This window comes from Peromyscus eremicus, chromosome 23 (genome assembly GCF_949786415.1).
Source record: "Peromyscus eremicus chromosome 23, PerEre_H2_v1, whole genome shotgun sequence".
Lineage (NCBI taxonomy): Eukaryota > Metazoa > Chordata > Mammalia > Rodentia > Cricetidae > Peromyscus > Peromyscus eremicus.
In genome coordinates this window covers 36393751-36526777 of record NC_081438.1, presented here as the reverse complement: position 1 = coordinate 36526777, position 133027 = coordinate 36393751, and the positions used below count along the sequence as shown (strand labels likewise).

At 45.7% G+C, this 133027-nt stretch overlaps 1 protein-coding gene and 1 long non-coding RNA gene across 3 annotated transcripts; one reads left to right on the top strand and one right to left on the bottom strand.

Annotated features, from left to right (window-relative positions):
- Positions 1 to 17109: 17109 nt before the first annotated feature.
- On the bottom strand, positions 17110 to 111777 carry Wasf3 (WASP family member 3). Its single transcript, XM_059249412.1, has 10 exons — positions 111708 to 111777; positions 68746 to 68833; positions 50315 to 50457; positions 38875 to 39009; positions 37000 to 37153; positions 35028 to 35145; positions 28472 to 28647; positions 23646 to 23912; positions 22073 to 22437; positions 17110 to 20373 (listed from the first exon to the last, which is right to left on the bottom strand). Exons 3-10 carry the CDS (start codon positions 50445 to 50447, stop codon positions 20216 to 20218), a joined length of 1506 nt encoding a protein of 501 aa, XP_059105395.1. The 5' UTR covers positions 50448 to 50457; positions 68746 to 68833; positions 111708 to 111777; the 3' UTR covers positions 17110 to 20215.
- Positions 111778 to 127644: 15867 nt separating this feature from the next.
- On the top strand, positions 127645 to 131916 carry LOC131898233 (uncharacterized). 2 transcript variants are annotated; one of them, XR_009375880.1, is made up of 3 exons: positions 127645 to 128754; positions 130584 to 130697; positions 131335 to 131916. It is a non-coding gene; the product is annotated as an uncharacterized LOC131898233 (long non-coding RNA). The 2 variants fall into 2 exon arrangements; XR_009375879.1 differs by having other exon boundaries at positions 130584 to 131916.
- The last annotated feature ends 1111 nt before the right edge of the window (positions 131917 to 133027 follow it).

Below are 133027 nucleotides of genomic sequence, written 5' to 3'. Positions count from 1 at the left end.
TAGAAGCTTCCAGGATGGGGTGTGTTTCCTCAAGATGAATTTGCAGGACACACAAGACCTTCAAATACCAGAGGAATCTCCAGTACCTCCTACCACAAAAGGATGTCATACTGTTTGGCCTTCATCTTTTCTTCCAGGTCAAGGATTCTGGAGCATTCCCTGGTGTAACCCATCACTGAAACAACCTCCTAGCTTACCAAGCACCTACATAAGGTCTCCTCATCTTCAAAGACATTGAATTCTTCAACTCCTGGTATACCAGCTTGATAGGAGAACTTGGACTTGGACAAATAGACCTGAGGAGTCTGTGTGGAGACTCACATAGTTCAGCAGCTGGTTCAGGCTGACCAGGTCTGCAGACTGACAAAAATCCTAAGAACATTTTTTTCCCTTGAACAATCCTAGAGAGAAACATGGTGTTGGAAAGAACATTTTGGAGGAAAGTAGAGTTAGAAGCCTTGTCTGTCTTCAGCAGACAGTAGTGGTCCCCATCACTGGAAGAGTTGGGCAGAACCCTGTGGTGGTATTTTACTTGTACTGAAATGTGATTTTAATTGTATGTTAATAAATAAAGTTGCCTGGGGGTCAGAGTTATAGAGCCATAGCAAGTGCGTGGCGGTGGTGGCGCACGCCTTTAAGGACCTGGAGGGCGGTACATACAGGCAATGACAAGGCAGTCACGTGTTTAGTTTACAACCAATGAGAAGGCAGAACATCTAGACTATATAAAGACATACACACAGAAAGAGGCCCCTTTTTTCGGAGAGCTCTCTTGGCTGAAGCAGGATAGCTGAAGCAGGAAGGGTAAGGCTCTTAGTTCTGACCTCTTGGCTTTCTTCTCTGAATCGGCTCTGTGTTTCTTATTTAATAAGACGGTTGGTTACATCTACAGAACACTATCTAAGCACACAACAAACAGCAGATGCACTAGCCAGGCTTCTGGAACACTTGGTTCCATAGCCACCATTTCCATAAACATATCCTCTTGAGGTGACGGACCTCCATGTTGCTCTCACAGAAGCTAGTCTCTTTCTAGAGTTTCTGTTGTCCCTGACTGATCCTGAGGTGGGAATTCAGAAGTTGCTGCCCTGAAGAGCCCACAACCTAAGAACAAAAAGAGATTAACCATTATTGGAGGCAGCCAAGAGTTTCCAGAATGGGATGAGTTTCTCCAAGATGGCCTTGCTGGCCACACAAGGCCTGTTCATGTCAGATAATCTCAGTGCCCTCTCCCTTTAAGAGGACATCCCAACAACTGGTGCTCAGCTCTGGTTCCAGGCCAAGGCATCTGGATGATTCCCTGTTACATCCCGTCACCAAAACCACCTCCTCCCTTCCCAGACACCTACCCCAGGCCTCCTCACCCTTTTTGAACTCCTGCTCCTCCAGCACTGATAGGAGCTCCTTGGCTTGGAGAGTGACATCTTTGGAACATACATTGAGCCATACATATTCCACTAGCATCTTGACAACAGCAAGATCTGGAGACTGACAGAAGTCCTGGGGTTGTTTTGACGTCCATATTGATAGGAAGGATAACAAGGCACTGCAGGGAGAAACAGGCTGGTGGGAAGTAGAGTCAGAAGCCTGGCCTGGCTTCACCAGCACAGCAGTGGTCCCTTAGATGAGGAAATGGCTGCCCAGCCTATGTGCTGCTGAGTATGGTGGTCAGGACTGTAGAGCTGTATGGAGAGGGCTTGAGACACTTTCTGTCCCTTGGAGGACAGACTGGGTAGACTGCACTGTGCTATGGTGGGGATGGATTCCCCTAGGACTCTTTAATTTCTATTCTTCCCTCTGCTCCTCAGAACCAAGGAGACCATTGGAAACCTCTGATTTTCTTCACTTGCACATGAAGTTTGTGGTACAATCATACTTTTCCTATGATGCCAGAGCACAATCATATTTGTCCTATGAGAGCATACAGTCTTGGAGAAAAGCAGAGCCATCCTCAAATCAAACCAGGAGGCCTGAGGGCCTGAACTTGTGTGTAGCCACTCAGTGTTCATCATCAGTTCCAGCACCTCCCAGGTGGTAGCAAACTTTGAGTAGATGGCCAGAAAATGGTAGATGGCCAGAAAATGGTAGATGGAGGTGTTTTCATGGTTCTGAACAGTAATCGCCATACGGTTCCTCTGTCAGTTATCCCAAGAACAGAGGGACTGGTAATGACTCAGTCCTCAACCCTAGCCACCCAAACATCCCACTGTGCAGATGGGCTCTTACGTCCCTCTTCACCCAGAGTCCAACTCACATCTCTATTTGTTGATTCTCCACATAACCATGCTGCATGGATCCATACCTGTGGCATTTCATGATGGTATCACCACTAAGAACATGTGTCCCCAACCCACCAAGAGATCTACAGGGAACTACTTGGATCTGGTGGAGGAATAGATGCCAGGAAGGGAGGAGGGTGCTCAGGGCTCCTTGCACTGTTCTGACTTCCATGCTGAAGGCCTGGGAATGAGCCTCTGGTCACAGCTCTTCAAGGATCTTCATGCAATGGGTGGAGCCTACGCTCCTCCTTGCTAGGATTCTTGGTTGGTATGGAGTTTCTTGAGTGGCCCCAGGGACACTTATCTGGCTCCATTAATCCCATCAAACCTAGATAGTGTCTAGAACTTTTCTACAGTGGGGGAAAGGCTCTGCTCAAGGCATAAGAAAGGACAGTGATTGACACTTCTTGGGAAAAGCGAATGTCACAATCTAGAGCTATCTCCTCCACCCCCATCTCTGGCCATGTCACTTTGAAGGTCCAGGCTCAGGACCAATGATGCCAGGGTACAATCATATGTGTGCTGTGAGAGCATACAGTCCCAGAGAAGAGCAGAGTCCTCCTCAAACCAAACCAGGAGGCTTGAGAGCCTGCAAGTCCAGCATCTCCCAGGTGGTCACAAACAGAGTAGATAGCCAACACGATATATATAATGTTTCCATCCTTAATGGCTGTTGGTACATGGTTAATCAGATCTTTCAGGTAGTTTGAGCTCTTGGGATTGAATATTGTGTAGTTATCCAGACCTTGTTATCCTGAGGGAAGACCAAGGAAGGAAGAAGGGTTTAAATGTGAAATCTCAGAGACAATAACAACCCAATACCACATACTGAAGTGAAAAGTGGGCATAAAGGATGTTCCTCAGTGTTCTCACAGGAACGCAGACCCAGTCAGGAACTGCAGAGGATCAGGGGGACCAGAAAGTTTTCCTGCCACAGGCTGACCTGTGTTACCTCGTTTTCCCTGTGGGAAAATGGACAGAGGTGTCGATGAATACAGCGTACCACACGTTGGAAAAGGCCAGGGCACTTAATTTTTTGGTGGCCTAAGCCACTGGAACTCTTCAAACAGGAGAACATCTTGCTTCCAGCGAAGTGGGTCAGTTGAGGCTGCTGCTGACATCTGGTTACCTGGTAACCAGGAGTCTGAGTTCCATCTGTAATAATGCTAAGAACGTGAGGTCACTTCCTGGGAGTCTCCAGCCTGTGCTTCCTCCACATAGGCTTTCTCTAGGGCTGACTAGGACAGCTGACTTCTCTCCTTCTGCCTTTCCATGTGAACAGTGGGACACAGTGGTGTCCATAGGCCCATGCTTCACACTGACCTGGGAAGCCTGGCTTCAGCCAGACCCTCAGCTTTGAGAAGGCAGAAGAGGTTTCCAAACCATTACCTCTATACCACATGCATCCCAGGAAAACATAATTTTCTCTTAGGGTCTTCCCACTGTCCCAACCTGCTCCCTGTAGATCATTCTAGCGTCAATTTCCTAGTATGTCATCATGTGTATATGATCACAGATTCCCTATACCAGCAAACCCCATACCACTGTCACCAGAGGTAAAGGCACAAATAGGGACATGTGCCCATGTCCTCACACCCACACTCACAAGGGCACACAGAGGACCCACTTACAAGTGCCTAGGAACATGTCAGTATAGAAAGGGCCATGCTTAGGTGGCCTTAGGGATATTTAGGATGAGGTTAGTGTCAGGGTATCAGACAGTAACAAACTGTATGCGTTCGTGTTTAATCATGCCTTTCACTTGGAGGACCAGGCTGGGCTCCTCTCCTTCTATGCATGCTAGTGTTTATTCCCTTTGGGCTTCCACAGGCAACGGTGTGCCTCTTCTGCATCTCCAGAGATTGCAGTCTGGGTTCTGGTTTGGGGTGTCAACACCTCTCACAACATTCCTTACCCCAAGGGAAAAGTACACACTAACTTTAAGACTTTGGTAAAAGTTTCCATATCTTCATTCTTGGATGACCAGTTTGAAATTATTCTTTTAAATATTATCTTATTATTTTACAAGTATGAATGCATGTGTTTCTATGCAGTGTGTATGTGCAGTGCCCATGGAAGCCAGAAGAGGGTGTTGGCTCCCTTGAACTGGGGTTATGGATGGTTGTGAGCTGCTGTGTCAGTGCTGGGAATTGAACCTGGTTCTCTACAAGAGCAGCCAGTGCTCTTAACCACTGAGCCATCTCTCCAGCACATTTTTGTTCTCTTTGTGGTCACAGAGTGGCCCCTTGTAGAAACCATGATCAGCGTTCAGTGTGACCAGCTGGGTTATTCTGTACAACTTGGTGGTGAGTGTCATTCACGTCTGTCCTATTAATTAAACTATTGTACCAAGAATATTAGCAACCTCAGTTGATGGCCACGCTTATTTTGGCTACAGCTGTGCAATTATGGAGACAGGTCAGGGGGGATGGGGGGATGGGTAGAGCTGTATTCCAGGACGCAGACGGGCTGCCCAACAGCTGGGTTCTCCAGGGTCTGAAGCCTTGATGATTCAGCTCTGCCAAGGGATGTTCTGCTGGCTGCCAGCTGGGACAGCTGGGGTCTGGTTCCCAGAGCATGGCGGTGGTGACCCAGCAGAAGGCCTCTCAGAGCCTGGTCTTAGAAGTCAGTCTCTCTAGAAAGAGAGAGAAATAAAGAATAATTTTTTGAATTGGTTTTTTTGTTTGTTTTTATTTATATTTTTATTAAGAAAAATTTTTCATTCATTTTACACACCAATCAAAGATCTCATTTTTCCCTCCTCCTGCCTCCCAAGCCTCCCCTTCCCAACCCACCCCCCATTCCCACCCACAAGAAGACAAAGCCTCCTATGGGGAGGCACATCCAGTAGAGGCAAGTCCAAGCCCTTCCCCCTGTCTCAAAGCTGCAAAAGGTGTCCCATCATAGGTAGTGGGCTCCAAAAGTCCCCTCATGCACCAGGGATGGATTATGATTCTACCACCAGGGGTTCCCCCAAGCAAATCAAGCTACACAATTGTTTCACCATTCAGAGGGCCTAGTCCAGTCCCATGCAGGCTCCACAGTCATTGATCCAACTTTCATGAGTTCTCACTAGTTTGGTTTGGTCATCTTTGCAGGTTTCCTCATCATGATCCTGATGCACTTGCTCATAGAATCCCTCCCCTCTCTTTCTGACTGGACTCCTGGAGCTCTGTCGCATGTTTGGCTGTGGTGATCTCCATGAGTATACTGGGGATGCAGGTTGGGCAATGGAAGGTAGGGATTGGGGATGAGAACATAAGGGAATGGGATGGTCGAGCTGGAATAAGGATGGAGTGGGAAAGCAATGAGAGAGATACCATGATAGAGGGAGATATCACGGGGGGGGGGGTAGGTAGAGAGAAACCCGATGCTAGGGAAGTTGCCAGGAATCCCCAAGGATGACCCCAGCTTGGACTACTAGAAATAGTGGAGAGGGTGCCTGAACTGAGCTGGCTTGCCCCAGTGATCAGACCGGTGAACACCCTAACTGTCATCACACAGCTTTTCTCCAATGAGATAAAGATTAATGGACATAAAGTTGAGTGCCTGTTAGCCTTTCCCCATGGATATTATTCTTCATCATCTGGCCACTAGAGGACAGTGGTTCTCCATGGAAACACAAGGAGGCCCTCCCTGACCTGTTTGATGGAATCTCAGGGACATTTCAAATAGGAATGGGAATGGGGTAGCTCCTGAGGTGAACTCAATAAACAGGATTGGGCAGAGCTTCACTCCTAACATGGATGTCCTTGACAGGCTGTTGAGATGAAATCAGAGGTTGTAGATTTCCATTGATTTGATTCTCTGCAGAGCAGGTGCCCGTGTCTGTGTGAAAGGTGCCCCCCCTCCTGCAGAAGCATTGGCCACATCAGGACTGACAGTTGCTTTTCTGGGGCTCAGAGGGTGGTGGGGTAATTGGTGGAAGTTCTTCAAAGGCAGATTTCCAGACAGCTTTACCTTTACCTCGGAATGATGAGACTTGTCCCATGTTCAAGGAGAACCAAGCCCTTATGTATGCTGGGTGGCCCTGCATGACAGCCCTGCCCCAGTCTGTGTTCACATGGAGACAACGTTCACTTAAAAAAGGGTGGGTCTGAGACTTCAGCCCCGATCATGATCTGATCGCTCCTCTTTTGTCCAGGTATCCAGGGGAGCCTGGTGTGCATCTCAGGAGTAATGTTGGGAGCTTCTCGGCCCAGGACTTCACCAGTCAGACCCACAACTTGTCTTGTCTCCTGACACCTCAACTTCTCAAAATTCTGTTCCTGTTTCCCAGACATCCACCTGGTAGCTATTCATAGGATAACATACAGGCCAGGATGCTCGGGGGGCAGGGGGATTGGGGAGATGTTGTCAGAGCCTGGATCTTGGGACCTTTAAAAACCTCTATAGGCCTGGCAGACAACTTTAAGAGCAGAGAAATCCTAGGCATGGTGGTGCATGCCTTTTCCCTCAGCATTCTTAGGCAGTGGCAGGTTGATGTCTGTGAGTTTAAAGGCCAGCCTGGCCTATCTACGTGGTGAGTTCCCAGACAACATGAAAGAGAGACCCTATTTCAAAACCAAACCAAAACAAGTAAACAAACAAAAAAAGTGCAAAGAAAGGAGATTTAGTTCAAATAGCCACATTGGGAATAGAAACAAATAAATAATGGGGTCCAGTGACATATTTAGGTCCATATTTAGGGTCCTGACATGAGAGTTAGTTTTAAATGTGAAGCAAGAAGGATGCAAAACTAAGCAGTCCTGATGAAGGTGTGGTCGTGCCCACCACTGAACCATGACTCCCTCTGTCCCAGTGTCTCCTGCAGAGTGATCTGATACGAGACCAGAACTCTCTGAATCTTTTGGGGAGCCACGTTTTTCCTCAGTCCAGCACCAGGCTTCAGTCTTTTCCCTTTGCCTGCATGAAATTCCTGGAGAGATTCCAATTATTTCTGGGGTGCATTAATCAATCTCCTTGTATCCAATCAGGGAGGCACAGTGTCTCTTTGGAGTACCTTCCCTGTTTCCAGGACAGTTACATTGCCTCAGTGTCCCTTTATAGTACTGAATTTTGAGGTGAAAAGGTCTATATCCAAAACAAATAACAGAAACAGACCCCAAGCAGGAACACTTAAGGCCGTGCAGGCACCCACGTACAAGGATCACTTCTCCACACTCCCTTGATCTTAGCTGTTCATGAGAGGACTGGCACTAGTGACTACATTTTTGTTGTTGTTGTTGTTGTTTTTTGGGAGGGCTTGTAAAGACAGGGTTCTTTGTGTAGCCCTGGCTGTCCTGGAACTCACTCTGTAGACTAGCCTAGCCTAGAACTTACAGAGGTCTGTCTGCCTCTGCCTCCTGAGCGCCGGGATTAAAGGCATGCGCCATCACTGCCTGGCTGGCAGCCAGTGGTTTTAACCACTAAGACATCTCTCAAGCCCCTGAGAGCAAACACTTAAAGAAAACTGTAGATGCCTCCTTAGGTGTCCAGTACCCTTCAATTGTTTTAAAGGCACTGCTTGGAATGCACACTACTAGAGCATTTTCAGTTACTTCTGTTTACAGATTCATGATACAATTGGAACACTTACACTGCTAGTGCTGGTGACAGGCAGAAACATGTGATAGCACACTACTTGTTCTATCCAGGTGAGTAGATACAGAGAGGACAACATGAATGGTAGGTTTTCTCTCTGAATGGCACTGCTGAGGAATAGCAGACATGTCCAAAGAACTTCACTGGCTACTTTGTATGTTGGAAGTCCAGGTATAATGCAGACTTTTACATATTTGTAAAATAGCCCTTACTAGTTTCTTGGCATATATTAAGCTTACACAAAAAACCCTATAAGCTTGTGCAAAATATATAAAGTTCAGATACAGAGCTGCCCCAACCATTGACATAGGGTATTAAAGCAGTTGCTTACAAACTGTTCATTTCAATATGTCCACAATGGATCCTTAAATAAAACTTGATAATTCCTAAATAGCCAGAAGCCTGACAAAATCAATGATTAACAAAACAATTGGTTTTTATGTTTTATTTATTTACTCATTTATTTGTGTGTGTGTGTGTGTGTGTGTGTGTGTGAAGAGAGAGAGAGAGAGAGAGAGAGAGAGAGAGAGAGAGAGAGAGAGAGAGAGAGATGCATGCAATCCTGTGGATGTGGGTGTGTGCACATGATGTGGGTGTGTGCACATGTGTGCATGTATGGGCCAGAGGTCAGCCTCAGGTATTATTCCTCAGGTGTTATTTTTGGGACAAGATCCCTCACTGACCTGGGATTGCCTAAAGTTGGCCTTGCTGGCTAGTGAGCCCCAGGGATCCATTCATCTTTCCTTCATATCCACCAACAAGTCCAGCTTTTGTATGTTTTCATGTGGGCTCTGGGAATCAAACTCAGGTCCTCATGTTTGAATGGTATTTTACCAACAGAGCTATAAACCAGAAATTCTTGATATATACTGTGAATGAATGACCTCAGAATGAAAACCATATGTATACTTCCTCTGACAGCCAATAAACTGATGAACTTCAACAATTGCAGGGAGGTTGGGATGGTGCAAGCCCAGAGCCAAATTACCTTAGGGCATCTATAGCCCATTCCATACCCATTTATTACCCAACATTTTCGTGACCATTGGTTAACTCATTGGAATAGACAAACAGAGCACTACTTTCCTCCAATCAAAATCTGAGGATGTCCTTAGCATCTGAGGCCTATAGAAGCCCCACTTTGCTTTAACTCACCCCCCTAATGTTGCCACCAATGTATGTGACAGTTGCCCTGATTTATGACTCTCTTTGTTCTGTTACTGTAAAAACACCATGAAGCAGCCATCACATAGGAACATGGAATTTGGGGGAAACTTAAATCTGTGTTACTGAGCCACAGTCGCTCATATTTGCTGTCAGCAATCCTTATCAAATTAGATATTGAAATATCCAATCTTGCAATATTTACCACAAAATGTGAAAGGAGCAGTATCAGCACAAGACACCCCAAGACCAAGTTCTCACCACAAAGGAGATTTCTTTGCCCCAGAGGGACAAAGGGCGGGGAAAGTGAGACAAAGACAGGGCACAGAGGATGAGGGAGAGGGGGCAGGGAATAGGGAGACGGGGAGGGAATAGGGAGAGGGGCAGGAAATAGGGAAAGAGGGCAGGGGATAGGGAGAGGAGGCAGGGAATAGGGAGAGGGGGAGAGAATAGGGAGAGGGGCAGGAAATAGGGAGAGGGGGAGGAGTATTTGTCCTGCAGGGACAGAGGACTGCCTCTGATAGAGAGGAGACAGACTGGCCCATAGGCAAACGGCAGTTTATAAGGGTAAAAGGGAAACCCTGTGTTAGGATGAGGTGTTTGATTTTGATTGAGCATGTTAATTAGGGCAGCCGAAGGGGGTTTTGATATCTGGACCCTGGTAGTCAGCCTCAGGAGGAGGAAGCAGCCAAATAAAGGAACAGACCTTGGTGGCTAGCATTAGGAATGTAAGCTAACAGTTTTTAGCAAGGCAGAGGGAATGGGGGAAAGGCAAGACCTGCCTGAGCCATGTTCACCATGCTTGGGCCTACTAGAGCCCTTCAAAATGTATTTTCCATTAGCAATCATTCTAAAAGAAAATGTGCCCATCTCAACATGGACAGAATACATGTATATTTCATAAGGACCAAAGCCTAGAAATCATGTAAAACTATCTCTACAGAGAGGCCAATTCTAAATTAATCTTTTGAATTTATTATGTAAGTTTGTTTGTCAAAACAAATGTTTAGAAAATTTCTTAGCATTTAATAAGAGTAAAGTTAACAATTTAATCACCATTTAAATTAAAGATACTAATCATCTCTCCAGGACAGCCCATAAGAAGATAACTTTCACAGCCTCAGTTTCCAGAACTAACATTTGAGAGCACCAAACCCAAAGCATTGCAGGAAGGAAGCTTGACATTCCTCTGTTAAGCAGTTAACATTTTAGTCAGGCTTGCTGGAGGAGTCTCATATAACCAGTTTTCCTGCCGTCTTGAATTCTAAGGAAGTGATTTCAACTCTTCTGTCTTAGCTGAACATCTTTTCAGAGGAAAAAAGGGAAAGAAAAAAAAACTAGATGAAAACAACAGTTTTATATACTAAATATGTAATCTAAAGTCATTCCCACATACCCACATTCATCAGAGACACACCTCAGAGTGAGGCAGAGGCAGGAGGATCTCCATGAGTTTGAAGCCAGACAGACATGGTGAGATGCTGTCTAAAATACAAAAACAAAAAATGCACATTCACAGGCTTCAACAATAGTAATCTCAGTGCACAGCAAATTCAGAAAAGAAACGTGAAACTGTAAGGGCCGGAGGTGTCCCACTAAGTAGTTATCAGGTTCCCAGGGGAGGATTTTTTTGTGTTTGGTTTTTTGTTTTTGTTTCTCTTTTCTTTTCTTTTCTTTCTTTTTTTTCAAGACAGGGTTTCTCTGTGTAGTTTTGGATCCTGTCCTGGATCTCGCTCTGTAGCCCAGGCTGGCCTCGAACTCACAGAGATCCACCAGGCTCTGCCTCCCGAGTGCTGGGATTAAAGGCGTGCGCCACCACCGGTGAGGATTCGTTTTTCCCCATGCTGTTTCACAGACATCAGACTACTCAGCTAGAACTGTCCCTAGACAGTAGCAAGATAGTACAGAAGATACTGCAATGGCTAAAATATCTCAATTCGGGTCACCAGGACACACTTGTTTCTGTCTAAAGTGGTTCAACAGAATCCCAAGGACTCCACAGAGCAGGGAGACAAAGGAAGCTGAGGCTTCTAGATTTTTCTTTGGGAGTATTAACATGAGCTTTTCATTTTCTTTGAAATGATGTGTGCACGTGCGTGTGCGCGCGCATGTGTGTATGTGTGTGTGTGTGTGTGTGTGTGTAACCATGTGCGCATGAATGCAGGTGTGGAAGGAGGCCGTTGCAAGCTTCGAGTACTGGGAACCAAATTCAAATCCTCTGCAAGAGTAGTGTGCACACTTAACCACTGAATTTAAAATAAAAACAAAAAACATTTGAAAAGACAAGATATGCATAATTATACCGTTCTGATCAACTGGCTGTCCCCTTAATCATGTCTTGATTCTGGTTCTCCAACATGGTCACCATTGCACGAGATCATAAACTAAGTTTAAGAGATGATCATCCTGCTCCAGGGCACAATTCTTCCTGCAGGGTAATTGCCCTCCTCTGGGATGTTACCTTTTATTCTAAGGACTGAAAAGGTGGCTGACTTGTCTATGTGTTTTCAGACATGATCTATGTAAGCTTGCTCTCTGTTGTGATAAGCACCATGACCAAAAGCCACCTAGGGAGAAGATGGTTTATGTGGATTATATTTTCGGGTTACAACCTTGAGGGAAGTGAGGGCAGACTTGGGCTGGAACCTGAAGGCAGGAACTGAAGCAGACACCATGGGAAAAAAAAGCTGTTTCCTGACTTGCTCCCAGGTGTAGAGAGTCGTGCACGGCTGTGCCTCAAAGATGGCGCAGCATCTGGCTTCTGCCTTCCCGATGGCAGATGCTCCTTATTTGGCTAAGGCTAGGATCTGGCTTGCCTCTGCACACCTGGACCTAATCTGGCTTGCTTGCATATGTCTGACCCTAGCAGCATTGTCCACGTGGCACCACAGGGTTGATTGCCCAGTGGCTATAAAGGGCGTGGGCTGACTTTCCCAGGGGAGTGACTGTGAGAGTGACTGTGAGAGTGAGTGAGAGGGTGACTGTGAGTGAGAATGAGAGAGAGAATGAGAGAGAGAATGAGAGAGAGAATGGGAGAGTGAGAGTGAGAGTGAGAGTGAGAGAGAAGAAGAAGAAAATGACTTTCCCCGGGGTCAGAAGATTGTTCAAAGTTCCTGAATAAACTGCTTGGAGAAGAGCCTGGGGTTGCGTCTTCCTTGCTGGTCGAGGCGGACGCAACACCCAGGCTCAGGGTGAGCTACATTTTTTTTTTAAATGCCGAATGCTGTTTATTGAAGGAGGGAAGAGGTCTTAAATACAGGCTTACAGCACAATGGGAGAATCCCCGGAGGGCAGAAGTTCACTACCGATGTTTTACAATCTTGCATCTAAGCTGTTAACGCGCATTATGCAGGATACACAGACAGGAACTTCCCTTAAGCATTCAGGAGGGTGTAACCCGCCAGTGAATTAGCATAGGGAGGATATCAAGGTCAAGGTCAGCAAGCAAGGCAACAGTTACCCAAAACGGGGGCAAGGGCCCTACAGGTCCCCCTTTTACTAAAAAATGAGCTTCTGACTTAGGTTATGTGGGAAGTCAGCAGGTCACCTTACCCGTAATGGAGATGCCTGCCCAGGCCACACAGGCGCTCTGTCTTAGGTTGGTGGAGCTACATTTTTATACAGCCCAGGCCCATCAGCCTAGGGATAATGCCTCCCATTGTGTTACATGGCCAGTGCTGTGAGCAACAAGGTAGACACACGGTTAGTATAACAAAAGCTGTATTTTATTATGCTAAGGGTCATCACACAAGGTTCACACTCTAAGTTCGTAACTCTGATCCTAAGTCTGTCTCCCCAAGACTGCTCACCTGTGTGTTGTATCTTAGCTGAAGAAGGTCAGGTCCAGTCTCTAACACAACTCTCTGATTCGAGGGTCCAGATCCTGCTGGATAGATCAAGCTGGCATCTCTCCAGATGTGCAGAGCTGAGCATTGCTCTTGGTCTCTGCCTCTATACTGTCCAATGGGTGTCATGTGGTTCTAGGACTGTCTGGTTATTTTGAGTGAGTGATGTCACTAAGTCTTGGTTATCAGGTGCAGCCTTGGGTGTAGTGGGGTTCCTAAGATATTTTTACATGTCTAAAAGGCATCTTTTTTTCTATGCTAATTATAGCCAGCCTACAAAAATAAGTTTTATTTATATTTTATGTGTCTGGGAGTTTTGCCTGAGTGTATGTACGTGTATCATGTGTATGTAGTGTCCTCAGGGGCCAGAAGAGGGAGCTGAATCTTCTGGATCTGGAGTTACAGATGGATGAGCCACCATATAGGTGCTGGGAACTGAACACAGGTCCTTTGGAAGAGTAGCCAGTGCTCTAACCACTAAGCCACATGTTCAGCTTCCAGATTCCTGTATTTTCTTGAACTTGCCTACCTGTTGATATTTCCACCAATGTATTTGAAGTGTACCTTCATTTGTAGCTTTCCTTGTTCTGTTACCACATGGAGAGGTGCAATATGATCACTCATACTTGGCTCCAGAATAAACTCGCTTATGCTCTTTGAGGTGAGAGTTGTGTGTTTCAATAGTCTGACAGCAAAAGGGAGGGTGTCTTAATTATGGTTTTTATTTCTATGAAGAGACACCATGACCATGGCAACTCTTATAAAGGAAAACATTTATTTTGGGTGGTTTGAATACAGTTTCAGAGGTTCAGTCCATTATCATCATGGCAGTGTGCAGGCAGACATGGTGCTGGAGTAGTAGCTGCGAGTCCTACATCTTGCAGGCAACAAGAAGTTGACTGAGACACTGGGTAGTATCCTGATCATAGGAAACCCCAAAGCCTGCCCCCACAGTGGTACACTCCTCCAACAAAGCCACACTTCCCAATAGTGCCACTCCCTATGGGATTATGAGGGCCAATTACATTCAAACTACCACATTCCACTTCTTGGCCCCCATAAGCTTGTAACAATATCATAATGCAAAATTCATTTAGTCCAACTTCAAAAGTCCCCATAGTCTATCACATTCTCAACATTTAAAAAGTCCAAAGTTCAAAGTCTCTTCTGAGATTCATGCAATCTCTTAACTGTAATCCCCTATAAGATAAAAATAAAAAACCAGATCACATACTTTTAACATATAATGGCACAGAATATACATTACCATCCCAAAACATAGGGAAGGGAGCATAGTGAGGAAATACTGGCCCAAAACAAGACCAAAAACCAGCTGGGCAAATGCCAAACTCTGCATCTCTATGTCTCATGTCAAATTGCTCTTTAGATCTCCAACTCTGTCCAGCTTTGTTGACTGCAATACACTTCTTTCTCTTGGGTTGGTTCCACCCCCTGCTGCTCTCCTCAGCAGGTATCCCATGACTTTGGCATCTCTAACACCTTGGGTTCTCCAAGGCAATCCAGGCTTCAACTTCACAGCTTCACACAATGGCCTCTCTAGGCCTCCATTCAGGGACACCCCTGACACATGCCTGGCCTCAGTGGCTTTCTTTGAGAACTGAGGCAAATTCCATAACCTGTTTCTTCTATCCTTAACTCTAAAGCCAGAACTATGTGTCTGAAGCTGCCAAATTCTGCTGATTATTGGGGCTGGAACATGGCTCCCTAATTCAATTATATCTTCACCAGTGTTCTGTCCTTCATTGCCTAAGTTTGGCTGTCCTAAAACTTGCTCTGTAGACCAGGTTGGTCTCAAACTCAGAGTTCTGCCAGCCTCTGGCTTCCCAGTGCTGAGATTCAAGTACGCCCCACCACACCCAGCTCTAAGTTTTTCTTTTGTTCTTTTTCACAAGTTGGAAACTTAGCTGGGTGGGATCTTGCCCTGAGGTCACCACTCCCTTTATTCCATTTCTTAATCTCTTTATCTCCTTGAACAAAGGACTTATTTAGCTCCATTCCACTTCCAGGTGTTCTTTTTCTCTTCAAAATTTACATTTTGTAATTTACCCTGCTCAGCTTGCTCCTTTTCATTATAAATCTTTATAAGCATGAACACTAGTTACCACAGGACAGAGTCTATACTAGGCTGTTTTAAGATTTCCTTTGCCAATGGAATTAATCCAAAACTCTTCACTTTAGCCTCAGGCAGATTCTTCAGACAAGGGCAAAATGCAGCCATTTTCTTCACCAAAATATCAACAAGAATGATCTCTGGCAACAAATTAAAATTCTCCTCTGAAACCTTGAGTGAGCACCCGGCAGTTAAAATAATGCTTAGCACCACTGTCTTCCATGCTCCTACTAGTATGGCCCATTAAGCGTGCTTAAAGCATTCCATTGCTTTCCTAACCCAAAGTGCCAAAGCCCAAATTCCTCCAAACAAAAGCATTGTCAGGTCTATCACAACAATACCCCTGGTACCATGACCACCGCAACTCTTATAAAGGAAAACATTTAATTGGGACTGGCTTACAGTTCAGAAGTTTGGTACATTATCATCATGACTAGGGGCATGGTAGCATGCAGGCAGAAGTAGACTGAGACACTGGGAGGTATCCTGAGCACAGGAAACCTCAAAGCCTACCCCCACAGTGGCATACTTCTTCCAACGAGGCCATACCCACCTACTCCAACAATGCCACACCTCCTAATAGTGCCACTCCCTATGAGATTATGGGGTCCAATTACATTCAAACTACTACAGAGGGTGACAGGTACCTTATTTAATCAGGACTATCACAGATGGGACCAGGCCCAGTGATCTTATAACCCAAACACCTTGTTTTTTTTCCCCTGCCTTTGTAGGGAGGAAAGCAGGATGTTTTCACAGCATAGCTATCACAGGATGACTCCTCCATGGGAAACATTTTTATTAATCAAGGCAGACAGACAGATGTCTGTCTACTGGTGTGCCATGTTTGCCCCAATGCCTGTGACCCAGAATGAAGCTTGGGGGAGGGGAAATCAAGCTGTGCAAGCAACAGCTCTAGAGACTCAACCATTGGCTAGAAGCACACGTGTGGGAGCAGACTGGCCCCGGGATCTGGCCTGCAAGCTGCTATGAAAAGACTCAGAATGGTCACTCACTTTGTAAGACAGACATCTTTGGGAGGTATTTGGGTCCGCAGACTCACACCTTCATTGTGGCAGCACATCTCGGAGGCTCCAGGTAGCCCCAGCCCAGTGACAAATGTCTTGAGCTACCAGTAGCATCCCCCTGTGTGGCCTGAGCAGCAAGTTCACAAGAGCAGGTCTGAGCAGAAGGCCTGGTTTAGAATCTCGGTTCTGTCCCCAGGCGGTGGGCTAGCTTCTGGGCTCTGCCCTGGAAGATGGTGGAGTCTCTACTGAAATCCTGCTTCCAGTGAAAGCCCATGGGAAAATCACAGCAGATGCCTGGGGCAGCACCCACAATCAAAGACTAAACATGCCATGTCTTTAGAGACAGTTTACATTTACTTTCTGTTTACAAAGAAGGTGGGAAGCCCAGCCTCTCATTTCATCGATTACCAAGAAGCTGCTCGCTCTCCAGGAGCCTGGGCACAGGACAGAGGCTTCTGGGTAGGTCAAGCACTACTCCAGGCTCTGCAAAGTCCCAGGCGTCCTGTGTGAAGACTCACAGTGGAGGCACACAGGGCACTCTTGGTGCTCAAAAGCAGCCATCCAAGAAGGCACACATTCAGTTTCTCACAACTACCTACCCAGCCTACGCTTTATTTCCACTGTTTCACAAATGAAATGCTACCCCCAGCTTGCATCTGTATCCAGCCAAGTCACACTGAACAACGTGGCTTTACTCTAGTTTCCTTGGGGGAAAGAGGGCAAGCATCCTCCTGAGAAGATGTAAGTAGTAAAAATACCTCACATGCTATGAGTGCCACAGATTATTCATGATTATTTTGGAGACTCAATGCAGCTAAGACCCTCACCGTCCTGGTCTCTTTCCCCAGTGATCATGTTGTCACCATTTCTGAAGAGACATCTACCCACACACGAGTGCTTCCCCATGGCCTTCGCAGAATTCACATTGAACCTGTGGTCACAAGGAAATTTAATGTAGTTTTTGGTGGGAATCTTCCGCTGTTTCCTGAGGATAATGTCAACTAAAGATATTGTATGTGCTCAGCTTCTCTCCCTGAGGAGTTGAACACATAGTGTTGTCGTAAATAAGCAGATCCAGGTAGACTTACACGTGTAATTTTATTTAGATGTTACTTGTGATCTATAGTAAGATATACAAACAGATTAAAAATTGTTCGACATTTTTTAATACCACTTTAGATTCAATTCACAACTGCATTGATAATACTGCAAGATAACAGATACTCTCCTGCATAAAACAAAAAAACTCCTTGCTAGTCTTGCTGATACACTCTTTGCAGTCTTTAAGGGATTCAAATGTATCACACATTTCTGCTTAAAATATTACAAAGCTTTCATAACCCTTCCCATCCTGTGCTCATAACAATTTTGATGTGTTAAAAATGTACGAGGATGAAAACATCCATCTTCTAACTGCATCTTGGTGAATAAAATCTAAGTACCGAAGCTCATGGTTTGTGCACTCATTCCCTTCAGCAGTGCAGTGACGTGCAGACTCAGGCATCTTCCATCCACCACTCAGCCATGCATCCATCCATCTACCACCCATCCATACCTCCAACCATTCATGCATCATCTACAATTGATTCCTCTATCTACCACCCACTCATCCACCCACTCACCAATCCACCCGCCCACCTATCCATCCATTCACTCATCCACTTACCCATCCACTGATCCATCCATCCACCCACCTATCATCCGTCTACCTACCTACCTACCCATCCATCCATCTGCCCACTCGCTCCCCACCCACACCTCCATCTATCCATTCGCCTGAGTCTATATAATGAGAAAAAATATGTCAGATACTCAGCTGAAATACATAGAGAAGACTAAAGCTGGGGACAATTTTAAACAGCCTTAAAATCTGTAGCTGTAATCTAAGCATGAAACTTATAGAAATTAAATATGCTATGAAATTCTGTTCTCCATTTGTTTTAGTAGATATTTTTAAAAAATGAAAATCAAAAATTTAAACTTTTACTTTTTTCTCTTTTGTAAGGTATTGTATTTAGAAGCATTTTGGATTTAAATTTTAGACTAAATCAAATTTGCTGAAAAGATACTCTAAAAATGATCTAAATTGGATTTAGTCATTTTCCATTCTTTTAAAGCTTACATAATACATTGGGCAAAAGCTTCTCACTAGCTATAAAAACAAACTAAAACTCACTGGTTGATGAAACTACAGGACAACCAACAACTGATAAGCTCATGAATATTTATGAATAAAGTGCCACTAACATCACTATGATATGGTATCAGTAAAAGAAATCCTGGCAATGGCTGGTAGCTTTACATATTTCCTCCACCCTGAGAGCATAAGGACCCTACCAAATGAAGGAGTGCAGCCAACGTGAGTTCTGGAGTTCCACAGGGCACACGGACACAGGAGGAACAACAGAGACAAACTGCTGCCAACATAACAAAAGACTCAAAATGTCCCAGTCGTGAGGATAATGTCAACACGGTAGGTCTCAGTGCCAGAAAAACAGAAATGAGAACGAAACAGAAAAGCTTCTTAAAATCACCACTATGATCGTGAGTCACAGCAACGGCCACGTCTGCACAGGCTCCAGGCTGATCACTCAAGTGCATGCCAGTCCACCCGGCAGCACTGGGACGCACGCCAAAGCAGGGCATAAGGGGGGCTGCAGATGGGTTTCAGTGTCAGATTCCATGTGACTAGAACCTACTACTGGCAGGGGTTAAAGGACAGCTTCCCAAGTGGACAGGTGTCCACTCACACAGAGGGTGACATGGGCAGCTGGGTGATGTCCCCAAACTCGTGAGCAGAAATCACTTGTTACTACCTCACTGACATTCCACATCGACTGACACAACTCCACCCCAGATCTAGATTCTTCTTTTCATCAAAAGTGAGCCATACTATTGGCTGTGGTCCATTTGAAGTGTGCACCTAGAGCCCAGCATGTGTGTGAGGTCCTATGTAACCAAGCATGGGGACACCCAGTGACTTATTTAAATGAGCGGCTGTCCTTCCAGAACGGCAAAGGAGACACTGTCCTCCTGGAGTTAAGCCCCTGCCTAGGCCAGGGACCAGCGAGCAGAGGGGAAGTCAGGGTTCTTCTCTGCCATGGCAACTGGCTGGATCCAGTTTATCTTGTGAGGTACTTTTTAAAATTAAAATGTGCCAACAACATGAGAGAAGAGTACTGTGCTTCAGGTGAAGGCCCTGTTTGAGAGACTGAGTGTGAATCCAGCCACAGCACCGTGGGTTGTGAACAGCTGGCGGCATTTCTCAGCTAAACCCAAGCTCCTAAGATTCTGAGCAAGTGGGGTGAGGTGCTGAATTATGCTCTCTCCATGGTGAACAGAGGAGCAGGGATCCCAGGAAGTGAAATGTGTAGGTCTCATCTGCACTGGGTGGAGGAGGAGGGGACCAGATGCTTTGTCATGTAAGCTCTGCAGACTCCGGGCGGCTTGCGCCTGGCCTGGCTAACTGGTGTCCACACTATCAGGGCTGGCCACTACAGTGAGCTCCATTTGCAACACTGTACAAAAGTCACTAGTGGGCCCTTTCCACGTGAGTACCCAGAGGGGCCCCTGCTTACAAAGGGAGCCCTCTGCTGTGGTGCAAAGGTAGCAAAAAGCAACAGAGCAGACAAGGAAAGCAGAGCAGCCCACTCCCTCGAAGGCCACCAGGCCAAGAGTCCAAATGGAGAAACGTCTCATTCTGACTTGTTAAACCTCTCCCTCCAGAACCAAGTCCATCTGGAAACCACCCTGCGAAGGAAAGAAACGGTAAAGCAGTATCGCCTACTGGTTGGAAGACATCACTGTGACACACAGCCATTCATCCTGCAAAGACCTGACACTGGGCAGCGCCACGGACACACGGCAAGTCTGCCGAATCAGGATGGACAAGAGTGAGACTCTCATGGCCGAGAGGGAAGTGAGATGCTATTTCAGGACTATGCACTAGTTACAGCGTGTCTCCTGGTGTGCAGCACGGAGTGCTGTGTTTAGTGGCACTTAAGTATTACACAGTAAATACTCAACAGATCCAGAAGGATGTGCAGAAGCAATAGCACACTGTTAATACAAAAGTTACTAAAGCTACAGGGTAATACCACTATGTGGGTGCAGAGATCACACGCGCTCCTAACACACTTCCATACGGTGCCCTGGCTGTCCACCTGCCGCCCGGCCCTGTGCGATTCAGTCCGACCAGTCATTCTCGTCAAACTCAGAGTCATCGTCTGAGTCGCTGTACTCCACAGCGATGCGTCTGGACAAGATTGTGGCCACGTCATTCCCGACGGGCTCCCGCTTGGCTTCCTGCTCACGCTGCTCCTGCACCTTTTTCAACTGGATTCCTGAAAACACAGTGGGGAGAGAATCAGTCTCTTTGCTCGTTTCCAGTGAAACCAAACAGGTTTCTACTGAGCTTACAAATACAAGGTGGTGGCCATCTGCAGGTGGAAAGAATGTGTGCGCTAAGTCTGCTGCAGGGACGGACACAAAACACAACCTTCTGCACAGCTGTGTTGTAACACAATATGCAGGGGACTTGACTTGGACCACTTTAAACCTTTCTCTTTGACAGAATTTCAGATTTATTAGCTAGCTATGAAACCAGGAGAAAAATATTCCCATATTATTTGCCCTGACAATGTTGGAGCAAGCTTTCCCAATCTGTCACACACAAACATATAGACAGAGACAGAGACAGAGACAGACAGACAGACAGACACACACACACACACACACACACACACACACACACACAGCACTTTTCTCTGGACTGTTCAGGAGTTACATGGGACATAGATGGTCCTATATTACTAAAATACTTCACATGTTCTTTCCTGAAGGAAACTTGAAAACCAGAAGTTACCATAGATAAACCCTGCTACTACTTCCCCTATAAATATTATTCAAATGCCACCACTAAGCCAATCTACTGGGGCATTTTCCCTGACTCAGGATCCAACCATCCTGACTCATTTGCTCCCATTTCTGGTAAACCTTAACCTGAACAGTGCTTTGATTTCTATATTTACAAGCTTTGCATCTGCAGAGAACGGAGATGGTCTTTTGGAACATGGCAGTCTCTGGTTACGGACTCACTAGACTGGCCACGGGTGTATAAAAGCACATCTAATACTCTCTTCCTATGACTGGAAAGCTGACCTCCCTTAAGGGATTCTGGCTTTCAGACTTCACCTCTTGACAAACTGAAGTCTATCAATGATGTTCAAGGGACTTGAGGAATCTCTGAGTGGCAGAGGTGGGTGTGTGTGTGTGTGTGTGTGTGTGTGTGTGTGTGTGTGTGTGTGTGTACTGGCCTGATTCAATGAGCTCAGGCAGAGGCAGCTGCATCTATGTCAAGGATGTTGCAGACCAGCAACTGTTCTCAGTTCTTTTCAGCGGAGACAAACAAACTCTAATCAGGAGGCACATGGTTCCCTAAGGCTCAAGAAGCTCTCTGAATACTCCACAGCCTACTGCTGCCCTGGCCACCCTGGGCTTAAAGGATGAACGATACCGCACACAGGTCTTCCTGGGAGGCTCTGGGGCAGTCAAACAGGCCAGGGGCCAGGCTCCCTCTACTGAGTGTACATGATGCACATGACGCCTCTCCTGTGTTGGGCCGGTGCTGAGGGCAGGACTTTTGCTGGCACAATCTGGATGCTACTGAATAAATGCTGGAAGCCACTGGCTCGGCCCATCAAGCTTCTCTGACCAGTCCAGAGTAAGCTTAGCTTTGTTTAAAATGAAACCATTGCTGGCTGCTTACTTTCTTCCATTTTATTCTTGTGGTACAAAGTGGAGAAAGGTCCTATTACTTAATCTATCATGTGATGTCTAATTTCTGGTTTCTTGTCAAGTACACCTTTCCTGAATTTTTAACTTTTTATTATAATGTGTTTCCACGCTACCTGTAAAAGAATCCCAACTTATTAACAAAGTAACAAATGACAGAATGTACAGTTATCTTTTGAGGCAGTGCAGCTGACTGAACCCAAGCTGTGTCTTCCAAAAGGGAGACTGTGACATGAGGTGTGCACTCACCCATCCGGATGGCAGCCAGGAGGTCACTTCTTGCATCACTTATGGGTGGCTGTGCAGGTTCCGGGCGCTTTCCCTCAGCCACGGGTGGACCATGCAGTGGAGAGGATGAAAGAGAAGAGGGACCAGGAGGGCCAGGTGGAGGAGGTGGGGGGCCTGGAGGCGGAGGTGCTGTGGCCAGGAGCCCAGTGGAGGGCTGGTGAGAAGGGGCAGGGTACGTGGAACCAGCAGAGGCAGGGAATGGGGGGTGCGCGGGGATCTGGAGAGGGCTGACGAAGGCAGTTTGTGCTGAAGGAATCATGGGGGGAGGGGGAGGGGGTGGTGGTCCTGAGGGGTTGTAGTATTCAATTATCTGTGCTGGAAGCATCCTAAGGAACAATAAAGTACAGTCACTCAAGTGACCAGGGAGGGTCACATCTTCCTCGTTCTAATAGAGCTTATAGAGAGGATCCTTTTGGACACAGTGCATGCTACCACCAGCTGGAGAGAGTCACTGCAGGGTACATGTGTCCACTCTGAGAGTCAGTTTCTTCCAGTCTTACATGATTCATCATGACAATGAAGAACCCACTGAAATGACCTAACACGACCATTTGAAGAGCGTGGTGACTTCTGTGGATGGCTAGGGTACATACATGGCAGAAAAAGGCTAGTGCCCTTTCCATCCTGGGTTCTCAAAGATGCTGTGTAGCTGCTTACCTCATCTCATGAGGCCTCTGAGACTGAGGAGACAGGGGGTTGGAAGGATGCTGCCTCCTCTGACCCTGTCCAGTGAGAATCCTCAGCATTAAGAGCCCAGCAGCATGTCAAACACCCCAAGAGATGGGGCAATGGTTTTCAAAACCAAAGGCTCTCCATGCATCTGAGATAGCAGCCTTAAAACACATTCTAGTAATTCCAGCTTAGCCAAGGCCTAAGGATAGGGGACACCCAGACCCATGTGATCTCCTCTTTCAGGCCGTGGGTACAATTAGAAAGCAAGGCTGGCACTTGGATGGAGAAGACACATTGTTATATTCAACTTTCATGGGTACAGACACTAGGGAGCATTTTAAAGACCAAGTCTGAAAAAGCTAAAGACAACCTAAAAAAATAAAGGGGAGGGGCGCAAATGAACTCACGCACGGTCAGGAAGAGTCTGTACACAGTGGAGGCATTCAACAGATCAGAAAACAAGAGGGTGTAGGGCATGATGCTCCAGGAGCCCAGAGGCCGAGAAAGGGGTTACAGGATGCATGGTGAGGAGTGATGCTACATGTTTTCGAGGTCCATGACCAGCACTCCCTCAGAAACAGGAGGGTGTGGACAGGTTCACCAGTAAGCATTTTACCCTTAGTGACGCCTTGGCTTGGAGTCAGTATGTGAGCAGGGGACCAGGGGAGCACACACACACGCTGTTCACCTGAGATGTGGCTACAAAAGGAAATGGCCAGAGGCAGGCTTCGCCACTATTTTATTTGGTACAGACTCTGTCAACACCGACACTCTGCCCATTCATTCATGTCTATATTCTATGGGATAAAATTCTGCCAAGACACAAATTCAAGAGCAATGACAAACAGGATTAGCAACTTACCCATAGTCGGCTGGAGCCACGGATGTAGAAGTCTGGGACCCCTCTGGGGCCTGGGGAGGAGGTGGCGGCGGTGGCTGCTGAGGTCTGTTCAGGGCCATGTGCCTTGCCGAGGCAGATGAGGGTCGGAACTCATGCTCAGCGCCTTGGTTTGCGGTGCCATGCAGTGGCGCGTCACCCGCTGTGCAGGACGGTGTCACGGGCTGTGGCTGCAGAGAGTGGCTGGGAGTAGCAGGGTAAGAGTAATCGGTGATGTCGGATGTGTGAGACCTGATTTCGGAGGGAAGGGGGTGAGAAAAATTGAAGTTTTAAAAATGTCCCCTAAGAGGTAGGTGCATATATATCTACGAATAACAACATTGTCAGTAGACAAGGATGAGACATTTATTTCTTTTATGATCAGCTAGGTCCAGCCCCAAGAGAGCTTCCAAGCACAGCACAATTATTTCAGCAGCAAGCCCCAGTGTTACATGGATTCAGATTTGAAGCTTTGATAAGTCAGACCAGTAAGTGGGGACCAGCGGAGCCTCATTTCCACAGCATTCCATGTATTCCTTTATGAAGACAATACTATATGTCAAACCCCATTTCTTTGAGAAACAATATCTCAGATTGACAGAGAACTTTCAGAGGCAATAAAATTTGGCAGCATATAATTAGACGGCAGGCGAACTGGATACACGTTAACGGCAAGAAGAGAAAGTAGGGTCCAGAGTGCAATAGTGAGCGGCACTTGTCTTAAATGGCAGAAATATATTAAACCCAAGGAAGGAGAAGCAGCACTGACAGGTCTCCTGGGCTGTGAGCGTGACGCCACAACAGAGCTCTAAAAGGAAAGGAGACCTTGAGTTAGTTAGTGAGCAGTTTGGAAGGGGCTGACAACAGGCATCCTGCACAGCCTGGCAGGAGGGTAAGCTGGCATGTGTAGCAGCCACAAGCATGTTAATAGGAGGCACACGCTCTCGCCTGAGTTACAGGACAGTGAGTAGGGCTACACAGCCTTTCATGACGCTGAAGCAGGGCTCGACCTCGGGCTGGGGATCCAAGACAGCAAACCGACGCACCCTCTGGGACTGCTGTCCTCCTCCGCGCTCCCTGCCTGATCCAGCCTCCTTGCGTCACTCATGAATTCAATGCCCATTTTCCTCCTCTCCCACTCTTCTCGTCTCGTTCTGACTTTTCTCACATATACTTGTTGGTTCCTGTTAGGGTTCAGCTTGTGTTTCTCTCTCTGAAGGGAGACAGGTAAACACACACTGGGGATGTAGAGGGAGCAGGATGGAGACACAAACCCACGTCTGTCTCTGGGACCTCTGTGAGTAGCTTTCCCTGACCAGAGCACAGACCAAGTCAGAAGAATCTATCCTCCTCGCTGTCTCCTAACTACAGCATGAGAATTAATAGCTTATTTCTCTCCCCTGTGTGTGAGCTGTGGTCTAGATGATGGTGTGCTTGTGAAGATGTCTGGTCCACTCTTCCAACCACTAGCAAATGAGTTTAATATTTTAGGGGCAGAGGCTATCTGTCCTGTACTCAGGTTCAGTGCATTTCAAAAGTATAAACAGATCTAAAACTATGGGGTCGGTGATAACATTCACACTCTGCTAAGTAACTAGGTCACTGACATGTCACTTTCTAAAGGAAACAGTCACCCAGCACAGCGTGGAGTGTCTCCAGTGAGACACAGGCCAGGACACAGCATGTTCTGTGGTACAAATGAGAATGCCATTCTTGGAAAACAGATTTGAGAAACAGCAAGAAGGAGCCAAGACAAAGGAGGTGACCAGATAGAGACTGAGGTGCCACACAGTTGATTTCCACAGGACTGGACTCTGAGGTAGGTGAGAACAGGAAGGTGAGAACAGGAGAAGCAGGGGGTGATCAGGGAAGTGCGAAGGGCCAGGTTACAGGGGGCTGCCAGCACCCTGGGGGAGGGGGCGCTCAGAGGACACCGGCTGAGTGGACAGGCAGAAGTTGCCATGAGGCACTCCACCGATGTGGTGATGAGGGGGTGTGATCCTGGGGCTGTGATCTGCAATGGTCAGTCTCCGTGTGTTGCAGCAGAGAGAACTGGCGGGTTAAGATAAAGAGGCAGGAAGGAGGCTGTTCACCTAGTGGGAGAATCCCATCAATCCCCAGGGTTTGCAGAGGCAGGTAGGCAGAGCCACAGCACTGAAGCATGGCTCAGAACTAGTTGGTAGAAACTAAGGCAGGCTGCATGTGGAGATGTACTGATTTCTGACTACAGAGAACATTCCATCAACTGCGCATCCGAAACTCACAGCTGGAGACAAGCCATGCCTAGCATCTGTAAGGAGAGGGCAGAACTTGAGTTTAGTTCACCTGGACTGCGTGAGCTAAAACACTTTATATATACAACTGCTTTGTACACACACCATGAAACTGGAAATTAAACTTTCCTTGGTATCTTTAATATACATGTGAGAGAAGGAGGCTGCACCACTAAAAACCATGCTTTTACCAAACAATATTTAAAAATACGATATTTTTAAGATGTCAAAGAGCTAGGTGTGGCGGCACACGCCTTTAATCCCAGTACTTGGGAGGCAGAGACAGATGGATCTCTGTGAGTTTGAAGTTTACATCTGGAATTCCAGGGCACCCAGGGCTACATAGTGAGATCCTGTGTCAAAAAACAAACAAACAAACAAACATACTCCCTTAAAAAAAAAACAATAAAAAAAGTCAAAGTCAAAGGGAAATGTACGGCATGATTCCAATTTTGTAAAGATAAAAATCCCACACATAGGCACAGAAAAAGACTAAAGACAGATACCGTAAAATGCAAATGGTGTCTCTGGATGATGTCATGATGAGTATTTAATTTTAATTTCTTTCTGTAATATCCAGATTATAAGTATGTTTTGTTTCATAATAAGAAAAAGTTAGGGCTGGAGTGGTAGATGGCTCAGTAGTTAAATATACTTGCTGCTCTTGCAGAGGACCCACGTTTGATTTCCACACTCACATAGCCATTAAAAACCATCTGTAACACCAATTCTAGGGGATCTGACACCCTCTTCTGGCCTCTGCAGGAACTGCACTCACACACCCAATGTCATGTACAAATACATACAAATAACTGAAAAGAAAATAAACATTTTCTTAAAAAGAGAAAAGGCTGCAGTTTTAATAAAACAAGACAAACTTTCCAAACTAATTCAAGGAGTTCTGTCTAAGACCAATGATGAACTGTGATCTGTTTAATGGTAGGTTAGTTATGTATGCCAAGAGTAAGTCATGGGAAAGAGTATGAGAAAAAAACAAGTTTTGACGAAGTGATCCACCTAGCTCTGGTTTTGTAAGCTGAGAGGAATGAAACCTTATCTAGGCCATGTGAGCACACAAGCAAAGTGTCAAATGATTCCAGTGGCCGTCAGCATCATGCCAGGCGTGGAACAAGCTCATCTCAGAGGGTAGGATGAGAAGCATTCCACTGAGGGGTTAAAAAAAATCCGAAGGTTTTCCATCTGCACATGTCTAAATTAGCACACATATGGAGCGAACATGGGTATGTACTTTGTGTGACAAAATTTAAATTCCAACTAAGCTTTTGTCAAAACAACAAATGGACACCAGTGGGGACACTTGGGTCCCTGTATCTCTCACCTTAGTTAGGAGCAGAGCTGTAATATCAATAACCGGCAATAAAATTCAATTGTGAGGCTAGAACCCAGAGCTCCCAGAGTTCTCTGAATGCTTAAGGTAGCAGGTGTATAGAAAGATTACCTGGGGTGTGCCTTTTCAGAGCTCATAGGCCTGGGCAGGAAGCAATCAAACACCCTGCAATCCCTAAACTTGTCTCCTAGCAAACACCCACCTATTCCTTGGGTAGGCGGAGACTGCTCTCAACTCTGAGGTTTAAAAGGTGAAAAGAAGAAAGAACCAGAAGTACGAGGTGTATACTTGATTTCTTGCTATTTTTGACATTTTCTTGGATAAATTCTTGGCGTTTTGTTTGTTTGTTATTATTTTAAAGATAGTCTCATGTATCCCAGAATGGCCTCAAGTATGTAGCCCAGGATGACCCTGATTTTCTGATATTCTGCTCCACCTCTGAGCATTAGGATCAGAGGCATGTGCCACCACGCTGGACTTATGAAACGTCAGGCTTCACACCCAGGCTTCACACATGCCAGGCGACCACTCTTCCAACTGAGCTGTACGTCCAGCTTGAATTCTAACTTGTAAATGCTGAGGACTGGAAGTCCACACAAATGGATCATGATGATTCAATAAAACAGAGCAAGACATTAAATCAAAGTGAAAACAGGCTGGTCAGGCACCCGGTAAGTCTCCTTGTGACCTCATGACTTCACTGCTTGCACCTGCAAGAAATATTCTTACTCAGGTCTGTCAACTTTGAAAAGAAAACTCGGCAGGAAGTCCTCCTGAAATGAGAGCATGGAAGATGAGTTATGTGGAGTGAGACATCAGGCCCCTGTTGTCTGTGTCTTCTTCAAACCAAGGTCTCCCTGGGTTACTGCACCACCCATGATCATAGTTACATGACAAGGAGCGAAGGAAATTCAACATTCACATTCAAGCAGTAAGGGACAACTAAGCAAAATTAGAGTCACTGACAGTCACCCAAGTTCAGGATCCACATTAAAACTCCACCTTCCAGATTAACCCCAGAGCAAACTTCAATTGAAAAGCATGCAAAGTACCCAACCTCAAACAGCACTGCCGTAAAGCAGTATTTTGAAAACAAAATACAGATGTCATTTTTAAGGACACAGTGGGGCACAGAAAAACCCAAAGTACCAGGGCTCAGACATGGGGAGGGGTCCATGACACGCACACACCTAGTATCTGGGGACAGAGATCCCTCGGAGGATGCTCCGTGGTGCACACTCTGAGACAACCTGTTGTCGGGCCTAAGCTCCTTGTCATACGCCATCATACTCCACTCCTGGCGCCTGTTCCTGGCTTTTCTAACCTTTTTCACCTCACGGGTGGTGCCATCTACACGTTTTTGCTCCTGATGTCCAGGAAAAGAAAGCAAGCATGCCAAGACAGAAGGGAAGGAAAAGAGCCGGTTAGATGCAGTGAAACGCACAGAAAACAAGCCTGGTGCACACAGAGGCATTCCCATCCTGCTCATACCCGACTGCAAGGAAACGCTAACACAGCAAATGCCTCGGGCTCACCAGGTCCATCAGAATAAAGTGGATCTCTAAAGAAACAAAAGGCTCTCACCCCCACCACAGCACTTACCTCCGCCTTCGGGACAGGACTCTTGCTTGCTAGGGTTATGGCCTGTTTAACACGCTCACACCTAGATCTGCATTGCCCATGTGAAGCATCTGGTAAATCCATTCATAAAAATCATTTCTCTCATTGACACACTTTGAATGTGTGTGTGCGTGCGTGCATATCCACACATACACACACACACATACACACACACACACACACACACACACACACACAGAGCTAGAAACTTACCTGTTCATACACAAAGCCATTCTTACACCAGTCCTGTTTGTCATAAGGCACATTCAATGCTCAATGTGGTCCCATGCAAGCCCCTCCTCCAAGGTGAGACCCTCTTTGTGCATCTACACATCTGTCCCTTTTCTTACACAAGCATTTACAATCTTTCTTAACAAAGGTTGTGTCTCCCCCCCCCCACTCTCCCTTATGGACCTCATCACACTGTTTTACCGTTACAGGAAACATACTCTCATTGAATGCTGGCTGAATGATCAAAGCCACACACCATGCCTCAAGCACAGGCATGTCCCAGGGAACATGCTCAGGATTCAGGCACTGTTGACACAGATGGCAACACACACACACACACACACACACACACACACACACACACACACACACACACAGAGTTTCTATCCTAATGGAGCTCATACTCCAGAAGGGGAAGTCTGAAAGTCTGAAAGCTGACATAAACAAGCATCTCTATAGAATGTGGTAAAATACCAATGTATCTATATTTTAAAATGTGATATATTTTATAAACAACTCTATATTAGACATGCATATTATATATTCATACATTTCATATATTTAAATATGTACATGTGTATATACGTATACCAAGTGTCATCGTCTGCAACTTAGGACAGTAAGAAGGCGGTGGACAGACTGGATTGTTTTCAGAGTGTTTAGAAGCTCTGGAACTAAGACATAAAATGCACACAAGATATAGAATGGCAGGTGAGGATATGAACAGACGTGATGCAGATGAGATGGGACACTCAGCAAACTAACAATACTGGAGGCTGGCGAGGTCCGCTAGCGGTATAAACTAAGTCTTCAGCCTTTCAAGGGACCATCCAAACCCTGCCTTGCTTTCTCCTCATTGACAGCAATTCAACTTCTAGGAATTTATCCTAAAAACTACCTCTACTGCTATAGGAATCCAACTGTGGTGCTTTAGGAGTGCAATTTACAATCAACATCCATTCATCAACATGGTAATGCGTAGGAAGTTTATGGAGCATTTGTACTTCAGAACACTGTATGCTATTCAGAAGAAAGCCCACATCTCTAATAATTTCTGTGTGCACAATCCTGTCTGGTATGATTTTACATACATAAAATGCTGCACCGTATGTGTAATGCCTTTACACACGGCCTAACAGTCTGAAAAGATGTTCACAAGACTGCTGTGCCACGCTAGGACCTCACAGAGAGAGTGTGCCTTTGTTACCCTCAAAGCCACTTGGTTGTGCTAGAGCTAGGACATATTGTTTGTGTACTTTTCAAACCCAAAAGAAAAATGAGGGAAGGGAATTTCAATGGGAAGCCAATCTGCATGCTAATTAAGAGCCACAGTGTGAAAGGCATGTAACAACTATCACCCTTCCTGCTCGAGAGGCACGCGTGGACATATTCAGGGAATAAGTGTGTTATTTCTTCACAATGGTTCATCCCTCAGTTCTATCCAGTAACATGTATACAAGATAGAGACACACACACCAGGCCATCATTGCTAAATATTAAAGGTAATAAATCCTAGCTCAACTACATCAACCTGCGTTGATGCATCCCCAGACTATGCAACACAGTTTCCTGCCCTAGGGTGCACCTCCACACTTCTTCCAAGGAAACCCCTGGACTCGTGAAGCCCATCCATCGCACCAGCGTCTGTCCTTACTGACCCCTACCTCATGCATGCTCTAATTCTGCTAACCCAGAATTCTGTTAATCCAGCAAAACTGTCAGTTATCATTGAAGAAGAAACACTTCCATGATAAAGAATATAAACAAAAGGAATCCATGATGGATGGAAGCAGCCCTAGAGCTGGGAAGTGCCCACGTCTTGAAAATACAAGAGATTGGAAATACAAACTTAACAATGTGCCTCAGAGACTTAGAAAAATAAGAACAAGAAAAACCCCATCAGCAAGTGAACAGAAATAACAGACATCAGAGGAGAAAGAAATGAAATTTAAAAAAAAAATCAATGAAAGGGTCAGTTATTTGAAAAGATAAATAAGATCGACGCTGAGTCAAACCAACAGAAAGAATCCAAACAAAGACCGAAATGAACAGAATTAGAGATGAAAAGGGAAATTCAGGAACAGACAACACAAAATTCAGAAGCTCACTGGGCCGTAACTGAAGAACTGCTTTAGAGTAAGCTTGCAAACATGAAAGAAATGGGTGCGTTTCTAGGTGCCTATGACATACCAAAATTGAGCAAAGAAGATAAAAACTACTTAAACCTCTAAAAAAAAGCAATGTTGAAGCGGTAATAAAAAAGAAAAAAAAAATCTCTTAAAAAGCCCAGGTGCCTGCTGGAGTCATTGCTGACTTCTGTGAGGCAGTCACAGAGCTAACGGGGATGCTTCTCATGCTGTTTCCTAGACTAGAAAGGGAGAAATCCCACCAAATGTTCCGTACAGAGCCAGCACCACCCAGATACAAAAACAGGATTAAGATAAAATAGCAACAAAAAGGAGAATTAGAGGCCAATTCCGTTATCAGAGACACAAACATTTTCAGTGAAATGCTTGCAAATGGAACATCAAAAAGATCATTCACCACGATCAAATTGGTTTCATTCTGGAGGTGTGGGGATGGTTCAACATCTGCACACTGAGGAGTAAGACCCCATGTAACACATGAAAAAATGCTCTCCCCCAGGCCCGCAAGGATATGCAAATTCACAGAGTACAGGAAGGAGCCTTGCAAGTACCTTCTTAGGAAACATAGCCACACCCAGCATGTCTCAGCACTCACTAAGAAAAGCACTTCCTGTGAGGACCGAGAGAGAAGGGACCCGGAAACACTTTCTGGGCACGGATGGAAATTAATCCCACATCTAGGGAAGCAATATAGAGGTCCCCTAAAACCCAAACCTGACCAGCTCTCCCACTGCGGGGATTTGCTCAAAAGACTCTAAGTCAACTTATTGAAGAGTTGGTTCCTCCCCAAGCTTTACTGCATTGTTGCTCACAACAGCTAATTGTTGCCTGCCAACAGAGGAGTGGAGAAAAACCATGTCAGACACACGCACAATGAACTGAATTCAGCTCCAAAGAAGGAGGGAAAATGGATCAACGGGAACTTCTGATACTAAGTGAATGAAGTCTGAATCCAAAAGACAAATATCACGTATTCCCTCATTTATGGACCCTAGATTTTATTTATTTTTTCTCTTTTATTAAACATAGATTCTTTTACATACATACATTTACACACACACACACACACACACACACACACACACACACACACACTATCCTTATGAAACCAGTATGAATACAATGAATATAGGCCAGCAACAACAAAAAGAATTTTTTTGAAGAGGTTATTGGCCAGGAAAGTAAATACTGAGGACTGGAGAGATGGATCAGTGGTTAGGAACATGGGCTGCTCTTCCAGAGGACCTAGATTCCATTCCCAGCACCCACATGGTGACTCACAACCATCTGTAACTCGAGTTTCAGGGAATCTGACGCCCTCTTCTGGCCTCTGCAGGCACCAGGCACTCAAGTGATATACAATATATATACAAGGCAAAACATCTATCCATATTAAACAAATAAACAAACAGATAAATACATAAAACTTTCGGAAGGGGAATCCTCTCCTGAAAAGGATTCTAAGAAGGGAGGGCCTTTTGGAAGGGCGGGAAGTGTCCATGGAAGGCACTCTTAAAAGTCCTGGGTTTTGCCCTTTACAATGAAAGGCATGGTGTGTTAGAGAAAAACGCCTTTCAATATATTTCTTTCTTCCATGACTTCTTTGCTTGAATTCTTTGTGAAACTCAGCAGTTCCTCCCAGATTCCCCAGTTACATCTGTGTACAGTATGGATGTAAGAAGAGAGTGTAATTGAACCCACATCTTAGAAACCCTGTCCCAGAATCTGGGCCCTCTTCCTCTCTATCCCCTCTGTCTCCTCTCTATCCCCTGACTCCTCTCTATCCCCTCTGACTCCTCTCTATCCCCTCTGACTCCTCTCTATCCCCTGTCTCCTCTCTATCCCCTCTGTCTCCTCTCTACCCCCTCTGCCTCCTCTCTTCTCTTCCTTCTTTTGTCGCTACTGAGAAGTGGAGCCAAGACCTACACATACGATCAGGTGCTCCGTTGCTGAGCTACACCTGGCCCGTTCTGAAATCCTATGTCCAAACCTCATGTTCTTATTCATCTTCAACTCTCACTCCAATTAGGCCAATACATTTAAGTGCCTCAAACCTCAAGACTATCCCACAGAGTGCTAGTGTTCCAATGTGGCCTAGTATTTGTTTGTTTTTTCAAGACAGGCTTTCTCTGTGTAGCCCTGGCTGTCCTGGAACGAGCTCTGTAGACCAGGCTAGCCTCGAACTCACAGAGACTTGCCTTCTTCTGCCTCCCGAGTGCTGGGATTAAAGCTTGTGCCACCACCGCCCACAATATTATATTATTGTTGTTTGTTCTTGTGTTTCTGGTTTGTGTTTGGTGCTTTTTCTTTTGCGACAACGTCTCACTATGTAGCCCTGGTTGGCCCAGAATCTGTTAGGTAGACCAGGCTGGTCTTGAACTTATAGAGATCTGCCTGCTTCTGCCCCCTCATGTTGGGATTAAAAGCATGGCCTGGGGGGTTAATTTCTGAATACAGTTTATATATAAAAATCACTCCTCTCAATGGGGTAGATCTAACCTCTCGGCCCCAAGGGGTAAGTTTCAAAGTGGAAGCTCCTGAACCTGAATGAGTCACCTTGTCCTTCCCAGACGGTATGCAGGGCAGCTGTTTCTGACATGCCGACTTGTATTCCTCTTGCTTTCTACCTCCGCCCTCCTCAAAGGGAGGATCATTTCTAGGAAACACCTCTGAAAGCACAGACCACTCATGCTTCCCAGTCTCTCGCCAACACCTCACCAAGTTCTCAGTCACAGTGAGGTGGCACCCCAGCAGCCTAAGTGTGAGGAAGAGAAAGCACCCCAGTGTCTGAGAGGAACTCTGACTGCTCTCTGAAACTGAGGGAGCAGAGGAACAGGAGCTATGAAACACGTCAGACACCAAACTGAAGACTTCTTTTGTTAAAGGCACACAAATGCTGTAGAACAAACCCTGTCGTATTGACTTAAACATAGCCTTGCTGTTTTCAAGTATCAGGACTCACAGTTCATGCGTTTCCATTCGTTTGGCTATTTGTCCCTGTGCTTTATCCAACCTTGGTCTCAACAATTCTCCCTCACATAAACCCTCCTCTTTCTTGATAATTGGACTCCCGGAGCTCCACCCGGGGCCTAGCCGTGGATCTCTGCATCCAGATCCCTCAGTCATTGGATGGGGTTTCTAGCATGACAATTAGGGTGTTTGGCAATGGCTGAGGGGCCCCCAACTGGCCCCAACTGGATCAGGACCTCTGAGTGGGTGAGACAGTTGATTGGCTTGATCTGTTTGGGAGGCATCCAGGCAGTGGGACTGGGTCCTGTGCTCAGTGCATGAGTTGGCTGTTTGAAACCTGGGGCTTATGCAGGGTCGCTTGGCTCGGCTTGGGAGGAGGGGACTGGACCTGCCTGGACTGAGTCTACCAGGTTGATCTCAGTCCTCGGGGGAGGCTTTGCCCTGGAGGAGGTGGGAATGGGGGGTGGGCTGGGGGGAAGGAGAAGGGGAGGGGGGCGGGAAGGGGGAGAACAAGGGAATCCATGGCTGATATGTAGAACTGAATTGTATTGTAAAATAAAATTAAAAAAAAGAGTAAAACTATAAAAAAAAAAAATAAAGTGTCAGGACTGTCATGTGAGAAGAGGGTACCCCGAGAAGACCTGAGCCCTAGAGGTAACACCTCAACTCCCTGAGCAGAGGGCCCGTGTGCACACTGATGAGTGCACACTGATGAGTGCACACTGATGAGTGCACACTGATGAGTGCACACTGATGAGTGCACCCCCGAGGCACGCACCTTCTGGCGTCGTTTCTCCTTCCTCTTGTCTTCTGTGTCCTGCAGCATCTTTTCTTTCCAGAGGTCAAAGAAGTAAGAGGGATCCGTGTAGAACTTCAGCCCGTCCTTCTTATCATCTCTGTGGACCAATGCATTCCAAGTCAGGGCGAGAAAGATCATTAGTGTAGTGGCCTTCGTTGGGAGGCTGACATCAAATTTAACTCTTTGGATCCTAACACTACAAGAGGAATCCTGACCACCTTATGTATTACATGCTAAACTTCCCTATTTGGAAAAACATGGAAACATACACAAAAGCAAATAACTCTACAATCTTAAAAACTTGAGAGCTAACTAGGTGTAAATTTTCTGTGAAAATTCCCCCCAACTCACAAATATCCAGTTTCAATAGCTCATGTATTTAAGGAACTATTTGGTTTATTCCAACAGTAAGCTACATATAGAGGCAGCTGGATGCTCAGTGTGTACTAACCTCTCCTGGTAACTTAAATATAGTTATATTAAAACTAGTAAGTGCTCTGTCCCCTTTGGTCAGTTCAGGTTTATTCAGCACCATATGGGAAAGAAGGCAAAGTGCTTGTGGTATGTGGACTTGTGATATATGTGACAGAAACACAATGCATTTTCAAGAAACTTCATTCCCTGTGGCTATGTTAGTTTCAAGTACTGCTATGATTACTATAGTCTAAATAATATTTCAAGTCATTATGTAGATTACCCCCTTATCATGTAACCAGTAATAATGTAGCCACTACGAATTCAAGGTTGTAATAGGAATCAACAGCACTACTCAGGGGCTAGGATATGGCTCAGCAGCTAAAAGCTCCAACTTCTCTTCCAGAGGACCTGAGCTCAGATCTCAGCACCCATGTCAGGTGGCCCACAACTGCCTGTAACTCCCCCTTCCTCTTCCAGCCTCTGAGGGCGCTGCACTCTTGGGCCCGTACACACAGACAGATACATAATCAAAAATAAAACGTTTTAAATGTGTGTGCTCTAAATTCTAGGAAAGCACACTTGTCCCACTGAAGCCGAGGCATGCTGCCTATCTCCTGTCAGTTTCCAGAGTGCATGTCCATTTGTCTGAGAGAATCTCTCTGTCCAGCAGAAAGAAAAGGTGACAATCCTAATTACCCCATCATGGAGGCTTGCTCCAAACCAGACCAAGAGCCTGGGCTCTTCTGAGGAGGGCCAAATGGCCCGGCAGTAGGAATGTCAGGATGGCAACCACAGACAAAGAACACACAGGCTTCTCCATGACTATCAGACACTCGGCTCCCACTGCCGTGCCCAGCAGGCGCTGGTGAGGTGAGAGCCACAGAGGGAGGAAAGATGGGCAGAGGGGCAAGGCCCACCACGGAGGACGAGGGGGCAGTAAGAATGAGAAAGGAAGATCCAAAGGCGAAGATAGGAGGTGTGAGAAGAAAGCCCCACAGTGACGGAGGGGCACCCAGGGCCTCACAGAGCACGTGCAGGCAGCCTCTTCCTGTGAATGCTGCTTTTCTATCCTTTCTCTTGGAGTCTGTCCCCCGACATGCCCAACCACCACAGCAACAACAGAACGGCAGATGTCTGTGCGGTGCTGAAGGGCTGGGATGAGGATTTTACCATGGTATAAATGAACCGTGCCGTCTCTCTCCAGCTCACTGTGAACATAAGGAATGGCGTACCCACACCTGGGATGCAGCACAAAGTGCCACTTCTGCTGAAGACAGCCATGTCTGAGTGCGAAAGCCAGAACTCACACTTCCCCTGGTATGCATCTTCTAATTACGAACTCCAGCAGTTCTGTAGCAACGGCTCATTTCATTGGGTACGATGCCGCTGCCGTTAACTGTTTTCAAAATGTTCTTTTGCCACCCACAGAGCCCTCAAAGGTGGTCCCACCCAGCACACCAGCACATTTTGCCTCTGCCCAGGCATCTATCCACCTCCACTGTAGAGGCTGTGGGGAAGCGTGAGGGAGCCGTACCTGTACGGTGTGAGAATGTTCAGAGGTGGAGGCTTGTCACTCTGGTTGTAAATGTCAGCCACAGGGTTGGGAATGCTGTTTTTGGAAACCACCTGCTGGTCCTGGATGGTAGAGCTTTTGAATGCTTTCTTCATGTTGATATCCTGTAGTGAGACTATGGAGAGAAAAATCCCCCAGGCTGAGTTACACAAAAGGATTTTCTGTTTAGAAGTAAGAGCCATCGTTTGACTCAGAATCATAAACATCTCCCAGAATGGCCCAATATTGGCTTTTTAAAAGAGATTTATTGTATGTGTATGTGCCTGAGTGGTGTGCAGTGCCAGCAGAGGCCAGAAGAGGGCACTGGATCCCCCGGAACTTGAATTATAGGCAGTTGTGAGCCATCCAATGTGGTTTGCTGGGAACTGATTCTGGGTCCTCTGCAAGAGCATCAAGGGCTCTTAACCACTGAGTCGTTGCTCTGGCTCCTGAAATGATGGTGTTTGTTGCTCCTTTAAAACCTTTCCTTCCTCTAAAAGACAAGTTTTCTCTATGACGTGAGGTCAATTACAGTTCTGCTGTCTTTTGTAATAACAGAAATATGTCACTGGACCAGGGAATCATTTGTTGCTGTTTAAGTAGGCACCTCTCAGTCACCACACGGTAAACAGCTGAGTACAGCAGGCATGTGCACAGATCTGGGTATCTTAGGAGAAATCATTAGTCCCAGTTTCGGTGAAATGCCTGCACAGAACATACACAAATGGGAGCATCTCTCACATTGATGGAGAGAGAGACCACGAAGCTTTTCCACCTATGACCCACACAATAAGTACCCTGATCTAGGAAACAAAGTTGAGCTAAGTAAGCACTCAGCTGATTGGGTAAGTGAGCCGTCTTGCGGTTTGTTTTTTTTTCCCACAACTTTTACATTGTTTTTAACTCATCTGACCATGGCAACTCTTTTAGGTGTCCAGGCTGGCCCCATCTGCCCTCCCACTGGATCATCATAACTGTAATTCACGTATGCTGTGTGACATCACCAATAAAGTGACAGCCCAGAGAAGGGACCTAGATTCCTCAGCTTTTAGGAAAAGGTCTCTGCAATACTAATATTGCCAGTGCAAACAATATAGTAAAACTGTGCCTGGGAAAGGAGTTTAAAGATAGGACCTATTCCCTGAAACTCCGTATCATTTAACCTGTTCATCTTCTCCAGTGTAGAGTTTATCATAAGCATTTGATTCTAAGAACCAATAACAATACACAAGAAAGACTATCTAAAACTCATCTGGGACACACATTTACAAAGTCAATGTAATTAAGAAAAAGAAACTGAGGCCCGAGAGATGGCACTTAGTGCTTTTGCAGGGGACCTGAGTTTAGTTCTTAGGGTCCACACTGGGTGGTTCACAACTCCCTGTAACTCCAGCTCCAGGGCTTTCAATGCCCTCTTCTCCACAGGTACCTGCACTCACCCCCCACACAGACACACAGAAAGTCACATAATTTTAAAAATAAAATAAATCTTTAAAAGATACTACCAATTCCTTACCTGAACAGACCAAATAGCTATTAAAGTTTTATTTTTAATCTGTAAATAAAACTTCAAAACTCAATTAAAATGAGACTGTCCTAAGATTATTTATTACTATTGAATTCAAATGTAACATCTGCAACTTTTAAAACAAGAGCATGACATATGAAGTAGATGAGACGGGACTCTAATTTTTTAAAGTCACTAATTAAGCCACTGTTCTGGGGCATTCCCTTCCCATTCTTCCAGGAAGAGACAAGATAAACGGCAGCGTGCTGCCCAAAGGGAGAAAGCAGAGCTCACATGGAAGTAGTTAATTACTACTGTCCTGTTGACATCTGCTTCACGCAATTACCTACCCTCCTCCACTGTGGAGTCCAGCTGGGTGACTTTGACAGCAAGGCGATCAATTCTGTCTTGAAGAGAATTTGCTCTGATGTAGAAGTTGTTAGCCTCATTAAACAACTCACCAAATATGTCCTCTGCATGTTTGCCTGGAGAAGAGAAGGGAGAAGGACACCTGCTGAGGAACTGCAATGCAGGCTCACTGTCGCCGCCACACAGGGCTTGTCCAAACGAGTGTCACAGCAAGGGTCACGGTCCAAGGCCTTCACAACAGTAAAAGATTCCAGACAGCACAGCATCCTCCTGCGGCCTGAGCTGTCACGTAAGCTAAGCTGTCACTCAAGTTGTTACCACTAAACAAAACTTCTTTAAAGGAAAAAACTAAGTTCTCATTTTGCACAAAACAGAAATCTTACCTCAGGAATGAAGCTCTCCTTTTATTGCTCAATGAAATTCAAGAGATTACCTCGGCCGTTAAGTGTAGAAGGTCATCAAATGAGTGACACTGATTATCTTGCACTGTGCTTGATGTCTTCTAATGCCATTATCTTCTCCGAACACTTGGAAATGCAGTACTGAGTCTCGCACACTCTAAAATCGGCATCTAAGATTGCGGTTTAAAACTTCCAGCCAGGCTCATCCCACTTTCTTATGGATGCTAGACATAGTGTAGACAGGGTCCTGCTATGTAGCCCAGGCTGGCCATATCCCCTTGACTCAGCCTCCCTGGGGCTGAGATTATTAGCATTTGACACCATGGCTGGGTCCCTCCTGTTCTTAAAATCTATTTAACATTTCTGGAAAGACGTACTTCCTCGCCTTGAATCTCCAAATCCCATCACTATTCTTTATTCATTCTACAAATGTTTAGTGAATGAGCACTCAGTGCATCTAAGAAATTAACATCTCTGACAGAAGCAACTAGCACTTATGCTGGTTTTCATTTTCTATTGAGTCTTTGCCCTACTGACAAAAGAGAATCTGAACACTTCAGGGAGACGGGCTGACTGATCCAAGAACACTGCGGTGGTTTGAAAGAGAAATGCTCTTCACAGACTCATGTTTGAGAACACTTGGTTCCCAGTTAGTGGCACTGTGTGTGTGTGTGTGTGTGTGTGTGTGTGTGTGTGTGTGTAACTGTAGGAGGTGGAGCCTTGCTGGAGGAAGTGTGTTCCTAGGAATGGGCTTTTAGTTTTTGGTCTCACCTACTTTCAGTTCACTCTCTCTGCTTCCTGCATGTGGATGAAGATGTGATCTCTCAGCTTCTTACTCTAAATAACCGCCACCATGCCTCCTCTGATATTATGGACTCTCCCTTGGGAAATGTAAGCCAAAATAAACTCTTCCTTCTACACAATGATTTTGGTCATGGTATTTTCATCACAACAACAGAAAAGTAACTAATACAAACAATCACATTGTAGAAGGCATCTGCAGCTAACCAATCAGGGCTGGTTTTGGTGCTCGTGGACAAATCCATGAGAACAGGAACTGTGCCTGTGTGCCACTGTAATTCCAGCAACAGAGCTGCACCTTTCCATCATTCATTCAGCAAGTGAATGAGTGAGCGCAGCACACAGACAAGAGTTACTGTTTTCATTCTCTAGGTGATTAAACTGAGAACACAAATGGTAATCTCTAAGTGACAGATCACTGACCTTGTAAGTGGCAGAAACACATGAGACAAAAATTTGCCTTCTGTTAGTTTCAGCTTCTATCATCTACCTCGTTGAAACTTCTTGGCCACATACAACACTGTGAAAGATCCTCACAGTATGCAGCACAGAATCACACACAATCCAGTCACTTCACTTGAGCACGGCCCAGAAAATCAGCTGCCTGTCAAATAAAATTTTAATGAACTGGAGAGATGGCTTGTTCATTAAGAGCACTTTCTGAGCCAAGCGGTGGTGGTGGTGGTGCCACACGCCTTTAATCCCAGCACTCGGGAGGCAGAGCCAGGCGGATCTCTGTGAGTTCGAGGCCAGCCTGGGCTACAGAGTGAGATCTAGGACAGGCACCAAAACTACACAGAGAAACCCTGTCTTGAAAAACCAAAACAAACAAACAACAACAACAACAAAAAAAAACACTTTCTGCTCTTGCAGAGGACCTAAGTTCAGTTCTCAGCACCCACATGGCAGCTCACACCATCTGTAACTCCACTTTCAATGGTTCCAGTACCCTCCTCTTGCCTCCATTGGCACCAGGCACTTGCACATATGCATAAAAAACACTCATACACATAAAAAAGTAATAAAAAATAATAGAAACAGATGTTTGCACACACATGTTCACAGGAGCATTATTCAGTATGGCTAAGAGGTAAAAGCAACTCATGTGTTCATCAACAGATAAACGGATGATGAAGGAGAATATTCACCTTTTGAAGGCAGTGAATTCTGGCACGTTCCACGACATGGATGAGCCTTAATCACACTATGCTAAGTGAAACAAGATGGTCACAGAAAGGCAATCCTGTATGATTTCATGCACAGGCATTATAGAACAGACAAATTCTGACACAAAGTAGAACAGTGGTTACCATAGACTTGGGGAAGGGGGAGCATGGGTAGTTTAATGCAGCAATTTTAAGAAAATGACACCCCCACTCCCAAAAGGTTTTATTTTCTCAGGGTTATGGATAATTGTCATCTGTTAGGGGTTGGTTATAAGTTGTAATAGGGTTGGGCGCCAGATATTGCAGAGAATCCATAGATACTGATAAAGGAATTATTTATTATTTATATTGAGAAGAACAATTACTAAACAGGATAAGGCAAATCTGTCTCAGAGTCCTGGAAGGCTGATGGCCGGTCCCACACTGCTTCTGCTGCCTGAGTCAGCCCCATCATCCAAGCCAATGAGGGAGAAAAGAAAATGGCCTGTATATGTGCCCCTCAGGTCTTAAGCTAACTCAGAGGCCACGCCCTAAGGGCTGGGACCTCAAGGTCATAGATGGAACAGGTACCCACTACAAACAATGGTCAATTTTATGGTATCCATATTTGTCACAATTAAAACTAACCATGTGGAAGCCTTGAGGAGGCAGGTTGTTGGCACAGTGGAAGCTGCGTCTGAACGTCATCGACTGTAGTTAAGGAGATGGACGTGCTTTCTGGCCTCAGGGCCAAGCTGCTCCCACTAACTCCCCAGCTCCTGATTTACATAACAGCTTCCATTGAAAACTTTGCGAACACACACACCCAGGCTGTCCTGTGAATGCCGAGCAGCCACCAGGGCCGTGGCCACTACAGCACACTCAGGGACCAAAGTCAGCAGTTGCCTTGAGTGAACTGCTCTTGGGAAAGGCACTGGAGTAGAGAGGGTTTGGGAATCAAAGAACGAAAACATGAACCGAATCACGAGCTGGTTAACCTAAAACCAAGCCCTGCAAGGGGGGGTTTCTGTAGACATCAACACTGAGTTCCCATAATACCCAAGCTTATCTTGCTCCTGACTCACATAAAGCTAACACTGTTTTTAACTCACCAGCTTTCTGAGCACATGAACATTTGACCTCTGCACTACTTACACAGAGCTGGTTCTCAATGGCTTCTGAAGAGAAAAGACACGGACTGAACCAATGTCTTCTTGTTAATGAGTAAGCACACAACAGATGCTGCCCGTAGACTTGTTGAGAACATTAGCTAAAGGGGTCAAATGTTTCTACTACTTTGGGGGCACCTCAAAATCCCTAACAGGCACAGAAATGTGAAAGAAGAGCATTGCTCAGACCCTGTGTGAGGAACCCCAGTCTACCAGTGCTCTGTGTCTGAATGTGTGACATAACCAAATGGTACTAATTTGTTTTCTACTTGACCATTCATGGTTCTGAACACACAGGGATAGACATAGCTTGTGTGCACATGCATACACATACAGATGCACACACTCATGTTCATGCTTATGCATTCACATACACATACACACACACACACACACACACACACACACACACACACACACACGCCAAGGAAGCATCAAGAACTCTTCTTCTCACTTAGCTTTTATAAAAATCACTCTTATGGACAATGTGCACCACCAAGACAGATGTGTATACCGCAGTCTCTTGCAGAAGTCACAGCATCCTGTCAAAGCATGGTGAGTCCTGTTGAGAAAACTGTTCACTCTATGAGATGCTATATGAGCAGAAAATGATAGATGACATGTAGCCTCTACCATGAATACTTAACAACTTGGAGAGCATGAATTGATGGTATCTTTCCACTCAGAAGCTCTTGATTTATAACAAGATACAGAAATTAAAGACTTGCGTAATTAATGTTTTTCAGCTGCAGAAAGCAGATAAGTGGCTAAAAAGGAAGGAAATGGGAGGAAGTGTATTTTCTGGTGAATACGAAAAAAGTGTTGCCATTACAGTTTTCAACTTTCCAAAAAGATCTGAAATGCTGAATTCTACTAATATATATAGCAAGTCTAGTAAGAGCTAAAGTAAAGTAATTTGGGAGTGAGTTCATGTATTGAGGGAGTTACAAGTTATTCATTTGTTATTGACAAAGGTTCGGCTTCTGGGTTTATCAGGACCTGGCGAACCAATAACACCAGAGTGAGAGACATGTCCCCAAAATGCCAAAGTATAAAGACTGTGAAGGGATTCTCACCCATATTTGACAGCTGAGAATTTTCTTATTATTTTATGTGTATGGGCATTCTGCCTGTATGTATATGTATATGCATCACATGGCCTTGGGTAAATGTATCAACGGAAGCACAGAGGTTCTATCTGGGGCAGAACTGTCCAGCAGAAGACCGCAGTGCACTTGGTGTGTGTGAGCAACACCGAGGAGGCCAGGAGGGTTGCCGGGCCCAGAGAGTGGCAGAACAGAGAAATTCACGTCCGCCCTTGGGGGCGGTGGAGTGTTAGCAAGGTGAGACAATGGGAAGCTCTGTCCACCAGAGAGAAGGCGGTGATGGCTGGGATGGGGATACTGGCAGCAGGGGAGAGAGTGGGTGTGCAAAGTACGTATCTGACTGAACTCATTTACTACGGAGTGGACATCTGGTTTGAGAGAAAGGAGAAGCAAAGGTAGAAATTATACATTTGTGTTTCAGGCATATTGAATCTGATGTGCTTGTGAGAGACACCTAAGCAATGATATCAAGTGAGTAGCTGTATAAATGAATTTGAAATCTAGGGGAGAGGTCACAACTATAGATGTAAACTTTGAAGTCACAGCATAAATATTGTCAGAGTAGCTTCCCAAATGTTTGGAAAGAGGCAAATAAATAAATCTAATGGCCAGTCCCTAGAGCGTTTGTTCCAACAGAGAGGATGGGAAGATGAGACCATCCCAGGAGAAACATCACAGTGAGGTGTTCCAGACGCCAGGTGTAGACAGTCTCTCCAGACAGGAAGCTACCCAAGAACAAATGTCAATAACAGATCAAGTAATGTGGGTGAGACTGAGGGCATTAGCCACTTGGAAGTCTCTGCAAATGTTGATGTAGTTTCAAAAGACTGGACGGACAACACCTGAGTGGGAACAGGAGACAGGGAGGGGAGTGGAGGCTGCTGAGCCTGAGGAGTTCTCGAAGGAGCCTTGCTGTGAAGAGAATCAGCAAACAGGGGGAGGATGATCAAGAGATCTGGGAGCACTCACACTAGGTTCTGTGTGATGGGAGATGATACAGAACAGAGAGCTGAACAGGAGTGTGTGGGCTGCAGTGGCAGAATCAGATCCGACAGATGCATGAACGTCACATCCACGGTGAAGAGGGGCGAACAGTGTGAGTACAGACGCCAACCCGGGGTTGATTTCCTCAGAGGGAATGGAGTTCTCTTTTGTTTTATAAGTGAAATAAACAGCAAGTTCATGAGTGTACATGTGAGGTGGGAAGAGGAGATATGAAGCGGCAAGTCTAAAAATACAGACACTAATTAATGAAGAAATTACAGCAGCATCACTGAGCAATTTACCGTGGATTTCCATGAGTAAAGCCCACAAAGACATTGGTATTTTGTGTTCATTATCACTACGAATGTGTTTCTAATTCCCATCTTGGATTTTTCTTTGACCGGGAATACTTTAAAAAATATTGCTTGATTTTCCAATATTTGAAAATTATCTTAAAGATAATTATCATCTCATTATCATCACACTCTGATTTGCTATATTCTAGCAGATGTTCCATCTGGTGAATGTTACCTGGGAATTACAACAATGTATATTCTTTAAAAAAAGAAAAAAATTTATATGGGCTGGAGCGATGGCTCAGAGGTTAAGAGCACTGGCTGATCTTGCAGAGGACCTGGGTTCAGTTCCCAGCGTCCACATGGCACCTCACAGCCATGTGCAACTCCAGTTCCAGGGGATCTGATGCCCTCTTCTGGCCTCCATGAGCACTGTACATATGTGGGCCACAGAAATAAATGCAGGTAAAACACTCATATACATATAAATAAATTTTCAAAAATTTCAAAAGTATGTGCACATGTGCATGTGTGTGCATGCTGTCCTGCACATAGTGAGGTCAGAGGGCAAGTTGTAGCGGCCAGTTCTCTTCTCCCATCATGAGTTCCCAGTTACCAGACTTTTACGTATCTTCTTATGTGTGTATCTGTTATCTCATTCTTCCTTGGTGAACATGTACTGTTATTTATTCACTTTTAAAAAAGATTTTTTATTTTATGTGTATGAGTGTTTGCCTGTGTGTTTGTATATACACCATAGGCATGCAGTGTTTGTGGAGGCCAGAAGAGGGCGTCAGGTTCTCCTGAAACTAGAGTTACAGACAGCTGTGTCTGCCATGTGGGTGCTGGGAACTGAATCCAGATCTTGTGAGAGCGGCCGGTGCTCTTATGACTGAGCCATCTCTCCATTCCCCAGTATTTGTTTTCTTCTTGATTAGTTCCCTGCCTTGCTTACTATTGAGTTTTTAGATTTCTTTGATAAGTCTTTTATCAGATCTACGTACAAAACATATTTCTTCTATCCAGTGGCTCATCTTTCTATTCTTTAAAAAGCATCTTTCTTGGAAGTTTCTGGCTTTAATGAAGTTTCAACTTATAAAAACATTACACTATAATACCAGCAAGGAGCTGATTGCAAGATACTGCAATTTTAATTGAGCAGCTGGTTGAGAAGAGCAAGAGCTTGAGATCATTAATCAAGGAAGACGGTGGAGAAGCATTCTCGGTTTCATGCTAATTGGTGTGCAGAACCGACTGTCATTATCCGAAGGAAATGCCTCAATGCTCCTCAGCTGGACACCAAGTAACACAGAGTTAGCCAAAGCTGTGTTAGTGGGGCTTTGCTCCCTCACCCACTCTTCCAATCTCCTGTATTAGACTTAGTGCCATTCAGAAATCATCTGAAAATTCATGATGAAAACTTTGTAAATGTTACTGGATAAATTTCGAAGGCTTGTGGGTCTTTGTCTTTCATACTAACACTGCTCAAGTCACAAGTGTTCTTTCCTATGACTGTCCCTAGCCTTAGTAGCAGCAGCCAATATCCTCTCATTGAAAAGGCTTCCTAAAAACCCCACTGAAAAACAATGCTGCGAAAATCCTTTGTCTTGAAAGCTGGTGTTCAATTAGGCTGTAAAAGGAATGCGCTGACACCCAAAGGCACGGGAGAGCAGGGCTCGGATCCTGTTCAGTACACAGGACCAGAATCTCTCCAGGCTTTAAACAGTCTCTTCAATCCTCACTTTCGTGAGTTTCCAATAAACTTAGGAGGATCAGAATGAGTGATCAGGTGAGTAACAGAAACCACGATTCCTTGGGGGGTTTCTGGTGTCTTTGTCTACTCTAGAACCACAAGAAAATGGTGGGTCCCCAGGCCAGCCTCTGCTCTCAGAGAGGGACGGCCAATGTAAGATTAAGGCAAATCCTTTAGCTCCCACTAACACCCCCCACCATGATGGCCTGTCAGACAGCCTTTCTCTCACGCCTGTAGGAAATCCAGGTGCTGAACATCACCCATCTGGAACTGCACCTGAAAGTGTTAATGGTGGATGGCGGAAAGAGGGGTTGGATCTGATGGAGGAGGAAGAGGGATTGAACTGAAGGAAGGAGGAAGAGGGGTTGATCTGATGGAGGAGGAAGAGGGGTTGATCTGATGGAGGAGGAAGAGGGGTTGGATTGATGGAGGAGGAAGAGGGGTTGATCTGATGGAGGAGGAAGAGGGGTTGATCTGATGGAGGAGAAAGAGGGGTTGGATTGATGGAGGAGGAAGAGGGGTTGATCTGATGGAGGAGGAAGAGGTGATGGATTGATGGAGGAGGAAGAAGGGTTGGATTTGGTGGAGGAGGAAGAGGAGTTGATCTGATGGAGGAGGAAGAGGGATTGAACTGAAGGAAGGAGGAAGAGGGGTTGGATCTGATGGAGGAGGAAGAGGGGTTGATCTGATGGAGATATCAGCCAGAATCCTAATACCAAGACAAACAATAACGCCTTCTGATGATAAGTAGAAAAGACAAGACCATGAAAGACAGGGTCTAATGGAGTCAGGCAGGCCTGGAACTCTGTACATCCAAGAATGACTCTGAATTCCTGGTCCTCCCGCCTCCAGTTCCTGGTGCTGAGATTACAATCCCGTGCCACTTTGTCCAGCCCGATGATGGTATAATGGGGGTGGAGCCCACTGTGACAAAGGCAATACTGATCTCCTCCACCCCATTTAAAAATTACACTGTAAATTCTGATTCTGGTGCTAGCACAGCCCACTTTCTCACAGTGGCACACTCCTTGGGTAGAATGACAGAGGGCCAGTGCCGAGTGCAGAGATGGGGGCAGTGAGGCTGAGATTGGCCATAAATGCCTTGGAGGGGAAAAAAAAACCCAAGGGGAAGCCATCTCAGCCGTTGCCTAAGCAACCAAAATCAGGCTGCTTGGTTCCACTTGGCCTGCAGTCTTGCCCACCCTCATAGTCAGAAAGTCGCTGACGAGGACTTGAGGTGAGCAGCCCCCACCCCATCATACACACACACTTAGAACTCAGTCACCAATAAAACCCTCCGAGGAAAGACTCCTCACAGAGTGAAGCACAATGGGGGGGCACATTCAATGCAGGCAAGCAGAAGGAATTGCACAGGGCAAAGTGGAGGGCAAGTCCGAAACACATTGTAAGTGTGGTGTTTGAATGAGAATGTCCCCCACAGGCTCAGGTTTTGCTCACATGCTGTTTGGGGAGTCGTGGACCTATCTGGAGAGACAGACACCCTTGACTACAGCCTTCTCCTCACATCTGCCTGCTCTACAACTTGGGTTTCCAGGGTGGTCATCAAGGATCCTTATCCTGGGATGACATTTTAACAGCAGGTCCCATAGCTCATTGTGTTTCTTCATTCAAACTTCCTAAAATGAATGGATTGGCCTAGATTATCTTTTAAATGCAGACACACAGGTCTGCATTTGGTGGCTAGCATCTCTGCTTCATGTTCCAATCTCTACCTATGGGATGCTTCCTGGAATCTTGTTTTAATGCTCTCCAAGCGAGTCTGGAGAGAGAGAGGTTTGGGAGCCACTGAGGGAACTTAGGTAGGGACTGAGTGTCCTGGAGAGGCAGGTACCACTACTGGTCCAGTTGTGAGGCCCCAGAGGGTCAGTGGTGCACAGTGGTGCCAAGTCTCTGTTTGATCCTGTGCAATGCAACAAAATCCACTCCAGAGTAACAGATGGATTCACAAATGACAGCTTTAAACCACAGATATTATCCTATACTAGGAGGACTGACGTCTAGAATGGACTTGGTCTGTACAGGATTAAAGTCGAGCTATTAGCAAGGCTGTTCCTTTGGAAGCTCAGGAGAGTCCATTCCCCTGCCTTTGGCTTCTAAGGAGTGCCTGTCCTCCACCTTCAAAGGCAGGGGAGCTGATAGGAAACACTCTGGCACCAATTTTTCTACTGCTCCCTCCACATTTAAAGGAAGTCCACAATCCGTGATTTCCTGGGCCCGGGAAATATCCTTACCCTAAGGGCAGCTGCTTTATGAACGTTCTTGAGTGTTTAGCATATATCTACAGGTTTCAAGCACAGGGCGTGGCTGCACTTGGAGGGGGTGTGGGGGTACAGATCGCAAGAGCTGTGTGCAATGAATCAGGCAGGAAAGCCAGTTACACGGGACTGTGCCCCAACAGGCAGAATAAACCTGATTAATACAACATTCTGCTGAATGCCACAGTTCACGGGGTAGCCTGGTTATTAAATTTTTAAGTCCGTTTTTGTTACTTATACTTTGTCAGCAGACATTCTAGCTACAAACAAGAAAATAAACTTGCAAAAATACACAAAAGCAAATAGAGATGTGTGTCTATCATAACTTGCAAGAGATTTTTTTCTCTGTAATTATATAAATATATATATATATATATATATATACACACATATATATACATATATATAAAACCACTACCCCAAAGTTGACTGTAATTAGCTTAGATTCCTGAGGCAATCCATTTCAAAATACATGTTAATCAATTTCCAAAATCAATTTCCAAGTTATGTTTTCCATAATTTACAAATCTCCTTAAAAACATCAGTACCAAATATAATTCTTATAAAGAAATAGTCATGTGCAGTAGTTCTTTTCCAAAATAAATACATTAAGGTACACGTGAGTCAGTCTCTCTCTCTCTCTCTCTCTCTCTCTCTCTCTCTCTCTCTCACACACACACACACACACACACACACACACACACACATCTACCTTCTGTGCTTAAGGCTACCAGAATATAGAATTTCATGGAGATTTTCTAGCTCTGACCAGTTCCTACAGATTTTAAGTGTGAAAATCTGTCATCACTAAAAAGGAGTGGAGACAAGTGAGAAAAGAAGGTCAGGACGGAAAAGTCAAAGTGGGAGAAATATATAATTTCAGAAAGCTTTGAAGAAAAAAGCCTTTTCATGCATAGTTGAATTCCCAGAACAATCCCTTGGATATTTAATATTAACCTTCATTGATAGAGTGACGGAATCTCTCCTTCCTTAAGGGTGTATCCATTATCAATCAACTACATATATGTATAACACACATGACATGCATGCAATAATCAGCTAACTTGTTTACTTTCTATTACATTTCTATAATTGGGCAAACAGCATACTGTTACACTGCGATGCTAACTACTTTTCAACCTAACAGGTTAAAAAAAAAAAAACAACTTGGTCCTGTCAATTTAACAAGACAGTTCGCTAAAGAAAAAAATTTAATCTACAATCAAGTTCATCTTAAAAGGCATTAAAAATGAACAACATGCGAAGTCTACACATTTGGTCCTCTCTAGTGATGTGCAAGCTCATGTTTCCATGATGACAACTCTAAATGCAGAGGCAGGCTTCGGGAGCCTAGGGCAGACACACTCATTGGTCATGGCGGATGGAGGAGGATTCTTATCTCCACAGCTGCCACTCTTGAGTCAAAACCCACTGGGTAGTGTGAAGTCCATAAAATACCGCCAATAACCGGGGACAAAGTGGGGACTTACTCAGACTGCTTAGCTGGCGGATGATTGCGGCGAGAGTGCTATTAGTTACACATTCAAGCTCACTGGTGATTCCTTCCGGCAGAGCACCGCGGCACAGGTGCCGGGGTTCGATGTTCCTCTTCACTAAAGGCATGGCTGACAATCTAAAAATTGAAAAGATATATATGTTCTTTAAAAACAAAAAAAAGGTCATGGTTTCATTTAAACAAACCTGGAGTTTTAATTTTTTTGGAAATGGACTCTTGGCCAGGAATTTTAATTAGCCTTTCATTCCTATGTGAAAGAATTGGCTGGGCGATACATGTTTGATTACCTTAAAATTTCACAGATTTCAGATATACGTAGAATTCTCCTTTAATAGAAGAATACACTGTTCCTGGTACAGTTAAGAGCCTGAGCACACAAATCATTCCCTCGCTCCCTCTCCACTGAAATGACAGCAGACAGAAAAGAAAAGGGGCCAGAAAAAAAAAAATATTACAACCGGGCATGGTGATGCATGCTTTTAATTCCAGCACTTGGGAGGCAGAAGCAGGCAGATCTGTATGAGTTTGGGGCCAGCCTGGTCTACAAATCAAGTTCCAGGACAGCCAAAGCTGTTTCAAAAACAACCAACACCCTGTCTCAAAAGCGAACAAAAACAAAAACAAAACAAAACAAAAACAAACCCATTAGTATTAGTTAAAGCAAAATACAATCAGAATTCTTCATACATCTCTCCCAATGCTCAAGGACGCTTTGCAGTGCTCCTGTTATTATCACGGGGTGGGGGACTGCTGGCAGCCAGGAAGGTCTCTGAACGTCCCTTCCCGGTCACAGTTCCGTTCTCACTCCCTGAGACCCTGAGTGTCTGGCAGGTGTCCCCAGTCCTTTCTGTAGAGTTTACCACCTATGTATGAAGCCTCTAATCATATGGTTTAGTTTTTGATTGATTCAATATAACTGGAGTCATACCAAGTCTTGTGATTTTTCTTTATATAATGTTTGTAATACTTATTCTCAGAATCAGTTTATTTAATTTTCCTTGCTTTATAACAACAGGAGGAAAACCTAGCCAGCTTCCTGGGGCCAGTGAGGTCATGGACCTTAGAAAAAGAGTCTACAATGGCCACTGCTAGAGCAGCGTAACCCCTTACTGAAGTCTAAATCTTATCTTTCTATCACAGATAAGTGTAACGACCACCCCTCATCAAAGACAACTAACTCTCTTTACAGCAAATGGAGACCATCATAGAAAACCACAAATGAAGAGTATAGAGATAACAGATTGTGGGGAGTTCAACTCCAATGGATACGCACAGCTCCTGCATCTGTGGCTCAGGGAACATCGAGAAAGGAGGGGCAGAAAGATTGTAAGAGCCAGCATACCAGGAATTCCACTATGAAACAGCCTCTTCCAGAAACGGCCACATAAACAAGGCTGGAACAATGGCAATATCAATGGACAGGTCAACACTGGAGGGGCGACATTTTGCAGGGTCCCACTCTAGACAACAAATTACAAGCAACTGGTGACTTCTGGGAGAACAAGAATTAGCCTCTCCTAGGGATGAGCCCCACACTGGTTGTCCAGTGCAAGGTGGTCAGCCTTGAAATCATATGTACACACCAATAAAAATGGACTCAGCAGGGTGTACATAGAGAGTAATAATCAAATAAAACAAGGCTATCAATTTGAAAGTGGGGGCATGGAAGGAGATTGAGGGAAGGTGCCTGGGAGGGACTGGAGAAAAGAAAAGAGGGAATGATGTCATTCTACTGGAATTAAAAACATTTTAAAAATTAAGGACTCCATAGCATTCATTTCTATGGGTTTTTAATACTTCTATGGAATGTCCAGAAATATTTGTGAGTATTCATGAAAATAGACTACATATTCTTTCTTTCTTTCTTTGCTGTTCAACATTTGTTTTCACACATCAGCTCTGCCTATGCCACAATTTACTTACACATTCTACTGTGGAATGCTTTTGAGTCATTTTAAGTTTGAGTCAATTATAAAGGATGCTGCTTTGAAAAATAAACACACACGTGGACACATACAAGTGCACCAGCTGTCAGGTTTCAATGTCCTTCAAAGACTCAAGTGTAACAGTCCTGGAATCTGTAGAAACTTTAAGAAATGGGGTCCAGGACTCGGTCACTTCAGGAGTGCCGCTGAAGGAGGCTGGCAGACTTTAGTCACGTGCCCCTCATTGCAAGGTTCTTAGCAATGAGGTAAACAGTTTGTCCCACTATTGCCTCCAAGACACGTTACCTCACCAAAGGCCCAATGCAACATGCCGACCAACTGTGGAATGGAACCCTGAACTGTGAGCCAAATTAGCCTTTCCTCTTTGATGACTGACTCCGGCGTTTTCTAACACACCGAGAAAAGCTGACAGACACAGAACTGAAAACAAGAGACAGGAAGCTGCCACAAGACCAGACGGAGCACAGGCAGATCGCAGACAGACGAGGCTGTGCCACCTGAACTCCAGAACATTCCCGGCCCTCGCTCCCAAATGTTCAGGAGTCAAGGGCACCGGGTACTAAAGAAATGGGAATGGAATACAAGAAAATTAGAAAAGTGGCTTTTAAAAAATGCACTTAAAGATCCTTCTTCCCTTGCTGGGAATCCCCTCTTCCGCCCACTCGGCATGACGCTGGGCACAGGAACAGAGATGGGAAATGCAGACAGTCAGTAGAGCAAACATCTTAACTGCCCAGAACACTACACGTCGGAAAACTCCCTACCCAGAGACTGGGATATTTCCCCCAGGGAACATATGAAAAAAAATCTATAAACACCGACACTGGTTTCTCCCTACTAAAATGACAGCCAGGTCACCCTGCAGTAGCACTTGTCAACAGTTCCCCAGGCACACATGTTCAACCAGCTTTCGGGGCCACAGATTTCAATAAAAGGCAGTCACAGCAGGAAAGAGCTCCCCAACAGGACCCATTTCCACCTGTCTCCCCCCACAATATATTATATATTTTTAAACAAAGAACTGCTTTCCCAAGAGGAGATGGGATTCTTTGTTTTTTTTTCAAACATTTTTCAAATGTTTTATTTCATGTGTATAAGTGTTTGCCTACATGTCTGCAGATGCACCATGTATGTGCAGTGCCCCAGAGGCCAGAGGAGGCATTGGAGCTGGAGTTATAAACAGTTGTGAGCTATCATATAGGTGTGGGAATTGAACTCAGTCCTCTGGAAGAGCAGCCAGTGCTCTTAACTGCTGAGCCATGTCTCCAGCCCCCACACATAAATCATAAATGCAATCAGAACTCCACACGCATTGAAAGAGGTTTATGAGTTTCATACATCGCTCCTTATGCAACACTAGAAAATCCAACCACTGAGATGAATTTTCAATTTCACAAGCTTCTCCTATTGCTTTTCCAACCTCCAGGAAGAGAAGCCCAGTACCTAGATGACTCTTGTTAGCAGTTAAATCAGTCCTGACACACTGATCTGGGATTCCTATGGCTCAAGGGAGATTAATAACCTATGTTTAAGCCCATGTAGTTGAGTTTTCTGTTACCTGAAGCAAAATGTACTGTCAGCCAGTACAGTAACTAAATGGCATGCTGCATGGACAGAAGCCAGGAAGTTGCATGTGTGGATCAACCCTTGATTCTCTTCCTCCTCTCTTCATGAGCTCGGAGTCCACTGACTCCAAAACAATAACCTTCTGATCGCCTTCCAGGTACCCATGAGATGCATGGTGCTGAGGATGCAACAGTGGGGGGAAGATGTGCAAGGTCTGCAGAGACCTTCCTCCAGGGGAGCTTTAGCAGAGAAGTGGGACATTGGCCAAGTCATAGTGTTGATGTGCCCACTGCGATGGCAATAAAGCAGAGGTCGGGAGCTTATGAAACCTTGCAAGGACATGGTGCTGAGCAATCTCAGGGCTCATGGGCACTCTCTGTGACTGTGACTGATGAATTTAAACCTAGGGAATGCATGACGGCCAACTTCCAAAAAGCCCATAACAGAGACTATGTGAGGGAAGAGGAGGAGGAGGAGGAGGAGGAGGAGGAGGAGGAGGAGGAGGAGGAGGAGGAGGAGGAGGGAGTCAAGCCATGAAGAATTAAGGAAAAGTTTTGTTGAATCACAGCTTGTTATTTGCTATTTTTGCCTTAGTCTACCATGATGGCAATTGAGCACACTGATGATATTTCAGACCAAACTACCTCATCCATTCTGGTACATGTCTATGCACATCACTTCACCCATCTGCACTTCAGATGCCTTTCTAAAAAGTGGGGACAATGACATTTCCCCAAGGGGAACTGGGGCTGTGTGTGCCTCCACACATACATCAATCACTCAGGAGACTGACTAGTATGAAGTAACACTAAACAGTAACTGGTCATAATAACTGCATTTATACACCAATGATTATAATTTTAATTATTAGTCTCACTGTAATGAGAACAGTTGGCTGATGAAGGGCAGATCCAAGAAAATTCTCAGCATTATTTGCAAAATATCATTGAAGAGTACATGTTCACTGTGGGTGTGCTAAAATATGAAATTCCATATAGTAAAGTCTCTGAGTAAAGGGGTAAAAGATTTATTATGAATTAATGTTTACTTGTGGGAGAATCATTTAAAACAAGGCGGTAAGTTATCACGGTGAGCTACAAAACTAGGGTTCCTTATGAGGAAGAAAAAAGAAGGGAACCCATGAGTATGCCTGTGTTGTGTGACACTGATCCCAGGAGATGGGGACAAACATCTGCTCACTCCAGATTAGGGAAGCAGACAGACCAAAGGACACCACTACAGTCAAGCGTGGTGAACCACGGAGGTGACTAGTGTTACTCAGGAGCAGAAATGACTCACCCAGTCTGGACGACCGCTCACAAAAGCTGCTGCACAACTTATGGCTGGAAGGTTCCTCCCTGGCGGCTAGCTCTCACGGTGCCAAAAGGTACTAGACAGTTGCTGACAGAGAAAGGTCACCAATGTTTCTACCCAGCTGTGCACTCGACCGGTTACAACAACTACCGGCCAGGTACGCTTGCTGATGCAACAGTAGCATGACTTTTGTGGGAATAATCAACTTTCTATTCCTTTCCATAGGAGGGGACTCATGCCTCGACTGTAAACCTGGTCAAGAATCTGTGGCTGGTGATGTCATAGGCCCCAGGAGAAAACCACTACTGCTGTTTTGTGAATGGACACGAATTGCCTTCTAAATGTTTGTGTTTATAGCCACAGACTAGTTCTGCTCTCAGCCTTCATCAGAGGAGCTCCTTTCTGCAATGATGGGGGTGAACGCAGACTCACAACTCATCAAAGCGCTGAGAGTCACTGACTGGTAGGCTTGATCCACAAGCTATCTCTACCCGCCTCCAAGACTGGAGAACATCCTGGGAGGAAGTCCAGGAGGAGTGACGTAAAACAGCATCTGGTCACGGCACTGCCTTTGCGCTCCTGAACTCGCCACAGCTGTGGTTACCTGCATAAAACCTGCACAGGACTGGGCTGGTCACCATGCTATCATGCATGGAGGAGGAGCCAATGAGGCCCATCCCTCACAGACTATGGGACTATGGGCAGCTAATGGGTGCTGGGGTGAAGCATCGACTGTAATGGGATTGCCCATGATTCATGAATAACCTCCACGGATGCTCATGCAAACAATCTTAATTTAACTCTGTGGGACACACACATGCCCACGCGTGTGCACACGTCCCAAGGGCCATGTTGGGAAGGAGGATGTCAGCAGGACAGGGAGGTAGGTGAGACACAGATGTGAAAATGACCAAAGTTCGGTGTATGCGTGTATGAAACTGCCAAAGAACTGAAAAAAAAATCAGAGCAGCAAAGGCAGAAGAGAGGGCCAGGGCTTCTGAAGAGGAAGCTGGGGAGCCGATGAAGCAGAGGCCAGACAGGATCGCGCTCCCACGGCCTGCTGAGACTGCCTAACACTCACTGCCTTCTCAGTCCTTTATCCCCCACAAAGTGTGACACTTGGGTTGGACATCTGTTCGGAATTCAAGGCCAAACTTTTAACCTTGGACCTGCCAGAAACATGGTCGGTACAGAAACCTTCCGGACAGGAAGTCATCACCCACATCTATTTGGACTGAACCCTAATCACACATGTATCGCTGGTGCCTCACTTTCAAGTCTATACCTTAGCTAAAATGGGTTCCATTTTCTCCAGAGCTAGTCACTACCTCCCAGGCTGGGGGTTAAATGTGCACACTTGTTCTTTCGGCCAATCAGGCAGCTGGCTTGGACTGATTCCCACCAAAAACAAAACAAAACAAAAAATGTCTCCCACATATACCTGTACAAGTCTGTATCCTGTGCCTTCCTATCCCATCCTGCCAAAGGGTACAACATCTTCGTCGATCCGAGTGGGCTGCTGGCTAAGTGATGTGTGGTACAGGGAGGCTCATGACTTCCTTGGGAGATAGATGTAAAGGCTAACCTGAGACTAACAGAATGTTTTTAGGGCACAAATGAGAAAAGTTTAGTGCCTCATAGTCCTAGTGGAATATGGGCTTTTCAGCCCACCCTCCCAAGAGCTGCCAATCCCTAGAAACAAACATCAACTAAGTGTGCTCTTAAGTACAGCTCTCCAGAACGAGAACCTCATACCCACTACCTCCTTTGCCAGGTCCCTGCCCTGGACTACTGCCCACCTCCCCTAATCCATTCTGGGCCACCTGGCAAGACTGCTACCCACAGCCCCCATAACCCAAAGACCACAAAGTTATTCAAACCAGCAAATTCCGAGTCTGCCCTACCTCAGAGATTCTTTCCCACAGAGACTATGATGAAGGTCTTGTTCAGGGTCCCCGTCACCCTCACCTCCTGATGGATCAGGTGCTTCCCATTCGGTATGGCCAACCCTGCCCTGCTGGGAACCGTCTTTGTGGTGGTAACTGTCTCAATGGCTGGTGTCCCTGCATCTGAAGTGTTCACTCATCACACTATACAGCAATAAGGAGGTCTGAGGATGAAGAAGACGCAGCAACTTGACACTTCCTTTTTTCCCACTTGAAACGTATTCCTGCAGCCTGCAGGAATGTCTGCGACTATTACAGAGAGGCCTGCAGCTGCCTTTGCTCCAAAGTGATCCACATCTAAAAATTCTGCTCACTCCGATGCCACGAATGGCCCTCAGCACAGCCTGATTCCAGAAAAAGGAGTCTGTTGGTTATTCAGTCACATGCTTATGTATCGTTTGTTTCCTCTGCCTACTGCTGTTCTAGAATTTCAGCCTTGACTAATCTCTCAACTGTTTCTCCCGTGTCTCTCTCTCTGAAGCTCCCACACACATGTAAACAACTGACAACACACACGGGACTGAAGTCCCTACCTGCAACTTTAGCAAGATAGTTTTTCAATCCCACTGTAAGCAACACTTTCTGGGCCAATGTGAAGTCCTTGCACACTTTTCCCAGGTTGCCTTTATTTTATCTGACACTAATTCAGTCTTGAATTAACTGAGCACAAGAATGAGAAAGGAAAACCAATGCTGGGTTGGTCATTACCCCTGAGAATGCTTTACAAATGACAAAGATAAACAGTTGATTAATCCAACTGTCGCCCACAGAAGAGCTCAGCACGAGTCTTTATTGGAAGAACCAGGATGCATCAAACCATGCTTTTAAGTCTGTCTGTCTGCTAAGTGTGAAGCAAAGGTTGCCAGAGAAATTTTTATGGGTTATCAGGGGCTTTGTGAGGAATCAGTGTTAGCGGTACGGTTGATTTGTCCCACTTGTCTGGGAAATGGTCTCAACTTAGCGAGACAACCTAGATCCCAGAACTGTGAACTAGATCTCAGACTCCTAGGAATCTGGAAGTGGGACCATGATGCCCAGCTTGGAGTGACTGCACTCTTTAATGGAGGAGATGGACAGATCTCCCTGCATGAGACAGATGGACAAAGTCTGCAGCGAGAAACTGGAATGCAACCCCTGAGCAACTGGCAAAGGCGGGAAAAGCCAGGGTCCCTGCACCTCTGCTGCGTCACCCTCCTGGAGAATGACGGAGCAGGGAGGGCGCTCTGTCCCTGCAGGGCTGGCCTGCACTTCACTGGAGTTCTGGCTTCCTCAGTGCCGCCCGCCCTGCCCCACCTCATCCCGGTTTCAGAGGGACTTCCTTAATCACACCTTGGCCTTGGTTTCTCAGACAAAAACTAACACAAGTGACCCCAAGAATGGTGAAGAGTGCAGAGGGTGTGTGTGTGGGGGGGAGAGATGTGGGGATTTAGGACTTGCCTGAGTACCACTCTGCAGGTGAGGGTGAGGGACTGATGCCCTAGCTGATAGGTAACATGCAGTCCTTGTCATGTGGTATGATTCAGTCACTGACGATTTCACTGGGTAACCTGGAAAATGTCCTGGTGGAGGGATATGGCATGGCGGGGCCACCGTACAGACATCTGAAAGATACAGAGGAGACACCAGCCACAAAAGAGCAAGGCAGCCAGTGACAGCTGAGCTGTTCTCCTCTTCCATGGAAAGTCAACGAGAGACTGAAAGCTGTGAATGAGCAGATCATGGCCAAGGATGAGAACCATAAAGCCTTGCTGGCCAAGTAAAAGGGGTCCTCTCAGGACATGTACCTGAAGCGCAGACACAATGGGAAGCTGTGGGCTAAAGATTCACCTGTGGAGTTAGGAGTTGGGAAAGTCTGCCAGCCAAGACAGGAGCAGCATTTGGGCCCCAGTGGAGAAACCTGGCATCCTGAAGACTCAGAGGGGACATGTAGGCAGATGTGTAAGATGCTGCCGAGTCCAAACTCCTCCAGCAGGTGCTGTAGCATAGATCCTTCCCCTGTAACAAGGTGGTGACTAGGGGCAGACAGTGGCATAACCCAGCCTCGGAAGGGCAGAGCCCAGTAAGAAAGAAAGACATCACTGGGCATCATGCTGATTAATCAGAAAGGATGCACGGTGGCTGATATGCTGGAGGTCTGTGTCTTCAAAGGGTGACAGATAAAGTCTACAGAGAACCTTAGAATGTTGACCTTAGAATGTTGGATGGGATCCAGTAGTCAAGGCTGTGATGGGCTGTCCTCTCTGTGGTGGTTTGAAAGAAAATGGTCCCCTAAGGAATGGTACTATTAGAAGATGTGGCTTTGTTCAAGTAGGTATGGTCTTGCTGGAGAAAGTGTGTCACTGCAGAAGTAGGCTTTGAGGTCTTATATATGCTCAAGCCATGCCCAGTGAGACAGACCACTTCCTGTTGCCTATAAGTGAAGATGCTTCATCTCCAGTACCTGGCCTACAGGCCACCAAGTTTCCCACCATGATGATGATAATGGACTACACCTCTGCACTGTAAGCCACCCAATCAAATGTTTTCCTTTATAAGAGTTGCTGTGTGCTGCAGGTCACAGGAAAATGTAATGGAATCCAGCTGCTATCACAAAAGCTACTACTTGGAAAAGTCTTTGACTTTTCAAAAGGTCAAGCCATGGCTTAAGAAGTCTTGGAGATATTTTAACTTTTGTGTATGTATTAGCTGATTCCTACAATGATTTTCTTGTATGCTATGTGTGCTTCCAAGAACTCCTAACAGTTCATTTATCTAAAATACCTATCAAGCATCCAAGGCCAAACGATCCTCTGAACTAAGGTAACATCCTTATGGAAACAACGCCTGTCTCCTAGGTCAGGCGGATAGCTTTATTTCTTGGGCAATTTAAGCTGAGACCCTCCTTTCTTATACAGCCTTACTAACATTATAGACTCTGCCATCACTTCAGAGAAGGCCCTTGGTACAAAGCTTTTGGTGTGTCACCAGGTCTTGTTAGAGACCACGCAACGCCAAGGGATTCCCAGAATGAGTGGAGTTCTGTCAGCTGAGCCAGCAGCACCCGAGACAGAGCCAACAGGAGCCCTGTGAGCATCAGGTCAGACCTCCCAGTCTCTACTGGAGTGGCAGACTCACATGGCCAGCTGACGGAGCGGAGCGGAAGCCGCAGCCTGGTGTTCACAGTGGTGACTCAGCATGTGGGTGCTGGTCAGAACCAGCACAGCTGCAATGGGAACGGGGTGACGGGAGACAGCAGAGGAGGAGCCGACAGGAGCTGCTACAGGCGGGCAGTAACCGGCTTGTCCACCCGCTATGCAGAGAGGTAGTCTGGTTCAAAGGTTACCGGACAAGCTAAGTTGGGTTTCTTAAGCAGGTCATGATAAAGGCATAAGACGTTATGTTCTGCAAATTAACAAAATTAACCACCCCCAAACAATGTCCCACAATGCGAGAGAAACTGAATATGAAGCCAATAAAAGTGCCTGTCTGAGGCAGTGGTTCCCATGAGCTGGTCCAGTGGATTCCTGCACAAGGTCTCAGGAAGTGTGAGACTTTAAGTATGATAACTAAAAATTCTGAATTACAGAGCCTTTCTGGAAGGATAAAGAAAACCAGATGAACTCATCAACTGGGAAGTGGGCATCCCATCATCCCACTCAAGCCTCCATGCGGCCTACAAGAAAAGGGTTCCACCCTGCTAGGTCTAGTCTACTCCTATGCTATAAACTCAGGAGACAAATTTTCAGCTCGCTGTTTCAAACACGTGTCGGCTCCATCCCAGAACACATCCACATGATGTAGAATACTGGATGACACTCATCTTCAACTACATTAGCAATGCTGAACCTAACACCTAAACATTTCTTTTCTTATGTTTCTTAAATTCTTTTTATATTAGATTTTTTTAAAAAGTTGCTTATAATATTTAGTATTTTTGTCTATTCCTATATGGTAAAGCAATATTAATCTTGGTAGTATTATCTTTTAATCAAGTTATCTTTCCTGGGAATTAGAGCAGGCTAGTCCATGGTTGTAGCTGTAAGATCAAGCTGGCTAAAAGACCAACTAAAATTAAAAGGCAGTAGGTTTTTTTCAAAGACTCCAAACAATAAAGTAAGCTCATAGGCTACAAGTAACTGTTAGTACAGGAGGAAACAGGCAATCAATCAAGCATTTTCAAAACTGTAAATTTTGTTGTTTAAATGATCTATTTCTCTCATTTGCTTTAGCCTTCCAGTGTTCTTGATTATTTTAATTTTAGATTACTCCTGGGACCTGTTACATGTCATGACAAATACAGACCAAAAAACCAAATCTGGATGACACTGGCTGGTAGGTTTTGATAGGATCCAATAATTGTAGTTTGTTTTCTAATGGCTTTACCAGACATGACCATCTCCTGAGGAGTGGCTATTCTGCCCAGCACCTCATCTACATCAGTTCCCAGGAATGAAACATTCCTAGTGATGGGGACACTAATAATATTTAATAAGTTATATGCAGTCCCCACATGCACAAAACGTTGATACATGGCCAACAGGGGGGGAACTGTGAGCCGAAGTCCCCCCAAAATCTCACTGGCCACTGATCCTTCTGCAAGGCTGACTGACCAATCAGAACCTCACTGACTGCAGAGAGGTTGGAATACTGCAGGTCCAGAACCTAACTACAGTTTATCTTGTATGTACAATACACAACATACCTTCAGCCCGCTAAACAACCAACCATTCCTTGTCCACTTCTGTGTCTGATCTTCCATTCCGTGACTAACAGAGGAACCTCCTGGAACAGATTAACTTAACAAAACCCTAGTTTTCATCAGGCAACATCTAAGAAGCCACCAAACAGCATCCGAAGTCACAGCTGAGACTTCCCAGCTTTGCTGTAACCCGAAGCCTAACATTTTCCATTTGAAAATGCTTTGATTTATGACTGTCTTTGTTCTGTTACTATAAAAACATCATCAAACGATCACCATATTGGAACATATTATTTAAGATAACCTGAGTCTGTGTTCCTGGGCCACGGTCACTCACATTTCACTCTACAACTGACTGCCTCTTAACCCTTGTGAGGTGAGAGTTGTGTCTGTGGGCCGAGGGTTCCTTCATGATAAAACAACAACAACAACAACAACAACAAAGAAACCAAGAATAGAGGGACTGTAGCTCAACAAAACAAGGGCACACATGAAAACCCTGGCCAGCATGGTACCAAATGGGGAAAACATCAAAACCTCTCCACTAAGATCACAGGAAGACTTCAACACAGTGCTTAACATCTTCGCTCTAGCAGTGAAACAAGAGAGGGAAATCAAAGGGTTAAAAACAGGGAGGAAGGAGCAAGGCTGCCCCTATTTGTAGATGATGTGATGCTTTACACAAGCGACTCAAAGGCCCCATCCGTTTGCAAGACCTGGCAGGGCTAACGATTCTGTCTTTTCTATTCCTGATGGGCCAGTGACCTTTAGTGTGATTGCTGCATGCCAGGCAATTAAAACTGCAGCATGTGGTAGAGCTAAATTGGGTGGCACAGAGTGCATTACACACACTGAACTAGGTCTGTCCGTGCTGCAGATGCTGGCTTTCTAATTACATGAACTTGTAACTCACCTCTCAAGACAAGCGGTCCCAGCGGCATCCTGTGGTCACACTGCGAGTGACATGATGCTGACCAGAGCCACTCTGCCTTTCACCTAAGGGTGCCCTTTCTGTCCCAAGGGTCAGGACTCAGTCTAGTTGTATTTGCCTCTGTGTTACGGTACCCTGGGTGGAGTCAAGGGCCTCCTGCTATCTCCCAGGAGACAGCGATCACTAGCTCTACCTTCCCACAGTCAAAGCAAGGACTTGGCTTCCTGAACTCCCACTAGTCACATGGTCCTCTGCAGTCATGCTGTCTGAGCATAGCCTCTCTGTTACACTTTAGAGAAATGCAATCTGAGTGGGCAGAGGGACCATAAAGATCACACTCACCAAAGTACTGCACTGGGCTAACTGGTTCCCTCTGCTGTCCACAGTGTGGTCTGACGTCAGTTTGAGAACTGGAGAGGCCCTTGACTTCCAACGCGATGCTCTCGTTTTCTTTCCTTCCCTCCCAATTTAACTCTCATTTGCTATGAACGTCAACTCCAGCAGGTGAAAGATAAGCTGGCTACATTTCTACTGTTCCATTTGTATCTGAGATTTTATCTCACTAACGGATGACCTGCCTGGATCCTCACCTCCCCACACTGCCTTGTAGCTGACTGTGTGCATGACCTAAGATTCCTGTCTCACTCCCTTCTGCACTTTCCACACACACAATTAGCTTTTGGCTGGCCACTGTAGAGATGTAGATATTTGTGCCATAGCCTACACTTGCTCAGGCCAGAGGAATAGTCCCGAGTCTCTGTGGGCCAGGATCCAGTATGGCCTCTTGTGACACTGATTCTATTTGGTAACTGTGAAGAAACTGAGTGGGCAAGACGAGAATGCACAGAGTCGCTAAGGAGACTCAGTGAAACGCTGTTGCCAGGCCAAGGAAAAGTGTGATTTCCCACAGGAGGAGGGAGAAACTTCTCGCTCTCCTTCAGTGCTCCATGAAATCTAGTCTCCTTTCAAGCCCCGGCACACGCCAAATGTATGTATTTCTTGACTAAAATGAGAGATGTATGACTAGGTGTGCATGTCAACAGGTATGTTTAGAATGATAACAATTATTTATAGGAATTATTTCAAAAGTTTTATAATCAATAAAAACATCCCTGTGTAGGTTTGTCCTTCATGTTCCAATTCATAGAAATCAAGAGCCACATTTCAAATGCCTGAATAATGCTGCTGAGCTACAGATGACAGACAACCCCCAACGGTTAAAAAGCAACAAAGAAGCCACAAGCTAAACACGTGCTGGGGGCTGTGCTGGTCAGCAGGCATGGCTAAGAGACCTAGCAGAAGAGGGAAGGAAGTCCCATCCAGGAAACACAAATGGCTGGCAAACAAGAGAGCAAACGAGGGTCCTTCCCTCGAAATAAAAACAGCAGATGTCAATCAACCAGGATCTTTCCCTTGGGAGGCCAGCAAACTGACAATCAAGCCTGCACCTCCCTCCCTAAATGATGGGCTCCTTGCTACGGCTGCCACTACCATCCTAAAGGGTCCAGATGGTCCGCAGAAGCCCAGATCAGCCCAGATCAGGCATGGCTGCCGGGAGCCCTGGCTCTGAATTCCGGACCTCTGAATCTTAGCTGCCACAACACCTGTCACGGCTTCTACTGCAGCTGAGGGTTCCACTGAGCGTGTGAGTGTACAGGTTGTCCTGAGGATCGATCTAGGCTATCATTCTGACAGCACAGAAAAGCCCCTTCCAGGCACCATCACTTCTGAAGTTGTTATAGCAACCACCAGGTGGTCTTAATTCCTGTCTTAGGGTTCCTGTTGCTGTAATAAAACACCACAACCCCAAGCACCTTAGTGGGAAAAGGATTCATTTCAGCTTACAGTTCCACATCCTAGTCCATCACTGGAGGAAGTCAGGGTAGGAACTCAAGCAGGGCAGGAACCTGGAGACAGGAACTGAGCAGAGGCCATGGAAGAGTGCTGCTTACCGGCTTACTCAGTCTGCCTTTGTGTACAACACAGGACCACCAGCCCAGGGCCAGCACCATCCACAGTGAGCTGGGCCCTTCCACATCCATCATCTGTTGGGGAATATTATTTTAAGGTGTGTTACTTCTGTTTATGTTGCATTTGTTTAACTCTGTGAAGCTGTGTTACTGTGCCTGTCTAAAACACCGGATGGTCTAATAAAGAGCTGAACAGCCAATAGCAAGGCAGGAGAAAGGATAGGCGGGGCTGGCAGGCAGAGAGAATAAACAGGAGGGGAAATCTGGGAGAGGGAGATCTAGGAGCAAGAGGAGGAGGAGGAGGACATCAGGGGCCAGCCACCAAGCTTCACAGCCAGCAACGGAGTAAGAAAGAAAGAATATACAAAAATTGAGAAAGGTAAAAGTCCAGAGGCAAAAGACAGACGCGTTAATTTATAGTTAAGAAAAGCTGGCAAGAAACAAGAAGCTAAGGCCGGGCATTCATAATTAAGAATGAACCTCCGTGTGTGATTTATTTGGGAGCTGGGTGGAGGGCCCCCAAAGAGTAAGAAAACAACAAACAACAATCATCAGTCAAGAAAAATTCCCCACGGGCTCGCCACAGGCCAGTCTGACAGGGGCATTCTCTCAACTGAGTTATGTCAGGTTGAACTAAATCTGTCCAGCACCATTCCTGGCTCGTTTCCCTCAGCCCTGTGTGCAGTGGTCCCTCTGTAAGTGCCCTGGACACAGGCTCAGCACTCCAGCTATCTCCACCCACACTACAGCCATTTCAGGTGGCCTAACTCTGGTCTGTGACCAGCATCCCCCATCTATGACAGCCAGGGTAGGTAAGCCCAACGTGCTTGTTCAGGCTGGCATGGCCATACAGGAAGTCCACAGTTAGTGAGCAGCAGCCTGTGCATGAGCCCACCCTTTATGATTATAGAAGCGGCATCCATCTTGTCCTCCCTGGGCCAGTGTCAGACCTGTTCCAAGCAGAGCAGCTTATGTAAACCCCAGTCTAGCCATGTTCTGAAGGTTTTATCATCTGCTCACGTCTGCGTCAGGGATTGAGTGGGCTGAGTTCCTTTCACTGAGAGCTGGTAACACCAGGAGCTACCGGCTTTGAAAATGCCAAGCAGGCAGAGAGTTGTGAAGAGAGCTGCCAGGAGCTCCTGGCTCTGGCTGGGGACAGCGACAGAGAGCTGCTCAGAGGGCGGCCAAGAGCAGCCGTCAACCCTAGCTGCTGACAGCTGCTGGTAATGAGAGCTCAGAGCTGCTGAGGCCAAGAGCCGCGAGCCGCTGACACGTGAAGCCCAAGGCTGGAACACTTAAGAAGATGGACTTTGCGTTTGCAAGACTTCGACCCGATTTAAGCAAAAGAACAGCAGCTGACTGATGCCATTTAAACCTGTCTATGCCACATTCAGGATTAATGTGTGTACTGCTGCACTATTCCACCGCACAGGGCACTCAGAGGGAAGGGCACACTGTGTGTGCACTACTGCACTATTCCACCCCACAGGGCACTCGGAGGGAAGGGCACACTGTGTGTGCACTGCTGCACTATTCCACCCCACAGGGCACTCGGAGGGAAGGGCACACTGTGTGTGCACTGCTGCACTATTCCACCGCACAGGGCACTCGGAGGGAAGGGCACACTGTGTGTGCACTGCTGCACTATTCCACTGCATAGGGCACTCGGAGGGAAGGGCACACTGTGTGTGCACTGCTGCACTATTCCACTGCACAGAGCACTCGGAGGGAAGGGCACACTGTGTGTGCACTGCTGCACTATTCCACTGCATAGGGCACTCGGAGGGAAGGGCACACTGTGTGTGCACTGCTGCACTATTCCACTGCACAGAGCACTCGGAGGGAAGGGCACACTGTGTGTGCACTACTGCACTACTCCACCCACCACACAGGGCACGCTGACACAGCTTTTATAAAATGTCTAAACGTCCTACCCAGGCTAAAGTAACTGACTTATTTCAAGTGACTTAGGAATAATTCTGGAAAATCATCCATAGCCACTAGATAGGTCACATAACTATTCCAAGCAGTTGGGACCAGAACTCAAATTTCTTCCACTCCACACTGCAAAACTTCATAAAAAACGAGTAAAGATTTGGGAAGCACTAAGCAGAAATCAACAGCCATAATATGTGACTTATAGTGCTATACAATATGACTCAAATGATAAACACCATACAAGCATACACATGGGCACACATGCACACACTAGTGAACATGCACACATGAGTGTGCACACACGTTCCCCACAAGCACACACACAAGCACACGCATACCTGCACACTTGCATGTACATGTGCTCACACATGGACACACACACATTTAGCAGACAATGTCTACTGGCATTCAGCATCCATTCCTATCCGCAGTCCTCTTGTTAGAAATGAGTTGCTATGGTCCATCTTCAGTATGAGGCGCACTGAGAATTCATCAGCGTTACAGGTGCTGAGGGAACAGCCCCTTCCCCTCGCTGTTGGCCCCTGCCTGTTTCAGAACTCTTGAGAGAGAGTCGCAGGCTGGATGCTCTGTGACAGAGTACACAATTAGAAATGGAGGCAGCCCAAGCCCTCTGTGGCCTAAACCAACAGGGTGGGGAGCTTTAGAAGGGTCAGGTCTTGGGCTGTGGGGAAAAGGACAGAGACTTCCAGGGATTTAAAAACCACTGTCCTGTGCTGCACTACACGCCAGCTGTTTTCTCTTTTTCTGTTCATCTCTCTCGGCAGAGGTGAGTTACAGACTGTGCTGCTGTCACGAGTGTCTAGACTTTATTATCTTCTCATCCTTCACTACTTCGGAGACTGGAAGGTGATTTGGTTTCTTTCTTCCTGAGTCCTCTGATTTCCATTCCTGCTTCATTGTGCTCCCAGATCTCTGGGCCACCTTGGCGTGTTCCCAACCTCAGGTAAAGGTTCCCAACATTTACAGTTACTAATGAGTCCAGTATTAGCCACAGGGTATTCACGGACACCTTTACCGCGTTCTGGAAGGATTTTCTTTTCCCATTTTTGAAAATGTTTCTTACATTCCTGATTTTCTGAGACCTTACCAATTATGAATTTTATCATTACACGAAATGATGAGTATCGCTAGATGCAGCTACATAAACGACCACAGGAGTTTAAAACACTCTGCTGCTGATTCTGTTAATATTGTGAATCATGCTGATTTCTAAACACTGTCAGATTCCTGGGCCTCTGCAGTAAACAGCACTTGGCAATCCCATATTTTCCTTTTCACACTAATGAAATCAAGTGCTCAGGATGTTTTTGTTACCAGGAGTCCTTAGTATCGGACTAATTGAGAATGCACAGCCAGGATATCTCCTTTCATCACTGGAGTTCTGCAATCAGCAAGAGAACCTTTGATTACATTTGGATGCGGGATGAATGGTCTGTTAGTCGGGACCACCTGACAAGGAGTGGGCACCGAAGAAGTGGAAGAAAAAGTCCCGGACATGTCCGACCTTTTGACACTGTGACACAACTCTGTCATATACAAAGGTCATTCTTGAGAACTGTACAGTTCAATTAAGGGGGAGGGGGGAGTGCTGGAGAGATGACTCAGCAGTTAAGGGCACTGGCTGCTCTTCCAGAGGACCTGGGTTCAATTCCCGGCACCTGCATGGCAGCCATTTGCCAGGGGATCTGATGCCCTCTTCTGACCTCTGCAGGCACGGCATGCACATAGTACAGACAAACACAAACATACAGAAAAACACCCACACACATAAAATACAAATAAAATCTCATTTAAAAAAATCTCATGGGGGGAAATAAGAATAGATCTGTGTAATAAGATGTAAACCAGATAGTCATGTTACTTGCTTCACACGAAAATGACATGAATCTATCCAGCCATAGTCCTTCTCTTTTAACATCCTGAGACACTGGTTAGCATCAAAGGCCTTTAGTTATTAGCAATATATTAAATTACACTGTTAGTAAATATCCAAAGCCATCAACATCCTTTACGCCATTCTACTTCCGGTTACATCTCTAGATTACACTGTTGTTGAACCTGGGCGGCCGTGAAGCTAAGCGGCTGGCACTCCTACCATGCAGGTTGACTTGTGGGCTGCAGAGGTCTCGGCAGCATCACCGCTGTGGCTCAGGTGTCAGCAGGGACGGCGAGCGGGATCAGAACTAGATGAGAAAATAAAGGAACTAATTAATAACAGTAGCTGAGACGTTCTCCAGTCTTCACCTAAGCCCGAAATTCAGATTTTACAGCTCAACAATTTCACCAAGGGAGCCCTAATCCCAGATCAACTAATTTTTTTTAATTAGTTTAGCAAAGATCTAATACAGTACATAAAGCTTTATTTAGCTCTGCTTCCTATTCTGGAAGAAATTCTAGAAGTAACGTCAAGGATTCATAGTTAATAAGAGTTAAAGGGCAGAAAAACTGTCAATTGTATTCTAAGCACCTTCAGCTAAGTGATTTGATTTGTTCATCCAACAGTAAGTTATTTTAGGCATTGTTACCGCCTCTACAGAATTAGTCAAGTAATATTGATCATTCATGTAAGGACTGTTCATTTTTCCCAACAATATTTGTATTTAATTAGAATCTTGATAATTGTTACAAACATTTTGATGGTGAAAAACATGGAGATAAACACCAGAAAAGACAAGTCAGCCCCCTTTAGACACCAAACACATAAAACCATTGAGAAACGACTGCTCACGAAAGAGTCAGAATGAGAAACGCATGGGGGATTCTGTCGCAAAATGAGTTCGTGTGAGACATGGAGAACAACGCAGCCTAGAAGTCGGATGCACCTGCCACACCGCCTCTTAGCGGTCACCAGTGGCTGAGCAGTCACCAGGAAAGCCTGGGGCAGGCAGTCCAGGCACAGGGGGATAGTGGAAATGGTACAGGTTCTGAACAGAGCAAAGCAGCTTCAGTCTTCCAGAAGAATCATCTGAACCTGCCTCAGTTACACCAGTTCAAAAGACTGAGAACCAGCACGGCGAAGCCGGCCACCATCCTTCTGAGAACCCATTTAAAAGTCAGCTCTGTCGCTTGCTGTTGATTTTGAAGAGCAAAAGAGAGAACCAGGCACTGAGGATGGCTGGGTGGTTAGGAGTGCCTGCCTACTGCTCTTGCGGAGGGCCTGAGTTCAGTTCCCACGAGCCACGAGAGGCAGCTCACAATGGACTGTAACTCTAGCTCCAGGGCTCTGACACTCTCTTCTGACCCCCACAGGCACCAGCACACATGGCCACATACACACAACACACATGAACACATAAAACTCAACAGAAAATAAACCCTTTCTAAAAAAAAATGTCCTTTTTTCCTAAGTAATTTGTGTATGGTACCAATTTATTTATAAATTCAGAAAATTATCCTTGGGTTTTGGATTATCCAGGCCTCATTTTTCCTCCACTAGATGATTTTAAGAGTAACCAATTATCATGGTCTGAATGAGAAACACCATTCCCCCCAATCCGACTCATGTGTTTGACTAGTTGGTCCCCAATAGGTGGTGCTGTTTGGGAAGGTTATGATACCTTTAGGAAGCACATTGTTGGGGTGGGTTTTGAGGGTTTATGACCTCTCCTCACTTCCTGTTTCCTGTCCCTGCTTCCCATGTATGGTCAAGATATGATCTCCCAGCTTCCTGTTCCTGCACCATGCCAATACCTTCTCCACCATGGACTCTGGCTCTGGAATGGTAAGCCAAAATAAATTCCTTCTACCAGTTGTTCTAGCCATGGCATTTTATCACAGCGACAAAAAAGCAGCTAATCCGCCAATACTGTTAGGCTCACTTTAGAAATGGGTACGTCTAACTGCACCTCAGGGAAGGAAAGTGTCCAGTGTCCTGGTTTCCGAATAATCAGTTATCCCCAGGCACTCTCCAACCTCGTGAAATCCACCGAAGCACCGCTCTTACTACTAGCTGATGTTTGGTGATTGCTGCAGTCAGGACCATTCTAGAACCAACATCACACACGGGTCCAACTTAGTCCTGGAAGCAGGTAGAGCCTCCACTGCATTGAAGAACCAGAGTGTCAGGAGGTGACCTGTCCAGGACCACACAGGACAAGCAAGCACCCGGCTGACTGACTGTGGCTGGCACAGCACCCTGTTCCTAACTAGATCGTGTGGTCTCTCTTCAGATACAAACATATGCGGTTTTCTTCCCTGCAAAGCTACTAACGTTTCTAATACAGGTCAGGAACCACAAAAGTCTTTGAGAATTAACTAGATAGTGTTAGTGATCAAAGCTATTACATGTGAAACCCAGCACAGCTACCAAGAGGTGAAATCCTGGTGCTGGAGAGATGGCTCAGTGGTTAAGAACATTGGTTGCTCTTCCAGAAGACCTGGGTTTGAGTCCCAGCATCCATATGGCAGTTCACAACCATCTGGAACTCGAGTTCCAGAGGATCTACTGCCCTCTTCTGACCTCCACAGGAACTAGGCATGTATGTGATGTACATACATACATGCAGGCAAAATAGTCATACACTTAAAATGAGTAAATCTAAAGACAATTTTTTTCTTTTTTCCTTTTTTTTTCCTTTTTGGTTTTTCGAGACCAGGTTTCTCTATGTACAACCCAGGCTGTCCTGGCCCCCACTCTGTAGACCAGGCTGGCCTTGAACTCACAGAGATCCGCCTGCCTCTGCCTTCCTGCCGAGATTAAAGGCATGTGCCACCACCAACTAGCTCTAAAGATAAATTTTTAAAGAGGTGAAATCTTGCCAGCTCAGGGCACAGGTTTACAGAGAGCTCCATAGTTCCAGCTCTTCTCCTGCCCAAGGCTAACCCAGCAGCCCTATGTGGCTACCATCCAGGAGCAGACTATAGCCCCTCCCCTCCCGCCAGTTCCTGCCCATCATGTTCCTCTGTCAGGAGCAGCCACCTCAGTTCTAGCTTCCAGGCACCCAAATCATCTCTACCCTTCAGAATGCAACCTACTCTCTCATTCACTTTCACACTACACTCCTCAATCAAGACATCTGCAGTTACAGGTCAAACAGCTCAAACAGCGTGAGTTCCCACTCTGCAATGACCAAAGCCCCATCCTGCATATCAAAGCATTTCTCAGCAGACCTGAAGAAGCAAGTGAGGTTTCAGGTAACCAGCACTTTAGAAGTTTCAATGGTCCAAACCAGCACAGGGCAGGGGCCTGCCATCTGTGGATTTAGAAACTGACTTTGAGTCACAATTCAGATGGCTGGTGATACAGCCTCACACTAAGATGCGGGAGAAGTTTACAGGGGATAAAGTGAGAGATGCAGGTCATGGTCAGAAGTGGACCTGGGGGTCAAGGAATACCCTAAGGTAGCCTGAACACCTAAGCTCTTTGCCATGAGAGAAATGCTCCAGAGAATAATGTTCAATCAGACAGCCTCCAGGGACCTGGAACACTGGCCTGGGTGCAAAAAATCCAGCTAGTGTGACAGAGAGACTTAGTGTTATATTTAATTTTAATTAATGTTAACATAAGCAATAATATGAAGCAACTGTCCACCGTGTCAAACAGTACCACCCTGGGGGTTCTGGCTCAGAGAGCTGGACAGAAGCTCCTATTACAAGTATCTAAGAAAGAAATACTGTGAAGAATATCATACATACGCTCAAGTGTTCGCTGACTCCAAGAACAAGCAAATCAATAGTTAAAGGGGTGGTCTTTGTGAAGCCACACCCTCTTCCAAAATCCCATCAAAGATGTATCTACCCTTAGCCATTTGGGTTCTGATTAGCGGCCTCAACACGGCAGCATCAAAATACACTCGTGTTGTCTCCAGGTAATTGTCAAAATGTTGCTACCAAATAAAAAAATCACTTATTGTAAGTAAGTACATCGTGAAGTCATAGTGAGTCACAGCTTTGGATAAATAACCACCTAGTTTTGTTGTTGTTATTGCTTTCAAGTCTTGTCCTAAAAGCAAGAGAGGAGAGAGGGGAGAGGACCAGACATCTTTTATGATAATGAACATGAGTTCAGGTAACTTCAAATGCGTTTTAGACCATTTATGGCAACAGCAGCAGTACAAATTACCTTCAGTTCACATTTCTCAGTGCCCAGCACGAAAGGCGACAGTACTACGCATGCTCGGGAAGTCTTCTGGGGCATCTTCCAAAGCCAATGGTAATCTAACGTTCTCTGTCTTTATACAAGTAGTTGCCTGATTACAGAATCACCAGGAACAGATCAGTCTGCTGATCTCACTTGCTCATGACATTTAAAGTCAGTATGAAATAAGGAATTCTGTGATATGAAAATGCTTCACATGCAAACAGACTGTGTCTAAACTGCTCACTGTTAATCTGCCCATATCCCCTAATCGGACTGCACTAAACCTGTTGACTATTTTGGTCCATGCCACGGCTCTTAAGCCTGCCGTTCCTAGTTCCACAGAACTCAGAAGCTGACACACACACAACTCACAGGTGGCCCCTCCTGGTGCGGCTGTTTGCTGGCTTCCTTTCCTTGTTCCACTCCCTTAACTAGACTCCATCTCCATCTACCAGATCAGGCCAGCAGCATCCTCAACTATTCACAAATGAAGTTCTGTTTGCAACACCCTGCTCAATCCTATAAAATGCATGGCCACAATTAGTGTTGGAAAAGCACACTTCATAACACATGAAACACGACATTTCAAGAGATGGAGACATAGTTCAACACAGGGAAGAGAAAGGAAGGACAGAAGGAGAGAAAGAGAGAAGGGCGAGGAAGGGAAGGGGAGGGAGGGAGAGCGAGCGGGGTCATGAAGCAGATGTCTGGCACCAATAGCAGCAGCTCTGGTGTTCTCTCTGTGGTTTCTGGAGTTTAGTTCCCACTGCATTACACGCCTCCACCTTTTACAGCAGAACCAGTAGGACCGCGTTTATCTGGCCCCACAACTCAATACAACATATACCTGGACTGTTAAGAGGATGGGGGATCCACTGTTGAGAAACAAGAGACGGTCCTTGCCCTTACAGGTCTTTACTGAACTGGTAGGAGCACACAGATAAATATAAAGCAGGTGCTGGAAGAGATAGTGGAGTAAGTTAAAATAAAACACCAGGTGGCATTCATCAAATGTAGCGCAAATCACACTGTCAGCTGGTATTTTCGCTTCTGAAAATTCCTTTTAGATTTATTTATTTTATGTGCATGAATGTTTTGCCTGCATGTATGTATGCACACCACGATTGTGCATGGTGCCCTTGGAGGTAAGCAGAGGATGCAGGATGCCCTGGGAACTGGAAGTGAGGATGGCTGTGAGCCTGATATGATATGAAGGAAGGAAAATCAATCCCTGCCATAGTATGACTTTGCAGAAACTCAGGACTGGAATGTGTGTTTGACCACACTAACAGTGCCTGGTGGAAAACATGGAAAGGATGACCATAGAAGGCTACTGTTTTGGACTCAACTGCAGGAGGCCTCTGTGGGTCAGACCTAACAGCAATGTTGTCATTCATGCTAGGTGCCACACCATCACACGGAATCCTGAAATGGACTGACTTTCAAAAGGGAAAAAAACACAAATCTGAAGAGAGAAACACTGAGCAGCCGATCAGAAGGGTCCAGTTACCTGGGCTGCCGTGTAAGATAGACAGTGATGCTAAAGCAGCCAATCCACTCTTCATCCCTTATTTCTGCCAGTGAATCCACGTCTGCCTGCCCAGCACACGAGAAGACTTACTGTCTTTATACAAGTAGTTGCCTGATTACAGAATCACCAGGAACAGCCACCCTGAAAGCACGCGTCGAATTCTGCCCCTTGGCCCTAGCCTCCTGCTACAGGTTGGAAAGACGCTGCATCCCGGGCTGGAAGAGTGTTGGAGGGAGGTAGACCGAGTGCTGAGAGAAACCCGGCAGCAGCTGCAGCTAACCAGAAGGATCTAAAATTTGCCCGTGGAACACCGACACCGAGAAGCCGTCCTTTGGATGCAGAGTATATAAAGTGAACGTGAAGATAAAGGGCTGACATCATCTGAACACCATGCTAGCCAGGTGCTTGCTCCTGACACGTTACATACAGTGCACACGCGTCTCCATGGAGACGGGCCTCTCACACTTGACTTCAGCGGTGTCAGGTGTTGAGGAGTCTGAGAGACACACTTCCTACTTAGTGAGAGCTCCCCTCCTCCAACTCCCGTCCACTTCTACCTGAACACTGCGGAGGCCCAGGGGAGTTAATGTTTTGTCATCCCAGAGACTAAGCACCTTAGTCTGAAATAAGGCTTGCTTTGTACTCAGAGGAAGCTGCATCTTTGAAACATCAAATCAGTACTCCCTGCTCTAACCCAACACTAGCGTCTGAAGTCTACAACTCCACCGCCTTCCTGAGGTCTAACACAGGCCTAAAGGTACCCAGGGCTCTCCAGCCACAGGAGAGATGCTGGCCTACCACACAAGGTCTACCACCACACAAGGTCTACCGGGAAGGCACACACACTTCCGGGCTGCAACACCCGTCTGTCCCCTCAGTACATATCCACTTCCTTGACAATGTCAGCACAAATCGGGTCCCTGTTCCTTGACCCTGCAGCACTCCCAACAGTGATGTCCAGTTCTTGAGAATAGCATCCAAGGCCTTCCATGCAGGATGCCAACTGCTTTTCCAGGGTGGCCTTCAAGTACTTCTCATCAGCACACATCACCCCAGGCCTAGCAGGCCAGCACTGGCATTTCCCGTCCCTTTCTTAACAGTGAGCAACCAGCAGTGACCGCTGTGGAAGAGTACTGCTCAGACACCCAGGCGATGCCCATCTCTCTTCTCTGTGCCCACTTCACAGAAGGCCAGTCTGCAGTGGGCACTTGAGCCAGCCTCACTCTCTCATGGGCTTCCCTCCGCTTCCTCACAAGACAAGAAAGGTAGTTCTTTCAAACCTGTTCCCAAGCTACAGAGATGAGACTGGGGGAATCATTCAATGACATCATGATAGAAGAGCCAGCCTCGGCACAGGACAACACTGGCCACTGAGCACTGCCACTGCCTGACCTGTAGCCACCGCACCAGACTGAAGACTGCAGAGCTGGGTCACTGCACATGGATCCTAAGCCCTGGGCTCACCCAGAAAGGACATCACAGCAGCTTCCACTCAATGTTAGCCTAGAACAAAACCAACACGCAAAACTAACCCTTGAGATGTCTTCTGGAAAGGGTCAGCTCTGGTATTAAATCTGTTGAGTTCTTCATTAGCATATCAAAATAACTGGACCACTGGAGAGCAAAAAGTGTAGAGGTTGGAGATGGTCAGATATTCATAGCAAATATTCTTGGTTTTCGGAGGAAAACCATTATCCAGCTGTACAATGTTTCAGCCTACACAGGCCAGGCTAGTGTTTCTTTTTCTGTTAATTTCCCTTGGAGGGAGAGTATGGCCCTAAAAGTTCTCAGACCTTCCATCCTAACTCCACTTCCCCTCCCCCGTTTCCCCCTTAGTGCATACACAATACCCAATCATTTGACAAATAAGCGAGTTTCTCAAATGCCTAAGCTAAAAAAAAAAAAAGAAGAAGAATTATTTCTGACCTATTTGAGCAAGAGAAAGCTGGCTGTGCCTTGGACTCAATGACCTCAAACTAAATCTGTGGTCACCACTCTCAAGAATCACATGGGCTTAGCATGAGAATGTGTGCCAGGGAGCAGCTGTTTCCAGGCCACCAAACAGTTAATGAGCCTCTCTGGGATGAGCATCGAAAGATAAAAATAAGAATAATTTGTTCAGAATGAAATAAGGCTTCCCACTTCGGGAGAGGTTGATGAGGAGAAGCACGTGGCCAGGCTGGTGAACAGCAGCACCACTGAACATCGACAGCATGGACTGGTCCCAGCTGGCTTCGGAAGCAGCCCAAGACTGAGGAAAGAGACGGCAGCAGCCAGGTTGGGCCGCAGACGGGATGGGGTCCAGAGGGTGGACACCAACTGGTAACAACAGGACCGGAGGACAGGAAGGAGGCAGTGGGGCCACGGGACGCCTCACTGACTCCTTTGTCCAGCATCACAGATACAATGCAGCTTCCTCATTAAGCAATCCCTGGACTCCGGAGTTTGTCAAAGTGGAGCAGCATGTCCTTGGCTGATCCTCTGGCTCTCTCTCCCCGCTGCTCTTGCTCCTTCAAAGACTGCAAACCACTGGCTCCCAGGAAGTGCCCTGTCACATGTTAAAGCCCGAAACAGATCTGGGCCGAGGGGAAAGCATCCTGGCCTAAACAAACTGGTTTATGTTTTTCTCTCCTTTAATGGTTGAATCTTAAAATGAGAATTCATCATTGATTCAAAGAGATGCTAAAAATAGTCCACTACAGAATGCAGAATGAGACACATCTCACCATCTTGCTCTTATTTTTTTCCCAGATCAGTTTTCTTGAATGTATCCTTCAAACATACTGCCTTTTTATTAGCCAAAATGTAAAACACTTCAGATACACAAAAACATTAACTTTCAATATCAATTTGTATCTATTCTGAAATCTCTGCATTATATCTTACTTAAAAATGGTTTCCTAAGCCAGGCGGTGGTGGCGCACGCCTTTAATCCCAGCACTCGGGAGGCAGAGCCAGGCGGATCTCTGTGAGTTCGAGGCCAGCCTAGACTACCAAATGAGTTCCAGGAAAAGCACAAAGCTACACAGAGAAACCCTGTCTCGAAAAACCAAAAAAAAAAAAAAAAAAAAAAAAAAAAAAAAAGGTTTCCTAGCGAGGCATGTTGGAGTGCACACCTTTAATCCCAGCACATGGGAGGCAGAGGCAGGTGGATCTCTGTGAGTTCAAGGCTCCAAGCCTGTTTATATAAAAGTGAGTTCTAGGACAGCCAGCACTACATGGTAAGACCCAGTCTCAAAACAAACAATAACACCACAGTTTAGTGGCTTACTCCCTCTACTTCTAATCATGACCTTCATTAAATGACTCTGATTGCAAGAATACAATATCATTTACATGCGATGAATGAATTAAAACAAAGCAATCATCTATCTGGTTCCCCATCAAAAATAACAAGTTATTCTTATTAATAACAACTTACAATTGAATCCAGAGGGTCGGTTACAAAAGGCTTTCACAAAAATCATCTTATTTAATCCACAACACTGACACAAGTAAGGTAAGAATTACTTTTAAAAAATGTATGTGTAGCCGGGCAGTGGTGGCGCACGCCTTTAATCTCAGCACTCGGGAGGCAGAGGCAGGCGGATCTCTGTGAGTTCGAGGCCAGCCTGGGCTACCAAGTGAGTTCCAGGAAAGGCGCAAAGCTACACAGAGAAACCTTGTCTCGAAAAAAAAAACCAAAAAAAAAAAAAAAATGTATGTGTATATGTGTGTAAGCGCCTGTGTAAATGTCTGCCGTGTGTATGGATCTGTGGAGACCACAAGTGGGCACCAGGTCCCCTGGAGCTGGAGTGTCAGGCAACTGTGAGCCTTCTGACTTAGTGCTAAGATCCAAATTCTGATCTTCTAGAAGCACACTTGCCACTCTTAACCACTGAGCCATTTCATTTCTCTAGGCCCAGGAATTACTTCTATATATTCAATAAATTAGGGCACAAGCTAAAGAGTGAAAAATGTACACTTACAAGTCAACCTTCAAGGACTAGGAATATATACCTTAGTAGTAGAGCACTTGTCTAGCATCTGGAGGCCTGAAATTCAATTCCCCACACTGGGGAAAAACAAAAGAATCCTACATGAAGGGGACATGGAAGCCCACTCCCCCACAAAAGTCCGCTCCTTCTGGCTCTGCATCCCATTCTCTTCCTCGGCATGTTTTGGGCCCACCTCACCCAGAAGGAGCACCCCTCCCAATAACTGCAAATAAACTCAGAACCCACGTGATGCTCAGCACAAACTGCCTTCCATCCCTCTGCCTTTCCCATGCACACTAAATACATAAATGCAATTAACCTTGACTCCTCAGTACTCCACAGGTGCCAGTATCCTCCTCTTGAATGACCATCCCCAGCCCCACTGGCTAACCTCTGCTCCCTCAGCCTCTCCAGGGGAACTGCACAGCCTTCTGTTGTTGGCCAGAGAGGGGTCGTGCCTTTTTTTCTTTTCTTTTTTTTTTTTTTTTTTAAACTTCTGCTGACAGCTGGAACTCTGCACTGCCACAGCTGTTTGGGGAAAAAGAAAATGTAACAGCAGCCCTAATGGCTACTCCCACCTCCCCAGGACCCTGACCTCCTTCTGTTTCAAACTCCTGCTTCCAAACAGGTGGCAGATACCCTGACCTAAAACACCATGTCCAGCAACCTCCCCAACACTGAAAGTTAAGTCTTAGCCTGATCACGGGATTGCCATTCAGGGTCACTGGATGTGTTAACTCTAGTTTTGACAAAGGAAAATAATGAGAATTATTACATAAATGAGCAAAAATACTTAGGAAAACTGCACCTGTATCAAATGAAAGCAAAGAGGCCTGAGGAACATTACAGGGAGTTTTGTTAGCTTTTTTTTCTTTCATTATTACCATGACAATTTTTACTATTCTAGAATCAAACTATATTTCACAGCTAGCTGTGAAATAAATACTAAATCTGATACAAAGATTTCGTGTACAAATTATCTGAGGATAAAGTATAATCATGGCTATTGAAACAAACAGGTCTATAAACTTCTACCCGAAGAGGAATGTGTTCAAATAAGACTGACAAACACAGCTGCTTTACAACATGGTTTCACCCCCCTCTCCCAAGCCTCTTGTGTGACCCATATAAAGTCGTCAGAGAGCTAAATGACCACTTCTGTCAGGGACTGTGGCCACTGCAACAGGGAAGTAACTACCACAGAGCTGGTACCCAGACACGTCATCTCTGTTGCGGTCCATGAGCCTTTGGAGCTGGTTTGCTGGAAGAATGTGGAACAGTCTGGAACTTCGGCTAGAGAAGCCCTTGGATGTTATAAACAGAACCTGCTGGATCATTCTGGTGGGAGCTCAGAAGGCCAGAATGCTGAGAAAAACGTGGACAGTGAGGGTCTGGCTCATGATGTTTCAGAAGGGAACCAGGACTGTACTGGGACCTCACCTAGAAGTCACTCATGTTACACTCTGGCAAAGAACGGCTGCATCACTGTTGAATTCAAAGGTAATGGACTCATCTGTTGACACAGGATGGCATTTAGGCTTTGTCATCATCCAGGTCTACAGCAAGCCAGAGCAAACAGCAAAGCAGAAAGATGATTAAGATGTGCAGTTTGTGCAGGAAAAGTGTGAGCAGGTTTGGCCTTACAGATAAAGCAGGTCTGAAGGCAGATGTGATAGCTAATGAAAGCAATATCATTAAAGAGAAACCATACTCCCTGCACTGGGACAGCATGAAAGGGGCCCTAAAGGCAAGACCTTACCCGTGAAGCTTCCATCTACTGAATATGCAAATTCATCTGAAAGGGTGGGGCCACCAAGGGATTCCCTGCTTGAAAACAATCACTCAGGGAAGTGTTTTTCTAGGGTCAGTACATAGAAGCTGATATAACTGTGATCCGAGATCTATCCCAAATTAGCAGCAGAACTTGGCAGTGCTGACCATATGGCACTTCTTTTGCAGTCGTGAACTATGCAAGAGTAAGGGGGGTTTGGGGCCTGGGGCCTGGGTTCCAAAGAGACACTGAGGCCAGGCGATGTGTGGCAGGGTCAGAGTTGCTGTAAGAAGGCTCCGAGGGGCCTTACACAAAGCTATGGAGGTGAAGTCGAGGCTGTAGTGGAGATCTCAGGATATTAGAGATGTTGGAACCATGAGACATCTAGGGAGGAAAGCTGAAGACTTGGAATGGAACTGGCCCAAGAGAGAGGCTATGTGTGCTGCAGATAGCTACCTAAGCCCCTGGAGCCCAGCTGATTCCATCATGAGTCCCATATGCCAGACATGGAGCTGCAGATTTGGTGTTTTCCCTGCTGGGTTTCAGTCTCGCTTTGGTCTGACCATCCCAGTCTTCTCTTTGGAAACAAAGATGTTTACTTTATGCCAGTGCATGTTGGAAGCATTTAGCTGGTTTTCTGATGTAGGGACTCACAGATAAGAGATGGCCTTAGTCTCTGAAGACACTTTGTACTTACCTTTTCACAGTGCTGGGACTGCTAAAGATCATGGGCACTTTGAAGTTGGATTGCACGCATTTTGCATTATGAATTAGGAGATGACCACTGGCCAATGGGGACTGTGTGGTGTGGAGAACAAGGTTGTGGTTTAACATTGATGTGTGTTAACGCCAAATTGACAAGGAGGTAGACTTGTGATGGTTAATATTGTCAGCTTGACAGGATCTAGAATCACCCAGATCTCCAGGCATGTCTGTGAGGAAATGTCTAGATTAGGTAAACTGAGGTGTGAAGGCCCACCCTAAATGTGGGTGACCCATCTGAGCACCAGTATCCATCTTTCTGCTTCCTGGATGTGGGTGGCATGTGACCAGCTCCTGCTGCCAGCCTTCTCACGGTGATGGGCTGCACTACTTGGGTCGATAAGCCAGCACGAAGCCCTACTTCCTTACCTGCTTTGATCAGGCATTTCTATCACACCAACCAGAGAACTGACCAGCACGATGATTCACAATAAGAGTATCTCTCACATCAAATCCATCTCTGATTGGTTAAACTGCGGTACTCATTTCATTATAGCATCCAATACGATCTTGCCAGGAACATTTTCTGTGACTCCCAAGCCTGTATGGTAAAGGGGAGGGGTGTCCTGCAGAGATCACCTCACCAAAGCTCTGGGCACTGGTGAGGACACTGTTGAAAGATCCTCAAGTGCCCCTTGTATAAAAACATAGCTGATAATACTTTCCTTTCAGGGTGTGAAGATAGAGAGGGTGGGCTATCCCAGGCAAAGAACCCAGGGGCGTGGGCGGTGCATTTCATGAATGGCAGCTACCACTCCTCTGCTGTGGGGAGCACAGTGTGGAGCCTGTCAGCAGATGGGGAAGGCCGCAGGCGAGCACAGCTGCCACACTCAGCTGCTTCACCTGGATGCTCGGAAGAGGAAGTGTTGGTGTCACCTCACACTCACGTGCAGGGGGATGAAGAGGAAGTGTTGGCGTCACCCCACACTCGTGTGCAGGTGGATGAGGAAGCATGAGCGTCACCCCACACTCGTGTGCAGGGGGATGAAGAGGAAGCATGGGCGTCACCCCACACTCGTGTGCAGGGGGATGAAGAGGAAGCATGGGCGTCACCCCACACTTGTGTGCAGGGGGATGAAGAGGAAGTGTTGGTGTCACCTCACACTCGTGTGCAGGGGGATGAAGAAGTGTTGGTGTCACCTCACACTCGTGTGCAGGGGGATGAGGAAGTGTTGGTGTCACCCCCACACTCGTGTGCAGGGGGATGAGGAAGTGTTGGTGTCACCCCACACTCGTGTGCAGGGGGATGAGGAAGCGTTGATGTCACCCTACACTCGTGTGTAGGTGGCACACCCCCTTCTCCATCCCTGAATGTGACAGTGGGAACACCAACCCCAAGGACAATGCAGATGCTGTGGCAACTGACCAAAGAAAGTACTAGATGTCTCTGGCCAGCTCCTCTCTTATCTCTACACGGTACAAAAAGAAGTGAGTCAAACCTGGAAGACCTGCTTCTAGAAAACAGGGCTTTCAGCCATTAGTCTTTTATTTAGAACAAAGCCATCTCACTCTAAAGATGTCTCTGGAAATAGAAAGCTGCCCACTCCACTACCGAAAGCAAACATCTCAAAAACGCTCTGTGCAGTAAGTAATCCGGGCAGCCATTCAAGCCCATGAAGTTGCTGTGCTCTTCTGTATACACTCAACTCCATCATCTTCAGGGCGCAGAGAGGATGGCAGATTAATGAATGAGTACTTCCAGAGACACTTACTGAATCCTACCACAAAGCTGCTAGGGATTAAAGCCGACACCTGAACTGCCCATTTCATTCACAGATGACGCCTCTGGAAATGCTGTGTCTAAGGGATCAAATCAAGCCTTGTGGGGTGGGACAGTAATGCCCGTTATACAGACACAGTATGCCCCAGGTCTTAAAATAGGCCCAGAACACAAAGAAACCTAAATGAAGGAAATGCCAGGTATCAACAAGGCTTCCTAGAAAAGCAGACATCCACAGCTGTGCTCGGCATGGCAGCACACCACCGATGGGGATAAGAAGGGACTGGATAATTGTTTAGCTTTATAAGTCACGTGTAAGCCGAGGCCAACCCTGAACAAGTCTGCCTGTCAGTTCTTCCCTGTGAGACACTATCAAGTACACAGGGGTGGGACACCGGCCCTGGGGAGAACTGGGAGGTCTTCCCTTCGCACACCTGTGGACGTTCTTGAACGCACAGGTTGCCTGACACTGGGATGAGGCTGGAGAATGGAGCCCAGTTCTTCTGAAGAAAAGGAAGGCGGAGAAAAAACCCTAACAGCGGTAAGACAGAGAGAGCATCCCTGTTCAGAGCTCAGCAGCTGCTCTCTGGAGCACAGAGAGCTCCCAGGTCCCTACCTGCACTGTGACCTGAAAGTCTGCTAGGAACAAAGGCTGATCCCAGAATATGAGACAGCAGAAGTGAAATTAATCTGACTAGTGCCGCTACAAGGCCCAAGCCCGTCCTCAGAAACCCACACAGCAGTGTGACAAGAGAATGGACAGGTCCTTTGCCAGAAGCAGGGACCCAGGGTCTTTGGTGGCCACAGTTTCCCCTCCCTCCTCTCCTCCTAGTCCCTCCCCATGGCCCCTCTCCTGTTCCCACCCCCCAATCCACTCCTCCTCAGTTTCTGTTTAGGAAAGGGCAGGTCTCCCATGGATGTCAACCAACATGGCCTATCAAGTTGCAGTAAGACTAAGTACCTGCCCATGTATTAAGGCTGGGTAAGATGACCCAGCATGAGAGACACAATGCAAAGAATCCATTAAAAAACCATCAGAGGTAGACCTAGAGATATCCCTGATGTTGCAACCAGCACAGGTAACCCTGAATGAGACCATAAAGGATCTGGTAAGAACAGAAAATGGATGTGAACAGTAAAGAATGAGGGCCAGTGAGATGGCTCAGCAGGGAAAGGTGCTTGCTATCAAGCCTGACAACATGAGTTCAAATCCTCAGGACTGAAGGAGAGAACCAAGTCCTGCAAGGTGTCCTCTGACCTCCAGATGTGCCCTGTGCCCCACACACATGCACCCACACACATACAAACATACATACATCTATACTAAATTTGGAAAATGTAAGTTTTTTTCAAAAGATACAACTGTATCCACAAACAGCAAACCTAGAAATTATAATCTCAGAAATAAAGGCCATGAGCTTAAGAACAAACTCGATACAGAGAAAGGTCTATGTTCTGAAAAGAGAGATGAGAAACTAAGGAAACCCTGAAGGCAGGAAGAACAAACATGGGAAGGAGAAAGCAAACAGCTGCGTCCATCACACTGAGAACACTGCAACTGTAACGATCCGCAGATCCTTACGGCTCCACCAACCCCAAGGAGGGTATATCACACTGAGAACTCTGCAACTGTAAAGATCCGCGGATCCGTACATATGTACAGCTCCACCAACCCCAAGGAGGGTCCATCACACTGAGAACTCTGCAGCTGTGACGATCTGCGGATCCCTACATACATAACCCCAAGGAGGGTCCATCACACTGAGAACTCTGCAATTGTAACGTTCCGTGGATCCCTACGGCTCCACCAACCCCAAGGAGGGTCCATCACACTGAGAACTCTGCAGCTGTGGCGACCCCCGGATCCGAGCGGCTCCACCAACCCCAAGGAGGGGGAGTGCCACGCAAACAGGGCGGGTGTCACAGCTCTTCGGGTCCACTTCCTGCCACTGTGACAAAGGCCTAAAAGACAGAGTGAAGGAGCAAGGCAAGAGTCATGGGTGGCAGCTGGGAGGTTCAGCCCACAGTGGCTGCTCCACTGCTTCTGGGTCTAAGATGAGCAGACGCACAGTGGGACGGAGCTGCTCACCTGGCGGCCCCTGGGAAGCGTACAAAGAGGCAGGGAAGTGCAGGACAAGACGCCCTTCAACATCAAGCTCCTGCTAGCCGACTTGCCGCAGCTGAGCCCTCTCTCCAACAATTCCATAAAGTTATGAATTTCCAGAGGATTCGTCCAGTGATGACACCAGAGGCCTCATGAGCTGATCATGTCTGAATGGATAGAACCCTGAGGTAGAGACCAGGTCTTCATTCACACCTGAGCCTTGTTGGGAGGGCACCTCATCTGCAAACCAACAGCGGAACTGCTAACTGAAAAGAAAATAGTCAAAGAACCAAAAGAAAAAGAGGCCTATTGAAGGGTGGCGGGGAGAGCAGTGAGAAAAACGTAACAGAAAACTACTCACCATGTCTTTGCACAGCTTCAGGGACCTGGATCTGACTGGGGCACAGTGAATGTGTGAGGAGTGGATGGAGTCCTGAGTGAATGTGTGAGGAGTGGATGGAGTCCTGAGTGAATGTGTGAGGAGTGGATGGAGTCCTGAGTGAATGTGTGAGGAGTGGATGGAGACCTGAGTGAATGTGTGAGGAGTGGATGGAGTCCTGAGTGAATGTGTGAGGAGTGGATGGAGTCCTGAGGGAATGTGTGAGGAGTGGATGGAGTCCTGAGTGAATGTGTGAGGAGTGGATGGAGTCCTGAGGGAATGTGTGAGGAGCGGATGGAGTCCTGAGTGAATGTGTGAGGAGTGGATGGAGTCCTGAGGGAATGTGTGAGGAGTGGATGGAGTCCTGAGTGAATGTGTGAGGAGTGGATGGAGTCCTGAGGGAATGTGTGAGGAGTGGATGGAGTCCTGAGGGAATGTGTGAGGAGTGGATGGAGTCCTGAGTGAATGTGTGAGGAGTGGATGGAGTCCTGAGTGAATGTGTGAGGAGTGGATGGAGTCCTGAGTGAATGTGTGAGGAGTGGATGGAGTCCTGAGTGAATGTGCATTATTGACAAGCACCAATGCCTCAGACCCGTGGGAATGGCAAAGCCTACCTCTGGTCTCTGTACAGATGTTGGCCGCATATGTAAAACTAACAACCACAGCTTCTTCCTCCCAGACTACTGCGGCCTGAGACTCACCAACAGAGACCTCCTGTGGAGAGCAGCTCACCCCTCCCACTGGCACTGAGGTTCCAGGTTGTTGCATCAGAGTGAGCGCAGCCCGTGGGCACCCAGATTTTCTGGGCCCATGTCTGTGTGTCTGTAGTTTCTCCATCCCGTTACCCCAGTCAGGTTTCCAGGACCACGCTGAGTATGATGTGGCAATAGGCAGTGATGTTTAGAATGTTAAGAGGCTCAATTCCTAGCATCCACTTGACAACTGTCTTAACTCAAGTTCCACATGATTCAGCGCCCTCTTCCGGCCTCTGTAGGTACTGCATGCACATAATGCACAGATATACACACAGGCAAAACACCCATATACATAAAGTAAAAAAACAAAAACAAAATACAAATCCCAAATGAAAAGAACTAGGTGAAAATAAACCACTTACAAAACTAACAAAATACAAAAAACCATTTCGCCACAGAGGACACACGGAAGGCAAGTGAACTGCTTTAAAGGAAAGGAAAATGCAAACCAAAACCAAAATGAGAGAACATTACACACACCATAGAACATTTGCAGTAAAACACCAACAGCTAAGAATCCAGAAACAATGGGTCATTCACACTCTTCTGGTGCAAATGGAAACAGCACAGTCACTCTAGGAAACAGTTTGATCAGGTTATACAAAATCAAATACTACTTCTGCTTACTGTTCAGCAATCACTCCCATGGGTGCTCATCCCAGAGAAATGAAAGTTTATAATCTCACAAAAACCTTATCTGAAGGTTCATTTCAGCTTTACTGTTAATACCAAGAGGCTATTTGGATGGGCATTTGGACAAGCTGCATAATGACATACTAGTCGGCAATAAAATACATATATAATGGATACAACCACCTGAATAGACCTAAAGGGTGTTCTGCTTCATGATAAAGGGAAAGCTAAAAAGAAAATATATTTGGGACTGGAGAGATGGCTCAGCAGCTAAGATATTCTACTAATTGTGAAGGATGTCATCGTTGGAGAACCTGGGCAAAAAAACAGATGGGATACTGTAAGTGTGTGTGTGTGTGTGTGTGTGTATTCTGTGAGAGTATAATTATTGGAAAATAAAAGTGTTGTTTTCGTTTTTTTTAGAGAAAGGCAAAATAAGACTTTTTCTGGTCAACCAAACCAGAGCAGACCCACAGTAGAAAGACCCTCCAGTTCCTCGGGCTGAAGGAAAGCACTGAACTGTGCAGGAAGGACGGACACAGGAGAGCCGAGAGCACTGGGCACCGTGAGTCCCCACTGAGACATCCGTTAGCTCAATGCACACTGCTAGTCAGCTCCTCCACAGAAGTTTCCAGAGAAAGTCTTCACCGAACTGGATCTAAAGAGGAATGTAGTCAATAGTGGGTGACGATACTCGGGCATAGAACTATGGATGTATAAAGAAGACATGTGAGGGACGGGAAAAGAGCTCCAGATACCCAAAGAGAAGAGAGAGAGAAAGCCCTAGGAAATGGCAAACAGGTGGGTAGGCAGAGCACAGGGCCTCTGCTGAGCCAAAGGTTCAAGTATCACTCTACAAGCGACTAGGAGGGTTTGGGGGGCTGGATCCACTTAGGAGGGGAAGGGGAGGGTGTTTTAGCTTCTGGGTGTGGGGGATACACATCAAAAACAAGAGAAGGCGATAACACAACAGTCTAGGAAAGCCACCCTCATAGCCTGAGCCAAAGCGACATCAAAAAGCGCAGAAATGAAAGGGTGTTCTATGCCCTCACTGTGACAAAGCCTGGCAGAAACAACCTGAGGGAGAGAGGGGCTGAGGGAGGGAGGGGCTGAGGGAGGGAGGGGCTGAGGGAGGGAGGGACTGAGGGAGGGAGGGGCTGAGGGAGGGAGGGGCTGAGGGAGGGAGGGACTGAGGGAGGGAGAGACTGAGGGAGGGAGGGAATGAGGGATGAGAGGGTCATCTGGGTTGGCAGCTGAAGCAGCTCCCTCGGCACAGGTAGAAGTGTGAGGCTTCTTGCTAACACCATGGCCTCAGACCAGGAAGCAGGACTGGGCTGTCATCCTCAAAGGCCCACCCTACAGACCCATCTCCACCCACATCTGCCAGCCAGGCCCATCAACCAAAGCCTCCATAACTTCCCTAGACAGCGCTGCTTGCTGGCAATGGAGCGTTCAAACACAGTGGCCCTGGGGGACGGTTCCTATGCGAACTGTAATAAATCGCATCTACAAGCTAGTTAAGGACAAAAGGGAAGATGGAGCTGAGACTCGCTCTTAGAGTTCCACTCAAGAGTGCTGTCATCTCTCTTAGGAGGGTTACAGAGGCAAACTAAACACTACACACTGGGAGATGGTGAGTTTCCGGTGCAGGGGAATGTCCTGCTGTCTACAAAGTGCAGAGCTGCCGCCGGGAACAGAACCTGCAAAGCAACAGTCATGGCCACAGTCAGAGGTCTAGTCCAGCCATAGCTGAGGTCACCCAAGGGGTGAACTCAAGAGGAGAAGCGCACAGCAGAGGGAGCACACGTGAGGAGCTCCGGGACCTCTGTGGTCAGTACATGTCAGGCTTTTCTTAAATCACTTCAACTGACACTTCTTTCTGGCAATAAACTCAGATGTAACTAACTACACCAAGTCAAAGAATTAAGGCAAATTATATCAGATCTACAAATATGCAGTATTTATATACTTTGTAAAATTATATACTTTGCAAAATTATTTGAGAAGACTCACATTTTGTAAAATCCTCTTCATTACTAACGTTTTTACTAGTGGATAGTATACACAGCAATGAGTTTCATGCTGCTGTTTTCATGCACTTCAGAGCACTCAGCCATCCTGACACCCAAGTCTTTCCTTCCTTCTACACAGACCGAAAGCGGACCACTCTACTGCTTCAGTCTCAGCCTAAGCCTCATGCCTGGTTTTCTGGTCTTTTCTTTTGTTCCCAACAGGCTGATCTCCATCACACAAAAGCCAGAGCAACTCTGTCAGAAGAAAGAACTCTTCCAAGGACCCAACCTACACGCTTCCCTTCTTGCCGTCTGGTGTGTGTGTGTGTGTACACACGAGTGCGCATGTGTGCGCACGCGCACAGATCTACCCACAGGCAGCAACCACCTGAGGATTTAGGCTCCAAAGCAATCTCTCCTGGAATGTTCTTCCCCAACCCCCGCCCTATTGTGTGACATTTTGATCCTATTCTGGCAATAAGGCTCACTTGGAGTCAGAGGGCTGGGCTAGCCACTAGCTGACCAAAACCTTTAACCAAAGAGGTCTGGAGGACTATAGATAGATAGTAGTAAGAGAGGATCTCAGCCCTTTTGGATGGAGGAACAGAAGAGATAGGAGGTCACTGGTGGCTGCTCCGCTGCTTCTCTGATCTTTTGGGTTCTTACCCCGATATATGACTCCCGATTTTTTATTGCTAAAATAATTAGATAAATGCATCATCGCCCCATTCCTTCCCATTTCTGCTTAAACATTACCCACTCTGACCCCACTCCAACTGCCACGCCAGGCCTCTACCTTCTCCGTTACAACCTGTGAGCTTCCGCTCTGCAGTGCGAATCTCTCCTGCCTGGGTCTCCGATGAGACTTCCGCTCTGCGTGCCGGGCGGGGCGGGGAGGGGCAGGGCAGGAACTTCTTAACTATTTTGTTCAATCATGTGTCCCCAGTGCCCAAAATAGGCTGTGGCATACAGTAGTTACTAAGTAGCTGCTTAAAAATACAAGTGGAGTGTATCTGGCATTCCCTTCTATTTTATAAGAAACTAGAGAAATGCCTTCAGATAGTACCATTGGTCCTGCAGTTTGTTCCTGCAGATCCAACAGTGGCAGGTTGGACATATGCAGGGAAAAGCCACACTCTACTGAACATATACTGACAAAGCAGGCTAAAGTATCGCTGAGGTAACCTCTTTATTCTCAGCATTCAACAATATCCCAAAGAGCAAGACATCTCACAAATGTATCAGCTATGGATGCCACAGCAGGCTAAATCTCTCCACCACAGTAGGGACTTACTGCTGTCCAAGCAAGTCACTTCCTGCAGCACACAGTGGTCCCTTTCTTCTGAGGGCAATTTGTGGTAAGGTTTGATATCTACCAATCAAGCCGTCTCCCAACACACCCTGGTCAGGGACCATGGGATGGTTTAAGTAAGAATTGTCCCCCATAGGCTCCTGCATTTGAAAGCCTGGTCCCCAGCTGGTGGCACCCTGGGGAGGTTTAGGAGTGGTTTTGTGGACTTTATCGCTGAGGAGGCAGGTTTTGGGTTGCGCTTCCTGCTTTCAAAGCAGGCACTTGTCAGTTCTGAGATGAACCATAAGTAGCACTCAACTTCCTGACAGAATAAAACTGCCTCCATACTGACTCTCCCAAACCAGAATCTTAGTACTGCCCACCAATCTGGCTAGGAAGAAAAAAAAAACATAGAAGAAACCAAGTAACCACATACCTAACAAGCTGTCTGGTTGTGCCTACAGCCCAGCACGCCAGAGTGGGGGGTGGGGGGGGCAGGAGGAGCAGGAGGCTCAGCAGTTCCAGGGCAGCCTGGGCTACATGACACACTATCTTAAAAAAAAAAAAAAAAAGTCAATACCTGTTGGGTATGTGTATAAACCTTTAATCCCAACACTCAAGAGGTAGAAGCAGGCAAATCTCTGTGAATTCCAGGCCAGTCAGGGCTGCTAGGTGAGACCCTGTCTCAAAAACTAATTAATTAAATAAAATGTGCACCTACTGATTATTCGTAAAATAGATATCTAAAAAAAAAAAAAGTCCAGCCTCATGCAACATAAAGAAATGGAAGGGAAAGGTACAGTACAATGCAATGCATAATAATTTTAATTTATTAGATTAGCAAAGGTGAAAAATCCCAGTGCAGGCCAGAATGGGGGAGCAAGAAGGTACCCACAGACTCCAGTGGAAATGTGGGCAGCTGAGAAAGGGCCACAGCTCAAATTCAGCTCTAGAAGAAAGAAACACGTAAGTCTCCAACGTAATCAGTGACGACAACTGAACACAGAAGTAACTGGGACATGGATGTCACTTCATAAACCTGGAGAAGGTTGCCCAAACAGGCACGACCCAAAACGGGCCCAAGCGGCCCTCCTGAAAAGTGGAATGGTGCCTGAGCGATTCTGATTTTCTCTTGTCACACACATCGACCAATCTACAAATGCCATCAAGAGCTCCCTCCTCCTCCACCCCCACAGCCTCGGCAAGTCATTCCTATTCAGGGCAAAACAAATAACATTTGAGGGGTCATTAAACTGACCCTGCTTTGAATTTTTCACACTTATCCTCCAGGATTATTTTTTGTTTATATTTTTTCTAAACTTCCTGCTCTCGTCTTGCTAATTTCAATAATGATCGTTTACATCAGTCCATTTGGTTATCACATTTACTCCCATTTGAGACATTATCTAAATTCTTCAATAGAGTGTCTACTGTAGCCACACGACTTTGAAACCTCGCCCTCTCCTGTGGACTATTATCATGACTGGAATGATAGACTATGGTTAAAGTTTAAGAACAGTTGTTTTAAACCCTGTGGCAACTTTAACAAATCCTCAAAATAATTTTCCAAAAGGGACAAAACCAACAAGCAAAGCCACCCCATTCATTGTCAATTAGCCGTCATTCACCCACAGAGGAAGGTCAGTTTTCGCTCACCATTTGCTCCACTGTTTTCCAGTCTCTCACAAAGTTACTGAAGCATGGATTTGATCTGCCCTTCAAGGTCTAGAGTGCGGCCTTCACCAACCACCAGGCTTGACTGTCTTTGGTAAACTGTTCTGTTGGCGGCTCTCGGAAGAAGGCTTACTGCAACCATGAACGGCAGGCAGAGGACTCAGGCCCTCCTGCGGCTGCAGACACGCAAGCGTGTTCCATGCTTCGGATAGGAGGGCATCTCTCAGCCTGGTTCTGGAGAACTCTGGAAATCTGGACAGCACACTTCCTCCCAAAACGCTGACTAGTTTGGAGGAAAAGGCAGAGAGAAATATCTTGCCAAAACCATTTCTGAAGCTTCTCTCTTGGTAGGAAAGCCTTTTTCCTACAAACGTGTTAATTCAAGCCTTAACTGGATTGGTGATATAATGACCTTTTATTATTCCCAGTTGAGTCTTACAACAACAAAGGGGCTGAGCTGTGTCTGCCAACAGGAGGACTACTGCTCATGTGCTCACGTCTGCCAACAGGAGGACTACTGCTCCCGTGCTCATGTCTGCCAACAGGAGGACTACTGCTCATGTGCTCACGTCTGCCAACAGGAGGACTACTGCTCCCGTGCTCATGTCTACCAACAGGAAGACTACTGCTTCAGTGCTCATGTCTGCCAACAGGAGGACTACTGCTCCCGTGCTCAGGTCTGCCAACAGGAGGACTACTGCTCCCGTGCTCACGTCTGCCAACAGGAGGACTACTGCTCCCGTGCTCAGGTCTGCCAACAGGAGGACTACTGCTTCAGTGCTCATGGGTTTGGAGGATTTTTACACTAACCCTTGCAACTGACAAAAATAAAACAAAACAAAAAACACTGCAAAGTAAGTCTTCAAAGACCAGTGAACACTGTCTGATAATAAAGCATAAATCTAAATATTTCTTTCCAGAGCCAATGTCAGACTGAAGTCTAAAACCCTGTTTCCAGATCTGGAATCCAGACAGGGCCCCCAAGAACTTACAGCAAAGAGAATGGTTTTCTTGAGCATCTCTGACCATCTTCTAGGAACCAGACAGGCTGACTTTAAAATCCTCACAGAAAAACAAAAGAAAATCTACAAAAGAAGAATGACGGACAGAGAGCATCTCCTGTCACACATGAAGACATCAGAAGTGCTGTGTTAGGCAGAGCAAAGGAAACAAAGCTATGAGGAACAGAAAGGGCAGAAACGGAGCCCAGTACGGCCACCCAGGACCAGTGGTCTCAGCACTGAGGAGGCTGAGGAGGGAAGACTGTAGCGTTCGAGGCCAATCTGGGCTGAACAGTAAGTTACAGGCCAGCCCCAAGTACAGAGTGAGACCTAGTCTCAAAAAAAAGAGGAGGAGGAGGAGGAGGAGGAGGAGGAGGAGGAGGAGGAGGAGGGAGGGAAGGAGAGGGGAAGGGAAAGAAACAAACAAACCAACTGACAGTATGGAAACAAACACGTCAGTGTTGCCATACCAACTAGATTGACATGAGGGGGTCATTATTGGACACCTTATAACAAAAGTCAAGTATTTCAATGGTAACCACTAAGAACTAGAAGAAATCGAATTTTTAAGCAGTCCTAAATTAGAAAGGTCTTTTAAATCATTATTGAGGGGTCTGGAGAGATGGCTCAGCAGTTGAGATTACAGCTGCTCTTCCAGATGACCAGAGTTTAACTCCCAGGACCTACACAACCATCTGTAACTCCAGCTCCAGGGGACCTGGATGCACAAGGTGCACACACAGCCACTCAGGTACACACACAAACCCTAATAGAATAAATAAATAAATAAATAAATAAATAAATAAATAAATAAATAAATAAATAAATAAATAAAAGATCTTTAAAACCCTAAAATACTTTAGCTGTGTATCACCCGAAACTACTAGCTATGAAGAGGAAATCACTAAGGTCCCAACATTCTGTTCAATTACTGGTCTGTTGTAACCAATCTAAACTAATCTAAAATGAGAGAGAAAAAGGCGAATCAAGAAGGAATTACTTTATTACAGTGTTTGCTTGATATCAGTAATCTTGTAAAATCGAATATGTATCTTGGAGGATGAGGAGAGAAGCAGGTGGAAATTGAGGATTAAAACATCAGGCAAAAATGCACTGTCTCTTGGAGACCACAGGCACCACGCAATGAGGGCCAACATCTTCCCAAACTGAGTTGAGCCTTTCTGAACAGAAGCCGTCTCTGCACAGGGTCTGCTTTCTCACTCCAGACTCCCCAGGCTCCTCTTAGGAAAACCCTCCGACAGCCGCAGCTCTGATCCTGTGAGGACCCATCTGGTCTGGGGGAGTGGGGAGGGGACTGAAAGCCTGGCCACAGCAAGGCTGGAGTGACTTCAACAGACAATAAAGGCTCTGACAGAGAGAAAGGGAAATCCTACATGGACATGTGGAAGAGTAATTTAAAGAAAATGCAAAATGCCCTTGGGGGAGAACGGTCATGGTCAAGACTATCACACTGCAAAACTGTTCAAGGGACCACAAAAGGGTAACAAAACTAAACTCACATCTATGGTTTGGATGTGACAACGTTCTCATGAGGTAGTGACACTCTGAAATGATGGAACCTTCTGGAGGGAAGATGGTAAGGAGAGCCAAGGTTACTTACTGACGACATGTCCTTGAAGGGGATTACGGAACCTTGGTTCCCTCCTCACCATCTGTCTCTCTGCTTTCTGGCCATGAGTGGCTTTGCTCTACAACACATGTCTCCCATAAGGCACTGCTTCTTTACAGGCCCGAAACAAGACAAGCTATCGCAGAGTGGAACTTCTAAAATACTGAGTGAAAACAACAACCTCTCATCATAAACTGACCACCTCAGATATTTTGTTATAGTGACAAAGACCAACACATTCCTAATATTGAGTTTTTAATAAAATGAAGTATTTTCAAGGAAATGCTAGCACACAGCTAATAACAATAACGAAACAAAAAGAATGACTAGAGCTCAGCCTCTTTGAACTACTCATGTGAATTACTCTTCATCTTCCAGCTTACCTGTCTCAGAAATAAACGAACACTAGATGAATTTTCCACCCAGCTTTGCCATCCATCACTCCCCTCGTGACAGAGAGAACTTTTGTTTCTCGCCATTTAAAAATAATAATAATAATTCTGGGGCCAGACAGAGGCTCAGCAGCGAAGAGCGCTTGCTGATCTCAGAGAAAACATGAGTTTGGTTTTTAGTACCTGCGTCAGGAGGTTCACAATTGCCTGGAACTCCAGCTCCAGGGGATCTGACACTCTCTTCTGGCCTCTGTGGACACCTGTACTCACATGTACACACCCACACACAGAGGCATAAATAATAAAACAAAAATCTTTTCCTCCTCAACTTGACAGGAGACATTTACAAAAAAAGGAAAGAAAAAATGTCACTACAACTAATATCACACTTAATGCTGAAACTGAGAGCCAAGACACACACCTGTTCCTGCCATCTCTGTGCAGGACTGCAATGGGACCCCACCCAGGCCAGTGAGGCAAGAGAGGAGGGGAGATCAGTGCCAATGAACGTGGTAGATGAGCAGCAAGTCAGACTGGGGAGACAGTGACGTCACCTTGCCGTTCAGCATCATGACTAATGCATGTCATCACGTCACATGCAGAAAATCTGAAGGAGCACACAACCAACTACTCGAATCAGAGAGCGGGACGTGGCTTCGGGGTGCAACATTCACAGTGTTGGTGAGAGCGGTTAAAAATGGGTGATGTTGAGAAAGGCAAGAAGATTTTTGCTCAGAAGTGTGCCTGGTGCCACACTGTAGAAATGGGAAGCAAGCTTAAGGCTGGACCAAATCTTCACTGTCTGCCGGGGCGGAAGATGGGTCAAACCACGGATCCTCTTACACAGATGCCCTCGAGAGCAGAGGCATCACCTGGGAGGTGATGCAGGATGGAGTGAATGTCTGGAGAAACATCCCTGAGCATTAATAACTCGCCAGGATTAAGAAGGGGGAAAGAGCAGACCTGATACCTTTAAAAGGCCACCATAGCCACCGCCTTATTTACAAGACAAATATCCTGTGACTTTTAGTGACAACCATAATGTAAGCCATACACCAGAACTCTGATCATGAGCGGCTACCAGAACGTTTTGTTTGGACAGTCCTGATTTACGCAAGGTTGGCTCGCAGTAACTATCCCAGTTTGGAGGCACCGCCACTGTGGTCCTTTCTAAAGGTGGGGTTGGATTTAATCAGGAATGTTCAACTTTCCGCAGAGATGGGAAACGCCAACTTCAAGCCTATGGAACGGTCTTCCACTTAGATTTCTATGACTGTTTCACACTACATTTACAGAAAATGTCTAAACGTGGGGAGACTCCCTGCTGCAGATCCGAGAAGACTCCTTCCCCTGAGTCTGCACTTGTGTTCATTGGCCTGTTCCTGTTCAAACACAAGGAAGCAACGGTCTCTATTCTTGATGATGCCAATTTAATTAAAATTCCCTGTTGTCAAAGAATGACGCCTTTTACTGCTGAACAGTGTTTTTGAGTGGTTTGGTTATAATACCAAGTAAAGAAGATTTAACACTTCTCACACACATGAAAAAGAAAAAAAAAGCCTCACAAGAATCAAAAGGTAAGTTCAAGGGTGGAGTCATTTGGAAAAAAGAGTTGGGTCAGTGGTCAGTGGGGAAGGTACTTGTGGCATAAGCTAACAGCCTGAGTTCCACCATCTGATCCACGTAAAGTTGGAAGGAGAGAGAACACAAGCTCCACAAAGCTGGTCCTCCGACTTGCAGAGTCCTGCTGTAGTGTGCACACACACAACAGTAATCATAGATCATTTTTAAGTGGTTTTGTTTCGGTTTTTTGTCTGTTTTTGTTTTTTGAGACAGGGGTTTTGTGTAGCCTTGGCTGTCCTAGGACTAGCTCCGTAGACCAGGCTGGCCTCGAACTCACAGAGAGCTGTCTGCCTCTGCCTCCCAAATGCTGAGCTCAAATGTGTGAGCCACCACTGACCTGCCTACAGTGATTATTTTTTGAAGTTAGGATGAGTCCTCTTAATTATTTTATTTTATTTTACTTTATTTTATTTTATGTATATGGGTACCATGTGCATGAAGTGCCATGGAGGCCAGAAGAGGGTACCAGATCCCCTGGCACTGGAGTTAGAGCCGTTTATAAACTACCACGATAGTGCTGGCAATGGAACCCAGGTCCTCTGCAAGAGCAGCCAGTGCTCTCAACTACTGAGCCATCTCCAACCCTGTCAGTATCCTAACTTTGATACTGCACTAGTCCCAACAGATGTGATATTGAGCAGAGAGTACACAGAATTGTTCAGTACCCTCCTTGAACTTACTATGAACCTGCAATTGTTTAAAAATAAAAAGTTAAAAATAAATTGTAATTATCTATGCCTGGTTATGCAGGCCAGAAATTCCAGCTACTTGAGAGGCAAAGACAGGAGTGTCTCAAGTTCAAGGCCAGCCTGGGCAGTTTAGTGAGACCTGGTCTCAAAATAAAAAGTTTAAAATAGGAGTTGAGGGGGCAGCGAAATGGCTCAGGTAAAAGTGTTTGGTGCATAAACTTGACAACCTGAGTTTAATTCCCAGATCCAGATCCTACAGTAAAAGAAGAAAACCCACTCCTGAAAGTTGTGCTCTGACCCCCCCCCTCGACACACACACACAACCAGGGCATGCATGCATCCACACTCACACGCACACACAACGATAAATTTATAATGATAAATAAATTTTATATTTAAAGGAGAGAGGGTGATATAGCTTGGTAATACTGTGCTTGCCTGGCATTCACAGGACCATACATCCAATGTTCAATACTAGTAAGTAAATCAATATTAATTGCATTTCTATATAATAACAGCAAACCCCCAAGAAGGAAATGAAAATCTGTAGATGATCCTTCTGTGCGTTTGGGAACCTATCTTGCATCTTTTTTGAAACAGCAAATACAATGGTTAGAAGCAGTATGCAGCTCCACACAACTCCAAGCCAGACCGGTCATGTCCCCAAACAAACTGGAATCACCCAATTAACACCCAAAACCTCAGACCCATGTAGCGCTCCAGAGGCATAACAATTCAGAGACTGGATCCCAGAAGTTAGGATTTTGGAAACCCCAGAGGTAAAGCACTCCTGTAGGAAGCAGTACCTTTCAGATGCATGTCCCCAGGACCATCTTATGGTACTGAATCTCAACAGGTGCCAAGAACAGAAGGCATGCTGGATGGCTTTATGTCAGCTTGACACACGCTAAAGTCATCTAAGGGGGGTGGCCTCAATTGAGAAAATGTCTCTAAAAGATTGGACCATAGGCATGTTCTTAATTAGTGATAGCCAAGTGAGCTTCCTTCACATATCAAGGTTATTTAAATACAGACACACACACACACATCTGAACAAGCAGAGACTCAAAGTACTTACACACCCATGCTAAAACCCAGGTTCATCACTTGGACCACAAATACAGTCAATTATCTCAATAACAAGTTCTCAGTTACCCCCAAATGGTACCCAACTAATACCACCCTAGATACATCAGCAAGAGGTGCCTTCTTCAACAGATGCGTCAGAGCTGGAAGTCTCTCTAACTGGAGTTTAGTAAAGCAAGCGAAGTAAAAGGCTAGTGAAGGAGTCAACATCTGTGTATCCAGTGGTAGAATGAAGGTGAAATAAGACTGGAGTCCCGGACAGACAAACAGTGGGCATGAGACTGAAGAGATGGCTCAGGGGTTAAGAGTACTGGTTGCTCTTCCATAGAACCGAGGTTGGGTTCCCAGAACCCACATGGTAGCCCATAACTCCATACTCCAGCTCCAGGAGATCCAATGCGCTCTTATGGCCTCCACAGGTACTGAATGCCAGTAGTGTACATATATACATGCAGGCAAACACTCAAATACATCAAATAAAACTAGATTGAAAAAATAAATTAATTAATGGAGGTTAACCTTCTATGCCTTAACTATGTAGAATACCACGAAGATATTGCGAGGAAATGGGGAGAGAGAGGAGAACACAGTCAGGTCAGTATTACCACGCAGGCAATAGATGAGAAGAAAGGATGCTAGTCAAAATGGACAGGTTCAAACGAGCAGGCCATTAAGGTGCTTCTGAGGTTGCTATTTCAAAGGTAATCACTAGAATAATAAAGTCTTTCCTGACATCCAAAGAATTTAATCAATGAAACAAACCTAACAATGAATAACTAAGTAAATAAAGTGAAGTGAAATACAGACATAATTACACAGTGACAGAATTGAAAACAAACATAGTTAAATAGCAATTAATGTAAATGATTCTAACTTGCCTATTGAATGAAAAATATTTTCAAATTGTTTAGGGCAACCTATTTTGACTATATGAGTCATGTTTAATATTCAGAATAATTAGTGCATTTATAGGAAGTTCCAATGCATACTCAAAAGGTTAAACAGTAGACAAAAATTTATTAGGCAAATGGAAATATTATGTTTTAATAATATCAGTTAAAATAAAATTCAAGTTGAAACTACTGACATAGACAATGACTACTTACAGACTGAAAGCTATACTTCCAATGAAGGAAAAGCTAATGACTCATGTGAACCAAATAACGGGTAAGAAACAGAAAAACTGCAGAAACACCATCAAGCGCTCATACCAGGAATGTAACAATGTTTCACTATTGGCAACTGTGGCAAGAAATTCACCAAACTAATAAACAGCAAGAGAAGAATTGTATTGTTACCTCTAGAAAGGGTGAAGACGTTTTTGATAGAATTCAGCACCCATTCATAATCCCAACAACAAAAAATCTCTTGAGGAGGCAGGAGCGATAAACTCAGTGGTTAAGAGTGTGTAGTGTGCTGGGCGGTGATGGCGCACACCTTTAATCCCAGTACTTGGGAGGCAGAGGCAGGAGAATCTCTGTGAGTTGGAGGCCAGCCTGGTCTACAGAGCAAGTTTCAGGACAGGCTCCAAAACTACACAGAGAAACCCTGTCTCGAAGAAAAAAAAAAAAAAAAAACTAACAGAAAAACAACAACAACAACAAAAGAGTGTGTACTGCTCTTCCAGAGGACCTGGGTTGGATTCCCAGCTCTCACATTGGGTGGCTCACACCACACTATAACTCCAACTCCAGAGAATTTGGTACCCTTTTCCAGCCTTCACAGGAACCTGCATTCATGTGTACATATCCCCACACACATACAAATAATTTTTTTTAAAAAATTTAAGTCTGTTGAGTGAATAGGAATGGATGAATTCTTTCTTGATGTGACTTTAGACAAACATGAGAAAGAATGAAAGAAGGTACACATGCTCACACGAGGGTGCACAATCACTAACATTTAACACCCTAAATGAATGCTCAGAGCACTAAATATTTTCCAGGTTTTTCTCTTTCCTAATGTCTGCATTTATGGCTAAGAATGTTCCTCTGAGTACAATTTTAGCTGCATCCCAAGTGCTTACATATAGTATTTTTATATTACTTCTAATCAAAATATTTCTAAAATGTAGTCATTCCTATTATAACATTTTCTCCGGCCATGGGTTACTTAGGGAATAATCTTCTGGACACATTTGGCTATTGATTTTGTTTAATTTAAAAAACATCATTCTATTTTATTTGAATTGTCTAACATCTGCTGGGATTTTCTTTTGCCCCAATGATCTGGGAGCTTGTGTAAATGTCTGTGTGAACTTTAAAGAATGTGTACTCATAGCTTTTAGGAGCAACATCTGGATGTGTCAGAGAAATGGATTAATTATGTCGTTCAAATCTTTACTAAATTTAGTTCCAGCCATTGCAGAAAATGTGTTTATAAAAAAAAATCCTACAATTTGTGGTTTTAGTTCCTTTATTTCATTTTAAACCTAAACTATAAAAACTAAAAATATATCTAATTATGTAGACATCCTGTTATAGGGAACAGGAAGGTAAATGACCTCCTCCACAATTTTTTTTAATCACTTTTTTTTTTCAACTAATTGTTATCCAAAACGGCTTAATGTCACCTACCTGGAAAATAAAGTAATTTCTTTAGGCATCTTCCCAAGTTTAATTGGGTCATATCCATAACTCCGGGGAGCACAGCAATTTGTTTAATTACACAGAGGTGCATTTTGCAACTAATTCATATTGCTGAGTACACATGAAGACAGCAATTCTCCACAATACACTCTTGACAGATTACTGACTTTTTATAACTCGGGGATACTATTTTTCCCAAATCAAAATTACCTTGGCCTCGATCTCGGCAAAGAAGGCAAACGTCACTCCTCTCCTCAGCGCCCAGGCACCATCCTTCTGGGCTGAGACGGGGGCCTAGCATCGCTCCTGCTCATGGGTCCAGACAACCACCACTGGCATGGTCACCGCTGGCATGGTCACCTGATCTTAACGCCAAACCACCTGGACTCTAGCAAAAAGCTCTAACAATCCAGCTGAGTGCCTGGACTGGGTGAAACACTTGTATGCCACTGTCCTTCCAAGAACCTCAGAACGTGGATACAGAAGTAGTCTTGATTGGCACCCTCTAAATTCGGTGATGTGTTACCTCCCAATTTGACCCAGCACCTCCGCTAAGGCCAGTGTGCTGACCCACCTAAGACAGCACATTGCAGGAACCCCTTCCCTTTGCGATCACGCCATGAGATCCTCAAGGAAAGGGAGGTCTGAGTCATCCAGATAGCCATAGAACCCAGCAATGCCTAGCACATACACCCTGCCTCAACTGTTCCCCCTGCAACCTGTTTTCTGCATAGCAGTTCCAGGAATCCACCATAAATGATATCAGCCTCTTCCCTGCTCAAAACCATGTAAAAACCTCCCACTTCAGAGTACAAAGTGCCACCTCGGTCCTAGATTGCCCTCCCTGCAGTTGCAATCAATTCACACAGCTGGGCACACACATCTCCAGACACCTTGGGGACAGTTGTATTCCTTGGTTACCTTACTTAGCTCTTTCCCAAAGTATCTGTGCAGACAGCTCCCTCCTTCCCTTCACTCACACCTTTGCTTACGTCTCACAGAGGACTTCCCTGACCACTGTATAAACCTGGGACACTCTTTGCCATTATCTCTTATCTTCCTAGACCATCCCTACTATCTGTGTTTACAAGTTGCCCATCATCTCTCCCCAGTGAACGGTACAAAGGCAATCCTCTGAAACTGGGGTAAGTGTTTGGCTGTAAAGCGTCACAGTTAACTATTCCACTCTTGGCAGGTTGCACACTTCTGGTTGCCACCACTGACCTCTGTTCCACTCTACCTAGCTGTCCTAAGGCAGTCACACACCACGAAGAAACAAAAGGGTATGTCTGAATATCAACACAGTCTTACCCAATCAGGTAACAATCTGGGTTTGACTCCCGGGATGCAGCTTACCAACTGTCCTACTTTCTGATGATGAGATAAAACATTCTGACCAAAAGCAACTTTGGGAGGAAATGGTTGATTTTATTACCCTAACACTGTCAACCTTAGTCCATCATGGAGGAAGTTGGGGAAGAAACCTGGAGGCAGGAACTGAAGCAGAAGCCTTGGAAGAACACTGCTGACTGGCTTGCGCGGCCTGGCACCCAGGACTACCTGGCCAGGGGTGGCCCCACCCACAGTGGGCTGGGTCATCCTACATCAGTCATTAATCAAGAAAACGGCCTACAACCTCCAGGCCAATCTGAAAGAGGCAATTTTTCACTTGAGGTTCTCTCTTCCCAGATAACTTAGCTTGTGTCAAGTGGATAAAAACCAAAAAACAAATGGGTGCAACAACCTCTGCTGTAGCACACAGTGAGCAGCACTCCGAGTGAATGAAGCATCCCTTTGGTCTCTAAATCTGCCTTCAATGAACAGCACAAAATACTGTGTCCCTGCCCCCAAGCTGAGAAAACAGTCACACAAATCCTATAGACATCTTACACACACGCCTTTTAAACTGTTTCTGAATGGCAGCTTGAAGAAAATGCGATGTGAAATCAAGGATTTATTAAGGAAGCTGGTACGTTCTTTGCGAATAGTGCAAACTACAGCACAAAGCTGAGTTTTGCTCCCTTCACTAAAGGCCACCAGGATGCAAACCACCACTTAGTCACCCTGGGCATCAGCTGGTGACGCTGTCGCTTCTCTGGGGGTTCCCAGCTACACCTACGGCAGGCTAAACGAGGCTGAGTCCCAGCACAGCCAGCAGTTGGAGGGTTGACTGTGCTGGCTCTGGGAGCCTTCCACAGGCTCTTATCTTTCCCCAGCCACCACTCAAACCACCCAGGATCCCAGTTCCTACAGAAAGCGTGATGCAAGGTGAAAAGACTGACTACCAGAACATCCACGCAGAAGTTCACTAGGGATGCCAGCTGTGGCGGAGACACAAGCCTCCACGCACACAGATTTCTCCGGCCAGGTCACTGAAATCTTGCAGTTACTGAAGCTGTTAGCTCTGCCATCTAAAATGCTGGCCATGGAGACTTAACCAGACCGGAGGGATGGGCCTTGATGTTTCACTCCCGATCCCCATAGATTAATGATTCTTGGAATCCACAGTTAGCGCTTTATTGTTATGGGTACTTCTTATGAGCTAACTCAGATCTTCATTTAGTGAAAGGCAAGCAAAAAGCCTCCACTGACTATGGCCAATAAAACCACAAGCATCTCAGACAATAAACATACCCACTTAAACACAACTAGTCACTTTCACTTACCTGCAAGTAGACCTAAATTCTTTGTCCAAAAAGAGAAAGCACTCTGAGTGTATTAAAATGCAAAGTAAGATACTGTGTCTAAATTAAGTCTGACAATCATTAGACACCAAAGAGCAAAAAAGTAAAACCATAAACTTCTGAGTGCCTACTGGCGCAACAAAGTTAATAATAAATAGACTGAGAGTGTGGCAGCTGTGTGGCTGTCCTAACCACTTAACTGCCTGCCCTAGCTGGCTTGCTGCTGCTGCTGCTGCTGCTGCTGTGATAAAGGCACGAGCAAAAACAACTTGGGGAGGAGCAGGTTTATTTGGCTTACAGATTACAGCCCATCACTGAGGGAGGCGGAGGGAGAAACTTGAGGCAGGAACTAAAGCAAAGGCCATGGCGGAATGCTATATTGTTCACTGGCTTGCTCCAGGCTCACGTCCAGCTGTCTTTCTTAAACAGCCCAGGCTCTACTGCCTAGGGATGGCACCGCCCACAGTGGGCTGGACCCTCCTATATCAATTAGCAATCAGAAAATGCCCCACAGGTCATACTCACATGCCGATCTGATGGAGGCAATTCCTCACTGAGGTTCCCTCTTCCCAAGTGACACTTGATTGTGTAAAGTTGACAGCTGAAGCTAATGGTAACAACGTGTGAGCCTTATACAGTTCTTCCAGGTGTTATGCGTTTGTTGGTCTTTGTGTGTTTGCTTTGTTTTGAGGAAGTATAGAAGGAACTGGACATGTCAACACTGGAAGAATTTTTTTAAATTAAGCTTATGTAAGGCTCAAACAGCAAAGAAGTCATGAAAATTGTGAGGATAGCTCAGGTATGAATTTATCATTATCCCTGGCAAACCTTGAAACTGCTAAATGGCAATGTCAACTTTGGGGGCGGGGAGTAACAGCTTAATAGTCAGAATATTTCAAGGAATGGTTCAACTGCAGTGAAGTCTTGAGAAACATTGTTGCATTGGATAATTAAAACCAGTTGCCTGGTGACTGGAGAATTGGGGGATTTCTGTAATTTCTAGTTTTAAGTTAAAACTCAAGAAGCCAGGCTCGGTGGTACTATTAAGGCTGGTGAGTAGGGCCAAGAGTGAAGTCCAGGCCTCACACAAAGACTGCAAAATTAGCATTCCAGAAAAAGCCCCCCTGGCAAAGAGGGTGAGGGACATTTGACCCAGCAAGGCCAGTAAGTAACAGACTCCACAGGCATGACGAAGGTTCTTCAAACGTCATGGCCAGGAAGCCAGGAAGTCAACACACCACCTGGATCCTTGGTGCACCGCTCCCATGAACCTCTCTCCCTGCTCAGATCTGCTTCCTACTGTAGTCTTTCTTAATACATCTGAGCTTTCTCAAGACACGTGCCTCTGTCCATTTCCCCTTCCTGTTCAGAGACACAAAAACCTCGAAGTCCCAGCAGCTGCATCCAGAACTCCATACTGCTGACGCGGGGTCCCTTCTTCAGGTTTCCGGTCTCATAGATGACAGAATTTTACAGCTGAACTGGAGAACAATTTCATGAGAGCCGGATTAGAGGAAGAGACAAAGCCAGGATTTTGTTGTTGTTGTTTTGTTTTTAAGTAAAGGGGTCAGAAAAGCAGAAGAAAATGGTAGATCAAGAGAGAAAGAAAAAGACAGAGTTCTAACTCAGAAAAGCAGGGAGGCTTAGTGAGGATTTATAAACTACTGCAGTGAGGAAGGGACTTCTGGGTAAAGTCCCTGTCTCGGGGCAGTAAGCCGGCTGTACGGGAAAGGCACTTGCTACCAAGCCTGAGGAACTGCATTCAACCCCCAGGACTCATATGGTAGAAAGAACTCATGTAAGTTGTCCTCTGATCTACACACACACACACACACACACACACACACACACACACACACAGAGAGTGGATATAATAATAAAGACATTTTAAGTACATTTCTTATTAAAGGAATAGTTAAACAGATCACTTAAAGTATAACTAGGGCTGTTTGTGTTCAGGTGGTTGACTTGACAGATCCATTAACATTAATATTCTCTTTCTCTCTTTCTCTCTCTCTCTCTCTCTCCCTCCCTCCCTCCTTCCCTCCCTCTCTGTTTTTTTTTTTTAAACAGGGTTTCTCTGTGTAACAGCCCTGACTGCCGGAACTAAAGGTGTGTGCCACCATGGCCCGGCTACTCTTAAAGTAGGATGTGTCTTTGTAATCTTATATTCTTTTGGGCAATGTAAACTATTATATATATATATATATATATATATATATATATATATATATATATATATATACATCTAGCACCAGTCTAGGGACATAAGTACAACTCAGAGCCTGATCTTTCACTAGAAATCATGTAACAGTAGTTTAAAACAACTAAAAAATAAATAAATAAACGAGAAATACCGTCTATAAAATAGTCATGATTTACCTGGAGAAAAGTTCCTCTTAGTGGGCTTGGCTGTCCTGTTTGCTCCTACTGCTGTCATAAACACCATGACCAAAAGCAGTTAGGGAGAAAAGGATTGATTTGGCTTACCCATCCTGATCAAAGCCTGTCATGGAGGGAAGTCAGGGCAGGAACCTGAGGCAGGCACATAGGCAGGTCTCACAGAGGAGCACTGCTCACTGGCTTGCTCTCCATAGCTTGCTCAGGCCACCTTTTTATAGAACCCAGGACTACCAGCCTAGGGGTGACACCACTCACAGTGGACTGCCCCCCCCCCCACACATTAACCATTAGTCAAGAAAAGTCCCACAGACACTCTCACAGGCCAATCTGATGGAGGCAATTCTTCTACTAAGGTTCCCTTTTTCTAGGTGACTCTACCTGGGTCAAGCTGACAACCACTAACCAGTGTAACTTCTAATCCAAAGACCAAGACGTTAGGCTACCAAGATGGCCCAGTGGGTAAATGCTCTTGCCAGTTGACTCCATGTTGGAAGGAGAAGACAGAATCCTGAGATTTGACCTCTGACCACACACACACAGACACACAGAAACAAGCACGCGCACACCAAAACAGAAATTCAAAAACCAAAACTTTATCAGCTCCGACGTATGACACAAGTAGAATGTGCCCCACCACAAAACTCAGTTTAATGCAAAACAAAAATATTATAAACATCGTGTAAGATTAACTTGAGGCCACGTATATGATATATATAGAACATTCATGAATTCTGTGTTTGTACTTGGGTCCCATACTCATGATACCTCATTATGTTTATGCAGAAACTTCCAGCATCCAAAGCACTTCTGACCCTGGGCACTCCAGATAAAGGATACTTAAACAGAAGCTTGATCATGTAACCAATGGGACCTAAGACACAGGCATCCAAACATGAGGACTGACTGCTAGTGTTGAACTTTAAACACTCCAAGGTCTAGTGTTAAAGTTTTGACTGCCAGAGAAATGCGACAGGGAGATGGTAAGATTAAGAGGTGGGGCCTGATGGGAAGTTTCAAGGAATTGGGGGTGTGGGATTGTAGGACTCAGTTTCTTCTTCCTATACTTACTCTGGCCTTGAAGCAATGAGTCCCTTATATCATGATGTAACATCTTGTCATATGCCTAAAGGCAACAGAGGGCCGACCCATCACAGACTGAAACAGTGACCCAAAATAACCTTTCACTTCATAAGCTGGTTATCTCAGGCATTAGTCATAGTAACAGACTGAAAAGGACTAGCACACTGAAAAGGAAGGAAACCCATAAAATTACATGGTAAAAGAGTCAACATATACATATATAATACATATTTACTCTAATTTATATATTTATAATAAGATATGTAAATGACAGAAGACATTTTCGACCAATTTCAACACCACTGCTCCACTGGGCTGGTGGTAGAGGGGACCCTAAGAACACGCCCCAGGAAAAATTTCAAAAAAGTACAAAGTGGGGGGCATAGGCCTGGTGATGCAGGCCAAGAATCCCAGCTATTCAAGGTGGAGGCAAGAGGAGCCGAGGTTCTGCTTGAGCAGCCTGGGTAACCAGTGAAACCTGTCTCAAAATAAGAACGCTTTAAGAAGATTTGGCGGTGGAAGGCATACCTAGCGTGGACAGGGCGTAGGTTTAATTGTTTGTACCATCCAGAAAAGGTAAAGCCAAAGCTGAAAATTATCCACAGATCCTGAGATCAGAACCAAGGCTTAGAAGCTTGACCTGAAACATGAGAGTGTACCGTGGGATATTCGGAGCATCTAAAATTAAAATTAAAAATAATTTAAGAGAGTCCTCAGAAGAAAGAAAAAAACAGTAGTAACCTTCAGAGTGGGCATGGGTCCAGGGAAAAAAACGATGGAAGAGCGACTGAAATGTGAGCATGGAAAAGTCACTCTATCTAGGGCTGTCTACCAGCCCAGGCGGACGGGCTCTGACCCAAACAGAGCTGGCCTTGAGGCAAGTGCACAACGTAACTCAGAGAGAGTACTCATTCATCAAAGAAAAACAGCCAAAAAGGGACACTGCCCCTTTAAGGACAACATGACCTCAAGGGGAAGCCAAAGACAGACTAGCCCAAGCTGGAATCCATTCAAACAAGGACTACCCTGTTCTAAAATCTCCAAAAAAATTATCCTGTACCCGACGCCCTTCTCTGGTTCCCATCTGGAAAAAAGAATTTCTACTCTTCTCTCTTCCTGGAGTTTTAGGAGCCCACCTACCCTGGCTGGCTCCTCTCTCTTCCCTTCATTTCTTAATCCACAGCAACAAGGCTTGGGAGACTACTCACCAAAGCTACTAATGGCACCCCTAGGCCAAACCCAACAGCTTTCTTGAAGTCACTATGAAGAGGAACTTCTCTCTGATTCCTCCTATTCAAGTTCTCTACACTAACTCAGAGCCTTCCAGGTAAAACCCCAAAGGCCACCCTTTACCTGGACTCCCTGCATCCACCCTTCACCCCCACTCCCTGCATCCACCCTTCACCCCCACTCCCTGCATCCACCCTTCACCCTCACTCCCTGCATCCACCCTTTACCCCCACACCCTAAATCCACCCTTTACTGTTACCACCAAAGTTCCAGAACAAGGCAGTCTACACTCCAGATCTCCACCCACTAGTGAACCCTGGTGCATACCGGCCTTAAGGCTCCAGTCTCCATCACTAGGTGTCACTGTCACCTCAGGGTCACAAAGGATGTCCTGGCTGCAGCGCACTGGTATAGGCTCCCTGGGACACCGTGACCTTCTTGCTTCTCAATCACCTCACACCTATCTTTCAAATGCAGAGTTCCTCAAATCTCATGCCACCCACCACTGTTCTTACACTCCAGAACACTTGTCCCGCAGCAGCTGAGACTTAGCCTAGACAAGGGTAACCCACCATCCCCCTATCACTAGCACCAGATGCTGCTGTCCCAATCTACGCCTAGAAATCCCAGGCTGCCAACCAAATCACAAACCACCAAGGACAACAGAGGACTGCCCTAGAAGTACCACCCAGCCAACTAACGATGGAGTCCTAGCAATTCGACCTCTTCAAATCCCCCTCCTCCCAGCCTTCCCTCTTCCGGCTCACCACATCTAACCATGTCTCTCTTTTGTTCAAAATCCTTCAACCACAGCCTGCTGTCCGCTGAGGTTCCAACTCCACCACCAGCAACAGCCTACACTGTTTCAGTCTCTCGTCTCACTTCGTGCCTCTTCCGGGCGCTTACCCCCTCCGACTGTTTTCAGTGACTCCACTGTACCCTGCCCATCTCTCTGTACGTTAGTTCTCCCTCCGCTGAGACCAGAGCCGACTCCTTTTCATTCACTTACTCTGGGAGCTTTTCTCCTCTCAGGACAACCCCTTAATTCTGGTCAGTGGTCCTCCTCTGAGGTTTTATGGTCCTTTCAGGATACAAACTGTAGGCTGGGCAGCAGTGGCGCACGCCTTTAATCCCAGCACTTGGGAGGCAGAGCCAGGCGGATCTCTGTGAGTTCAAAGCCAGCCTGGTCTACAGAGCGAGATCCAGGACAGAGGCCAAAGCTACACAGAGAAACCCTTCTGGGGGGGGGGGGGAGATACAAACTGTAGCCAGTGTGTACACAGAAAGCTTCACAGGCAGCCAACAGAGCTATCTATCCTGTTATCAGTATATTGCTACCATGCATGACAAACTCTAAGGCATCCTGAAGGTTGAAGAGAAGTAAATGAATACATTAGGTCACTCAGGAAGCTTGCCCATCATGGTACTGACCACACTCCTCTGTCTGTCAGAATACAGTACGGAGATCTGAAAATCTCCTGTCTCTCACCTCTGTAACCCCAGTGGATAAGGTAATGCTTGGTACTGAGTATGCAGTCACCTAAACAGAAAAGGCTGCTTAAAAAAAAAAATCAAATCAAATCTGGGGGCTGGAGAGACGGCTTCGTGGACAGGAGCACTTGCTGCTCTTCCAGAGGACTCAGGTTCAGTTCCCAGCACCCACATGTGGGCTCAAAACCATCTATAACTCCATTTCCAGAGGCTCTGACGCCCTCTTCTGGCCTCCATGGCGCTACACGCACATGGTGCATAGACATATATGCAGGCAAAACACCCATACACATTAAATAAATAAATATCTTTCTAAAAAGTCTGGAAAGACATACCCCATAGTATAAAGTTTAGTTAGTCCCGCAGAAAGAGCATTGGCACAGACACAAGGCGGGAAGGGTAGAAGTCGACACTCTTTAGTCCATACGTCTCTATATTGACATTAAGTATTTTTTTCCATGTACATGTGGTTCCAAATGCCCAAAAGTAAAGTTAGAAAAGATGCCTAACAAAATGAAAGCGCTCTGAGGCTGGGGAGACAGCTCAGGGGGTAAGAGCTTGTTACACATGCGTGGGGACTGGGTTTGGAGCTCAAGCACCCACGTAAGAAGCCTGGCATAGCGGTGCACCTGTAACCCCAGCACTGGGGAGGAAGCGGAGGCAGAGACAAGGGGTTTGCAGGAGTTGATGACCATCCGCTAAAAATAAAAACTGAGGGCTTAAAGTTTAATGAGACTGTGCCTCAAGAAGGTCACAGATCTACAGAGGACCCAGGTACACACATCCACACATGTGCACACATACACACACATGTACACTGGACACACCAAAACTGAACTTAAACAAGCACTTAAAATAAGTTAATTAACTTGTAAAGAATTGAGAAGGTGAGCAATTTGAAGTCTGGGCAGCAATTTAGAGACACACTCCCAAGGGAGAACCACAACCTACATTCTTCAAAGGAAATTTCTGCAATCAGAAAACCAGTAAAACACAGCACAGACAAGTCTTTTTGTATCTATTGAACAAAATTGTTTTCATGCAAGCATTCCAATTGCCTGTCAACATGTAAGTCTCTGTGAAAACTGTACAGTATGTCTACACAGTCACACTGATGATGGACCACGTCGAGGGTGAGGGGGGTTGTCAATGTCGGCACGACCACCTAGCAAAATGTGTTCCAGCTTTATCTGCAGAATTTTTGAGATGATCGGCAACCATCGCTGAGAACGAGATTATAAATTTTAAGCAAACCGGTCAAGCCATGCTCTAAAGCAGCTTCACTTGAAAAAGCTGACTGCGCAGATGTGAGGTTTATACGCGGGTCTAGAACAAGATTCTTTCCCCTGCTGTAAGTATAGCACCACAAACACCAGCCCAAGCCAGGTCCCCTTTACAATCCAGTGAGCTTTGAACATCTAAAACAACACAGCTTTCTTAAAAATCAACTCTGAAGATCTTTTAAATTCAGAAAACTGAGCGCTACAAAGCAGCTATGAGACTCCTGGGAGAAGGAAGCTGAGAGGATGCGATCTTTAACTGCCTTTGGGAAAGGTCAAACCTGCTCTCTCTGGTTTAGCCTCTCAAGTACATGAAAGAACTGGCTGAAAAGATCCACTCACTGCATTGTCTCGCTGCTTGAATAGGAAAGTTTGGTAAAGCATACACAAAAACACCCGGTGCTCAGGAGAATTTGCCCTGGACCAGACAGAGAAACCAGCCAAGTGTCTGACACTCTAAGCTCGGTTTGGTGTCGAGTCGCAGGTATTGTCACAGTTTTAGACAAGCTGAACTTTCAAAATGTAAAACATTTCAAATGCTCAGTCTCTCTCTCTCTCTCTCTCCCCTTACAAAAACGTGGATTCAGAATCTTAAAAGTCTAAATATCATGCCTCATTAGGCATTTGAATTCAACAGCTTCGACGCGAAATAAAAAGGACCCTTTTTAACCTTCGTCTTTTGAAAACTCAAAAAAAAAAAAAAAATCACTGCTAGAAGGCAATCACCATATTAAAACCAACCCCTGAATGATAAAGAATCCCTTACTCCACTCAACAGCAGCCAAGAAGATGACAGGCTCCCTTTAATCCCAGGCCTATCGCATAGTTTCTCAATAATTAAGAACTCTGCTCTCCACTGCAGAGAGGCCAAACCAAGAGGAAAAATCGGCATTTGCTGGGAAGTACCAAAGCCAGAGGGGGGAAAGATGTTCAGTCCGGGAAGCTGCGCCGTGGACCAGGCCGGGAGCAGCCGGAGCCTCGGTGCACGCGGCCCGCAGGACCCCGGCGCAGGCCAGGCCGCACGCGGGACGGGAGCTATCGGGATGAAGGATGCGCAGGGAGGATGCGGCGCCACCTGCGGCCGGGAGGGACCAGGGCAGGTCCGCAGCCCGAGCGCGGCGCCCCCGGAATCCCGCTCCACGTCCCCCAGAGGTCGGCCAGGAGCCTGGCAAGGACCCCCAGCCGCACTCACCGTGCCGCGATCCCGGCTCCATCGTCCCGCCGCCCGCACCGCAGCGCGCAGCGGCGACAGACGCCGCCCCCGGCCCGGCACCGCGCGGCCACGCCCCCTTCGCGGCCAGGGGGCTGGATTGGCGAGCGCTGCGGCCAATGGTGAGCGGTCAGGAGCGGGCAGCGTAGGCGCTGCGGGGGCGGGGCGCTGCGGAGGAGGCGGCGCCTCCTCAGGCCTCCTCCTCCTCCTCCAAGGTGGGGAACTAGAGGACCCCGGTATCCCCTCTGCTTGCAGACCCCATGAGTCACCACCTGTAGCCTAACCTTCACCTGGGTCTTGAGGGCTTCTGACACAAGCTGTCTACATACCTGTAGGTCCTCAGACACCGTGCAGGGCTGAGGATTCACCCAAGCCTGAGAGGATTATAGCCCTGTCATCAGTTGGCATTAAGCCCTGATCAGATCGGTTCAGAACCCTCCCATCTTTTTCATCCACAGATTCCTCTTCCCTCTGTCTTCACCCATTTCAAAATTCTATTCCCCCACCTATGAGGAAAGCCACACTACCTATTAAACAGGACAGTCTTGAACTATCAACTCATCCCAGTCCCAGGTGGTGCCAGATAACTGAAAAATAAGCGAAAATAAACAAGACAGGGAAGAAAAGGAATAAAGGAGAAGACAGTATGTTCTCCCAGGTTCCAAAGGAAATGAGTTTTACAAACAGAAGTGTTACACATGCCTTTTGTTTTTATTTACAAACCAGATCACAAAATGGAAACAGGTGTGTGTGTGTGTGTGTGTGTGTGTGTGTGTGTGTGTGTGTGTAATCCCAAAATACATAATCCCAATAAAGAGCTCAAGGAAAACTGATTCAGGTTGTCTTTAAGGCATGTGATAAACTAGCCACTTGTAAATGCCTAACTGTTGATAGAGATTTTAGCAGGGTTCACACCACCAGAAAGACAGTAGAAAAACCATGCACCATTCACAAAATCTACACTGCTTTCAAAGAATTTTAACAGCTCTATCCTCAGTTTCCACAACGTAGCAATGTGGAATATACAGGTAAACAAGATTTCAGTTCCTCCATATTCTAAACATTGACACTGGGATGATAAATTTATGCCCAGCCCAAAGATGAATTGACATTCAAATTAAAATTGTTTTTCCTCCTTTTCATCTGCTCTTACCCAGGGGAATGGCTGCCCTGTGTATATCCAGGTCATTGATCAAGAACTCCAAACGCTGAAGGTGTTTGATACCCAGAATGCCTTGTCTCGCTAGTTAACATTTTCCCCAGCGCTCCTTCTTCAATAACCTTCGCCGTACCTGAGCTGCCTCTAGACTTACTTTGAACGTACTGTGATCCCTAATTGCCTGTTCCTGGAGTGTTGGCAGTTGCTACATACAGGTCACTGCCCTTTAACTAGATCTCAGTTCCCTGGGGAAGACATCACTTTATTCTCTGCTTCCATCCACTGTGATACCATGTACCGTCATACTGAGTATGTAGTACATATAACTTACTGTTAGCATCATGTCCACAACATACTGAAATTATTTCAAATGCACTACATCTCTAAACAAGAAGTCTGGAGCAAGCACCAGAGCTCCTGCAACAACATCTCTATGGTGTCACATGTCTTGGGCTTTTTAGAGTCATTAGTAATATGTCCCTCATCGTGTGACGCTTGCCATCATCTTTACAAGATGGGTCCTCTAGACATTGCATCACATTCAGGAAAACGGTAGGTAGACAGACAAAGGGCAAAAGATCAGTGATTTCCATGCCAAGGGGTTCTACCCCTTTTAACAATCTTTCCAGGAAGCCCCAGTGAGCACCCTCTCTTTGCTTCTTCTTTCTTTGTAGCCTGTGTCACATGGCTACAAAGGAGTCGAAAGTATTACATATTGAAGATAGAAAGACATCCAGTTTCTGCTAGTAAGAGGGAAAAAGTACGCAGAGCCTGTGTATGGCCAGTACCTGCCGAAGTTGCTAAATAAGTAAATTCATGACTGAGTCTCCCATTTGCCTTATTCATGAGAAGACCCACGTTATAAAAAGCTACTGAAATCTCAGTAAGAAAACAATGTACAGGGTTTAAAAATGAGTAATATATCTGATCAAACCCTTTGTCAAAATGGGCATGGGAAAGCACAGGGATCGAATAGACGTATGCACCATTGGGGAGTTATAAATTAAAACACAAATTAAACAGCACAGCATACATACCGGATTGACTGAAATCCAAAAATGCAACAATGCTAATTGCTGGCAAGGATGCAGAGCCACAGGACTGCTCATTCACTGCTGCTGGGAATGCAAATGGCACAGCCACTCTGGAGGAGATTCTGGCAGTTTCATACAAAGTAAAGACCAGTTTTTCCATAGGGTCCGGCAAACACATTTTTAGAAATTTATCCAATGGAATTAAAATGTATCCAAGTGTATACAAAACTCACACCTCAGACTGGAGAGATGGCTCAATGGTTAGAGAACTTGCTGCTCTTGCAGAGGACAGGGGTTTAGCTCCCAGCACCCATAGAGAGCTCACAACCATCTGTAACTCCAGTTCCAGGGATCAGACACCCTGTCCCGACTGCTATAGGAACTGCACACACAGTACACATATATACACTCAGTCATACACACATATACGTAAAATAAATATTTTTTAAAATCTTAAAACATATGCTTAAATGTTTAGCTATAATCACTAAACACTGAAAGAAACCAAAACGTCCTTATTGGTAAGGAGATAGCCAGTGGTGTATTCAGATAGTGGATATTCCACAAGGAGAAAAATTGAGCCATGGAGCCACAAAAGAATGATGAAACCACTCACAGCTAAATAAGAGAAGCCAGTTGGGGAAAAAAACGGTGTGTTACATGATTCTGAAAATGTGACATTCTGAAAAAGTCAAAAATACGGAGAGCAGAAGATCAGTAGTTGCTAGAGGTCGGGGGAAGCAGAAAAGCAAAGACTGGATAGACCCTTAGGACAATGCAGTTCCACTGGAGGTGACACTGCAGTGGCCACGTGTACATCACACATTTGTCCAGACCCAAAGAATGAAAAGTTCTCATGTAAACAAACTGTGGGCTCTCTTTAATAAAAACGTACCTACGTGGGCCTGCCAATTGTAACAAGTGGGCCACACTAATATATGTATAACCAAAGCCTAGGAGGAGAGGCTGAGTGCCTGGAAATGTGTGTGCTTACATACTCAATTATTTTGTAAACCTAGATGTCCTTTCTAAAATGAGTTAGTCGTTGACAATGACAAACCCATAGAAACTGTAGTCAACACAATGAAGACAAACTTTCATCATCTCAAAAGGTCACCTTTGCCTTAGTGAAGTCACAAATTACATTCGAGTCTTTCCTCACATAGATAATTAAGTTCTTATGCAACTTTGTATTGAAAATCTTCTGAATGCAGAAGAAAAGGTAAGGAATTGTAGGGCAAATGCCCGTCATTATTTTGTCATTGCCCGCACACTGCCATACTGGCTTTTCCTCCTGCAGGTGCTCACTCTTGCTCCCTTTGGCCCTCACATTCTCCCTCTTCTTTTCTCTCTCTCTCTCCCTCCATTCCTCCATCTCTCTCCCTCTTGCTCTCTCTCCATCCCCCCTCCTTTCTATCCCCTCTCTTCCTCTAGCCATGTAAGTTATTTAACTAAACCACTTGGAGGCAAATTCCAAACACCAATACATTTGACCCTAAATGTGTTGGTTTCCCTTCAGAGTTGGAAAAAAAAAATTGCCTGAGAAAATTAACTGTAAAGGTGGGGCGTTGTATTTTGACTATGGTTTCAGAAGTCCAGGTCCCTGTTTGCTTAGCTCTGTTGCGTTGGGCTCCTAGTGAGATAGGACATCATGACAGGAACCCTGTGGCGACTGCTTACTTCATAGTGGTTATACAAAACAGGAAGGAGAGGCGGAGACCCCACTATCCCTTTCTGCTTCAAAGGTAATTCCGCAGTGACCCCCCTCCTCACACAAGATCCCAACTCTTAAAGGGCCCATAGCTTCCCAACAGAACCTTCACACATGGGCTTTTGGGAGACATTCAAAATTCAAACCATATCACTAAATACTTCAACAAGTATCTCAAATGCGAAACTTCCTTCACTTCTTAGGCATATAAGAAAGGCATGTAGTGGCATCCTGGAAACCAGACATTCAGACTTCACTGTCTCCTTTTTATTTTTGCTATAAATATTCAGTTAGCTGATAGGAGCCAGCATCATACTAAGGTGGCAAAATTAAATTTGGAACAAGGCTAGAGGGGATCAGTCATCATGGCGGTGAGAATTCTGGTGATGTGAGTGACTGTTAATGTTCCATGGAATCCTGTGTGAGGAGCACACGGTGTAGCCAGACTTGAGCCCACCCCTTTCTATGTGTGGGATGCAGCTGTCCAGCGTTATTATGTACCTGGACAGCTTTCAATCATAATCCTAGTAAGAGCATCACAGTGACATTTCTAAAATCTCTTGAAACATGCCATCTTTGTTCCTTGGCTGACCACACTCTTGGGTGGGTTTCCAAAGTTAAAAGAAGTAAAGCTCTAGAAGTCCATCTGTGCTTGGAATGGATAGTGACGGCCCAGGTCTTTTTTGAGACACTTTATAAATTAGATATTTGCTCAGTAATTGGTTTAGGCTCTCTTTTGTCATTGCTAACCTGTTAGTAGAAAAGCAATTGTCATTCTTCTGCACTTAATAGCATGTCATCTTTACAGAAAAATTACACACTGTTTTGTATCAGATGCAGAATTCAGTCTCACTTCAGGAAGGCTGAAGAACAAAGAGGTGCCACTAATTAAGAGAATATAATTAAAATATGTAAGAAATCAAATTATAAAGACATAATCATTGCCATTGCTCCTGACATGTTCATTTGTATTTGTTCTCAGAATGAAGTGAAATAATGACTACAGATACTTGGCTTCTCGGGAATTAATTTAGATCCATGCATAAATTTTTACTTATCTACTTCACTTATTCTAGCTTCCTTTAAAAAAAAAAAGCAGTATTGGGACTTGAGAGGCAGAGGCAGGTGGATCCCTATGAGTTCGAGAAAGCCTGTCCTACATAGTGTCCTGCATAGCCCAGGCCAGCCAAGGGCTACATAGTGAAGCCCTATCTCAAAGAAAATAATAGTATTGGAGGCTTGAGAGAAGGCGCATCAATTAAGAACACTTGCTGGTCTTGCAAAGGACCCATATTTAGTTCCCAGCATCAACATGGCAGTTCACAACCCCTGTAACTCCAGTTCCAGGACATCTAGTGCCCTCTTCTGGCTTCTGTATGCACATATATGCAGACATTCATATGCACAAGTAAAAATAAATCCTTTTTAAAATTTAGAAATTAGAGTTTATTCTCATCTTGACCCAAGAGTCATGTAAACATATCCTGTATGCATACATTTCATAGGGATAAAATCTCCAGTTATGTAAAGATCCAGGTCTTAAATGGAAATCTTCATTTAATTACCTCACAGCAGCAGGACAATATATTGGTGATAAGCTTATCATGAGGGAAGCAAAGTTAGAGATGAAAATAACAGACGTTTATCACGAACTCACTGTGTGCAGATATGTGTTCTCATGTCCGTTCTGCAGTGAAAATATAAAGAAGTGTTATTTTCCCTAATACAACCCAGGATATTTTACAGGTAAGCTATTTTTTCCAATAACCTAGGACAGTCACTGTGGTGGTTTGAATTAGAAGTGTCCCCCATAGGCTTAGATGTTTAAACACTAGGTCCCCACTAGGTGGTGCTGTTTGAGGGAGGTTCTGAAACCTTTAGAAGGTGGAGCCATGCTGATGAAAATATGTCACTGAGGGTGGATTTGGGTGTGGATAGCATCACCCTGCTTCCAGTTTGTGTCTCTGCCTCTGGCCTGTGGAAAGGGTATGATTGCTCAGCTTCCTGCTGCCATGCCTGTCCTGCCATGATGGACTCTCCCTCCAGAACCATAAGCCAAAATAAACACTTTTGTCCGTAAGCCCCTTAAGTCATGGTGTTTTATCACAGCAAGAAAAGGTAACTAATACAGCTACAAATGTTGCTGTTCTTGCCAGGGGAAGTAGCATGGCTACAGGAAGACAACATTTGACAAATAGCTGGCCAGTGATTCTTTCAAAGCAGCTCCCGCCCCCAGTTCCCACTCCCACAACCCAGGGTCAACATCATCATTTCTTCTGCTTTATTTCTCCTTCTTTTATTCCTTTTCAGTCTGTATTACACGGATGGCGGGTGTTTTTAAAATATAGCCCCAACCTCATCTATCTCCTGTTCAGAAGCCTCAGAGGAGGTTCCCACTCTCTACAAGACAAATCCAGCTGTCCTCATGCACTCTTAGCATTTTCTGTCTGTCCGTCTTCATCTGGGAGGCACGACCATCTTTATAGCTTAAAAATCACTTTCTTTAAAGCTTTCCTGGGTAGCTGACCTGACTACCTACCTCTGTCATTCCTCTGGGTTTCCATGGCATTAGGGCCTTTAAAAAAAACATTGTTCCCTATAACACTGGGCATTCTTCCTTGGAGGAGGTTATTTCTAATTCCTCAGCTGCAATCACATGCTCAGCAGCTAGCCTGTGGTTGTTCAATGAATATTCATGATACCCTAACATTAACTAATGTCCAAGCAATCTAAACAGTACTTAGACAGTGGGTTCATAAAGGAACATGGGGAGATGGCTCAGCCACTAGAGTGCTGATTGTGCAAGCATGAGGACCTGAAGCCGATACCCAGCAGCCAGGTGGATAAAAATAGCCAGGTGTGACATCACATGTTTGTAATCCCAACGCTGGGGAGTCAGAGGCGGGTGGATCATTGGGACTCACTGACCTGCTAGCCTGGACTAATTGGTAAGGACAGGTCCCAGTGAGAAACTGTTTCATAAAACAATAAAAAGTGAGTGGCCCCTGGGGAATAATACCCAAGGTTGACCTCCATATGCAAACACAGATATGTGTGCAGGTGTGCGTGCGTGGGAGCACACATGCGCGCGCGCGCGCGCACACACACACACAGAAAGAGAGAGACACACACATACAGAAAGAGAAACACACACACACAGAAAGAGAGAGACACACACATACAGAAAGAGAAACACACACACACACACACACACACACACACACACACACACACACGAAAAAAATAAAATTATGTCACCTGTAGGGAAATGGATAGAGTTGGAGATCATGATGCTACTGAAGTGAGCCAGACACAGATAGATAAATATCATGTTTACTTTCATATACAAAATACAGAACATATACAAAAATACATTACAAAATACATTACATGAACACATAATTCAGACTATCTGAGGGAAGAAAGAGGTCTAAATGATAAGAGAATGTAATGAGGAGAGGAAAGACATATCTCATATGTCTTCTCATACATAGAATATACACGTATATATGGGGAAGAAGGGGACGTGGGAAGGGAAGACGGGAATGTGAAAGGGTCGTGGGGTAGTATGATCAAAGTGCAATGATATCCATGTGTGACAATGAAACTCAGTATTTTTAGGCCAACTAAAAATAATAATAATGGCAAAGCCAGGTTTGATGGCACGCACCTTTATTCCCAGCACTTTTGAGGCAGAGACAGGTAGATCTCTGTGAGTTCGAGGCCAGCCTGGTCTACAAAGCAAGTTCCAGGACAGCCAGGGCTGTTACACAGAGAAACCCTGTCTCAAAAAACCAAAATAGTAACAATAACAACAAGAGACAGAGGGCTCCAAGGCAGCAGACTTGAAAACATCTGTGGCGAACATGTGGAGAATAGGCATCCCCACTTCAGGATGGGGCTGAAGAGATGGCTCAGTGGTTAAGAGCACTTGCTCTTCCAGAGGACCTGGGTTCAATTCCCAGCAATCATGGTGGCTCACAACAGTCTGTAACTCCAGTTTCAGGGGATCTGGTGCCCTCATCTGGTCTGTCTTGGTACTGCATACTCATGCAAGCAAAACACCCATACACACACAATTAAAAAAATAAATAAATTTAAAAAAAAATATTTCCAGGAAGATGTTGGTGGCTATGTGACTATTGTCTGGCAGAGTGTTATATTCCGTGTGGTCTGGACAGTGCATGTTACCTGTTCCCACACTGCTCAGCCCATGTCTGCCTTACCCTCATGAGGCAGATGCACAGCGCTGGACTTGCTGAGGGAAGAGACATAGGAAACATCAGGACTTGCAGTTACCTGGTTGCTGAGACAGTAAGTACACCAAGGTAAGTCAGGACACATTTAGTCATGACTCCTTGTTCACTTCCTCTGGATTCTAGAATCTCAGAGGATTGGATGCACAGGACATGACCTCATGAATCAAGCCTATGTGGATTAAATTCCAAATCCATAGTTTACTTGCGAGAGTGACTTAGTATCTCTAAGCCCCTACTTCTTTCCTATACATAAGTATTTAAGTAGCTATGCAGGGGTTGGTAAGAACACTTGCTGCTCTGCCAGAGGCCCCAGTTTTGTTCCCAGCTCACACCTGCCTGTAACCCACATGGTGACTCACACCTGCCTGTCACCCACATGATGGTTCACACCTGCCTTTAACCCACATGATGGCTCCCACCTGCCTGTAACCCACATGATGGCTCACACCTGCCTGTCACCCACATGATGGTTCACACCTGCCTGTATCTCACATGGTGACTCACACCTGCCTGTAACCCACATGATGGTTCACACCTGCCTGTATCTCACATGGTGGCTCCCACCTGCCTGTAACCCACATGATGGCTCACACCTGCCTGTCACCCACATGGTGGCTCACACCTGCCTGTAACTCACATGGTGACTCATACCTGCCTGTAACCCACATGATGGCTCACACCTGCCTGTCACCCACATGATGGTTCACACCTGCCTGTAACTCATGGTGACTCACACCTGCCTGTCACCCACATGATGGCTCACACCTGCCTGTAACCCACATGGTGGATCACACCTGCCTGTAACACACATGGCGGCTCACACCTGCCTGTCACCCACATGGTGGATCACACCTGCCTGTAACACACATGACAGCTCACACCTGCTTGTCACCCACATGGTGACTCACACCTGCCTGTAACACACATGGCAGCTCACACCTGCCTGTAACACACATGATGACTCACACCTGCCTGTAACACACATGGCAGCTCACACCTGCCTGTAACACACATGACAGCTCACACCTGCTTGTCACCCACATGGTGACTCACACCTGCCTGTAACACACATGACAGCTCACACCTGCCTGTAACACACATGGTGGCTCACACCTGCCTGTAACACACATGGCAGCTCACACCTGCCTGTAACACACATGGTGACTCACACCTGCCTGTCACTCACATGATGGCTCACACCTACCTGTCATCCACATGATGGTTCACACCTGCCTGTAACCCACACAGTGACTCACACCTGCCTGTAACACACACAGTGACTCACACCTGCCTGTAACACACATGACAGCTCACACCTGCCTGTCACCCACATGGTGGTTCACACCTGCCTGTAACACACATGGCAGCTCACACCTGCCTGTAACACACATGACAGCTCACACCTGCCTGTCACCCACATGGTGGCTCACACCTGCCTGTAACTCACATGACAGCTCACACCTGCCTGTCACCCACATGACAGCTCACACCTGCCTGTAACTCATATGACGGCTCACACCTCCAGTTCTAGGAGATCCAGTGTCTTCTTCTGGCCTCTGGAGGTGCCTGCATGTATGTGGTACACAGTCATACATTCAGGCCCATGTACATAAAATAAAATAATAGAAAAACTATGCTTAAGAGAGAGCTATGCAATGACCAATAGACATTAATAATATCGTTCTCATCATCCTTTGCTCTTTATGTTTTGTGACTAGTGAGATCAATTCCCTTCATCATTGATGTAGTTTGAATCTGCAATGTTCCCCCCAAAAATCCTAAAGGCTGAGACCCCAGAATGGCACTATTGGAAGATTTTTTTTGAGGTGGAGCCTAATGAGAGGCTTTTCGGTTATGGGGGAACCCTGGGCCCCCTCCTTGCTCTCTTTAACTCCCACCATTATGCTCTGCCTAACCACAAGCTCAAAGCAACAGGACCCACCCTTTGTGGACTTAAACGTTCAGTGCCGTAAGCCCAATTAACCTTTCCTCTTTACAAACTAATCATCGCAGGTACTTATGATTATGTTGGAAAGCTGACCAACAAAACCTCCCGGAGGAAGTGTGTTTGCAGTCAGTGTTCTACAGGACAAACAAAAGAGTGGCCTGGGGGTGACCAAGTCTAAGCCCATAATGCAAAATAAAGCTCACTGTACACATTTTAAACAAATAGGAACTAGGTCATGTGGTGTGCCTATAGTTTCCAATAAAGAATTCTGTTTTTGAAATACACCCTACAGCCTGATGTAGCTGAGGACAATGGCCCTCGGATGGCCCCAAATTTGGCTATTAAACTATAGCATCTTCATTTTATTGGTTGGGTTATTACTATACCCAGTTTGCTTCTAAAATAAATATCGCACACTCTCTTCCAGAGCATCCTGTGCAAAATTACCTGTGGCAGCCACTGAGGATTGGCTTTTATCTGTGTGCTGTGGTGAGGTAGAGTGATATAAGCCACCAGGCCTTTGGCGGAAATCAAACAAACCCCAGGTGGATGAGAGTTGAGTGACTTGCCTTCATTATCAGAGTCCCCTTGACACCAAGGCCTGGGGGAGGGGTTTGCTATTTAACTATCTATGCCCACATACACATGAGTTATCGTGTAACAACTCTGCTTATAAAACAAATATTTCTCACAGATTTGGATGTTTGTTAAATTTTATTTTTCCTCAGAGAAACCCTCGATAAGATGATATTTCACCAGCCAGTCAGGCACCTAATATATATGGAAATTGAATGACTTGCCTGCCATCACAGGTCCCAGTTTCCTGCCTGGCCAGGTTTCTGGTCTGAATCAATCTGTTGGCAAGGACCATGTTTTAGTCAATTTCATGATGCCTGTGTCAGGTCCACTAGCCCTCCCTACCAGTGTGAGACCATCAGGTTCTCAGTTACTACAAAACACTAACTGTATTTAATAAGCATTTGTAGAGAGGCAAACCGCAAGGTACTCTGTAGAATGCCGTGCCAAGGGCGTTATTGCCTTCTGTTATTAGGACCCCTGCATCATAAAAGGAAACCTTAAATTTGTAATGCAGCAATTCTAAGCCAGAAGTGGGCAGGGGGTCGGGCGAAGAGCAGCCGGATGCAGACAAGCACCACACCACCCTTCGTTGCCCGCGCAGCACTCCTGCCCCTGACCACCGCAGATCTCAGCTGGCCCAGGAGCTTAGGGCACTTCGTCTCTTACTCAAGTGTCTAGGAAAATGCCCGCCCACCATTCACACTCCTTAGCATATACTGGGTGAGACATATGCATAGCTCTAGAGAACTGAAACCATATAGGAAACCTGGGAACAGCGCAGTAGGAGCCGCCAGGCCAGGGTATGGCTTTTCCTCTGACCGCTAAGAGGCCAGGTGCATCCACTCCCCTGGCCAAGAGTGGTCCTGCGGTCTCCATGGTAGCAAACTCTACCAAAGAGACTCGGGGTGCTCCGCTTCTCAGAGCCGTGTAAGACGCCACAGTGCTGGACTCGTCACTTTCATTCTTTTCTAGATGGTGAGAAAACATCCTGTGTTGTGACATTGCTTAGACAAATTCAAGCTAATTAGCTTCAGTGCTATTCTTAGCTATATTTTGATGTTTTTGATGAGCCTGGCCTATAATACCAGGTAATACAAGGACGCCTACGTGTGGCGCCTGTTCTCTGTGACAGGTGTGGTTCTGACGGAAAGCTTATCTACTGACTTATCAACATTACTCTAACACCTTTCCCAATTCTTGCTGGTTTGAAACAAGATCTCAGTATGTGGCCCTGGTTGGCCCAGAACTCTCTGCATGGTGAGATCTCATCACAAATCAGTTTTATATTGAGAACTAGGAAAGATGAAAGAGTGTTCTTGATATGCAAACTGGTATAGTTCTCTTTCGGTCAGCCTTGAACTCACCGTGTAGACCAGGCTATCCTAGAACACAGAGATCCACCTGCTCCTAGCTTCCAAGTGCTGGGATTTAAAAGTGTGCACCACCACACCTTGATGAGACCAGCCAAATATTTCCTACTTGTCCTCATTCCCAAGTCCAGCTTTGGATCCTTACAAATTCTTCCCAATCCTCTCTAGTCCTGTTACTGGAAAAGGACCGTTATACACAGACATGCTTAGATGCAAAAAAGCTTCCACCCATCTGTCCATCATCCGTCTGTCCATCTATCAATCATCTATCTGTCTACCAAGATGGAAAATCACAGTTTTCAACACTTTTTTTTTTTTTTTTTTTGAGGAACCATCTCTGCGTCGGTAACAGCTGCTGGGATCTCAGTGATCAATTCTTGTTGGGCTAAATATAGCTACAGCTAATGATCTATTGACAACTGCGGAGAAGCTCGCTGGAAGCAGTTTCCCACTCAGTTACTTGTGGAAGCCGGAAGAGGTCAAGGAGAGCCTGGCTAGGGAAACTGTCACTGCCCCTCCCAATCTTTCTGAATTCCAGATTTTTGAAAGACAGGCTTGATGCCTCTAATCCTCATGTCTTCGGCATGTCAAAGAGACCACAGCCGTGACGCTTGCTGCACGTTGTCCCGTCTTTCCAGCTTATCCACTCTTCATCCCCTAGAATTCAGGGTTGGGATTTCATGGAACATTACTGTTTTGCTCCCTAACTCATGTCTACATTCAACCCAGCTATCGTTTTCCTCATCAGACCTCTCAAAGGGAAGTAATTTTCCCTTTGAAAATTATCCTTATTTCATTTTAGCAGTTATCATGAAGACTGAAAGTCTTTTATAATCAATAAATCATACATTTTTCACTCCTCAAAACTTTGCCCACTTTAACCCTCAAAAATTTCCAGTTTAGGGGTCTGTTTTCAAACTTAGCAGATAGCCATAAATCTGTACTTGACTCACCCCAACATGTGCATGGGAACTCCAAGGGTCAAGCAGATCAAGAACAATGCTTCAGGACAAACAAAAGGCCCTGGGGTCAGAATTGGGGAAGATACCTCCCATCTCTTCCACATCACCCCCAAATCACAGTGCTTTGGCATGCATTAAAGAGTAAGGCGCCATCTTTCCACTGAAAACATCACCAGGACACAATGTCCCCAAACCCTATGCATATTTTAATATTCTCTTATTCCTTTTGTACCTTAGCCCATGTGCCTACATTTGCTCCATTGGCGCTGTTGGCCCCTTGTGTGCAGACACGATTTCTGTATGTTCCAAAGGGATGCCTTTTAAGAAAATCTTAAGATCAATCAAATATCTATTCCAACCCAGGCAATCACACTTTCTGGCAAATTTAAAGTAGGCTTCATGCAAGAAGTCATGCAGAATACTGTTTGATACAGATAAAATATTAAATGTGTGACACTGAACCCTCATTTTCAGATAATGTCACTTCAGTACACAAAGCTTGTGTGAATAGGTGCTTGGTGCTCAGATCAGCACTGGGCAACAGATACAGCACAGCAGTTAAGATTCTGTAGCTCTCTGACTAATGGAAGACAATATCTGAGCAGGAAGTGTGGTCTAGATTGAGACTAATAAATGGTATACATTTTATTTGCCAAGACATGTAGGAGGTAAATAGAAAAGAACACGCTAGCAAATTTAGCATTTTTGCATCTCTAAATATAAAGCTGCTGACTGCAGGCCAAGAGCACAGCTTTGCATGGCTCCCCAAACTAAAACTGGCCAAGAATGAGATGCACAGTTATTAGCACCAAGACCCCATCAGACATCCGTGAGTTTTGTGGTCGGAGAGAGTTCAACTTAGATGGCAGATTAATAAGGTGAACCAGCTGGTACTGCCTGTTGTCTGCAGCCTTCCCATAGAACAAAGACCAGTGTTAAGTGCAAGGTTAATCTCTCCGTAGGTGTGAGGCAGAGAGGTGAACTATTCCATCAAGGCAGTCAGTCAGGTCCACATGCTTCCCAGGTGAAAACTTGCCTTCTCTCTCTCTCTCTCTCTCTCTCTCTCTCTCTCTCTCTCTCTCTCTCTCTCTCTCTCTCTCTCCCTCTCTCCCTCCCCCCTCCCTTCGTTTTCTTTGGTGTGTGTGTGTGTGTGTGTGTGTGTGTGTGTGTGTGTGTGTGTGTATGTTGCAACAGGGTTTCTCTGTGTAGTCCTAGATGTCCTGGAACTCACTCTGTGGACCAGGCTGGCCTCAAACTCACAGAGATCCACCTGCCTCTGCCTCCCCAGTGCTGGGATTAAATGTGTGTGTACTGCCACTACCTGACCACCACAGACACTTTTTAAAAAGACAAGTCAATCATTTCAAAAACGTGGAATTCAGTTCACAGAATTAGTGTGCCTTCCAGCATGTGACAGGCAGTACAGTTCCTGCTGCAAACAGGCTCAAAGAGGGGAGGAAGCAAGCGCAGAAATACACAGCAGAGATGTTTGGAGGTGGTGGAGAGAGTTTGTGGAGCGGCGATGATGGGACTTCTAATGGCTGGAGGCTCAGAAAAGACAGACTTGGGGGAAGGCTTTGACCTTAAGGAATGTGTGGACTTTGGGGACAAAGAAAGAGGCATCAAAAGGGGCTTAGACCATGAGTGCTGTAGGGCCAGGAGGGTTCTACCAGGCTTATCTACCTTTTCCTAGAACCATAACTAACACTGCTTGAGTGCTTACTGTGTACCAGGTAACCTTGAGGTGTTTATTACATAAGGATTAGTCCTCAAAATGTTCCTAGGGGATTACGCATAAAATAAACCTATCCTACTTTTCAAGTCAAAGCCTCAAGGTACAGAGAGACTAAGGAACTTGCAAAGGTGTGCACAGTAAATCAGTGGGACACTGGAGCACAAAACCAGACACATCTCTTACAGTCGCCATCTGCGAACCTTCTTTTGCCTTCAGTAGCTTGAGTCCAACACACTGGGACCCAGCTGCCCGCTCTGGCACTGATGCTCTCAGTGAGATCTCTGCTCTCTTTGCACGGACCAGGACCCTCGGGGTTTATTGTACCTCATATATTTGTAAACCCAACAATGCATTTTCATTGTTTTCTTTATTAAAACGAATGCTGAAGGGCTGAGAGATGGCTCAGTGGTTAAGATCACTGGTTGCTCTTGCAGAGGACCTGGGTTCAGTTCCCAGCACCCACATGGCAGCTCACAACTGTCTGCAACTCCAGTTCCAGGGGATCCAACACCCTCTTCTGACCTCTTCAGGCAATGCACAAACATACACATAGGCAAAAACACTCACCAACTTAAAATAAAAATAAAATGAAAAAAATTTTAAATAAATACTGGCTCTAGAATAACTGGATGATACAGACAAATTTTAGAAAGAAGGCGATATAAAGGTTTGTATGATTCTCCTCCCTAGTAACAACCACCCCCCAACATGCTGAGGTTTCTTCCTAAACTGTCTTTGTGCATGTAGGACTTGACTGGATACAACAGGCCAAGATGATGTGACATTATGATCAGAGAAAGAACCGTGGCATGGCAGCCAAGAACCCTGGCAGGTTATTAGTGGTTTCTGAGAACAGGATGTGCAGTTTGTAGGACGAAAACTGTTTGGCCAGTTGCACACCTTTCTCTGAAGAACTGTTGTTTAGAGGAGACTTTGAGTGTGTAACTCGGAGAGGAGGATGAATGGCAGGTGTGGCCAGCCAGCGCAGCCTTCACGAGGACAAGACAACCGGAAGAGATTAGTGAGGCTGCTGTGGGACAGGACCAAGGTGTGTGCAGGAAGGCGTGGGGATGTGTGTTGTGGTTTCACTTCAACCGTACTTTGAGCCAAACAAGCCTCCGTAGTCCGTTAGGTCTTCCTCTTCCTGATGGAACACTAGATGGTAGCAGTTTGAGATGCATGCATGCTTTATAACTCGTGTCTACGCTTTCTGGTTAAATGGGCTTCCTTTGGAAATGACCACAGATGGCAAGGACATTCATGGATAATGGTGATAAAAAACAATATAGTGCTGGCACAAAACAGATGCCCTGATCAATGGGATAGATTTGAGGATCCAGATATAAGTCCATGCAACTACAGTTAACTGATTTTTGACAAAGATGCCAGATACATATACAAGAGAAAAGGCAGAATCTTCAAGTAGTGCTGGGGAAAGTGGATGTCAACATGTAAGAGGATGAAACTACATCCTTATCCCTCAGCCCACACAAAACTCACCTCCAGATGGATCAAGGAGTTCAACAGAAGCCGGGTGCCCAGGAAGTGCTGGGGGAAAAGGTAGAGGCTGTACTTCCACTTGCAGGCATGGGGAAGGCCGCTCCAAGTAAGACTGATAGCACAGGAAAGCCAACAACTGACAAATAGGGTCTCATAGAACAGAACAGCTTCTGAACAACTGTGAAACAGGGAATAGCAGCCCACACAGTGGGAGAAAGTCTTCGCCAGCTACCAGCTGATAGAAAATTAGTGTCCATACTGTACCAGGAACTCTGGGAGAAAGTCTTCACCAGCTATCAGCCAATAGAAAATTAGTGTCCATACTGTACCCGGAACTCTGGGAGAAAGTCTTCACCGGCTATCAGCCAATAGAAAATTAGTGTCCATACTGTACCGGGAACTCAAAAAACTAGACATTAAGAAAACAAGTAACATCTAGAAAGTTGACTGCAGAACTGAGCAGAAAATTCTTGAAAGGAATGTCCAGGAAATATTTTTTTAAATGTGATCAGCAAGCTGGGGATGGTGGTACATGTCTCTAATCACAATTCTCAGGAGGCTGAGGCAGGTGGATCTCTGTGAGTTCAAGGCTAGCCTGATCTACAGAGCAAGTTCCAGGACAGCCAGACTATATAGAGGAAACTATTTTTTAAAAAAGTGCTCAGCAGTCTTAGCCATTAGGGAAACACAATTAAAATGTCTTGAAGATTCTGTCTCACCAGTCAGAATGGTCATCATGAAGAAGCCAAGTGACAACAAACAGCAAATTCTGGTAAGGATGTGGCAAAAGGGGAGTTGGTGGGAGTGCAAACAAGTGAAGCCACCTTGGAAAAAAGTCTTTAAGTCCCCCTACCCTCCCCCCAAAAAACAAAACAAACCAAAACAATGGAAGTAGGATGGCTGTGTGACCTAGATATTCCACTCCTGAGCATACACCAGAAGGACTTCATATCCTACTTCAGAGGTATTTGCACACCCATGTTCATTGTGCACTGTCTTCTGGGCAAAGACGCGGTCATCAAACTCATAAACTCACAGCAGCTCTAGTTACCTACACAAAACTTGCAGAAGATTAATCCAGCCAAAATTCCGACATAGGTCGGGAGTCGCTGTCAAGCCCCAGTCCTATAGAAGAGTGAGTGCCAGCTGACAGCTGTTGTGGGAGAGAGTATTATTCTATTTTAAGGGTGTGGCCACTGGTAAGTTTTCCACGCTCCAATGGTGGCCACACACCCATGCACATATGGGCAGCACTAATGGAACTTAGTGGATTATCAAAGGGGAAAAGAAGAAGAGGGAGAGGGGACAGAAAGTTGGGATGAGGGCATAAGGGGTGAGAAGTGCGTGGTGGGCATGATCATACTTCATTGTATACATGGATGAAACTCTCAAAGAATAAAGGAAGAGAGAGAGAGAGAGAGAGAGAGAGAGAGAGAGAGAGAGAGAGAGAAGAAAAGCAGACCTGAGACAGTGGTAACAGGGCTGTGCTGTCATTGTGGACCCCTGGGGTGCTCCAAGGCCTGTAAGCAGCATGGCCACGTGCTCAAAGACTTCAGATGAAAAATGGGTAATGTAGTGTTCATATTCATGTACACTTTCACTTTGGCCTAATTTTTAGGCTGTGGATGCTTTCATTTACAGCACTTCAAACACATTTGCACCAAGGTGTTAATGGTTCTCAAGTGTCCTCTTGGTGCTAAGTAAGTTTGTGATCCCTAATATCACATCTTGGTGGGGAAGGAGGAAAAGGAGGAGCAGAGACAGAGGGAGAGAGGGAGAGAGACAGAGACAGAGAGACAGAGAGAGAGAGAGAGAGAGAGAGAGAGAGAGAGAGGGAGGGAGGCAGAGACAGAGACACAGAGACAGAGACACAGACACAGACACAGAGACAGAGGCAGAGATTGTATATTCATGCTCGTAGTAATATCATTCTCAATTACTGAAATGCCAAAGCAAACCAGTATAAGCAGTGGATGGAAAGCCATTCACACAATACGGGTTCTATATACACAATGGATTTTTGATCAGTTCATTCATAAATTTAGACTATACACAACCTGAAACCATCAACGGAAAGATACATTTCAAATCATTTGTGAGGCCATCTCTATAAAAGTGATATTCCCAGAATGGCATATCAGATGCCATCCAATGATATCCTCTTTAGCCTGACAGAGATTCAACAGGCTGGAGAGCAGTCGAATATTACTCAGCCTTAAAAAGCTGGGCATTCTGATCCATGCTACAACATTGGTGACTCCTGTGGACACTAAATGAAGGAAACAAACCAGCCTCAGAAAGGCAAATATGTCATTGACTGCACTTACAGAGGAGCCCAGAAAGAGATGGAAAAAGTGATGCTCGCCAGTGGGGGTGGGTGGTGAGGGAGGAGCCTGCGGTTCCCAGTGCCACTGTCTGAATTGGAAACGTTCCCCCAAGGCTCATGAATTTGAGCACTCGGTCCCTAAAAATTGGTGGCATTGTTTTTGAAGGTTGTGGAAGTTCAGGAACACGCAGCCTGGTGGGCTTCAGCTCCTGTCTTCGGGTTCCCAGCTTGAGCTCCTGTCCTGCTTTTCCTAAACAAGCCCTTTCCTCCCTCAGGTTGCTTTCAGTCATGGTGTGTCTCACAACAACAGAGAAGTCAACTACAATGAGGTGCCAAAGATTCTGCCCAGAGAGCACACTGACCCAAGTTCTCTCTGGGCATGGTGGCCGGTGAGAACACTTCTGGAAGCTACATTGTTCTTCTCTGCACGAGAGTCCCTCTTAACAGATTACCATCTCAGAGCAGTTACCTGACACAGCCAGTTAAATTCTGGCAGCCCTGAGTCTACACAGGGACATGAAGGAGAGCACGACACACAGAGGCCTGACAGGCTGTGTGTGCAATCAGACGCACTTCTGTTTGGTGAAAATGTTCAGACAGGAATGTTTGTTCGATTTTATGAACTTTTCCAACCGTCCACCTCCTAATAAATTATTAATAGGCCACACATGAGATGCAGTGTCTTAGCTACATTCACATCACTGTGGCTACAGCACCAACAGGAATGATATAGACAAAGAAGGACGGATTTGGGCTCTGTTCTTTGGGAGTTCATGGAGGCAGGAGGGTGTGGCAGAGGCTGTTCACATCACAGCTGACCAGGAGGCAGAGCAACCAGCAAGAATGGGCTAGAACCTCCAAAGGCTTGCTTCTAATGACCCACTGCTACCAGCTAGACCCCCTCTTTAAGGTTCCACAGCCCCCTCTAAATAGTGGCAGCAGTTGGGTGCAGCAGTTCAAAGCATGAGCCTGCTGAGGACAATTTAGATTCTAATCCTAATAGTAACCCTTCCTTTAATCTCTCAGATGCCTTAAACCCTCAGTGTGGAGACAAGATTTGGAAGACAAGATGGCTTTGGACCTGACCTGGCTGGGGCCATGAGGAAGAGATAGGAAGAGATAACAGACGCACATACAGAAAAGCTGGGGCACGGTTGGCTGTGCACTTGGATGGAGCCATAGAATGTGACTGGAAACAAATTAATATGAACAGCATGGATGCGGAGGTGGGCGAGCCGATCTTGGTTCAGGTCTCTGTGGAGGAGCAGTCCCAGGCTGCAGTCATCAAGAAGGAGGGAGCTTTTGTGGTTGATGCTTTCTGCACATGCTCTCAACATTTGTACTTGGACCAGGGGAATACACATTCACTCTGGACTTCATCAGCTTCCCACAGTGAAAACAGCAGTCAGGGAAAAGTGAGTCATCATTATCAGCAGATGTTCTCTTCATGTGGATATGTAATCTAGCTTGCCTTGTGATCATGCAGCCTCAGTGCCCTGCCCCAGTGCTGGATTACAGGTGAACATTACCATGCCTGGTTCAGACTTTTCTTACCACCCCTTCTGCCTTAGGGTTTCTATTGTGATAAAACATCATGATGGAAAGCAACTTGGGGAGGAAGGAGTTTATTTCATCTTACAACTCTGCCTCCCAGGTGCTGGGATTAAAGGCGTGTGCCACTGCTGCCCAGCATACCTAAGTTATTTAAAACACAGGCTAAGTGGGCCACAAGGAGCAAGCCAGTGAGCAGTGTTCCTCCATGGCCTCTGTTTCAGTTCCTACCTTGGGTTCTTGCCCTGACTTCCCTCAGTGACAGAGTATGACCTCAGAGTTGTAAGATTTTTCAGATCCTCGATGCTGTCCATGGTGTTTGTTCATTCTGCATGAGCTGGTTGCTGCCCTGGCTTGGCCTTGAGTTCTGGGCATTCACCACCTCCTTCTAGTGGTTTCTGCTGCAGCCTCCTGGGAAGATGCTGTCCTGTCTAGGGGGCTGCTTCCAGTATCTCCCAAATTACAAACACTCTGGGGTCCCAAATAGACCTGGGTTAACCCTTGAGCCTCCAGCTCTGTGAGGGTTCCACCCATGGATTAAGAATGTTTATATCTTCCTATATTTTATCTCAGTCCTTGGAGCTGCATTAGTTCCAGACTCTGTGTTGGCTTAGGAATTCAACTCTTACACCATGTGCCCCAGTGATCAATCCTTCCAACTTCTGGAAGGTTTCTCTTTGCAAAGTGCTCAGGCTCAACCTTCAGAAGGAAGAAATGCAGATGATCTCTGGTCTCTTAGGCAAATAGTTCCAGCTTCAAATATGTGGATGTGTGTAAATATATCTAACTGTATTTGAAAGAGCTCCTTCCATATATGTGAACTTACCAAACACACACACACACACACACACACACACACACACACACACACGTTCCCAAATAACCATAAGGGCACCTAGATAATAATTTTTACCATTTGTTCCTTTTAGAATTTTAGTTTTGCTATGGTCCAATATACATGTACGAGCATATATATAAACTATAGTTTATAATGAATTCTGGGTGTGATATAGTCTTTAATTGTATTTAATGGGCAAAATTCCCTTATATCTTTAACATGACCATTTTTGAAGAAACTGTTCAGTGATCATGTTGGAGTGAAAAGATGCCCAAATCCCATGTGATTTTGTGAGGTACATAGTAGGGTTACATTGAGAACGATAAGGAA

What these genes read in the sequence shown, in the direction of transcription:
- Wasf3 (XM_059249412.1), bottom strand. Translation starts at nt 50,447, where the DNA reads ATGCCTTTAGTGAAGAGGAACATCGAACCCCGGCACCTGTGCCGCGGT. An exon ending in AGGAGAAACGACGCCAGAAG is followed by an intron (nt 28,648 to 35,027) that starts GTGCGTGCCTCG and finishes CCTGGACATCAG; the next exon opens with GAGCAAAAACGTGTAGATGG. An exon ending in CCTGGCTGCCATCCGGATGG is followed by an intron (nt 20,374 to 22,072) that starts GTGAGTGCACAC and finishes CTGTGTTTTCAG; the next exon opens with GAATCCAGTTGAAAAAGGTG.